Below are 144179 nucleotides of genomic sequence, written 5' to 3'. Positions count from 1 at the left end.
TGATAACAACATTGCAGACTGTAAACAATGTTGCCAACTTTTAACAATGTTGCCGAATATTAACCATTTTGTGGACTGTTAACAATATTGTGGATTGTTAACAATGTTGCAGACTGTTAACAATGTAGTGGACTTTTATCAATGTTGCGGACTGTTAACAATATTACAGATAGTTAACAATGTTACATATTGTTAACAATATTATGGATTGATAACAATATTATGGAATGTTAACAATGTTACAGACTGTTAACAATGTTGCGGACTGTTATCAATGTTGCGGACTGTTAACAATATTTCGGATCATTAACAATGTTGTGGACTGTTAACAATATTACAGATTGTTATCAATGATGCAGACTGTTAACAATATTAGGGATTGTTAACAACATTATGGATTGTTAACAATATTACAGACTGTTAAAAATGTTGCGGACTGTTAACAATATTACAGACTGTTAACTATATTGTGGATGGTAAACAATATTGCAGATTGTTAACAATATTGCGGGTTGTAAACAATGTTGCAAATTATTAACCATATTACAGACAGTTGACAATATTTCGGACTTTTAACAATATTATGGATTGTTAACAATATTGTGGACTGTTTACAATATTATGGATTGTTAACCATATTACACACTGTTAACAATGTTACGGACTGTTGTCAATGTTGCAGACTGTTAACAATATTACAGACTGTTAACAATATTACAGATAGTTAACAATGTTACAGACTCTTAACAATATTACGGATTTTTAACAATATTACGGAATGTTAACACTATTGCAGACTGTTAAATTTATTACAGACTGTAAACAATATTACAGACTGTTATCAATGTTGAGGACTGTTAACAATATTATGGATCGTTAACAATGTTGCGGACTGTTAATAATATTACAGACTGTTAAAAGCATTACAGATTGTTAACAATATTGTGGATTGTTAACAATATTGAAGATTGTTAACAATATTACAGATCATTGACAATATTACGGAATTTTAACAATATTGTGGATTGTTAACAATATTGCAGACTGTTACCAATGTTGCAGACTGTTAACAATGTAGTGGACTTTTATCAATGTTGTGGACTGTTAACATTATTTCGGATCATTAACAATTTTGCAGACTGTTAACAATATTGCGGATTGTTAACAATATTTCGGACTGTTAACAATGTTGCGGACTGTAAACAATATTACAGACTGTTATCAATGTTGCAGACTGTTAACAATATTACGGATTGTTAACAATGTTGCGGACTGTTAATGATATTACAGACTGTTAAAAGTATTAAAGATTGTTAACAATATAGCGGAATGTTAACAATATTGTGGATTGTTAACAATATTATAGACCATTGACAATATTACGGAATTTTAACAACATTATGCATTGTTAGCAATATTGCTGATTGTTAACAATGCTGCAGACTGCTAAATATATTAGGATTGTTAACAATATTATGGATTGTTAACAATATTACAGACTGCTAACAATGTTGCGGACTGTTATCAATGTTGCCAACTGTTAGCAATATTATGTATCATTAACAATGTTGTGGACTGTTAACAATATTACAGACTGTTGACAATATTATGGAATATTAACAATATTATGGATTGTTAATAATGTTGCAGACTCTTAACAATGTTCTGGAATGTGAACAACATTGCAGACTGTAAACAATGTTGCTGACTTTTAACAATGTTGCCGAATATTAACAATGTTGCAGACTGTTGACAATATTCTGGTTTGTTAACAATGGTGCAGCCTGTTAACAATATCGCTGATGGTTAACAATGTTGCAGCCTGTTAACAATATTGTGGATTGTTAACAATGTTACGGACCGTTAACAATGTAGTGGACTTTTATCAATGTTGCGGACTGTTAACATTATTTTGGGTCGTTAACAATTTTGTGGACTGTTAACAATATTACAGATTGTTAACAATATTACCGATGGTTAACAATATTACAGACTGTTAACAATGTTGCGGCCTGTTAACAATATTACAGACCATTAACAATATTGCGGATGGTAAACGATATTGCACATTGTTAACAATATTGCGGGTTGTAAACAATATTGCAGATTGTTAACAATATTATAGACAGTTGACAATATTTTGGACTTTTAACAATATTATGGATTGTTAACAATGTTGCGGACTGTTAACAATATTGTGAACTGTTATCAATGTGGCAGACTGTTAACAATATTATAGATCGTTAACAATGTTACAGACTCTTAACATATTATGGATTCTTAACAATATTATGGAATGTTAACATTATTGCAGACTGTTAAAATTATTACAGACTGTTAACAATATTACAGACTGTTATCAATGTTGTGGACTGTTAACAATATTACAGGCTGTTAAAAATATTACGGATTGTTAACAATATTGTGGATTGTTAACAATATTCCAGACAACTGACAATATTACAGAATTTTAACAATATTATGGATTGTTAACAATATTGTGGATTGTTAAAAATGTTGCAGACTGCTAACAATATTATGGATTGTTAACAATATTATTGATTGTTAACAATATTACAGACTGCTAACAATGTTGCGGACTGTTATCAATGTTGCGGACTGTTAACAATATTACAGATAGTTAACAATGTTACAGACTGTTAACAATATTATGGATTGATAACAATATTATGGAATGTTAACAATGTTACAGATTGTTAACAATGTTGTGGACTGTTATCAATGTTGCGGACTGTTAAAATATTACAGATAGTTAACAATGTTACAGACTGTTAACAATGTTGTGGACTGTTATCAATGTTGCGGACTGTTAACAATATTACAGATTGTTAACAATATTACAGAATGTTAACAATGTTGCGGAGTGTTAACAATTTTTCGGATTTTTGACAATGTTGCGGATTTTGAACAACGTTGCGGACTGTTAACAATTTTACAGATTGTTAACAATATTACGGATTGTTAACAATGTTGCAGACATTTATCAATGTTGCGACTGTTATCGATGTTGCAGACTTTTAACAATATTGCGGACTGTTAAAAATATTACAGACTGTGAACAATGTTACAGACTTTTAACAATATTATGGATTGTTAATAATATTACATACTGTTAACAATGTTGTGGACTGTTAACAATATTACAGCCTGTTCACAATATTACGGAACTTTAAGAATATTGCGGATTGTTAACAATGTTGCCAACTGTTAACAATGTTGCGGATTGTTAACAATGTTGCAGATTGTTATCAATGTTTCGGACTGATAACAACATTGCAGATTGTAAACAATGTTGCCAACTGTTATCAATGTTGCGGATTATCAATGTTGCGGTCTGTTAACAACATTGCAGACTGTAAGCAATGTTGCCGACTGTTAACAATGTTGCAGACAGTTTCAAAATGTTGCGGATTGTTATCAATGTTGTGGTCTGTTAACAATATTGTGCATTGATAACAACGTTGCAGACTGTTAACAATGTTGCAGACAGTTTCAAAATGTTGCGGATTGTTATCAATGTTGTGGTCTGTTAACAATATTGTGCATTGATAACAACGTTGCAGACTGTTAACAATGTTGCGGACTGTTAACAATATTGCCGAATATTAACAATGTTGCGGACTGTCACAATACTGTGGATTGGTAACAATGTTGTAACCTGTTAACAATATTGCAACTTGTTAACAATGTTGTAGACTGTTAACAACATTGTGAATTGTTAACAATGCTGCAGACTGTTAACAATATTGTGGATTGTTAACAATATTACGGATTATTAACAATATTATGGATTGTTAACAATATTGTGGATTGTTAACAAAATTGCGGAATGTTACCAATATTGCAGATTGTTAACAATATTATGGATTGTTAACAATATTGCGGATTGTTAACAATGTTGCAGACTTTTAGCAATATTGCAGATTGTTAACAATATTGCGGATTGTTAATAATGTTGCGGATTGTTATCAATGTTGTGGTCTGTTAACAATATTGCGGACTGATAACAACATTGCAGACAGTTTAACGTTGTTGCCGAATATTAACCATGTTGTGGACTGTTCACAAAATTGTGGAATGTTAACAACGTTGCAGAGTGTTAACAATATTGTGGATTGTTAACAATATTGCGGATTGTTAATAATGTTGTGGATTGTTATCAAAGTTGCGGTCTGTTAACAATATAGCGGACTGATAACAACATTGCAGACTGTAAACAATGTTGCCAACTTTTAACAATGTTGCCGAATATTAACCATTTTGTGGACTGTTAACAATATTGTGGATTGTTAACAATGTTGCAGACTGTTAACAATGTAGTGGACTTTTATCAATGTTGCGGACTGTTAACAATATTACAGATAGTTAACAATGTTACATATTGTTAACAATATTATGGATTGATAACAATATTATGGAATGTTAACAATGTTACAGACTGTTAACAATGTTGCGGACTGTTATCAATGTTGCGGACTGTTAACAATATTTCGGATCATTAACAATGTTGTGGACTGTTAACAATATTACAGATTGTTATCAATGATGCAGACTGTTAACAATATTAGGGATTGTTAACAACATTATGGATTGTTAACAATATTACAGACTGTTAAAAATGTTGCGGACTGTTAACAATATTACAGACTGTTAACTATATTGTGGATGGTAAACAATATTGCAGATTGTTAACAATATTGCGGGTTGTAAACAATGTTGCAAATTATTAACCATATTACAGACAGTTGACAATATTTCGGACTTTTAACAATATTATGGATTGTTAACAATATTGTGGACTGTTTACAATATTATGGATTGTTAACCATATTACACACTGTTAACAATGTTACGGACTGTTGTCAATGTTGCAGACTGTTAACAATATTACAGACTGTTAACAATATTACAGATAGTTAACAATGTTACAGACTCTTAACAATATTACGGATTTTTAACAATATTACGGAATGTTAACACTATTGCAGACTGTTAAATTTATTACAGACTGTAAACAATATTACAGACTGTTATCAATGTTGAGGACTGTTAACAATATTATGGATCGTTAACAATGTTGCGGACTGTTAATAATATTACAGACTGTTAAAAGCATTACAGATTGTTAACAATATTGTGGATTGTTAACAATATTGAAGATTGTTAACAATATTACAGATCATTGACAATATTACGGAATTTTAACAATATTGTGGATTGTTAACAATATTGCAGACTGTTACCAATGTTGCAGACTGTTAACAATGTAGTGGACTTTTATCAATGTTGTGGACTGTTAACATTATTTCGGATCATTAACAATTTTGCAGACTGTTAACAATATTGCGGATTGTTAACAATATTTCGGACTGTTAACAATGTTGCGGACTGTAAACAATATTACAGACTGTTATCAATGTTGCAGACTGTTAACAATATTACGGATTGTTAACAATGTTGCGGACTGTTAATGATATTACAGACTGTTAAAAGTATTAAAGATTGTTAACAATATAGCGGAATGTTAACAATATTGTGGATTGTTAACAATATTATAGACCATTGACAATATTACGGAATTTTAACAACATTATGCATTGTTAGCAATATTGCTGATTGTTAACAATGCTGCAGACTGCTAAATATATTAGGATTGTTAACAATATTATGGATTGTTAACAATATTACAGACTGCTAACAATGTTGCGGACTGTTATCAATGTTGCCAACTGTTAGCAATATTATGTATCATTAACAATGTTGTGGACTGTTAACAATATTACAGACTGTTGACAATATTATGGAATATTAACAATATTACGGATTGTTAATAATGTTGCAGACTCTTAACAATGTTCTGGAATGTGAACAACATTGCAGACTGTAAACAATGTTGCTGACTTTTAACAATGTTGCCGAATATTAACAATGTTGCGGACTGTTGACAATATTCTGGTTTGTTAACAATGGTGCAGCCTGTTAACAATATCGCTGATGGTTAACAATGTTGCAGCCTGTTAACAATATTGTGGATTGTTAACAATGTTACGGACCGTTAACAATGTAGTGGACTTTTATCAATGTTGCGGACTGTTAACATTATTTTGGGTCGTTAACAATTTTGTGGACTGTTAACAATATTACAGATTGTTAACAATATTACCGATGGTTAACAATATTACAGACTGTTAACAATGTTGCGGCCTGTTAACAATATTACAGACCATTAACAATATTGCGGATGGTAAACGATATTGCACATTGTTAACAATATTGCGGGTTGTAAACAATATTGCAGATTGTTAACAATATTATAGACAGTTGACAATATTTTGGACTTTTAACAATATTATGGATTGTTAACAATTTGTGGACTGTTAACAATATTACGGATTGTTAACAATATTGTGGACTGTTAACAATGTTGCGGACTCTTAACAATATTGCGGACTGTTAACAATGTTGCGGATTGTTAACAATGTTGCGGACTGTTATCAATGTTGTGGGTTGTTCTCAATGTTGCGGTCTGTTAACAATATCGTGGATTGTTAACAATGTTGTGGATTGTTATCAATGTTGCGGTCTGTTAACAATATTACAGATAGTTAGCAATGTTACAGATTGTTAACAATACAATGGATTGTTAACAATATTATGGAATGTTAACAATATAACTGACTGTTAACAATGTTGCGGACTGTTAGCAATGTTGCGGACTATTAACAATATTATGGATTGCTCACAATATTATAGAATGTTAACAATGTTGCCGATGTTAACAATGTTTCCGATTGTTAACAATGTTGCCGACTGTTAACAATGTTGTGGACTGTTAACAATATTGTGGATTGTTAACAATGTTGCGGATTGTTATCAATGTTGCGGTCTGTTAACAATATTACAGATAGTTAGCAATGTTACAGATTGTTAACAATACAATGGATTGTTAACAATATTATGGAATGTTAACAATATAACTGACTGTTAACAATGTTGCGGACTGTTAGCAATGTTGCGGACTATTAACAATATTATGGATTGCTCACAATATTATAGAATGTTAACAATGTTGCCGATGTTAACAATGTTTCCGATTGTTAACAATGTTGCCGACTGTTAACAATGTTGTGGACTGTTAACAATATTGTGGATTGTTAACAATGTTGCGGATTGTTAACAATGTTGCGGACTGTTATAATGTTGCAGTCTGTTAACAATATTGCGGACTGCTATCATTGTTGCAGATTGTTAACAATGTAGTGGACTTTTATCAATGTTGCGGACTGTTAACATTATTTCGGATCGTTAACAATTTTGCGGACTGTTAACAATATTGCAGATTGTTAACAATATTTCGGATCGTTAACAATGTTGCGGACTGTTAACGATATTACAGACTGTTATCAATGATGCAGACTGTTAATAATATTACAGATTCTTAACAATATTACGGATTGTTAACAATATTACAGGCTGTTAACAATGTTGTGGCCTGTTAACAATATTACAGGCCGTTAACAATATTGCAGATGGTAAACGATATTGCAGATTCTTAACTACATTGTGGGTTGTAAACAATATTGCAGATTGTTAACAATATTATAGACAGTTGACAATATTTCGGACTTTTAACAATATTATGGATTGTTAACAGTTTGTGGACTGTTAACAATATTACGGATTGTTAACAATATTGTGGACTGTTAACAATGTTGCGGACTCTTAACAATATTGCGGACTGTTAACAATGTTGCGGATTGTTAACAATGTTGCGGACTGTTCTCAATGTTGCGGATTGTTAACAATGTTGCGGACTGTTATCAATGTTGTGGGTTGTTCTCAATGTTGCGGTCTGTTAACAATATCGTGGATTGTTAACAATGTTGTGGATTGTTATCAATGTTGTGGTCTGTTAACAATATTATAGATAGTTAACAATGTTACAGATTGTTAACAATATGATGGATTGTTAACAATATTATGGAATGTTAACAATATAACTGACTGTTAACAATGTTGCGGACTGTTAGCAATGTTGTGGACTATTAACAATATTATGGATTGCTCACAATATTATAGAATGTTAACAATGTTGCCGATGTTAACAATGTTTCCGATTGTTAACAATGTTGCCGACTGTTAACAATGTTGTGGACTGTTAACAATATTGTGGATTGTTAACAATGTTGCGGATTGTTAACAATGTTGCGGACTGTTATAATGTTGCGGTCTGTTAATAATATTGCGGACTGCTATCATTGTTGCAGATTGTTAACAATGTAGTGGACTTTTATCAATGTTGCGGACTGTTAACATTATTTCGGATCGTTAACAATTTTGCGGACTGTTAACAATATTGCAGATTGTTAACAATATTTCAGATCGTTAACAATGTTGCGGACTGTTAACGATATTACAGACTGTTATCAATGATGCAGACTGTTAATAATATTACAGATTCTTAACAATATTACGGATTGTTAACAATATTACAGGCTGTTAACAATGTTGTGGCCTGTTAACAGTATTACAGGCCGTTAACAATATTGCAGATGGTAAACGATATTGCAGATTCTTAACTACATTGTGGGTTGTAAACAATATTGCAGATTGTTAACAATATTATAGACAGTTGACAATATTTCGGACTTTTAACAATATTATGGATTGTTAACAATGTTGTGGATTGTTATCAATGTTGCAGTCTGTTAACAATATTGTGGACTGATAACAACATTGCAGACTATTTAACAATGTTGCCGAATATTAACAATGTTGCAGCCTGTTAACAATATTGTGGATTGTTAACAATGTTGTGGACCGTTAACAATATTGCAGACAGTTATCAACGTTGCAGACTGTTAACAATGTAGTGGACTTTTATCATTGTTGCGGACCGTTAACATTATTCGGATCGTTAACAATGTTGCGGACTGTGAACAATATTACAGACTGTTAACAATATTGTGGATGGTAAACGATATTGCACATTGTTAACGATATTGTGGGTTGTAAACAATATTGCAGATTGTTAACAATATTACAGACAGTTGACAATTTTTCGGACTGTTAACAATACTACGGATTGTTAACAGTCTTACAGACTGTTAACAATGTTGTGGACTGTTGTCAATGTTGTGGACTGCCATCAATGTTGCAGACTGTAAACAATATTACAGATAGTTAACAATATTACAGACTTAACAATATTACGGAATGTTAACACTATTGCAGACTGTTAAATTTATTACAGACTGTTAACAATATTACACACTGTTATCAATGTTATGGACTGTTAACAATATTATGGATCGTTAACAATGTTGCGGACTGTTAACAATATGACAGGCTGTTAAAAGTATTACAGATTGTTAACAATCTTGTGGATTGTTAACAATATTGTGGATTGTTAACAATATTACAGACCATTGACAATATTACGGAATTTTAACAATATTATGGATTGTTAACAATATTGCGGATTGTTAACAATGTTGCAGACTGCTAAATATATTACGGATTGTTAACAATATTATGGACTGTTAACAATACTACAGACTGCTAACAATGTTGCGGACTGTTATCAATGTTGCCAATTGTTAACAATATTACGGATCGTTAACAATGTTGTGGACTGTTAACAATATTACAGACTGTTAACAATATTACGGATTGTTAACAATACTGCGGATTGTTAACAGTATTACAGACTGTTGACCATATTATGGAATTTTAACAATATTATGGATTGTTAACAAAGTTGTGGACAGTTATCAATGTTGCGACTGTTATCGATGTTGCAGACTTTTAACAATATTGTGGAATGTTAAAACATTACAGACTGTTAACAGTTGTTAATAATGTTGCAGACTGCTAATAATATGATGGATTGTTAATGATTTTATGGAATGTTAACAGTATAACTGACTGTTAGCAATGTTGCGGACTGTTAACAATATTACGGATTGTTCACAATATTACAGAATGTTAAAAATGTTGTGGAGTGTTAATAATTTTGTGGATTTTTGACAATATGGCGGACTTTTAACAATGTTGCAGACCGTTAACAATGTTGCGGACTGGTAACAATATTACGGACTGTTAACAATATTATGGACTGTTAAAAATATTGCGGGTTGTTAATAATGCTGCAGATTGTTAACAATATTGCGGATTGTTAACAATATTGCGGATTATTAATAATGTTGCAGATTGTTATCAATGTTGCGTTCTGTTAACAATATTGTGGACTGATAACAACATTGCAGACTGTTTAACAATGTTGCCGAATATTAACAATGTTGCACCCTGTTAACAATATTGAAGATTGTTAACGATATTACAGATCATTGACAATATTACGGATTTTTAACAATATTATGGATTGTTAACAATGTTGCAGCCTGTTAACAATATTGTGGATTGTTAACAATGTTGCGGACCGTTAACAATATTGCAGACTGTTATCAACGTTGCAGACTCTTAACAATGTAGTGAACTTTTATCAATGTTGCGGACTGTTAACATTATTTTGGATCTTTAACAATTTTGCGGACTGTTAACAACATTGTGGATTGTTAACAATATTTCAGATCGTTAACAATGTTGCGGACTGTTAACAATATTACTGACTGTTATCAATGGTGCAGACAGTTAACATTATTATGGATTGTTAACAATATTACGGACTATTAAAAATGTTGCGGACTGTTACAATATTACAGACTTTTAACAATATTGTGGATGGTAAACGATATTGCAGATTGTTAACAATATTGTGGATTGTAAACAATATTGCAGATTGTTAACAATATTACAGAGAGTTGACAATTTTTCGGACTGTTAACAATATTACCAATTGTTAACAATCTTACAGACTGTTATCAATGTTGTGGACTGTTGTCAATGTTGTGGACTGTCATCAATGTTGTACACTGTAAACAATATTACAGATAGTTAACAATATTACAGACTCTTAACAATATTACGGATTATTAACAATATTACGGAATGTTAACATTATTGCAGACTGTTAAATTTATTACAGACTGTTAACAATATTACACACTGTTATCAATGTTATGGACTGTTATCAATATTATGGATCGTTAACAATGTTGCGGACTGTTAACAATATGACAGACTGTTAAAAGTATTACAGATTGTTAACAATCTTGTGGATTGTTAACAATATTGTGGATTGTTAACAATATTACAGACCATTGACAATATTACGGAATTTTAACAATATTATGGATTGTTAACAATATTGCGGTTTGTTAACAATGTTGCAGACTGCTAAATATATTACGGATTGTTAACAATATTATGGACTGTTAACAATACTACAGACTGCTAACAATGTTGTGGACTGTTATCCATGTTGCCAATTGTTAACAATATTACGGATCGTTAACAATGTTGCAGACTGTTAACAATATTACAGACTGTTAACAATATTATGGATTGTTAACAATATTCTGGATTGTTAACAGTATTACAGACTGTTGACAATATTATGGAATTTTAACAATATTATGGATTGTTAACAAAGTTGCGGACAGTTATCAATGTTGCGACTGTTATCGATGTTGCAGACTTTTAACAATATTGTGGAATGTTAAAACATTACAGACTGTTAACAATTGTTAATAATGTTGCAGACTGCTAACAATATGACGGATTGTTAACGATTTTATGGAATGTTAACAGTATAACTGATTGTTAACAATGTTGCGGACTGTTATCAATGTTGTGGACAGTTAACAATATTACAGGTAGTTAACAATGTTACAGATTGTTAACAATATTATGGAATGTTAACAATATAACTGACTGTTAACAATGTTGCAGACTGTTAGCAATGTTGCGGACTGTTAACAATATTACGGATTGTTCACAATATTACAGAATGTTAACAATGTTGTGGAGTGTTAACAATTTTGTGGATTTTTGACAATATGGCGGATTTTTAATAATGTTGCAGACTGTTAACAATGTTGCGGACTGTTAACAATTTTATAGAATGTTAACATGATTATGCATTGTTAACAAAGTTGCAGACTGTTATCAATGTTGCGACTGTTATCGATGTTGCAGACTTTTAACAATATTGCAGACTGTTAACATTATTACGGATTTTTAACAATATTATGTACTGTTAACAATGTTGTGGACTGTTAACAATATTACTGATTGTTAAGAATATTGCTGATTGTTAACAATATTACAGATTGTTAACAGTATTGCAGATTGTTAACAATATTGTGGTTTGTTAACAATATTACAGAATGTTGACAATATTATGGACTGGTAACAATATTATGGACTATTAAAAATATTGTGGATTGTAAACAATGTTGCAGACTTTTAACAATACTGCAGATTAACAATGTTGCAGACTCTTAACAATGTTGTGGAATGTGAACAATGTTGCGGATTGTTAACAATATTGCAGATTGTTAACAATGTTGCAGCCTGTTAACAATATTGCAGATTGTTAACAATGTTGCAGCCTGTTAACAATATTGCGAATTGTTAACAGTATTACAGACTGTTGACAATATTATGGAATTTTAACAAGATAATGGATTGTTAACAATATGGCGCATTGTTAATAATGTTGCAGACTGCTAACAATATTACAGATTGTTAACAATATTATGGATTGTTAACAATATTACCGACTACTTACAATGTTGCAGTCTGTTATCAATGTTGTAGACTTTTAAAAATATTGCAGATTGTTAACAATGTTGTGGAATGTGAACAATGTTGCGGAGTGTTAACAATGTTGCGGACTGTTAACAATATTGTGGATTGTTAACAATATTGTGGATTGTTAATAATGTTGCGGATTGTTAACAATGTTGTGGGTTGTTAATAATGTTGCGGATTGTTAACAATGTTGCGGACTGTTAACAATATTGTGGATTGTTAACAATATTGTGGATTGTTAATAATGTTGCGGATTGTTAACAATGTTGTGGGTTGTTAACAATATTGCGGATTGTTAATAATGTTGCGGATTGTTAACAATGTTGTGGTCTGTTAACAATATTGCTGACTGATAACAACATTGCAGACTGTAAACAATGTTGCCGAACATTAACCATGTTGCAGATTGTTCACAATATTGTGGATTGTTAACAATGTTGCAGATTCTTAACAATATTGCGGACTGTTATCAAAGTTGCAGACTGTTAACAATGTAGTGGACATTTGTCAATGTGGAGGACTGTTAACAATATTTCAGATCATTAACAATTTTGCGGACTGTTAACAATATTATGGATTGTTAACAATATTGCGGACTGTTAACAATATTGCAGACTGCTAAATATATTATGGATTGTTAACAATATTATGGATTGTTAACAATATAACAGACTGCTAAGAATGTTGCGGACTGTTATCAATGTTGCCAACCGTTAACCATATTATGGATCGTTAACAATGTTGCGGACTGTTAACAATATTACAGCCTGTTAACAATATTACGCACTGTTAACAGTATTACAGACTGTTGACAATATTATGGAATTTTAACAATATTATGGATTGTTAACAATATTGCGCATTATTAATAATGTTGCAGACTGCTAACAATATTATCGATTGTTAACAATATTACAGACTGCTAACATTGTTGCGGTCTGTTATCAATGTTGCGGACTGTTAACAATATTACAGATAGTTAAGAATGTTACAGACTGTTAACAATATTATGGATTGTTCAGAATATTACAGACTGTTAACAATATTGTGGATGGTAAACGATATTGCAGATTGTTAACAATATTGCGGGTTGTAAACAATATTGCAGATTGTTAACAATATTACAGACAGTTGACAATATTTCAGACTTGTAACAATATTACAGATTGTTAAGAATATTGCTGATTGTTAAAAATATTACGGATTGTTAACAATATTACAGACTGTTAACAATGTTGTGGACTGTCATCAATGTTGCAGACTGTAAACAATATTATGGATTATTAACAATATTACAGAATGTTAACACTATTATGGATCGTAAAAAATGTTGCGGACTGTTAACAATATGACAGACTGTTAGAAGTATTACAGATTGTTAACAATATTGCAGATTGTTAACAATATTGTGGATTGTTGACAATATTACAGACCATTGACAAAGTATGGAATTTTAACAATATTATGGATTGTTAACAATATTGCGGATTGCTAACAATATTACAGACTGCTAACAACATTGCGGACTGTTATCAATATTGCCAATTGTTAAGAATATTATGGATTGTTAACAATGTTGTGGACTGTTAACAATATTACAGACTGTTGACAATATTATGGAATTTTAACAATATTATGGATGGTTAACAATATTGTGCATTGTTAATAATGTTGCAGACTGCTAACAATATTACGGATTGTTACCAATATTATGGATTGTTAAGAATATTACAGACTGCTAACAATGTTGTGGACTGTTATCAATGTTTCGGACTGTTAACAATATTATAGATAGTTAACAATATTACAGAATGTTAACAATGTTGCGGAGTGTTAACAATTTTGTGGATTTTTGACAATTTGGTGGATTTTTAACTAAGTTGCGGACTGTTAACAATTTTATGGAATGTTAACATTATTATGGATTGTTAACAAAATTGTGGACTGTTATCAATGTTGAGACTGTTATCGATGTTGCAGACTTTTAACAATATTGCGGACTGTTAACATTATTACAGATTTTTAATAATATTACATACTGTTAACAATGTTGTGGACTGTTAACAATATTACAGCCTGTTAACAATATTATGGATTGTTAAGAATATTGCTGATTGTTAACAATATTACAGATTGTTAACAGTATTGCAGATTGTTAACAATATTGTGGTTTGTTAACAATATTACAAGGTGTTGACAATATTACAGACTGGTAACAATATTACAGACTGTTACCAATATTATGGACTGTTAAAAATATTGCGGATTGTTAACAATGTTGCAGACTTTTAACAATACTGCAGATTGTTAACAATGTTGCGGAATGTTGCCAACTGTTAACAATATTATGGATCATTAACAATGATGTGGACTATTAACAATATTACAGACTGTTAAAAATATTATGTATTGTTAACAATATTATGGATTGTTAACAGTAGTACAGACTGTTGACAATATTATGGAATTTTAACAATATTATGGATTGTTAACAATATTACAGACTGCTAACAATGTTGCAGTCTGTTATCAATGTTGCGGACTGTTAACAATATTATGGATTGTTAACAATGTTATGGATTGTTAACAATATTACAGACTGCTAACAATGTTGCAGTCTGTTATCAATGTTGCGGACTGTTAACAATATTACAGATAGTTAACAATGTTACAGATTGTTAACAATGTTAATGATTGTTAACAATATTACAGACTGTTAACAATGTTGCGGACTGTTATCAATGTTACAGACTCTTAACAATATTACAGACTATTAACATTATTACAGACTGTTAACAATATTACAGACTGTTATCAATTTTGCGGATTGTTAACTATGTTGCCGACTGTTAACAATGTTGCGGATTGTTAACAACGTTGCCGACTGTTAACAATGTTGTGGACTGTTAACAATATTATGGATCATTAACAATGTTGCGGACTGTTAACAATATTACAGATTGTTAACAATATTGTGGATTGTTAACAGCATTACAGACTGTTGACAACATTATGGAATTTTAAGAATATTATGGATCGTTAACAATATTGTGCACTGTTAAAAATGTTACGAATTGTTAACAATATTATGGATTGTTAAGAATATTACAGACTGCTAACAGTGTTGTGGTCTGTTATCAATGTTGCAGATTTTTAACAATATTGCGGACTGTTAAAACATTACAGACAATGTTACAGACTGTTAACAATATTATGGATTTTTAACAATATTATGTACTGTTAACAATGTTGTGGACTGTTAACAATATTACAGCCTGTTAACAATATTACGGATTGTTAACAGTATTGCAGATTGTTAACAATATTGTGGTTTGTTAACAATATTACAGAGTGTTGACAATATTACGAACTGGTAACAATATTACAGACTGTTAACAATATTATGGATTGTTAACAATATTGCGGATTGTTAATAAGGTTGCGGACTTTTAACAATATTGCGGATTGTTAATAAGGTTGCAGACTTTTAACTATATTGCGGATTGTTAATAAGGTTGCAGACTTTTAACAATATTGCGGATTGTTAATAAGGTTGCTGAATGTAAATAATGTTGCAGACTCTTAACAATGTTGTGGAATGTGAACAATGTTGCAGACTGTTAACAATGTTGTGGAATGTGAACAATGTTGCAGACTGTTAACAATATTGTGGACTGTTAACAACGTTGCAGACTGTTAACAATATTGTGGATTGTTAACAATATTGCGGATTGTTAATAATGTTGAGGATTGTTATCAATGTTGCGGTCTGTTAACAATATTGCGGACTGATAACAACACTGCAGATAGTAAACAATGTTGCCAAATATTAACCATGTTGCAGATTGTTCACTATATTCTGGATTGTTAACAATGTTGCAGCCTGTTAACAATATTGCAGATTGTTAACAATGTTGCAGATTCTTAACAATATTGCAGACTGTTATCAAAGTTGCAGACTGTTAACAATGTAGTGGACATTTGTCAATGTGGAGGACTGTTAACAATATTTCAGATCGTTAACAATTTTGCAGACTGTTAACAATATTATGGATTGTTAACAATATTGCAGATTGTTAACAATATTGTAGACTGCTAAATAGATTATGGATTGTTAACAATATTATGGATTGTTAACAATATAACAGACTGCTAACAATGTTGCGGACTGTTAACCATATTATGGATCGTTAACAATGTTGCAGACTGTTAACAATATTACAGAATTTTAACAATATTACGGAATGTTAACATTATTATGGATTATTAACAAAGGTGCGGACTGTTATCAATGTTGCGACTGTTATCGATGTTACAGACTTTTAACAATATTGCGGATTGTTAAAACATTACAGACTGTTAACAATGTAACAGGCTGTTAACAATATTATGGATTTTTAACAACATTATGGATCGTTAACAATGTTGTGGACTGTTAACAATATTGCAGCCTGTTAACAATATTACGGATTGTTAAGTATATTGCTGATTGTTAACAATATTATGGAATGTTAACAGTATTGCAGATTGTTAACAATATTGTGGTTTGTTAACAATATTACAGAGTGTTGACTATATTATGGACTGGTAGCGATATTACGGACTGTTAACAATATTATGGACTGTTAAGAATATTGCGGATTGTTAACAATGTTGCAGACTGCTAAATATATTACTGATTGTTAACAATATTATGGATGGTTAACAATATAACGGACTGCTAACAATGTTCCGGACTGTTCGCAACGTTGCCAACTGTTAACAATATTATGGATCGTTAACAATGTTGTAGACTGTTAACAATATTACAGACTGTTAAAAATATTACGGATTGTTAACAATATTGCGGATTGTTAACAGTATTACAGACTGTTGACAATATTATGGAATTTTAACAATATTGCACATTGTTAATAATGTTGTGGACTGCTAACCATATTACGGATTGTTAACAATATTATGATTGTTAACAATGTTACAGACTGCTAAAAATATTGCAATCTGTTATCAATGTTGCGGACAGTTAATAATATGACAGATAGTTAACTATGTTACATATTGTTAACAATCTTATGGATTGTTAACAATATTACAGACTGTTAACAATGTTGTGGACTGTTGTCAATATTGCGGACTGTTATCAATGTTGCGGTCTGTTAACAATATTACAGATTCTTAATAATATTATGGAATGTTAACAATATTGTGGATTGTTAACAATATTGTGGACTGTTAACAATATTGTGGATTGTTAACAATATTACTGATTGTTAACAATTTTGTGGACTGTTAATATTATTGTGGATTGTTAACAATATTATGGATTGTTAACAATATTGAGGATTGTTAACAATACTACGGATTGTTAACAATTTTGTGGACTGTTAACAATATTGCGGATTGTTGACAATATTATGGATTGTTAACAATATTGAGGATTGTTAACAATACTACGGATTGTTAAAGATATTGCAGATTGTTAACAATATTGCGGACTGTTAACAATATTGTGGATTGTTAACAAATTTGCTGACTGTTAACAATGCTGCGGATTGTTAACAATATTGTGGATTGTTAACAAATTTTCTGATTGTTATCACTGTTGCAGATTGTTAACAATGTTGTGGAGTGTTAACAATATTGTGGATTGTTAACAATTTTGCAGCTTGTTAACCATATTGCAGATTGTTAACAACATTGTGGATTGTTCACAGAATAGCAGATTGTTAAAAATATTGTGGACTTAAAACATCATTGTGCATTGCTAACATTATTACGGATTGGTAGCAATATTGCGGATTGTTAACAACATTGCGGATTGTTAACAATATTACGGATTGTTAATAATTTTGCGCATTGTTAACAATGTTGTGGACTGTTAACAATATCACGAATTGTTAACAATGTTGCAGATTATTAACAATGTTGCGGACTGTTATCAAAGTTGCGGATTGTTATCAAGGTTGTGGACTGTTCACAATATTGAGGATCGTTAACAATGTTGCGGATTGTTATCAATGTTGCAGTCTGTTAACAATATTGCGGACTGATAACAATATTGCAGGTTGTTAATGATGTTGCTGACTGTTAACAATGTTGCTGACTGTTAACAATGTGGCAGACTGTTATCAATGTTGCGGATTGTTATCAATGTTGTGATCTGTTAACAATATTGCGCATTGATAACAACATTACAGACTGTTAACAATGTTGCAGCCTGTTAACAATATTGAGGATTGTTAACAATGTTGCGGACTGTTCACAATATTGTGGATTGTTAACAATGTTGCAGACTGTTAACAACATGCTGGATTGTTAACAATGTTGCAGACAGTTAAAAATATTGCGGACTGTTAACAAGGTTGCAGACTGTTAACAAACTTGTGGACTGTTAACAATATTGTGGAGTGTTAACAGTATTGCAGATTGTTAACAATATTGTGGTTTGTTAACAATCTTACAGATTGTTGACAATATTACGGACTGTTAACAATATTATGGATTGTTAACAATACTGCAGGTTGTTAACAATTTTGCAGACGTTTAACAATATTACAGATTGTTAACAATATTGGGACTGTTAACACTATTACAGATTTTTAACAATATTGAGGATTTTTAACAATATTGCAGACTCTTAACAATGTTGTGTATTGTTAACAATATTACAGATTGTTAACATTATTGCGGACTGTTAACAATATTGAGGATTGTGAACAATACTACGAATTGTTAAAAATATTGCGGATTGTTAATAATATTGTGGATTGTTAACAATATTACTGATTGTCAATAACATTGTGGATTGTTAACAATATTGTGGATTGTTAAAAATATTAAGGATTGTTAACAATACTACGGATTGTTAAATATATTGCGGAGTTTTAACATTATTGTGGACTGTTAACAATATTGTGGATTGTTAATAATATTATGGTTTGTTAACAACATTGCAGATTGTTAACAATATTACGGATTGCTAACAAAATTGCGGATTGTTATCAATATTGCGGATTGTTAACAAAGGTGACGACTGTTAAGAATGTTGCGGACTGTTAACAATATTGCGGATTGTTAACAATTTTGAGGATTGTTGACAATGTTGCAGATTGTTAACAATGTTGCCGACTGTTATCAATGTTGCGCATTGTTATCAATGTTGTAGACTGTTAACAATGTCGCGGGTTGTTAACAATGTTGCGGATTGTTATCACTTTTGTGGTCTGTTAAAAATATTGTGTACTGATAACAACGTTGCAGACTGTAAACAATGTTGCCGACTGTTCACAATGTTGCAGACTGTTAACAATATTGAGGATTGTTAACAATGTTGCAGACTGTTAACAACATTGTGGATTGTTAACAATGTTGCAGACAGTTAACAATATTGCGGACTGTTAATAAGGTTGCAGACTGTTAACAAACTTGTGGACTGTTAACAATATTGTGGATTGTTAACAGTATTGCAGATTGTTAACAACATTGTGGTTTGTTAACAATCTAACAGATTGTTGAAAATATTACGGACTGTTAACAATATTATGGATTGTTAACAATACTACGGATTGTTAAATATATTGTGGAGTTTTAACATTATTGTGGATTGTTAACAATATTGTGGATGGTTAATAATATTACGCTTTGTTAACAACATTGCGATTGTTAACAATATTACGGATTGCTAACAAAATTGCGGATTGTTATTAATATTACGGATTGTTAACAAAGGTGACGACTGTTAAGAATGTTGCGGACTGTTAACAATATTGCGGATTGTTAACAATTTTGCAGACTGTTAACAACATCGTGGATTGTTAACAATGTTGCAGACAGTTAACAATATTGCGGATTGTTAACAATGTTGAGGATTGTTATCAATGTTGCAGGTTATTAACAATGTTGCAGACTGTTAACAATATTGCAGATTGTTAACAATGTTGCAGACTGTTAACAATATTGTGGACTGTTATCAATGTTGCAGAGTGTAAATAAACTTGCTATAAAATAACAATCGTTAGCAATGGTGTGGACTGTTAACAATATTACAGACTATTTGCATTATTGCAGATTGTTAACAATATTACAGATTGTTGACAACATTGCGGATTGCTAACAATATTACGGATTGTTAACATTATTGTGGATTGTTGACATAATTGCGGATTGTTATCAATATTGTGGATTGTTAAAAATATTACAGATTGTTAACAATATTGTGGATTGTTAACAACATTGCAGATTGTTAACAATATTACGGATTATTAAGAATATTACTGATTGTTAAGAATATTGTGGATTGTTAACAACATTGCGGATGGTTAACAATATTGCAGATTGTTAACAAATTTGCTGACTATTAACAACGTTGCAGATTGTTAACAATGTTGCGGACTGTTAACAATATTGCGGACCGTTAACAATATTGCCGATTGTTAACAGTATTGCGGACTGTTAACAATATTGCGGATTGTTAACAATGTTGCAGACTGTTTTCAATATTGCTGACTCTTATCAATGTTGCAGACTGTTAACAACGTAGTGGAATTTTATCAATGTTGCAGACTGTTAACAACGTGGTGGAATTTTATCAATGTTGCGGACTGTTTACAATATTTCGGATCGTTAACAATGTTGCAGATAGTTAACAATATTGCGGATTGTTAACAATATTTCAGATCATTAACAATGTTGCAGACAGTTAACAATGTTGCGGACTGTTAAAAATGTTGCGGACTGTTAACAATATTGTGGATTGTTAAAAATGTTGCGGATTGTTATCAATATTGCGGTCTGTTAACAATATTGTGGACTGATAATAACATTACAGATTGATAACAATGTTGTGGACTGCTAACAATGTTGGGGACTGTTAAAAATGTTGCGGACTATTAACAATATTGTGGATTGATAAAAATCTTGCGAACTGTTAACAATATTGCGGATTGTTAACAATGTTGCAGAATGTTAACAATATTGCAGATTGTTAACAATGTTGCAGCCTGTTAACAATGTTGCAGATTGTTAACAATGTTGCGGACTGTTAACAATATTGCGGATGGTTAACAGTATTGCGGACTGTTAACAATATTGCGGATTGTAAACAATGTTGCAGACTGTTAACAATATTGCTGACTCTTATCAATGATGCGGACTGTTAACAATATTTCGGATCATTAACAATGTTGTGGATAGTTAACAAGATTGTAGATTGTTAACAATATTTCAGATCGTTAACAATGTTGTGGACTGTTAACAACATTACAGACTGTTTACAATATTGCAGATTGTTAACAATATTACAGATTGTTGACAACTTAGTGATTGTTGACAATATTATGGATTGTTAACATTATTGTGGATTGTCGACCAAATTGCAGATTGTTATCAATATTGTGGATTGTTAACAATATTACAGATAGCTAACAATATTGTGGATTGTTAACAACATTGCGGATTGTTAACAATATTACGGATTATTAAGAATATTACTGATTGTTTAGAATATTGTGGATTTTTAACAACATTGCGGATGGTTAGCAATGTTGCGGATTGTTAACAATGTTACGGATTGTTAACAAGATTACGGAATGTTATCAATATTGCAGATTGTTAACAAAGGTGACAACTGTTAACAATGTTCTGGATTGTTATCAATGTTGCGGCCTGTCAACAATATTGCGCATTGATAACAATGTTACAGACTGTTAACAATGTTGCGGACTTTTCACAATATTGTGGATTGTTAACAATTTTGTAGCCTGTTAACAATATTGTGGACTGTTATCAATATTGCAGACTGTTAACAAACTTGCAGACTGTTAACAGTATTGTGGATTATTAACAGTATTGCAGATTGTTAACAATACTGTGGTTTGTTAACAATATTACAGAGTTTTGACAATATTATGGACTGTTAATAAAATTACGGACTGTTAACAATATTACGGATTGTTAACAAATTGCGGATTGTTATCAATATTGCGGATTGTTAACAAGGGTGCCAACTGTTAACAATTTTGCGGATTCTTAACAATGATGCCAACTTAACAATGTTGAGGACTATTAACAATATTGCGGATTGTTAACAATGTGGCAGATTGTTAACAATGTTGTGGACTGTTAACAATATTGCGGATTGTTAACAATGTGGCAGATTGTTAACAGTGTTGTGGACTGTTATCAATGTTCCAGATTGTTATCAATGTTGTGCACTGTTAACAATATCGCGGATTGTTAACAATGTTCCAGATTGTTATCAATGTTGCAGGTTATTAACAATGTTGCAGACTGTTAACAATATTGTGGACTGTTATCAATGTTGCAGAGTGTTAATAAACTTGCGGACTGTTAACAATATTGTGGATAGTTAACAGTATTGCAGATTGTTAACAATATTGTGGTTTGTTAACAATATTACAGAGTGTTGACAAACTTATGGGCTGTTAACAATATTATGGATTGTTAACAATACTGCAGGTTGTTAACAATTTTGCGGACTTTTAACAATATTACAGATTGTTAACAATAGTGTGGATTGTGAAAAATATTATGGATTTTTAACAATATTGAGGATTTTTAACAATATTGCAGACACTTAACAATGTTGTGAAATGTTAACGATATTGTGGAACATTAACAATATTGAGGATTGTTAACAATATTACGGATGGTTAAAAATATTGTGGATTGTTAACAAAATTGCGGATTGTTATCAATATTGCAGATTGTTAACAAACGTGACAACTGTTAACAATGTTGCGGATTGTTAACAATGATGCCGACTGTTAACAATGTTGCGGACTGTTAACAATATTGCAGATTGTTAACAATGTTGCAGATTGTTATCAATGTTGTGGACTGTTAACAATATCGCAGATTGTTAACAATGTTGCAGATTGTTATCAATGTTGCAGGTTATTAACAATATTGCGGATTGTTAACAATATTGCGGATTGTTAACAATGTTGCAGAGTGTTAACAATATTGTGGCCTGTTATCAATGTTGCAGACTGTTAACAAACTTGCTGACTGTTAACAATATTGTGGATTGTTAACAGTATTGCAGATTGTTAACAATATTGTGGTTTGTTAACAATATTACAGAGTGTTGACAATATTATGGACTGTTAACAATATTATGGAGTGTTAACAATACTGCAGGTTGTTAACAATTTTGCAGACTTTTAACAATGTTACAGATTGTTAACAATAGTGCGGATTGTGAAAAATATTATGGATTTTTAACAATATTGGGGATTTTTAACAATATTGAAGACACTTAACAATGTTGTGAAATGTTAACAATATTGTGGACCATTAACAATACTACGTATGGTTAAAAATATTGCGGATTGTTAACAGTATTACTCATTGTTAACAATATTCCTCATTGTTAACAATATTGTGGATTGTTAACAACATTGCAGATTGTTAACAATATTATGGATTGTTAAAAATTGTCCAACTGTTAACAATGCTGCGGATTGTTAACAATATTGCGGATTGTTAAAAATTGTCCAACTGTTAACAATGTTGCGGACTGATAACAATGTTCCGGACTGTTAAAAATATTGCGGATTGTTAACAGTTTTTCCGATTGTTAACAATATTGTGGTTTGTTAACTATATTACAAAGTGTTGACAATAATATGGACTGTTAACAATACTGCAGGTTGTTAACAATTTGGCAGAAGTTTAACAATATTACAGACTGTTAACTATATTACGGATCTTAAAAAATATTGTGGATTTTTAACAATATTGCAGACTGTTAACGATGTTGTGGAATTTTAACAATATTGCGGACTGTTAACAATATTGCAGATTGTTAACAATTTTGTGGCCTGTTAATATTATTGTGGATGGTTAACAATATTATGGATTGTTAACAATATTATGGATTGTTAACAATATTGAGGATTGTTAACAATATTGAGGATTGTTAAAGATATTGCGGATTGTTAACAATATTGTGGATTGTTACCAATGTTGCAGCCTGTTAACAATAGTATGGATTGTTAACAATGTTGCGGACTGTTCACAATATTGTGGATTGTTAACAATATTGTGGATTGCTAACAACATTACTGATTTTTAACAATATTGTGATTGTTAACAACATTGTGGACTGATAACAATATCGTGGATTGTTAACAAATTTGCTGACTGTTAACAATGCTGCGGATTGTTAACAATATTGCGGATTGTTAACAAATTTTCCGATTGTTAACACTGTTGCAGATTGTTAATAATGTTGCCGACTGTTAACAATGTTGTGGAGTGTTAACAATATTGTGGATTGTTAACAATGTTGCAGACTGTTAACAACATTGCAGATTGTTAACAATGTTACAGACCATTAACAATATTGCGGATTGTTCACAGAATTGCAGATTGTTAACAATATTGTGGATTGTTAGCAACATTGCGGATTGTTAACAATATTACGGATTGTTAACAATACTTCGGATTGTTAACAATGTCATGGATTGTTAACAATATTGTGGATTGTTAACAAAATTGCAGATTGTTATCAATATTGCGGATTGTTAACAAAAGTGCCAACTGTTAACGATGTTGAATATTGTTAACAATGATACCGACTATTAACCATGTTGCGGACTGTTAACAATATTGCGGATTGTTAACAATTTTGTGGATTGTTAACAATGTTGTGGATTGTTAACAATGATGCCGACTGTTAACAATTTTGTGGACTGTTATCAATGTTGCAGATTGTTAACAATGTCCCGGATTGTTATCAATGTCATGGTGTTTTCACAATATTGCGGACTGATAACAATATTGCAGATTGTCAATAATGTTGCCGACTGTTAGCAATGTTGCTGACTGTTAACAATGTTGCAGACTGTTATCAATGTTGTGGTCTGTTAACAATATTGCGAATTGATAACAACATTACAGACTGTTAACAATGTTGCAGACTGTTCACAATACTGTGGATTGTTAACAATGTTGCAGCCTGTTAACAATATTGTGGATTGTTAACAATATTGCAGATTGTTAACAATGTTGCAGATTGTTATCAATGTCGCGGAGTGTTCACAATATTGCGGACTGATAACAACATTGCAGATTGTTAATAATGTTGCTGACTGTTCACAATACTGTGGATTGGTAACAATGTTGCAGCCTGTTAACAATATTGTGGATTGTTAACAATGTTGAGGACTATTAACAATATTGCGGATTGTTAACAATGTTGCAGGCTATTAACAATATTACAGATTATTAAGGATATTATGGAACAGTCTGCAACGTTGTTATCAATGTGCAATATTGTTGACAGACCGCTACATTGATAACCATCCGCAACATTGATAACAGACCGCAACATTGTTAACAGTCGGCATCATTGTTAACAATCCGCAACATTGTTAACAGTTGTCACATTTGTTAACAATCTGCAATATTGCGATGGATAACAACACTGCAGACTGTAAACAACGTAGCCGGCTGTTAACAATGTTGCCGACTGTTAACAATTTTGCGGATGGTTATCAATGTTGCGGTCTGTCAACAATATTGCACATTGATAACAACGTTGCAGACTGTTCACAATATTGCGGACTGTTATCAATGTTGCAGACTGTTAACAAACTTGCAGGCTGTTAACAGTATTGTGGATTATTAACAGTATTGCTGATTGTTAACAATATTGTGGTTTGTTAACAATATTACAGAGTTTTGACAATATTAAGGACTGTTAATAAAATTACAGACCGATAATAATATTAAGGATTGTTAAGAATATTACAGATTGTAAAGAATATTGTGGATTATTAACAATATTATGGATTGTTAACAATATTGTAGACTGTTAACAATATTATGGATTGTTAACAAAATTGTGGATTGTTATCAATATTCCAGATTGTTAACAAAGGTGCCAACTGTTAACAATGTTGTGGATTGTTAACAATGATGCCGACTGTTAACAATGTTGCGGACTGTTAACAATATTGCAGATTGTTAACAATGTTGCAGATTGTTAACAACGTTGTGGACTGTTAACAATATCGCAGATTATTAACAATGTTGCAGTCTGTTAACAATATTGTGGATTGTTAGCAATGTTGCAGACTGTTAACAATATTGCTGACTCTTATCAATGTTGCATACTGTTAACAACGTAGTGGATTTTTCTCAATGTTGCGGACGGTTTACAGTATTTCGGATCGTTAACAATGTTGCAGATAGTTAACAATATTGCGGATTGTTAACCATATTTCAGATCGTTAGCAATGTTGTGGACTGTTAACAATATTACAGACTATTTGCAGTATTGCAGATTGTTAACAATATTACAGATTGTTGACAACATTGCGGATTGTTAACAATATTACGGATTGTTAACATTATTGTGGATTGTTGACATAATTGCGGATAGTTATCAATATTGTGGATTGTTAACAGTATTACAGATTGTTAACAATATTGTGAATTGTTAACAACATTGCGGATTGTTAACAATATTACGGATTATTAAGAATATTACTGATTGTTAAGAATATTGTGGATTGTTAACAACATTGCGGATGGTTAACAATATTGCAGATTGTTAACAAATTTGCTGACTATTAACAATGTTGAAGATTGTTAACAATGTTGCGGACTGTTAACACTATTGCGGATTGTTAACAATGTTGCAGACTGTTTTCAATATTGTTGACTCTTATCAATGTTGCAGACTGTTAACAACGTAGTGGAATTTTATCAATGTTGCGGACTGTTTACAATATTTCGGATTGTTAACAATGTTGCGGATGGTTAACAATATTGCGGATTGTTAACAATATTTCAGATCGTTAACAATGTTGTGGACTGTTAACAATGTTGCGGACTGTTAAAAATGTTGCGGACTATTAACAATATTGTGGATTGTTAAAAATGTTGCAGACTGTTATCAATATTGTGGTCTGTTAACAATATTGTGGACTGATAATAACATTACAGATTGGTAAAAATGTTTTGGACTGTTAAAAATGTTGCGGACTGTTAAAAATGTTGTGGACTATTAACAATATTGTGGATTGATAACAATCTTGCGAACTGTTAACAATATTGCAGATTGTTAACAATGTTGCAGACTGTTAACAGTGTTGCAGATTGTTCACAATACTGTGGATTGTTAACAATGTTGCAGAAGTTTAACAATATTGCAGATTGTTAACAATGTTGCAGATTGTTAACAATGTTGTGGACTGTTAACAATGTTGCGGACAGTTTACAATATTTCGGATCGTTAACAATGTTGTGGATAGTTAACAATATTGTAGACTGTTAACAACATTTCAGATCGTTAATAATGTTGTGGACTGTTAACAACATTACAGACTGTTTACAATATTGCAGATTGTTAACAATGTTACAGATTGTTGACAACTTTGCGGATTGTTAACAAAATTACGGATTGTTAACAATATTACAGATTGCTAACAATATTGTTGATTGTTAACATTGCGGATTGTTAACAATATTACAGATTATTAAGAATATTACTGATTGTTAGGAATATTGTGGATTTTTAACAACATTGTGGATTGTTAACAAATTTGCTGACTGTTAACAATGTTGCGGATTGTTAACAATGTTACGGATTGTTAACAAAATTGCGGATTGTTATCAATATTGCAGATTGTTAACAAAGGTGACAACTGTTAACAATGTTGCGGACTGTTATCAATTTTGCGGTCTGTTAACAATATTGCGATGGATAACAACATTGCAGACGGTAAACAACGTAGCTGACTGTTAACAATGTTGCCAACTGTTAACAATGTTGTGGATTGTTATCAATGATGCGGTCTTTCAACAATATTGTGCATTGATAACAACATTGCAGACTGTTAACAATGTTGCGGACTTTTCACAATATTGTGGATTATTAGCAGTATTGCAGATTGTTAACAATATTGTGGTTTGTTAACAATATTACAGAGTTTTGACAATATTACGGACTGTTAATAAAATTACGGACTGTTAACAATATTACGGATTGTTAACAAATTGTGGATTGTTATCAATATTGCGGATTGTTAACAAAGGTGCCGACTGTTAACAATGTTGCGGAATCTTAACAATGATGCCGACTGTTAACAATGTTGCGGACTGTTAACAATATTGCGGATTGTTAACAATGTTGCAGATTGTTAACAGTGTTGTGGATTGTTAACAATGTTCCAGATTATTATCAATGTTGTGCACTGTTAACAATATCGTGGATTGTTAACAATGTTGCGGATTGTTATCAATGTTGCAGGTTATTAACAATGTTGCAGACTGTTAACAATATTGCAGATTGTTAACAATGTTGCAGACTGTTAACAATATTACGGATTGTTAACAATATTACAGATTGCTAACAATATTGTTGATTGTTAACAACATTGCAGATTGTTAACAATATTATGGATTATTAAGAATATTACTGATTGTTAGGAATATTGTGGATTTTTAACAACATTGCGGATTGTTAACAAATTTGCTGACTGTTAACAATGTTGCGGATTGTTAACAATGTTACGGATTGTTAACAAAATTGCGGATTGTTATCAATATTGCAGATTGTTAACAAAGGTGACAACTGTTAACAATGTTGCGAACTGTTATCAATGTTGCGGTCTGTTAACAATATTGCGGTGGATAACAACATTGCAGACGGTAAACAACGTAGCTGACTGTTAACAATGTTGCCAACTGTTAACAATGTTGTGGATTGTTATCAATGATGCGGTCTTTCAACAATATTGTGCATTGATAACAACATTGCAGACTGTTAACAATGTTGTGGACTTTTCACAATATTGTGGATTATTAACAGTATTGCAGATTGTTAACAATATTGTGGTTTGTTAACAATATTACAGAGTTTTGACAATATTACGGACTGTTAATAAAATTACGGACTGTTAACAATATTACGGATTGTTAACAAATTGTGGATTGTTATCAATATTGCGGATTGTTAACAAAGGTGCTAACTGTTAACAATGTTGCGGATTCTTAACAATGATGCCAACTGTTAACAATGTTGCAGACTGTTAACAATATTGCGGATTGTTAACAATGTTGCAGATTGTTAACAGTGCTGTGGACAGTTTTCAATGTTCCAGATTATTATCAATGTTGTGCACTGTTAACAATATCGCGGATTGTTAACAATGTTGTGGATTGTTATCAATGTTGCAGGTTATTAACAATGTTGCACACTGTTAACAATATTGTGGACTGTTATCAATGCTGCAGAGTGTTAATAAACTTGCGGACTGTTAACAATATTGTGGATTGTTAACAGTATTGCAGATTGTTAACAATATTGTGGTTTGTTAACAATATTACAGAGTGTTGACAATCTTATGGGCTGTTAACAATATTTTGGATTGTTAACAATGTTGCAGATTGTTATCAATGTCATGGTGTGTTCACCATATTGCGGACTGATAACAATATTGCAGATTGTCAATAATGTTGCCGACTGTTAGCAATGTTGCTGACTGTTAACAATGTTGCAGACTGTTATCAATGTTGCAGATTGTTATCAATGTTGTGGTCTGTTAACAATATTGCGAATTGATATCAACATTACAGACTGTTAACAATGTTGCAGACTGTTCACAATACTGTGGATTGTTAACAATGTTGCAGCCTGTTAACAATATTGTGGATTGTTAACAATGTTGTGGACTATTAACAATATTGCGGATTGTTAACAATGTTGCAAATTGTTATCAATGTCGCGGTGTGTTCGCAATATTGCGGACTGATAACAACATTGCAGATTGTTAATAATGTTGCCGACCGTTCACAATACTGTGGATTGGTAACAATGTTGCAGCCTGTTAACAATATTGTGGATTGTTAACAATGTTGCAGACTGTTAACAATATTACGGATTGTTAAGGATATTACGGATTGTTAAGGATATTGTGAATTGTTAACAATATTATGGATTGTTAACAATATTGCGGACTGTTAACAATATTACGGATTGTTAACAAAATTGTGGATTGTTATCAATATTGCAGATTGTTAACTGTGACAACTGTTAACAATGTTGCGGATTGTTAACAATGATGCCGACTGTTAACAATGTTGTGGACTGTTATTAATGTTGCGGTCTGTTAACAATATTGCGATGGATAACAACATTGCAGACTGTAAACAACGTAGCTGGCTGTTAACAATGTTGCCGACTGTTAACAATTTTGCAGATAGTTATCAATGTTGCGGTCTGTCAACAATATTGCGCATTGATAACAACGTTGCAGACTGTTCACAATATTGCGGACTGTTATCAATGTTGCAGACTGTTAACAAACTTGCAGACTGTTAACAGTATTGTGGATTATTAACAGTATTGCAGATTGTTAACAATATTGTGGTTTGTTAACAATATTACAGAGTTTTGACAATATTACGGACTGTTAATAAATTTATGGACCGTTAATAATATTAAGGATTGTTAAGAATATTACAGATTGTAAAGAATATTGTGGATTATTAACAATATTATGGATTGTTAACAATATTGTGGACTGTTAACAATATTACGGATTGTTAACAAAATTGTGGATTGTTATCAATATTGCAGATTGTTAACAAAGGTGCCAACTGTTAACAATGTTGCGGATTGTTAACAATGATGCCGACTGTTAACAATGTTGCGGACTGTTAACAATATTGCGGATTGTTAACAATATTGCAGATTGTTAACAAAGGTGCCAACTGTTAACAATGTTGCGGATTGTTAACAATGATGCCGACTGTTAACAATGTTGCGGACTGTTAACAATGATGCCGACTGTTAACAATATTGTGGACTGTTAACAAAGGTGCCAACTGTTAACAATGTTGCGGATTGTTAACAATGATGCCGACTGTTAACAATGTTGCGGACTGTTAACAATGATGCCGACTGTTAACAATATTGTGGACTGTTAACAATATTACGGATTGTTAACAAAATTGTGGATTGTTATCAATATTGCAGATTGTTAACAAAGGTGCCAACTGTTAACAATGTTGCGGATTGTTAACAATGATGCCGACTGTTAACAATGTTGCGGACTGTTAACAATATTGCGGATTGTTAACAATGTTGCAGATTGTTATCAATGTTGTGGATTGTTAACAATATCGCGGATTGTTAACAATGTTGCAGCCTGTTAAAAGTGTTGCAGGTTATTAACAATATTGCAGATTGTTAACAATGTTGCAGACTGTTAACAACATAGTGGATTTTTCTCCATGTTGCGGACTGTTTACAATATTTCGGATCGTTAACAATGTTGCAGATAGTTAACAATATTGCGGTTTGTTAACAATGTTGCAGATTGTTAACAATGTTGCGGACTGTTAACAATGTTCCGGACTGTTAAAAATAGTGCGGATTGTTAACAATATTGCGGATTGTTAAACAATGTTGCCGACTGTTATCAATGTTGCGGACTGTTAACAATATCGTGGAATGTTAACAATGTTGCGGATTTTTATCAATGTTGCGGTCTGTTAACAATATTGCGGATTGTTGACAATATTATGGATTGTTAACAATATTGAGGATTGTTAACAATGCTACGGATTGTTATAAATATTGCAGATTGTTAACAGTACCGTGGATTGTTAACAATACTGTGGTTTTTTAACAATATTACTGATTGTTAACAATATTGTGGATTGTTAACAATGTTGCAGACTGTTAACAATGTTCCAGATTGTTCACAATACTGTGGATTGTTAACAATGTTGCAGCCTATTAACAATATTGCAGATTGTTAACAATGTTGCGGACTGTTAACAATATTGTGTATTGTTAACAATGTTCCGGACTGTTCACAATATTGTGGATTGTTAACAATGTTGCAGACTGTTAACAATATTGCAGACTGTTATCAATGTTGCAGACTGTTAACAAACTTGTAGACTATTAACAATATTGTGGATTGTTAACAGTATTACAGATTGTTAACAATATTGTGGTTTGTTAACAATATTACAGTGTTGACAATCTTACGGACTGTTAACAATATTATGGATTGTTAACAATACTGCAGGTTCTGAACAATTTTGCAGACTTTTAACAATATTACAGATTGTTTACAATATTACAGACTGTTGACAACATTGAGGATTGTTAACAATGTTACGGATTGTTAACAATGTTGAGGATTTTTATCAATGTTGCGGTCTGTTAACAATATTATGGATTGTTAACAATATTGAGGATTGTTAAAAATATTGCAGATTGTTAACAATATTGTGGATTGTGAACAATATTGTGGATTGTTAACAATATTGTGGATTTTTAACAATATTACTGAATGTTAACAATATTGTGGATTGTTAACAACATTGTGGGTTGTTAAAACTATTACGGATTGTTAACAATATTGTGGATTGTTTAAAACATTGCAGATTGTTAGCAATATTATGGATTGTTAACAATACTAAGGATTGTTAAAAATATTGCGGATTATTAACAATGTTGAGGACTGTTAACAATTTTGCGGATTGTTAACAATATTGTGGATTGTTATCAATGTTGTGGTCTGTCAACAATATTGTGCATCGATAATAACATTGCAGACTGTTAACAATGTTGCGGACTGTTCACAATATTGTGGATTGTTATCAATGTTGCAGACGGTTAACAAACTTGAGGACTCTTAACAATATTGCGGATTGTTAACAGTATTGCGGTTTGTTAACAATATTACGGAAAATTGACAATATTACGGACTGTTAATAATGTTAAGGACTGTTAACAATATTACGGATTGTTAAGAATATTATGGATTGTTAAGAATATTGCGGATTGTTAACAATATTGCGGATTGTTAACAAAGGTGCCAACTGTTAAAAATGTTGCGGATTGTTAACAATGATGCCGACTGTTAACAATGTTGTGGACTCATAATAATATTGCAGATTGTTAACAATGTTGTGGACTGTTATCAATGTTGCAGATTGTTATCAATGTTGTGGACTGTTAACAATATCGCGGATTGTTAACACCGTTGTGGATTGTTATCAATGTTGCGTTCTGTTAACAATACTCCGGACTGGTAACAACATTGCAGACTGTAAACAATGTTGCCGACTGTTAAAAATATTGCGCATTGAGAACAACATTGCAGACTGTTAACAATATTGCAGCCTGTTAACAATATTGCAGATTGTTAACAATGTTGCAGCCTGTGAACAATATTGTGGATTGTTAACAATGTTGCGGACTGTTCACAATATTGTGGATTGTTAACAATGTTGCAGACTGTTAACAATATTGTGGACTGTAATCAATGTTGCAGACTGTTAACAAACTTGCGGACTGTTAACAATATTGTGGATTGTTAACAGTATTGAAGATTGTTAACAATATTGTGGTTTGTTAACAATATTACAGAGTGTTGACAATCTTACGGACTGTTAACAATATTATGGATTGTTAACAATACTGCAGGTTGTTAACAATTTTGCAGCCTTTTAACAATATTACAGATTGTTAACAATAGTGCGGATTGTTAAAAATATTATGGATTTTTAACAATATTGCGGATTGTTAACAATATTGCAGACACTTAACAATGTTGACGGATGTTAACAATGTTGTGGAACTTTAACAATATTGTGGATCGTTAACAGTATTATGGATTGTTAACAATATTGAGGATTGTTAACAATATTACTCATTGTTAACAATATTGTGGATTGTTAAAAACATTGCGGATTGTTAACAATATTATGGATTGTTAACAAAGTTGCGGATTGTTAACAATATCGTGGATTGTTAACAATGTTGCGGATTTTTATCAATGTTGCGGTCTGTCAACAATATTATGGATTGTTAACAATATTGAGGATTGTTAAAAATATTGCAGATTGTTAACAATATTGTGGATTGTGAACAATATTGTGGATTGTTAACAATATTGTGGATTTTTAACAATATTACTGAATGTTAACAATGTTGTGGATTGTTAACAACATTGTGGGTTGTTAAAACTATTACGGATTGTTAACAATATTGTGGATTGTTTAAAACATTGCAGATTGTTAGCAATATTATGGATTGTTAACAATACTAAGGATTGTTAAAAATATTGCGGATTGTTAACAATGTTGAGGACTGTTAACAATTTTGCGGACTGTTAACAATATTGTGGATTGTTATCAATGTTGTGGTCTGTCAACAATATTGTGCATCGATAATAACGTTGCAGACTGTTAACAATGTTGCGGACTGTTCACAATATTGTGGATTGTTATCAATGTTGCAGACAGTTAACAAACTTGAGGACTCTTAACAATATTGTGGATTGTTAACAGCATTGCGGTTTGTTAACAATATTACGGAACATTGACAATATTACGGACTGTTAATAATGTTAAGGACTGTTAACAATATTACGGATTGTTAAGAATATTATGGATTGTTAAGAATATTGCGGATTGTTAACAATATTGCGGATTGTTAACAAAGGTGCCAACTGTTAAAAATGTTGCGGATTGTTAACAGTGATGCTGACTGTTAACAATGTTGTGGACTCATAATAATATTGCGGATTGTTAACAATGTTGTGGACTGTTATCAATGTTGCAGATTGTTATCAATGTTGTGGACTGTTAACAATATCGCAGATTGTTAACACCGTTGTGGATTGTTATCAATGTTGCGTTCTGTTAACAATACTCCGGACTGGTAACAACATTGCAGACTGTAAACAATGTTGCCGACTGTTAAAAATATTGCGCATTGAGAACAACATTGCAGACTGTTAACAATATTGCAGCCTGTTAACAATATTGCAGATTGTTAACAATGTTGCAGCCTTTGAACAATATTGTGGATTGTTAACAATGTTGCGGACTGTTCACAATATTGTGGATTGTTAACAATGTTGCAGACTGTTAACAATGTTGACGGATGTTAACAATATTGTGGAACTTTAACAATATTGTGGATTGTTGACAATATTATGGATTGTTAACAATATTGAGGATTGTTAAAAATATTGTGGATTGTTAACAAAATTGCGCATTGTTAAACAACATTGCTGACTGTTATCAATGTTGCGGACTGTTAACAATATCGTGGATTGTTAACAAGGTTGCGGATTTTTATCAATTTTGTGGTCTGTTAACAATATTGTGGATTGTTGACAATATTATGGATTGTTAACAAGATTGAGGATTGTTAACAACATTGTGGATTTTTAACAATATTACTGATTGTTAACAATATTATGGATTGTTAACAATATTGAGGATTGTTAACAACATTGTGGATTTTTAACAATATTACTGATTGTTAACAATATTATGGATTGTTAACAATATTGTGGATTGTTAAAAATATTGCAGATTGTTAACAATATTGTGGATTGTTAACAATATTGTGGATTTTTAACAATATTACTGTTTGTTAACAATATTGTGGATTGTTAACAACATTGTGGGTTGTTAACACTAGTACGGATTGTTAACAATATTGTGGATTGTTTAAAACATTGCAGACAGTTAGCAATATTATGGATTGTTAACAATACTAAGGATTGTTAAAAATATTGCGGACTGTTAACAATGTTGTGGATTGTTAACAATGTTGAGGATTGTTATCAATATTGCCGTCTGTTAACAATATTGTGGACTGATAACAACATTGCAGATTGTTAACAATGTTGCAGCTGTTAACAATATTGTGGATTGTTAACAATGTTGCGAACTGCTAACAATATTGTGGATTGTTAACAATGTTGCAGACTGTTAGCAATGTTGTGGACTGTTAACAATATTACAGATTGTTTACAATATTGCAGATTGTTAACAATATTACAGACTGTTGACAACATTGTGGATTGTTAACAATGTTACGGATTGTTAAAAATGTTGCGGATTGTTATCAATGTTGCGGTCTGTTAACAATATTGCGGATTGTTGACAATATTATGGATTGTTAACAATATTGTGGATTGTTAACAATATTGTGGACTGTTAACAATATTGTGGATTTTTAACAATATTACTGATTGTTAACAATATTGTGGATTGTTAACAACATTGTGGATTGTTAACACTATTACGGATTGTTAGCAATATTGTGGATTGTTTAAAACATTGTCGAATGTTAACAATATTAGGGATTGTTAACAATACTACGGATTGTTAAAAATAATGCGGATTGTAAACAACATTGCGGATTGTTAACTATAATATGGATTGCTAACAATATTGTGGATTGTTAACAATATTGTGGATTGTTAACCACATTGCGGATTGTTAACAATATTATGGATTGTTAACAATATTGCAGATTGTTAACAAATTTGCCGACTGTTAACAATGCTGCGGTTTGTTAACAATATTGCGGATTGTTACAAATTTTCCAACTGTTAACACTGTTGCAGATTGTTAATAATGTTGCCGACCATTAACAACGTTGCAGAGTGTTCACAATATTGCAGATTGTTAACAATGTTGCAGATTGTTAACAATGTTGTGGACAGTTATCAATGCTGCAGATTGTTATCAATGTTGTGGACTGTTAACAGTATCGTGGATTGTTAACAACATTGCGGATAGTTATCAACGTTGTGGATTGTTATCAACATTGCGATCTGTTAAAAATATTGTGGACGGTTAACAACATTGCAGACTGTAAACAATGTTGCCGACTGTTAACAATATTGCGCATTGAGAACAACATTGGAGACTGTTAACAATGTTGCAGACTGATCACAATACTGTGGATTGTTAACAATGTTGCAGCCTGTTAACAATATTGCAGAATGTTAACAATGTTGCAGCCATTAACAATATTCTGGATCGTTAACAATGTTGTGGACTGTTAACAATATTGTGGATTGTTAACAATGTTCCAGGCTGTTAACAATATTGAGGATTGTTAACAATACTACGGATTGTTAACAATGTTGCAGCCTGTTAACAATATTGCAGATTATTAACAATGTTGCATCCTGTTAACAATATTGTGGACTATTATCAATGTTGCAAACTGTTAACAAACTTGCGCACTGTTAACAATATTGTGGATTTTTGACAGTTTTGCAGATTGTTAACAATATTGTGGTTTGTTAACTATATTACAGAGTGTCGACAATATTACGGACTGTTAACAATATTATGGTTTGTTAACAATATTACAGAGTGTTGACAATATTACGGACTGTTAACAATATTACAGATTGTTAACAACAGTGCAGATTGTTAACAATATTTTGGATTTTTAACAATATTGAGGATTTTTAATGATATTGCAGTCTCTTAACAATGTTGTGGAATGTTGAAAATATTGTGGACCATTAACAATATTGTGGATTGTTAACAATATTATGGATTGTTAACAATATTGGGGTTTGTTAATAATAATACTCATTGTTAACAATATTGTGGATTGTTAACAACATTGTGGATTGTTAACAATATTATGGATTGTTAACAATGCTGCAGATTGTTAACAATATTGCGGATTGTTACAAATTTTCCAACTGTTAACACTGTTGCGGATTGTTAACAATGTTGCCGCCCATTAACAATGTTGCAGAGTGTTCACAATATTGTGGATTGTTAACAATGTTGCGGATTGTTAAACAACATTGCCGACTGTTATCAATGTTGCGGACTGTTAACAATATCATGGATTGTTAACAATGTTGCGGATTTTTATCGATTTTGTGGTCTGTTAACAATATTGAGGATTGTTAACAATACTACGGATTGTTAAAAATATTGTGGATTGTTAACAATATTGTAGATTGTTAACAATGTTGCAGCCTGTTAACAATATTGAAGATTATTTACAATGTTGCAGACTGTTAACAATACTGTGGATTGTTAACAATGTTGCAGCCTGTTAACAATATTGCAGATTGCTAACAATGTTGCAGCCTGTTAACAATATTGCAGATTATTTACAATGTTGCAGACTGTTAACAATACTGTGGATTGTTAACAATGTTGCAGCCTGTTAACAATATTGCAGATTGCTAACAGTGTTGCAGCCTGTTAACAATATTGCAGATTATTTACAATGTTGCAGACTGTTAACAATACTGTGGATTGTTAACAATGTTGCAGCCTGTTAACAATATTGCAGATTGCTAACAATGTTGCAGTCTGTTAACAATATTGCAGATTATTTACAATGTTGCAGACTGTTAACAATATTGTGGATTGTTAACAATGTTGCAGACTGTTAACAATATTGCAGACTGTTATCAATGTTGCAGACTGTTAACAAACTTGCGGACTGTTAACAATATTGTGGATAGTTAACAGTTTTGCAGATTGTTAACAATATTGTGGTTTGTTAACAATATTACAGAGTGTTGACAATGTTACGGACTGTTAACAATATTATGGATTGTTAACAATACTGCAGGTTCTTTACAATTTTGCAGACTTATAACAAAATTACAGATTAATAACAATATTGCGGACTGTTAACAATATTATGGATTTTTAACAATATTGAGGATTTTTAACATTATTGCAGACTCTTAACAATGTTGTGCAATGTTAACAGTATTGTTGCCTGTTAACAATTTTGCAGACTTTTAACAATATTACAGATTGTTAACAATATTATGGATTTTTAACAATATTGAGGATTTTTAACGATATTGCAGACTCTTAACAATGTTGTGGAATGTTGAAAATATTGTGGATCATTAACAATATTGTGGATTGTTAACAATATTGAGGTTTGTTAACAAAACTACGGATTGTTAAAAATATTGCGGATTGTTAACAATATTACTCATTGTTAATAATATTGTGGATTGTTAACAACATTGTGGATTGTTAACAATATTATGGATTGTTAACAATGCTGCAGATAATTAATTATATTGTGGATTGTTACAAATTGTCCAACTGTTAACACTGTTGCAGATTGTTAACAATGTTGCTGACCATTAACAATGTTGCTGAGTGTTCACAATATTGTGGATTGTTAACAATGTTGTGGACTGTTAAAAATGTTGTGGACTGTTAAAAATATTGCGCATTGTTAAACAACATTGCCGACTGTTATCAATGTTGCGGACTGTTAACAATATCGTGGATTGTTAACAATGTTGCGGATTTTTATCGATTTTGTGGCCTGTTAACAATATTGTGGATCGTTGACAATATTATGGATTGTTAACAATATTGAGGATTGTTAACAATACTACGGATTGTTCAAAATATTGCGGTTGTTAACAATATTGTGGATTGTTAACAATATGCTGGATTTTTAACAATATTACTGATTGTTAACAATATTGTGGATTGTTAACAACATTGTGGGTTGTTAACAACATTGTGGGTTGTTAACAACATTGTGGATTGTTAACACTATTACGGATTGTTAACAATATTGTGGATTGTTTAAAACATTGCAGATTGTTAACAATATTATGGATTGTTAAGAATACTACGGATTGTTAAAAATATTGTGGATTGTTAACAATGTTGCAGCCTGTTAACAATATTGCAGACTGTTATCAATGTTGCAGACTGTTAACAATATTGTGGATTGTTAACAATGTTGCAGCCTGTTAACAATATTGCAGATTATTTACAATGTTGCAGACTGTTAACAATATTGTGGATTGTTAACAATGTTGCAGACTGTTATCACTGTTGCAGACTGTTAACAAACCTGCGGACTGCTAACAATATTGTGGATAGTTAACAGTATTGCAGATTGTTAACAATATTGTGGTTTGTTAACAATATTACAGAGTGTTGACAATGTTACGGACTGTTAACAATATTATGGATTGTTAACAATACTGCAGGTTTTTTACAATTTTGCAGACTTTTAACAATATTACAGATTGATAACAATATTGCGGACTGTTAACAATATTATGGATTTTTAACAATATTGAGGATTTTTAACATTATTGCAGACTCTTAACAATGTTGTGCAATGTTAAAATATTGTGGATTGTTAACAATATTACGGATTGTTAATAATATTGCAGATTGTTAACAATATTGCGGATTGTTAACAAATGTGCTGACTGTTATTATTGTTGAGAAACTGTTCACAACATCATGGATTGTTAAAAATGTTGCAGATTGTTATCAATGTTGCGGTCTGTTAACAATATTGCAGATTGTTGACAATATTATGGATTGTTAACAATATTGCGGATTGTTAACAATATTGTGGACTGTTAACAATATTGTGGATTTCTAACAATATTACTGATTGTTAACAATATTGTGGATTTTTAACAATATTACTGATTGTTAACAATATTGTGGATTGTTAAAAACATTGTGGATTGTTAACACTATTACGGATTGTTAACAATATTGTGGATTGTTTAAAACATTGTCGAATGTTAACAATATTAGGGATTGTTAACAATACTACGGATTGTTAAAAATAATGCGGATTGTAAACAACATTGCGGATTGTTAACTATAATATGGATTGCTAACAATATTGTGGATTGTTAACAAAATTGTGGATTGTTATCAATATTGCGGATTGCTAACAAAGTTGCTGACTGTTAACAATGTTGAGGATTGTTAACAATGATGCCGACTGTTAACAATGTTGTTAAGAGTCTGCAATATTGTTAAAAATCCTCAATATTGTTAAAAATCCATAATATTGTTAACAGTCTGTAATATAGTTATAAGTCTGCAAAATTGTTAACAACTGCAGTATTGTTAACAATCCATAATTTTGTTAACAGTCCGTAAGATTGTCAACACTCTGTAATATAGTTAACAAACCACAATATTGTTAACAATCTGCAAAACTGTTAACAATCCACAACATTGCTAATTGTCCACAAGTTTGTTAACAGTCTGCAACATTGATAACAGTCCGCAATATTGTTAACAATCTGCAACATTGTTAACAATCTGCAATATTGTTAACAGTCTACAACATTGTTAATAATCTGCAATATTGTTAACAGGCTGCAACGTTGTTAACAATCCACAATATTGTGAACAGCTCACAATATTGTTAAAAGTCTGGAACATTGTTAACAATCTGCCATATTGCTAACAGTCCACAACATTGTTAACAATCCAGAATATTGTTAACAGCTGCAACATTGTTAACATTCTGCAATATTGTTAACAGTCTGCAACATTGTTAACAGTCTCCAATGTTGTTCTCAATGCGCAATATTGTTAACAGTCAGCAACATTGTTTACAGTCTGCAATTTTGTTATCAGTCTGCAATATTGTTGACAGACTGCAACATTGATAACAATCCACAACGTTGTTAACAATCTGCAATATTGTTAACAGTCCACAACATTGATAACAATCTGCAACGTTGATAACAGTCCACAATGTTGTTAACAATCTGCAACATTGTTAACAATCCGCAATATTGTTAACAATCCGCAACATTGTTAACAGTTGGCACCTTAGTTAACAACCGGCTTTATTGATAACTATCCACAATTTTGTTAACAATCCACAATATTGTTAACATGCCTAATATTGTTAACAATCCATAATATTGTTAACAATCCACAATATTGTTAACAGTCTGCAACATTGTTAACAATCCGCAATATTGTTTACAGTTCGCAACATTGTTAACATTCCACAATATTGTTAATGACAGCAACCTTGTTAACAATATGCAATGTTGTTATCAGCCCACAATATTGTTAACAGACTGCAATATTGATAACAAGCCGCAACATTGTTAACAATCCACAATATTGTTAACCGTCCGCAACATTGTTAACAATCCACAACATTGGTAACAGTCCGCAACATTGTTAAAAATCCGCAAAATTCTTAACAATCCGCAATATTGTTAACAGTCTGAAACATTGTTAACAGTCGGCATCATTGTTAACAATCCGCAACATTGTTAACAGTCGGCACCTTTGTTAGCAATCCGCAATATTGATAACAATCCACAATATTGTTAGCAATCCATAATATTGTTAACAATCCACAATATTGTTAACAATCCATAATATTGTTAACAATCCGCAATGTTTTTAACAATCCACAATATTATTAACAATCCGTAATAGTGTTAACAATCCAAAATGTTGTTAACAATCCACAATATTGTTACCAATCCATAATATTGTTAACAATCCATAATATTGTTAAAAATCCACAATGTTTTTAACAATCCGTAATAGTGTTAACAATCCAAAATGTTGTTAACAATCCACAATATTGTTACCAATCCATAATATTGTTAACAATCAGTAATATTGTTAAAAATCCACAATATTTTTAACAATCCGTAGTATTGGTAACAATCCTCAATATTGTTAACAATCCATAATATTGTCAATGATCCGCCATATTGTTAACAGACCACAACATTGATAACAATCCGCAACATTGTTAACAATTCACGATATTGTTAACAGTCTGCAACATTGATGACAGTCGGCAATGTTGTTTAACTATCCGCAATATTGTTAACAATCCACAATATTTTTAACAGTCCACAACATTGTTAACTATCTGCAACAGTCTTAACAGTTGGAAAATTTGTTAACAATCCCCAATATTGTTAACAATCTGCAGCATTGTTAACAGTCGGCAAATTTGTTATCAATCTGCAATATTGTTAACAGTCCGGAACGTTGTTAACAATCCACAATGTTGTTAACAATGTTGCAGCCTGTTAACAATATTGTGGATTGTTAACAATGTTGCAGACAATTACCAATATTGTGCACTCTTCTCAATGTTGCAGACTATTAACAACGTATTGGACTTTTACCAATGTTGCGGACTGTTAACAATATATCGAATCGTTAACAATGTTGCAGACTGTTAACAACATTGCAGATGGTAATCAATGTATCAGACTGTTAACAAACTTGCGGACTGTTAACTATATTGCGAATTGTTGACAGTATTGCAGATTATTAACAACATTGTGGTTTGTTCACAATATTACAGATTGTTGACAATACTACAGACTATTAACAATATTACAGACTGTTAACAGTATTATGGATTGTTAAAAATATCGTGGATTGTTAACAATATTGTGGATTATTAACAATATTGTGGATTATTAACAATACTGCAGGTTGTTAACAATTTTGCCGACTTTTAATAATATTACAGATTGTTAACAATATTGCCGACTGTTAACAATATTACGGATTTGTAACAATATTGAGGATTTTTAACAATATTGCAGACTGTTAACAATGTTATGGAAAGTTAACAATGTTGCAGACTGTTAACTACATTGCTGATTGTTAACAATGTTGCAGACTGTTAAAAATATTGCGGACTGTTATCAATGTTGCAGACTGTTAACAAACTTGCCGACTGTTAACAATATTGCAGATTGTTAACAGTATTGCAGATTGTTAACAATATTGTGGTTTGTTAACAATATTACAGAGTGTTGACAATATTATGGACTGGTAACAATATTATGGATTGTTAGGAATATTGTGGATTGTTAACAAGATTGCAGAATGTTAACAATATTATGGATTGTTAACAATTCTGCAGGTGTGAAAATTGTGAAAATTTTGCTGACTTTTAATAACATTACAGATTGTTAACAATATTGCGGACTGTTAACAATATTATGGATTTTTAATAATATTTAGGATTTTTAACAAAATTGAGGATTTTTAACAATATTGCAGACTCTTAACAATGTTTTGAAATGTTAAAAGTGTAGCGGACTGTCAAGAATATTACAGATTGTTAACAAAATTGTGGACTGTTAACAATATTGTGGATTGTTAACAATATTATCGATTCTTAACAACATTGAGGATTGCTAACAATATTACGGACTATTAAATATATTGTGGATTGTTAACAATATTGTGGTTTGTTAACAACATTGCGGATTGTTAACAATATTATGGATAGTTAACAATATTGCAAACTGTTAACAATATCGCAAATTGTTAACAATATTGCAGATTGTTATCAATGTTGCGGTCTGTTAACAATATTGCGATGGATAACAACATTGCAGACTGTAAACAACGTAGCTGACTATGTTGCCGACTGTTAACAATTTTGCAGACTGTTATCAATGTTGTGGATTGTTATCAATGTTGCGGTCTGTCAACAAAACGCATTGATAACAAGGTTGCAGACTGTTAATGTTGCGGACTGTTCACAATATTGTGGATTGTTAACAATGTTGCAGACTGTTCACAATATTGTGGATTGTTAAAAATGTTGCCATCTGTTAGCAATATTGCAGATTGTTAACAATGTTTCAGACTGTTATCAAAGTTGCAGACTGTTAACAAACTTGTGGACTGCTAACAATATTGCGGATTGTTAACAGTATTGCAGATTATTGACAATACTGTGGTTTGTTAACAATATTACAGAGTGTTGACAATATTATGGACTATAAACCATATTACGGACTATTAACAATATTATGGGTTGGTAAGAATATAACGGATTGTTAGGAATATTGTGGATTGTTAACAACATTGCGGATTGTTAAGAATATGATTGATTGTTAACAATACTGCATTCTGTTTTGCGGACTTAACAATATTAAAGTTTGTTAACAAAATTGCGGACTGTTAAAAATATTACGGATTTTTAACAATATTGAGGATTTTTAACAATGTTGCAGACTCTTAACAATGTTGCAGACTGTTATCAATGTTGCAGACTGTTAACAAACTTGCCAACTGCTAACAATATTACGGATTGTTAACAGTATTGCAGATTGTTAACAATGTTGTGGTTTGTTAACTATATTACAGAGTGTTGACAATATTACGGACTATTAACAATATTATGGATTGTTAACAACTCTGCAGGTTGTTAACAATGTTGCTGACTTTTAATAATATTACAGATTGTTAACAATATTACAGACTGTTAACAATATTATGGATTTTTAACAATATTGAGGATTGTTAACAATATTGCAGATTGTTAGCAAATTTGCCAACTGTGGACAATGCTGCGGATTGTTAACAATATTGCGGATTGTTAACAAATATTCCACCTGTTAACACTGTTGTGGATTGTTAACAATGTTGCCAACTGTTAACAATGTTGCAGAGTGTTCACAATATAGTGGAATGTTAATAATATTGCAGATTGTTAACAAATTTGCGGACTGTTAACAATGTTGCAGCCTGTTAACAATATTGCAGATTGTTAACAATGTTGCAGACTGTTAACAACACTGTGGATTGTTAACAATATTTTCAGACTTATAACAAATATTGCATACTGTTATCAATGTTGCAGACCGTTAACAATATTGTGGTTTGTTAACAATATTACAGTTTGTTGACAATATTACGGACTGTTAACAATATTACAGACTGTTAACAATATTATGGACTGTTAACAATATTGCGGATTGTTTACAATATTGTGGATTGTTAACAACACTGCGGATCGTTAACAATAATACGGATAGTTAACAATGTTGCGGATTGTTAACAATATTGCGGATTGTTAACAAATTTGCCGACTGTTAACATTGCTGCGGATTGTTAACGATATTGCGGATGGTTAACAATGTTGCCGACTCTTAACCATGTTGCGGAGTGTTCACAATATTGTGGATTGTTCACAATATTGTGGATTGTTAACAATATTGTGGATTGTTAACAATATTGCAGATTATTAACAATGTTGCAGACTGTAAACAACATTACGGATGGTAATCAATGTTGCAGACTGTTAGTAAACTTGCGGACTTTTAACAATATTGTGGATTGTTAACAGTATTGCAGATTGTTAACAACATTGTGGTTTGTTAACAATATTACAGATTGTTGACAATATTATGGACTATTAACAATATTACAGACTGTTAACAATATTATGGATTGTTAAAAATATCATGGATTGTTAACAATGTTGTGGATTGTTAACAAATTAGCCGACTGTTAACAATGTTGCGGACTGTTAACAATATCGCAGATAGTTAACAATGTTGCGGATTGTTATCAATGTTGTGGTCTGTTAACAATATTGTGACGGATAACAACATTGCAGACTGTAAACAATGTAGCTGACTGTTAACAACGTTGCCGACTGTTAACAATTTTGCAGACTGTTATCAATGTTGCGGATTGTTATCAATGTTGCGGTCTGTCAACAATATTGCGCATTGATAACAAGGTTGCAGACTGTTAACAATGTTGCGGACTGTTCACAATATTGTGGATTGTTAACAATGTTGCAGCCTGTTAACAATATTGCTGATTGTTAACAATGTTGTAGACTGTTAAGAATATTGCAGACTGTTATCAATGTTGCAGACTGTTAACAAACTTGTGGACTGCTAACAATATTGTGGATTGTTAGCAGTGTTGCAGATTATTAACAATACTGTGGTTTGTTAACAATATTACAGAGTGTTGGGCATATTATGGACTTTAAACAATAGTACGGTCTATTAACAATATTATGGATTGTTAAGAATATTACGGATTGTTAAGAATATTGTGAATTGTTAACAACATTGCGGATTGTTTACATTATAGATGGTTAACAATACTGCAGGTTGTTATCAATTTTGCCGACTTTTAACAATATTACAGATTGTTAACAATATTGAGGACTGTTAAAAATATTACAGATTTTTACCAATATTGAGGAGTTTAAAAAATATTGCAAACTCTAAACAATGTTGTGGAATGTTAACAATGTTGCGGACTGTTAACAATATTACAGATTGTTAACAAAATTGTGGGCTGTTAACAATATTGTAGATTGTTAACAATATGATCGATTGTTAACAACATTGCGGATTGTTAACAATATTGTGGATTGTTAACAATATGATCGATTGTTAACAATATTGAGGATTGTTAACAATATGATCGATTGTTAACAATATTGAGGATTGTTAACAATACTGCGGATTGTTAAAAATATTGCGGATTGTTAACTATATTGAGGATTTTTAACAATATTGCAGACTGTTAACAATGTTGTGGAATGTTAACAGTGTTGAGGACTGTTAACTACATTGAGGATTGTTATCAATGTTGCAGACTGCTAGAAACTTGTGGACTGCGAACAATATTGTTAACAGTGTTGCAGATTGTTAACAATATTGTGGTTTGTTAACAATATTACAGAGTGTTGACAATATTATGGACTGTTAACAATATTATGGACTGTTAACATTATTATGGATTGTTAAGAATATTATGGATTGATAAGAATATTATGGATTGTTAACAGTATTGCTGATTGTTAACAATATTATGGATTTTAAAAAATATTGCGGACGGTAAGCAATATTATGGATTTTTAACAATATTGAGGATTTTAAAAAATATTGCAGATTCTTAACAATGTTGTGGAATGTTAACAATGTTGCGGACTGTTAACACTATTATGGATTGTTAACAAAATTGTGGACTGTTAACAATATTGCAGATTGTTAACGATATTGTGGATTGTTAACAATATTACTGATTGTTAACAATATTATGGATAGTTAACAATGTTGCGGACTGTTAACAATATTGCGGATTGTTAACAATATTGTGGATTGTTAACAATATTACTGATTGTTAACAATATCATGGATAGTTAACAATGTTGCAGACTGTTAACAATATTGCGGATTGTTAACAAATTTGCCAACTGTTAACAAAGCTGCAGATTGTTAACAATATTGCGGATTGTTAACAAATTTTCCGACTGTTAACACTGCTGTGGATTGTTAACAATGTTGCCGACTGTTAACAATGTTGCGGTGTGTTCACAATATTGTGGAATGTTAACAAGATTGCGGGTTGTTAACAAATTTGCAGTCTGTTAACAATGTTGCTGCCTGTTAACAATATTGCAGATTGTTAACAATGTTGCAGCCTGTTAACAATATTGCAGATTGTTAACAATGTTGTAGACTGTAAACAACATTGCGGATGGTAATCAATGTTGCAGACTGTTAGTAAACTTGCGGACTTTTAACAATATTGTGATTGTTAACAGTATTGCAGATTGTTAACAACATTGTGGTTTGTTAACAATATTACAGATTGTTGACAATATTATGGACTATTAACAATATTACAGACTGTTAACAATATTATGGATTGTTAAAAATATCATGGATTGTTAACAATGTTGTGGATTGTTAACAAATTAGCCGACTGTTAACAATGTTGCGGACTGTTAACAATATCGCAGATAGTTAACAATGTTGCGGATTGTTATCAATGTTGTGGTCTGTTAACAATATTGTGACGGATAACAACATTGCAGACTGTAAACAATGTAGCTGACTGTTAACAACGTTGCCGACTGTTAACAATTTTGCAGACTGTTATCAATGTTGCGGATTGTTATCAATGTTGCGGTCTGTCAACAATATTGCGCATTGATAACAAGGTTGCAGACTGTTAACAATGTTGCGGACTGTTCACAATATTGTGGATTGTTAACAATGTTGCAGCCTGTTAACAATATTGCTGATTGTTAACAATGTTGTAGACTGTTAAGAATATTGCAGACTGTTATCAATGTTGCAGACTGTTAACAAACTTGTGGACTGCTAACAATATTGTGGATTGTTAGCAGTGTTGCAGATTATTAACAATACTGTGGTTTGTTAACAATATTACAGAGTGTTGGGCATATTATGGACTTTAAACAATAGTACGGTCTATTAACAATATTATGGATTGTTAAGAATATTACGGATTGTTAAGAATATTGTGAATTGTTAACAACATTGCGGATTGTTTACATTATAGATGGTTAACAATACTGCAGGTTGTTATCAATTTTGCCGACTTTTAACAATATTACAGATTGTTAACAATATTGAGGACTGTTAAAAATATTACAGATTTTTACCAATATTGAGGAGTTTAAAAAATATTGCAAATTCTAAACAATGTTGTGGAATGTTAACAATGTTGCGGACTGTTAACAATATTACAGATTGTTAACAAAATTGTGGGCTGTTAACAATATTGTAGATTGTTAACAATATGATCGATTGTTAACAACATTGCGGATTGTTAACAATATTGTGGATTGTTAACAATATGATCGATTGTTAACAATATTGAGGATTGTTAACAATATGATCGATTGTTAACAATATTGAGGATTGTTAACAATACTGCGGATTGTTAAAAATATTGCGGATTGTTAACTATATTGAGGATTTTTAACAATATTGCAGACTGTTAACAATGTTGTGGAATGTTAACAGTGTTGAGGACTGTTAACTACATTGAGGATTGTTATCAATGTTGCAGACTGCTAGAAACTTGTGGACTGCGAACAATATTGTTAACAGTGTTGCAGATTGTTAACAATATTGTGGTTTGTTAACAATATTACAGAGTGTTGACAATATTATGGACTGTTAACAATATTATGGACTGTTAACATTATTATGGATTGTTGAGAATATTATGGATTGATAAGAATATTATGGATTGTTAACAGTATTGCTGATTGTTAACAATATTATGGATTTTAAAAAATATTGCGGACGGTAAGCAATATTATGGATTTTTAACAATATTGAGGATTTTAAAAAATATTGCAGATTCTTAACAATGTTGTGGAATGTTAACAATGTTGCGGACTGTTAACACTATTATGGATTGTTAACAAAATTGTGGACTGTTAACAATATTGCAGATTGTTAACGATATTGTGGATTGTTAACAATATTACTGATTGTTAACAATATTATGGATAGTTAACAATGTTGCGGACTGTTAACAATATTGCGGATTGTTAACAATATTGTGGATTGTTAACAATATTACTGATTGTTAACAATATCATGGATAGTTAACAATGTTGCGGACTGTTAACAATATTGCGGATTGTTAACAAATTTGCCAACTGTTAACAAAGCTGCAGATTGTTAACAATATTGCGGATTGTTAACAAATTTTCCGACTGTTAACACTGCTGTGGATTGTTAACAATGTTGCCGACTGTTAACAATGTTGCGGTGTGTTCACAATATTGTGGAATGTTAACAAGATTGCGGGTTGTTAACAAATTTGCAGTCTGTTAACAATGTTGCTGCCTGTTAACAATATTGCAGATTGTTAACAATGTTGCAGCCTGTTAACAATATTGCAGATTGTTAACAATGTTGTAGACTGTTAACAACACTGTGGATTGTTAACAATGTTTGCAGACTTATAACAATATTGCGGACTGTTATCAATGTTGCAGACCATTAACAATATTGTGGTTTGTTAACAATATTACAGATTGTTGACCATATTACGGACTGTTAACAATATTATGGACTGTTAACAATATTATGGATTGTTAAAAATATTGCGGACTGTTAACAATATTGCGGATTGTTTACAATATTGTGGATTGTGAACAACATTGTGGATCGTTAATAATAATACGGATAGTTAACAATGTTGCGGACTGTTAACAATATTGCAGATTGTTAACAAATTTGCAGATTGTTAACAATATTGTGGTTTGTTAACAATATTAAAGATTGTTGACAATATTACGGACTGTTAACAATATTACGGACTGTTAACAATATCATGGATTGTTAAAAATATTGCGGTCTGTTAACAATATTGCGGATTGTTTACAATATTGTGCATTGATAACAACATTGCGGATCGTTAACAATAATATGGATAGATAACATTGTTGCGGACTGTTAACAATATTGCGGATTGTTAACAAATTTGCCGACTGTTAACATTGTTGTGGATTGTTAACAATATTGCGGATTGTTAACAAATTTTCCGACTGTTAACACTGTTGCGGATTGTTGACAATGTTGCCGACCCTTAACCATGTTGCGGAGAGTTCACAATAATGTGGATTGTTCACAATATTGTGGATTGTTAACAATATTGTGGATTGTTAACAATGTTGCAGCCTGTTAACAATATTGCAGATTATTAACAATGTTGCAGACTGTAAACAACATTGCGGATAGTAATCAATGTTGCAGACTGTTAATAAACTTGCGGACTGTTAACAATATTGCGGATTGTTAACAGTATTGCAGATTGTTAACAACATTGTGGTTTGTTAACAATATTACAGACTGTTGACAACATTATGGACTATTAACAATATTACGGACTGTTAACAATATTATGGATTGTTAAAAATATCGTGGATTGTTAACAATGTTGCAAATTTTTAACAAATTTGCCGACAGTTAACAATGTTGCGGACTGTTAACAATATCACAGATTGTTAACAATGTTGCGGATTGTTATCAATGTTGCGGTCTGTTAACAATATTGTGATGGATAACAACATTGCAGACTGTAAACAGCGTAGCTGATTATTAACAATGTTGCCGACTGTTAACAATTTTGCAGACTGTTATCAATGTTGCGGATTGTTATCTATGTTGCGGTCTGTCAACAATATTGTGCATTGATAACAATGTTGCGGACTGTTCACAATATTGTGGATTGTTAACAATGTTGCAGCCTGTTAGCAATATTGCTGATTGTTAACAATGTTGTAGACTGTTAACAATATTGCAGACTGTTATCAATGTTGCAGACTGTTAACAAACTTGTGGACTGCTAACAATATTGCGGATTGTTAACAGTGTTGCAGATTATTAACAATACTGTGGTTTGTTAACAATATTACAGAGTGTTGGGCATATTATGGACTTTAAACAATATTACGAACTATTAACAATATTATGGATTGTTAAGAATATTACGGATTGTTAAGAATATTGTGGATTGTTAACAACATTGCGGATTGTTTACAATATTATAGATGGTTAACAATACTGCAGGTTGTTATCAATTTTGCCAACTCTTAACAATATTACAGATTGTTAACAATATTGTGGACTGTTAAAAATATTACTGATTTTTACCAATATTGAGGATTTTATTGCAAACTCTAAACAATGTTGTGGAAGGTTAACAAGGTTGCGGACTGTTAACAATATTACAGATTGTTAACAAAATTGTGGGCTGTTAACAATATTGTGGATTGTTAACAATATGATCGATTGTTAACAATATTGAGGATTGTTAACAATAGTACGGACTTAAAAATATTGCGGATTGTTAACAATATTGAGGATTTTTAACAATATTGCAGACTGTCAACAATGTTGTGGAATGTTAACAGTGTTGAGGACTGTTAACAACATTGCAGGTTGTTATCAATGTTGCAGACTGTTAGAAACTTGTGGACTGTGAACAATATTGTGGATTGTTAACAGTGTTACAGATTGTTAACAATATTGTGGTTTGTTAACAATATTACAGAGTGTTGACAATATTACGGACTGTTAACATTATTATGGATTGTTAAGAATATTATGGATTGTTAACAGTATTGCGGATTGTTAACAATATTATGGATTGTTAACAATACTGCAGGTTGTTAACAATTTTGCCGACTTTTAATAATATTACAGATTGTTAACAATATTACGGATTTTTAACAATATTGAGGATTTTTAACAATATTGCAGACTCTTAACAATGTTGTGGAATGTTAACAATATTACAGATTGTTAACAAAATTGTGGACTGTTAACAATATTGTGGATTGTTAATATTATCAATTGTTAACAATATTGCGGATTGTTAACAATGTTGCGGACTGTTAACAATAATGCAGACTGTTAACAATGTGGCCGACTGTTAAAAATATTGCACACTGTAAACAATATTGTTCATTGTTAACAATATTGCAGTCTGTTAACAATGTCGTGGACTTTTATCAATGTTGTGGACTTTTAACATTGTTGCCGAATATTAATAATGTTGCAGACTGTTCACAATATTGTGGATTGTTAACAATGTTGCGGACTGTTAACAATATTGCGGATTGTTAACAATGTTGCGGACTGTTAACAATATTGCAGATTAACAATGTTGCAGACTGTTAACATTAATGTGGATTGTTAACAATATTGCAGTCTGTTAACAATGTCGTGGACTTTTATCAATGTTGCGAACTGTTAACAATATATCAGATTGTTAACAATATTACGGACTGTTAACAATATTACAGTCTGTTAACAATGTTGCAGACTGTTATTGATGCTTCAAACTCTTAACATTATTGCAGACTGTTAACAATATTACAGACGGATAACAATATTATGGATTGTTAACAATAATCCATTATTTTAACAATTTTGCAGACTGTTAACAATATTAAAGACTCTTAACAATGTTACAAACTGTTAACAATGTTGAGGACTGTTATAAATGATGCAGAGATTTAACAATATCGCAGACTGTTAACAATGTTGTGGAATGTTAACACTGTTGAGGTCTGTTAACAACATTGCGGATTGTTATCAATGTTGCAGACTGTTAGAAACTTGTGGACTGCGAACAATATTGTGGATTGTTAACAGTGTTGCAGATTGTTAACAATATTGTGGTTTGTTAACAATATTACAGAGTGTTGACAATATTACGAACTGTTAACAACATTATGGGCTGTTAACAATATTATGGATTGTTAACAATACTGCAGGTTGTTAACAATTTTGCCGACTTTTAATAATATTACGGATTGTTAACAAAATTGTGGATTGTTAACAATATTATCGATTGTTAACAATATTGCGGATTGTTAACAATGTTGCGGACTGTTAACAATATTGCGGACTGTTAACAATGTCGTGGAATTTTATCAATGTTGCGGACTTTTAACATTGTTGCAGTCTGTTAACAATGTTGCGGACTGTTATCAATGTTGCGGACTTTTAACATTGTTGCAGTCTGTTAACAACGTTGCGGACTGTTAACAATATTGCAGATTGTTAACAATGTTGCAGACTGTTAACATTATTGTGGATTGTTAACAATATTGCAGTCTGTTAACAATGTCGTGGACTTTTATCAATGTTGCGGACTGTTAACAATATTTTGGATTGTTAACAATATTATGGACTGTTAACAATATTACAGGCTGTTAACAATGTTGCAGACTGTTATTGATGCTTCAGACTGTTAACATTATTGCAGACTGTTAACAATATTATAGATGGATAACAATATTATGGATTGTTAACAATAATCCATTCTTTTAACAATGTTGCAGACTGTTAACAATATTAAAGACTCTTAATGTTACAAACTGTTAACAATGTTGCAAACTGTTATAAATGATGCAGAGTTTTAACAATATTGCAGACTGTTAACAACATTACAGACTGTTAACAATGTTACAGGCTCTTAACAATTTTACGGATTGTTAACAATATTATTGACTGTTAACAATATTGTGGACTTTTAACAATATTACACAATGTTAACAATGTTACAGAATGTTAACAATATTATGGATTGTTAACAATAATCCATTCTTTTAACAATGTTGCAGACTTAACAATATTAAAGGCTCTTAATAATGTTGCAAACTGTTAACAATGTTGCGGACTGTTATAAATGATGCAGAGTTTTAACAATATTGCAGACTGTTAACAATGTTGTGGAATGTTAACAGTGTTGAGGACTGTTAACAACATTGCAGGTTGTTATCAATGTTGCAGACTGTTCGAAACTTGTGGACTGCGAACAATATTGTGGATTGTTAACAGTGTTGCAGATTGTTAACATTATTATGGATTGTTAAGAATATTATGGATTGTTAACAATATTGTGGCTTGTTAATAATGTTATGGATTGTAACAATACTGCAGGTTGTTAACAATATTATGGATTGTTAACAATACTGCAGGTTGTTAACAATTTTGCCGACTTTTAATAATATTACAGATTGTTAACAATATTACGGATTTTTAACAATATTGAGGATTTTTAATAATATTGCAGACTCTTAACAATGTTGTGGAACGTTAACAATGTTGTGGACTGTTAACAATATTACAGATTGTTAACAAAATTGTGGACTGTTAACAATATTGCAGTCTGTTAACAATATTGTGGACTTTTATCATTGTTGTGGACTTTTAACATTGTTGCAGTCTGTTAACAATGTTGCGGACTGCTAACAATATTGCAGATTGTTAACAATGTTGTAGACTGTTAACATTATTGTGGATTGTTAACAATATTGCAGTCTGTTAACAATGTCGTGGACTTTTATCAATGTTGCGGACTGTTAACAATATTTCGGATTGTTAACAATATTACAGACTGCTAACAATGTTGCGGACTGTTATTGATGCTTCAGACTGTTAACATTATTGCAGACTGTTAACAATATTAAAGACTCTTGACAATGTTACAAACTGTTAACATTGTTGTGGACTGTTATAAATGATGCAGAGTTTTAACAATATTGCAGACTGTTAACAATATTACCGACTGTTAACAATGTTACAGGCTCTTAACAATTTTATGGATTGTTAACAATATTATTGACTGTTAATAATATTGCGGACTGTTAACAATATTGCGGACTTTTAACAATATTACAGAATGTTAACAATGTTACAGAATGTTAACAACATTATGGATTGTTAACAATATTACGGACTGTTAACAATATTGTGGACTGTTAACAATGTTACGGATTGTTAACAATATTGCAGACTGTTAACAATATTGTGGACTGTTAACAATGTTACGGATTGTTAACAATATTGCGGACTGTTAACAAAATTACAGGTTGTTAACAATATTGTGGATTGTTCACAATACTGCAGACTTTTAACAATGTTGCAGACAGTTAACTATTATGGATTGTTAACAATTTTATGGACTGTTTACAATATTACAGACTTTTAACAATATTGCGGACTGTTAACAATCTTACACACTGTTAACAATGTTGCAGACTGTTAACTTTATTATGGATTGTTAACAATTTTATGGACCATTTACAATATTACAGACTTTTAAAAATATTGCGGACTGTTAACAATCTTACAGACTGTTAACATTATTATGGATCATTAGCAATATTGCAGACTATTAACATTATTGTGGACTGTTAATGTTGTGGACTGTTAACAATGTTGCAGATTGTTAACAATATTATGGATTGTTAACAAAATTACAGACTATTATCAATGTTGCAGGCTGTTAATAATATTACAGACTGTTATCAATGTTGCGGACTGTTAACAGTGTTGTGGACTGTTATCAATGTTGCAGAGTGTTAACCATGTTGTGGAATGTTAACAATGTTGTGGACTGTTAACAATATTGCAGACTATTGACATTACTGAAGACTGTTAATGTTGCAGATTATTAACAATGCTGCGGACTGTTACCAATGTTACGAATTGTTAACAATATTACGGATTGTTAATAATATTGCAGACTATTAACAATGTTGTGGACTGTTAACAATATTGCAGACTGTTATCAATGTTCTGAACTTTTAACAATATTACAGTCTGTTATCAATGTTGCGGATTGATAACAATATTGCAGACTGTTATAAATGTTGTGGACTGTTACCAATATTGCAGACTGTTGACAATATTGCATACTGTTAACAATATGACAGACTGTTAACAATATTAGAGATTGTTACCAATGTTGCAGAATGTTAACAATATTGTGGACTGTTAACAATATTGCAGACTGTTATGAATTTTGTGCACTGTTAACAAAATTGCGGACTGTTAACAATATTACACAATGTTAACAATGTTACAGAATGTTAACAAGATTTTGGATTGTTAACAATATTATGGATTGTTAACAATATTGCAGGTTGTTAACAATGTTGCAGACTGTTAATAATGTTGTGGAATGTTAAGAATGTTGTGGATTGTTAACAATGTTGTGGACTGTTAACAATATTACAGACTGTTAACAATATTGCGGACTGTTAACAATATTACAGATTGTTAACAATATTGTGCATTGTTCACAATATTGCAGACTATTAACAATATTGTAGACTGTTAACAATATTGCAGACTGTTATCAATGTTCTGAACTTTTAATAATATTACAGTCTGTTATCAATGTTGCGGATTGTTAACAATATCGCAGACTGTTAAAATGTTGTGGACTGTTAACAATATTGCAGACTGTTAACAATATTGCATACTGTTAACAATATGACAGACTGTTAATAATATTATGGATTGTTACCAATATTGCGGACTGTGAACAATATTGCAGACAATTATGAATTTTGTGCACTTTTAACAAAATTGTGGACTGTTAACAATATTTTGGATTGTTCACAATATTACAGACTGTTAACAATATTGCGGACTGTTAACAACGTCGCGGAATGTGAACAATATTGCAATGTTATCAATGTTGCGGATTATTATCAATGTTGCGGACTATTAACAATATCGCAGACTGTTAACAACGTTGCAGACTGTTAACAATCTTGCGGACTGTTCACAATATTGTGGATTGTTAACAATGTTGCAGCCTGTTAACAATATTGCTGATTGTTAACAATGTTGCAGACTGTTAACAATATTGCAGACTGTTATCAATGTTGCAGACTGTTAACAAACTTGTGGACTGCTAACAATATTGCGGATTGTTAACAGTGTTGCAGATTATTAACAATACTGTGGTTTGTTAACAATATTACAGAGTGTTGGGCATATTATGGACTTTAAACAATATTACGGACTATTAACAATATTATGGATTGTTAACAACATTGCGGATTGTTAACAATATGATGGATTGTTAAAAATATTGCGGATTATTAACAATATTGTGGATTGTTAACAATATTATGGATTGTTAAAAATATTGCGGATTATTAACAATATTGTGGATTGTTAACAATATTACGGATTGTTAAGAATGTTGTGGACTGTTAACAATACTGCGGACTGTTAACAATGTGGCCGACTGTTAAAAATATTGCACACTGTAAACAATATTGTGGATTGTTAACAATATTGCAGTCTGTTAACAATGTCGTGGACTTTTATCAATGTTGCGGACTTTTAACATGGTTGCCGAATATTAATAACGTTGCGGACTGTTCACAATATTGTGGATTGTTAACAATGTTGTGGACTGTTGACAATATTGCAGATTGTTAACAATGTTGCAGACTGTTAACATTATTGTGGATTGTTAACAATATTGCAGTCTGTTAACAATGTCGTGGAATTTTATCAATGTTGCGGACTGTTAACAATATTTCGGATTGTTAACAATATTATGGACTGTTAACAATATTACAGACTGTTAACAATGTTGCGGACTGTTATTGATGCTTCAGACTGTTAACATTATTATAGACTGTTAACAATATTACAGACGGATAACAATATTATGGATTGTTAACAATAATCCATTCTTTGAACAATGTTGCAGACTGTTAACAATATTAAAGACTCTTAACAATGTTACAAACTGTTAACAATGCTGCGGACTGTTATAAATGATGCAGAGTTTTAACAATATTGCAGACTGTTAACAATATTACAGACTGTTAACAATGTTAAATGCTCTTAACAATTTTATGGATTGTTAAGAATATTATTGACTGTTAACAATATTGCGGATTGTTAACAATATTGTGGATTGTTAACAATATTACTGATTGTTAACAATATTATGGATAGTTAACAATGTTGCGGACTGTTAACAATATTGCGGATTGTTAACTAATTTGCCAACCGTTAACAAAGCTGTGGATTGTTAACAATATTGCGGATTGTTAACAAATTTTCCGACTGTTAACACTTGCGGATTGTTAACAATGTTGCCGGCTGTTAACAATGTTGCGGAGTGTTCACAATATTGTAGACTGTTAACAATATTGCGGACTGTTAACAACATTGCGGATTGTTAACAACGTTACAGACTGTTAACAATATTGCAGACTGTTATCACTGTTTCAGATTGTTAAAAAACTTGTGGACTGTTTACAATATTGCAGATTGTTAACAGTATTGCAGATTGTTAATAATATTGTGGTTTGTTAACAATATTACAGATTGTTGACAATATTACGGATTGTTAACAATATGACAGACTGTTAACAATATTATGGAATGTTAAAAAAATTGCGGATCGTTAACAATATTGTGGATTGTTAACAACATTGTGGATTGTTAACAATGTTGCAGACTGTTAACAAACTTGTGGACTGTTAACAATATTGCATATTGTTAACAGTTTTGCAGATTGTTAACAATATTGCGGTTTGTTAACAATATTACAAATTGTTGACAATATTATGGACTGTTAACAATTTTGCGGGCTTTTAAAAATATTACAGTCTTTTAACAATGTTACAGAGTCTTAACAATATTACACATTGTTAACAATGTTATGGATTGTTAACAATATTACGGACTGTTAACAATGTTGACGAATATTAACAATGTTGCAGACGTTAGCAATATTGCGGATTGTTAACAATATTTCGGATCGTTAACAATTTTGCAGACTATTCACAACATTACATAATTTTATCAATGATACAGACTGTTACCAATATTATGGATTGTTAACAATAATACAGACTGTTAACAATATTACGGATTGTTAAGAATATTGATGATTGTTAACAATATTGTGGATTATTAACAGTATTGCAGACGGTTATCAATATTGTGGTTTGTTAACAATATTACAGAGTGTTGACAATATTACGGACTGTTAATAATATTACGAATTGTTAACAATATTGAGGAATTTTAACAATATTTCAGATTGTTAACCATGTTGCGGACTGTTAACAATATTACAGATTGTTTACAATATTTTGGATTGTTAACAACATTGCAGATTGTTAACAATATTACGGATTGTTAAAAATATTGCGGATTGTTAACAATATTGTGGATTATTAACAATATTACGGATTGTTAAAAATATTGTGGATTATTAACAATATTATGGATTGTTAACAATATTGTGGATTGTTAACAATATTACAGATTGTTAACAATATTGTGGATTGCTAACAACATGTTGGATTGTTAACGATATTATGGATTGTTAAGAATGTTGTGGACTGTTAACAATATTGCGGACTGTTAACAATGTGGCCGACTGTTAAAAATATTGCACACTGTAAACAATATTGTGGATTGTTAACAATATTGCAGTCTGTTAACAATGTCGTGGACTTTTATCAATGTTGCGGACTTTTAACATGGTTGCCGAATATTAATAATGTTGTGGACTGTTCACAATATTGTGGATTGTTAACAATGTTGCGGACTGTTAACAATATTGCGGATTGTTAACAATGTTGCAGTCTGTTAACAATGTTGTGGACTGTTAACAATATTGCAGATTGTTAACAATGTTGCAGACTGTAAACATTATTGTGGATTGTTAACAATATTGCAGTCTGTTAACAATGTCGTGGGCTTTTATCAATGTTGCGGACTGTTAACAATATTTCGGATTGTTAACAATATTACGGACTGTTAACAATATTACAGACTGTTAACAATGTTGCGGACTGTTATTGATGCTTCAGGCTGTTAACATTATTGTAGATTGTTAACAATATTACAGACGGATAACAATATTATGGATTGTTAACAATAATCCATTCTTTTAACAATGTAGCAGACTTAACAATATTAAAGACTCTTAACTATGTTACAAACTGTTAACAATGCTGCGGACTGTTATAAATGATGCAGAGTTTTAACAATATTGCAGACTGTTAACAATGTTGTGGAATGTTAACAATGTCGTGGGCTTTTATCAATGTTGCGGACTGTTAACAATATTTCGGATTGTTAACAATATTACGGACTGTTAACAATATTACAGACTGTTAACAATGTTGCGGACTGTTATTGATGCTTCAGGCTGTTAACATTATTGTAGACTGTTAACAATATTACAGATGGATAACAATATTATGGATTGTTAACAATAATCCATTCTTTTAACAATGTAGCAGACTTAACAATATTAAAGACTCTTAACTATGTTACAAACTGTTAACAATGCTGCGGACTGTTATAAACGATGCAGAGTTTTAACAATATTGCGGACTGTTAACAATATTACAGACTGTTAACAATGTTATAAACTGTTAACAATGTTGCGGACTGTTATAAATGATGCAGAGTTTTAACAATATTGCAGACTGTTAACAATATTACAGACTGTTAACAATGTTAAATGCTCTTAACAATTTTATGGATTGTTAACAATATTATTGACTGTTAACACTATTGCTAACTGTTAACAATATTGCGGACTTTTAACAATATTACACAATGTTAACAATGTTACAGAATGTTAACAATATTACGGATTGTTAACAATATTACGGACTGTTAACAATGTTGTGGACTGTTCACAATGTTGCGGATTGTTAACAATATTGCGGACTGTTAACAATATTACAGGTTGTTAACAATATTGTGGATTGTTCACAATACTGCAGACTTTTAACAATGTTGCAGACGGTTAACTTTATTATGGATTGTTAACAATTTTATGGACTGTTTACAATATTACAGACTTTTAACAGTATTGCAGACTGTTAACAATCTTACAGACTGATAACAATGTTGCAGACTGTTAACATTATTATGGATCGTTAACAATATTGCAGACTATTAACATTATTGTGGACTGTTAATGTTGCGGACTGTTAACAAAGTTGCAGATTGTTAACAATATTATGGATTGTTAACAAAATTACAGACTGTTATCAATGTTGCAGGCTGTTAATAATATTAAAGGCTGTTATCAATGTTGCGGACTGTTAACAATGTTGTGGACTGTTATCAATGTTGCAGAGTGTTAACAATGTTGCGGACTGTTAACAATGTTGTGGACTGTTAACAATATTGCAGACTATTGACATTATTGAGGACTGTTAATGTTGCAGATTGTTAACAATGTTGTGGATTGTTAACAATATTATGGATTGTTAACAATATTACAGACTGTTATCAATGTTGCGGACTGTTAACAATGTTGCAGACTTTTAACAATGTTGCAGACTGTTAACAATATTACAGATTATTAACAATGCTGCGGCCTGTTACCAATGTTACGAATTGTTAACAATATTATGGATTGTTAACAATATTGCAGACTATTAACAATGTTGTGGACTGTTAACAATATTGCAGACTGTTATCAATATTCTGAACTTTTAACAATATTACAGTCTGTTATCAATGTTGCGGATTGATAACAATATTGCAGACTGTTATAAATGTTGTGGACTGTTACCAATATTGTAGACTGTTGACAATATTGTGTACTGTTAACAATATGACACACTGTTAACAATATTACGGATTGTTACCAATGTTGCAGAATGTTAACAATACTGCGGACTGTTAACAATATTGCAGACTGTTATGAATTTTGTGCACTGTTAACAAAATTGCAGACTGTTAACAATATTTTGGATTGTTCGCAATATTGCGGACTGTTGACAATATTGAGGACTGTTAACAATATTACACAATGTTAACAATGTTACAGAATGTTAACAATATTTTGGATTTTTAACAATATTAGGGATTGTTAACATTCTGTTGTTGCAGGTTGTTAACAATGTTGTGGAATGTTAAGAATGTTGTGGATTGTTAACAATGTTGTGGACTGTTAACAATATTACAGACTGTTAACAATATTGCAGACTGTTAACAATATTACAGATCGTTAACAATATTGTGCATTGTTCAGAATACTGCAGACTATTAACAATATTGTAGACTGTTAACAATATTGCAGACTATTATCAATGTTCTGAACTTTTAACAGTATTACAGTCTGTTATCAATGTTGCGGATTGTTAACAATATTGCAGAATGTTATAAATGGTGTGGACTGTTAACAATATTGCAGACTATTAACAATATTGCATACTGTTAACAATATGACAGACTGTTAACAATATTATGGATTGTTACCAATGTTGCGGAATGTTAAGAATATTGCGGATTGTTAACAATATTGCAGACTGTTATGAATGTTGTGCACTGTTAACAAAATTGTGGACTGTTAACAATATTTTGGATTGTTCACAATATTACGGACTGTTAACAATATTACAGATTGTTAACAATATTGCAGGTTGTTAACAATGTTGCAGACTGTTAACTATGTTGCAGACTGTTAACAATGTTGCAGACTGTTAACAATGTGGTGGAATGTTAACAATGTTGCAGATTATCAACAATGTTGTGGACTGTTAACAATATTACAGATTGTTAACAATATTGTGGATTGTTCACAATACTGCAGACTTTTAACAATGTTGCAGGCTGTTAACAATGTTGTGGACTGTTAACAATATTACAACCTGTTAACAATATTACGGATTATTAAGAATATTGCTGATTGTTAACCATATTACAGATTGCTAACAGTATTGCAGATTGTTAACAATATTGTGGTTTGTTAACAATGTTACAGATTTTGACAATATTACAGACTGTTAACAATATTGCGGATGGTTAACAATATTATGGATTGTTAACAATGTTGCAGACTTTTAACAATATTATGGATTGTTAACAATATTGTGGACGGTTAACAATAATACAGATTGTTAACAATATTGAGGATTGTTAAGAATATTGCTGATTGTTAACCATATTAAAGATTGTTAACAATATTGCAGATTGTTAACAATATTGTGGTTTGTTCACAATGTTACAGATTTTGACAATATTACGGACTGTTAACAATATTACGGATGGTTAACAAAATTATGGATTGTTAACAATATTGTGGATTGTTAACAATGTTGCAGACTTTTAACAATATTACGGATTGTTAACAATATTGAGGATTTTTAACAATATTACAGACTGTTAACAATGTTGTGGAATGTTAATAATGTTGCGGACTGTTCTCAATGCTGCAGAGTGTTAATGATGTTGCAGACTGTTAACACTGTTGCCAATTGTTAACCATATTACGGAATGTTAACAATATTACAGCCTGTTATCAATGTTGCGGACTGTTATTGATGCTTCAGACTGTTAATGTTATTGCGGACTGTTAACAATATTACAGATGGTTAACAATATTATGGATTGTTAACAATAATCCATTCTTTTAACAATGTTGCCGAGTGTTAACAATGTTGCAGACTGTTAACAATGTTGTGGACTGTTAACAACGTTGCAGACTATTAACATTATTGTGGACTGTTAATGTTGCGGATTGTTAACAATGTTGTGGCTTGTTACAATATTATGGATTGTTAACAATATTACAGACTGTTATCAATGTTGCGGACTGTTAACAATGTTGCAGACTGTTAACAATATTACAGATTATTAACAATGCTGTGGACTGTTACCAATGTTACGAATTGTTAACAATATTACGGATTGTTAACAATATTGCAGACTATTAACAATGTTGTGGACTGTTAACAATATTGCAGACTATTATCAATGTTCTGAACTTTTAACAATATTACAGTCTGTTATCAATGTTGCGGACTGATAACAATATTGCACACTGTTATAAATGTTGTGGACTGTTAACAATATTGCAGACGATTAACAATATTGCATACTGTTAACAATATGACAGACTGTTAACAATATTATGGAATATTAACAATATTGCGGACTGCTAACAATATTGCAGACTGTTATGAATGTAGTGCACTGTTAACAAAATTGTGGACTGTTAACAATATTTTGGATTGTTCACAATATTACGGATTGTTAACAATATTACGGATTGTTAACAATAATGCAGGTTGTTAACTATGTTGCAGACTGTTAACAATGTTGCAGACTGTTAACAATGTGGTGGAATGTTAACAATGTTGCAGATTATTAACAATGTTGTGGACTGTTAACAATATTACAGATTGTTAACAATATTGCGGATTGTTCACAATACTGCAGACTTTTAACAATGTTGCAGGCTGTTAACTTTATTACGGATTGATAATAATATTGCGGCCTGTTTACAATATTACAGACTGTTAACAATATTACGGATTGTTAACAATATTATGTACTGTTAACAATGTTGTGGACTGTTAACAATATTACAACCTATTAACAATATTATGGATTGTTAAGAATTTTGCTGATTGTTAACCATATTACAGATTGTTAACAGTATTGCAGATTGTTAACAATATTGTGGATTGTTAACAATGTTACAGATTTTGACAATATTATGGACGGTTAACAATATTATGGATTGTTAACAATGTTGCAGTCTTTTAACAATATTACGGATTGTTAACAATATTGTGGACTGTTAACAATAATACGGATTGTTAACAATATTGAGGATTTTTAACAATATTGCAGACTGTTAACAATGTTGTGGAATGTTAATAATGTTGTGGACTGTTATCAATGTTGCAGAGTGTTAACGATGTTGCAGACTGTTAACACTGTTGCCAATTGTTAACAATATAAGGTTGTAGACTGTTAACACTATTACAGATTGTTAACAATATTGCGGATTATTCACAATACTGCAGACTTTTAACAATGTTGCAGACTGTTAACTTTATTACGGATTGTTAATAATATTGCAGACTGTTTACAATATTACAGACTGTTAACAATATTGCGGACTGTTAACAATATTACAGACTGTTAGCAATGTTACAGACTGTTAACAATATTATGGACTGTTAACAATATTATGTACTGTTAACAATGTTGTGGACTGTTAACAATATTACAGCCTGTTAATAATATTACGGATTGTTAAGAATATTGCTGATTGTTAACCATATTACAGATTGTTAACAGTATTACAGCTTGTTAACAATATTGTGGTTTGTTCACAATGTTACAGATTTTGACAATATTACGGACTGTTAACAATATTACAGATGGTTAACAATATTATGGATTGTTAACAATATTGTGGATTGTTAACAATGTTGCAGACTTTTAACAATATTACGGATTGTTAACAATATTGTTGACTGTTAACAATAATACGGATTGTTAACAACATTGAGGATTTTTAACAATATTGCAGACTGTTAACAATGTTGTGGAATGTTAATAATGTTGTGGACTGTTATCAATGTTGCAGAGTGTTAATGATGTTGCAGACTGTTAACACTGTTGCCAATTGTTAACAATATTACGGAATGTTAACAATATTACAGCCTGTTATCAATGTTGCGGACTGTTATTGATGCTTCAGACAGTTAACAATATTACGGATTGTTAATAATCCATTCTTTTAACAATGTTGCTGACTGTTAACAATGTTGTGGACTGTTATCAATGTTGCAGAGTGTTAACAATGTTGCGGACTGTTAACAATGCTGTGTACTGTTAACAACGTTGCAGACTATTAACATTATTGTGGACTGTTAATGTTGCAGATTGTTAACAATGTTGTGGATTGTTAACAATATTATGGATTATTAACAATATTACAGACAGTTAACAATGTTGCAGACTGTTAACAATATTGCAGATTGTTAACAATGCTGTGGACTGTTACCAATGTTATGAATTGTTAACAATATTACGGATTGTTAACAATATTGCAGACTATTAACAATGTTGTGGACTGTTAACAATATTGCAGACTGTTATCAATATTCTGAACTTTTAACAATATTACAGTCTGTTATCAATTTTGCGGATTGATAACAATATTGCAGACTGTTATAAATGTCGTGGACTGTTACCAATATTGCAGACTGTTGACAATATTGCGTACTGTTAACAATATGACAGACTGTTAACAATATTACGGATTGTTACCAATGTTGCAGAATGTTAACAATATCGCAGACTGTTAACAATATTACCCCATGTTAACAATGTTACAGAATGTTAACAATATTTTGGATTGTTAACAATATTGCAGGTTGTTAACAATGTTGCAGACTGTTAACAATATTGTGGAATGTTAAGAATGTTGTGGATTGTTAACAATGTTGTGGATGGTTAACAATATTACAGACTGTTAACAATATTATAGACTGTTAACAATATTACGGATTGTTAATAATATTATGGATAGTTAACAATATTACGGATTTTTAAAAATGTTGCAGACTGTTATCAATGTTGCGAACCATTATCAATATTACCGATTGTTAAGGATATTGCTGATTGTTAACCATATTACGGATTGTTAACAGTATTTCAGATTGTTAACAATAATGTGGTTTGTTAACAATGTTGTGACTGTTATCGATGTTGCAGACTTTTAACAATATTGCAGACTGTTAACAATATTACACACTGTTAACAATGTTACAGACTGTTAACAATATTATGAATTGTTAACAATATTACGTACTGTTAACAATGTTATGGACTGTTAACAATAATACAGCCTGTTAACAATATTACGGATTGTTAAGAAAATTGCTGATTGTTAACCATATTATGGATTGTTAACAGTATTTCAGATTGTTAACAATATTGTGGTTTGTTAACAATGTTACAGATTTTGACAATATTACAGACTGTTAACAATATTACAGATGGTTAACAATATTGTGGACTGTTAACAATGTTGCGGACTGTTATCGATATTGAAGTGTTAACAATGTTACGGACTATTAACAATATTACACACTGTTAACAATGTTACAGAATGTTAACAATATTATGGATTGTTAACAATATTATGGATTGTTAACAATATTACGCATTTTTTAAAATGTTGCGGACTCTTATCAATGTTGCAGACTTTTAACTATATTGCAGACTGTTAACAATATTACGGATTGTTAACAATATTACAGGTTGTTAACAATGTTGCAGACTGTTATCAATGTTGCAAACTGTTAACAATATTACGGATTGTTAAGAATATTACTGATTGTTAACAATATTATGGATTGTTACCAATACTATGGATTGTTAACAATATTACAGACTGTTATCAATGTTGCAGGCAGTTAACAATATTGCAGCCTGTTAACAATGTTGCGGATAGTTAACAATATTACGGATTGTTACCAATATTGTGGATTGTTAACTATGTTGCAGACTTTTAACAATATTACGGATTGTTAACAATATTGCGGACTGTTAACAATAATACGGATTGTTAACAATATTGAGGATTTTTAACAATATTGCAGACTGCTAACAATGTTGTGGAATGTTAATAATGTTGCGGACTGTTATCAATGCTGCAGAGTGTTAACAATGTTGCAGACTGTTAACACTGGTGCCAATTGTTAACAATATTATGGATAGTTAACAATATTATGGATTTTTAAAAATGTTGCGGACTGTTAACAATGCTGCAGACTTTGAACTATATTGCAGACTGTTAACGATATTACGGATTGTTAACAGTATTAAAGGTTGTTAACAATGTTGCAGACTGTTATCAATGTTGCGAACCGTTAACAATATTACCGATTGTTAAGAATATTGCTGATTGTTAACCATATTACGGATTGTTAACAGTATTGCAGATTGTTAACAATATTGTGGTTTGTTAACAATGTAGTGACTGTTATCGATGTTGCAGACTTTTAACAATATTGCAGACTGTTAACAATGTTACAGACTGTTAACAATATTATGAATTGTTAACAATATTACGTACTGTTAACAATGTTATGGACTGTTAACAATAATACAGCCTGTTAACAATATTACGGATTGTTAAGAAAATTGCTGATTGTTAACCATATTATGGATTGTTAACAGTATTTCAGATTGTTAACAATATTGTGGTTTGTTAACAATGTTACAGATTTTGACAATATTACAGACTGTTAACAATATTACAGATGGTTAACAATATTGTGGACTGTTAACAATGTTGCGGACTGTTATCGATATTGAAGTGTTAACAATGTTACGGACTATTAACAATATTACACACTGTTAACAATGTTACAGAATGTTAACAATATTATGGATTGTTAACAATATTATGGATTGTTAACAATATTACGCATTTTTTAAAATGTTGCGGACTCTTATCAATGTTGCAGACTTTTAACTATATTGCAGACTGTTAACAATATTACGGATTGTTAACAATATTACAGGTTGTTAACAATGTTGCAGACTGTTATCAATGTTGCAAACTGTTAACAATATTACGGATTGTTAAGAATATTACTGATTGTTAACAATATTATGGATTGTTACCAATACTATGGATTGTTAACAATATTACAGACTGTTATCAATGTTGCAGGCAGTTAACAATATTGCAGCCTGTTAACAATGTTGCGGATAGTTAACAATATTACGGATTGTTACCAATATTGTGGATTGTTAACTATGTTGCAGACTTTTAACAATATTACGGATTGTTAACAATATTGCGGACTGTTAACAATAATACGGATTGTTAACAATATTGAGGATTTTTAACAATATTGCAGACTGCTAACAATGTTGTGGAATGTTAATAATGTTGCGGACTGTTATCAATGCTGCAGAGTGTTAACAATGTTGCAGACTGTTAACACTGGTGCCAATTGTTAACAATATTATGGATAGTTAACAATATTATGGATTTTTAAAAATGTTGCGGACTGTTAACAATGCTGCAGACTTTGAACTATATTGCAGACTGTTAACGATATTACGGATTGTTAACAGTATTAAAGGTTGTTAACAATGTTGCAGACTGTTATCAATGTTGCGAACCGTTAACAATATTACCGATTGTTAAGAATATTGCTGATTGTTAACCATATTACGGATTGTTAACAGTATTGCAGATTGTTAACAATATTGTGGTTTGTTAACAATGTAGTGACTGTTATCGATGTTGCAGACTTTTAACAATATTGCAGACTGTTAACAATGTTACAGACTGTTAACAATATTATGAATTGTTAACAATATTACGTACTGTTAACAATGTTATGGACTGTTAACAATAATACAGCCTGTTAACAATATTACGGATTGTTAAGAAAATTGCTGATTGTTAACCATATTATGGATTGTTAACAGTATTTCAGATTGTTAACAATATTGTGGTTTGTTAACAATGTTACAGATTTTGACAATATTACAGACTGTTAACAATATTACGGATGGTTAACAATATTGTGGACTGTTAACAATGTTGCGGACTGTTATCAATATTGCAGAGTGTTAACAATGTTACGGACTATTAACAATATTACACACTGTTAACAATGTTGCAGACTGTTAACAATATTATGGATTGTTAATAATATTATGGATTGTTAACAATATTACGCATTTTTTAAAATGTTGCGGACTCTTATCAATGTTGCAGACTTTTAACTATCTTGCAGACTGTTAACAATATTACGGATTGTTAACAATATTACAGGTTGTTAACAATGTTGCAGACTGTTATCAATGTTGCAAACTGTTAACAATATTACGGATTGTTAAGAATATTACTGATTATTAACAATATTATGGATTGTTACCAATACTATGGATTGTTAACAATATTACAGACTGTTATCAACGTTGCAGGCAGTTAACAATATTGCAGCCTGTTAACAATGTTGCGGATAGTTAACAATATTACGGATTGTTACCAATGTTGCGGAATGTTATCAATATTGTGGACTGTTAACAATATTGCAGCCTGTTAACAATGTTGCGGATAGTTAACAATATTACGGATTGTTACCAATGTTGCGGAATGTTATCAATATTGTGGACTGTTAACAATATTGCAGACTGTTATCAATTTTGTACAGTGTTAACAATATTGCAGACTGTTAACAATATTTTGGATTGTTAACAATATTATGGACTGTTAACAATGTTCTGGACTATTATCAATGCTGCAGACTGTTAACAATATTGCAGACTGTTAACAATATTACAGACTGTTAGCAATATTATGGATTGTTAACAATAATCCATTCTTTTAACAATGTTGCAGACTGTTAACAATATTACAGACTGTTAATAATGTTGCGGACTGTTATCAATGTTGCTGACTGTTATCAATGTTACAGACTGTTAACAATGTTACAGAGTGTTAACAATGTTACAGACTCTTAACAATATTACGGATTCTTAACAATATTACGGAATGTTAACACTATTGCAGACTGTTAAAATTATTACAGACTGTTAACAATATTACAGACTGTTAACAATGTTGCGGACTGTTAACAATAATTCAGATTGTTAACAATATTATATACTTTTAACAATATTGAGGATTGTTAACAATATTATGGATTGTTAATAATATTATGGATTGTTAACAATATTACGCATTTTTTAAAATGTTGCGGACTCTTATCAATGTTGCAGACTTTTAACTATATTGCAGACTGTTAACAATATTACGGATTGTTAAAATATTACAGGCTGTTAATGTTGCAGACTGTTATCAATGTTGCAAACTGTTAACAATATTACAGATTGTTAAGAATATTGCTGATTGTTAACAATATTATGGATTGTTACCAATATTATGGATTGTTAACAATATTACAGACTGTTATCAATGTTGCGAACTGTTAACAATATTACGGATTGTTAAGAATATTGCTGATTGTCAACCATATTATGGATGTTAACAGTATTGCAGATTTTTAACAATATTGTGGTTTGTTAACAATATTGCGACTGTTATCAATGTTGCAGACTTTTAACAATATTGCGGACTGTTAGCAATGTTACAGACTGTTAACAATGTTACCGACTCTTAACAATTTTACGGATCGTTAACAATATTACGGAGTTTTAACAGTATTGAGGACTGTTAATCATGTTGCGGACTGTTAACAATATTACACAATGTTAACAATGTTACAGAATGTTAATAATATTACGGATTGTTAACAATATTACAGACTGTTAACAATGTTGTGGACTGTTAACAATATTACAGACTGCTAACAAAATTGCGGACAGTTAACAATATTACAGATTGTTAACAATAATGCAGATTGTTCACAATACTGCAGACTTTTAACAATGTTGCAACTGTTAACTTTATTACGGATTGTTAACGGTTTTATGGACTGTTAACAATATTACAGACTTTTAACAATATTGCTGACTGTTAAAAATGTTGCGCACTGTTACCAATGTTGCAGAGTGTTAACGATGTTGCGGACCATTCACAATATTACAGATTGTTAACAATGTTGCGGATTGTTAACAATATTATGGATTGTTAACAATATTACATACTGTTATCAATGTTGCAGACTGTTAATAATGTTACAGAATGTTAACAATATTGTGGATTGTTAACAATGTTGCAGATTGTTAACAATGTTGTGGACTGTTAACAATATTACAGAATGTTAACAATATTATGGATTGTTCACAATACTGCAGACTTTTAACAATGTTACAGCCTGTAGACAATATTACAGATTGTTAACAATGCTGTGGACTGTTACCAATGTTACGAATTGTTAACAATATTACGGATTGTTAACAATATTGCAGACTTTTGACAATATTGTGGACTGTTAACAATGTTGCAGACTGTTTTCAATGTTCTGAACTTTTAACAATATTACAGTCTGTTATCAATGTTGCGGATTGATAACAATATTGCACACTGTTATAAATGTTGTGGACTGTTAACAATATTGCAGACTGTTAACAATATGTCGGATTGTTAACAATATTACAGACTGTTAACATGTTGTGGACTTTTATCGATGCTTCAGACTGTTAACATTATTACAGGCTGTAAACAATATTACCGACTGTTAACAATATTATGCATTGTTAACAATAATCCATTCTTTTAACAATGTTGCAGACTGTTATAAATGATGCAGAGTTTTAAAAAAATTGCAGACTGTTAACAATATTACAGATTGTTAACAATGTTACAGACTCTTAACAATTTTACGGATTGTTAACAATATTGTGGACTGTTAACAATGTTGTGGACTGTTAACAATATTATACAATGTTAACAATGTTACCAAATGTTAACAATATTGTGGATTGTTAATAATGTTGCAGATTGTTAGCAATGTTGTGGACTGTTATCAATGTTGTGGATTGTTAACAATATTGCAGACTTTTAACAATGTTGCAGACTGTTAACTTTATTATGGATTGTGAACAATTTTATGGACTGTTTACAATATTACAGACTTTTAACAATATTGCGGACTGTTAACAATGTTGCAGTCTGTTAACAATATTGCAGAGTGCTAACGATGTTGCGGACCATTAACAATATTGCAGATTGTTAACAATGTTGTGGACTGTTAACAATATTGAGGACTGTTAACAATATTATGGATCATTAACAATATTGCAGACTGTTAACATTGTTGTTGTCTGTTAATGTTGCGGACTGTTAACAATGTTGCAGATTGTTAACAATATTATGGATTGTTAACAATATTACAGACTGTTATCAATGTTACGGGATGTTGACAATATTACAGACTGGTTTCAATGCTGTGGACTGTTACCAATGTTACGAATTGTTAACAATATTATGGATTGTTAACAATATTGCAGACTATTAACAATATTGTGGACTGTTAACAATGTTGCAGACTGTTTTCAATGTTCAGAACTTTTAACAATATTACAGTCTGTTAACAATATTGCAGACTGTTAACAATATTGCGGACTGTTAACAATGTTGCGGATTGTTAACAATAATCCATTCTTTTAACAACGTTGAAGACTGTTAACAATTTTATGGATTGTTAACAATATTATGGACTGTTAACAATATTGTGGACTGTTAACAATATGACGGACTGTTAACAATATTACACACTGTTAACATTGTTACAGAATGTTAACAATATTACAGATTGTTAACAATATTACGGATTGTTAACAATAGTGCAGGTTGTTAACAATGTTGCAGACTGTTAACAATATTGTGGATTGTTAACAATATTACACACTGTTAACAATGTTACAGAATGTTAACAGTATTACGGATTGTTAACAATAATATGGGTTGTTAACAATAGTGCAGGTTGTTAACAATGTTTCAGACTGTTAACAATGTTACAGAATGTTAACAATATTATGGATTGTTGACAATATTATGGATTGTTAACAATACGTGGATTGTTAACAATGTTGTGGACTGTTATCAATGTTGCACACTGTTAACTATATTGCAGACTATTAACAATATTACAGATTGTTAACAATATTACAGGTTAACAATGTTGCAGTCTGTTATCAATGTTGCATATTGTTAACAGTATTACGGATTGTTAACAATATTGCAGGCTGTTAACAATATTACAGATTGTTAACAATGTTGCAGAATGTTCACAATGTTGTGGACTGTTAAAATATTGTGGATTGTTCACAATATTGTGGACTGTTAAAAATATTACAGACTGTTAACAAAATTGTGGATTGTTAACAATATTGCAGACTGATAACAATGTTGCGGGCTGTTAACAATATTATGGATTGTTAACAATATTGCAGACTATTAACAATATTGTGGACTGTTAACAATCTGATGACTATTAACAAAGTTGTGGACTGTTTACAATATAACAGACTGCTAACAATATTGTGGACTGTTAACAATATTACCGGTTGTTAACAGTATTTCCCGATTATTCACAATACTGCAGACTTTTAACAATGTTGCAGACTGTTAACTATATTACGGATTGTTAACAATTTCGCACACTGTTTACAATATTACAGACTGTTAACAATATTGCGGTCTGTTAACAATGTTGCAGACTGTTATCAATGTTGCAGAGTGTTAACAATGTTGCAGACTGTTAACAATATTATGGATCGTAAACAATATTGCAGACTATAAACAATATTGTGGACTGTTAATGTTGTGGAATGTTAACAATGTTGCGGATTGTTAACAATATTATGGATTGTTAACAATATTACAGACTGTTATCAATGTTGCGGGCTGGTAACAATATTACAGACTGTTCACAATGTTGCGGACTGTTAACAATGTTGCAGGCTGTTAACAATGTTGCAGACTGTTAACAATATTACAGATTGTTAACAACGTTGCGGACTTTTACCAATGTTACAAACTGTTAACAATATTACGGATTGTTAACAATACTGCAGACTATTAATATTGTGGACTGTTAACAATATTGCAGACTGTTATCAATGTTTTGAACTTTTAACAATATTACAGTCTGTTATCAATGTTGCGGACTTTTAACAATATTGCAAACTGTTATCAATGTTGTGGACTGTTAACAATATTGCGGACTGTTAACAATATTGCGGAATGTTAACAATATTGTGGACTGTTAACAATATTGCAGGCTGTTATCAATTTTATGCACTGTTAACAATATTGCAGACTGTTAAAAATATTTTTGATTGTTAACAATATTACGGACTGTTAACAATATTACAGACTGTTAACAATGTTGCGGACTGTTATCGATGCTGCAGACTGTTAGCAATATTATGGATTGTTAACAATAATCCATTCTTTTAACAATGTTGCTGACTGTTAACAATATTACGGACTGTTAACAATGTTACAGACTGTTAACAATGTTGCAGACTGTTATAAATGATGCAGAGTTTTTACAATATTACAGACTGTTAACAATGTTACAGACTCTTAACAATTTTATGGATTGTTAACAATATTACGGACTGTTAACAATATTGCGGACTGTTAACAATATTGTGGACTGTTAACAATATTACACACTGTTAACAATGTTACAGAATGTTAACAATATTACGGATTGCTAACAATATTTTGGATTGTTAACATTGGTGCATGTTGTTAACAATATTACAGGCTGTTAACAATATTACAGATTGTTAGCAATATTACAGATTGTTAACAATATTGTGGATTGTTAACAATATTGTGGACTGTTAACAATGTTGCGGACTGTTAACAATATTGTGGACTGTTAATAATGTTGCTGACTGTTATCAATGTTGTGGACTGTTAACAATATTGCAGATTGTTAACAATGTTGTGGACTGTTAACAATATTACAGACTGTTAACAATATTGCGGACTGTTAACAGTATTACAGATTGTTAACAATATTACGGATTGTTCGCAATACTGCAGACTTTTAACAATGTTGCAGACTACTAACTATATTATGGATTGTTAACAATATTACAGACTGTTAACAATGTTGCAGACTGTTAACAATGTTGAAGACTGTTAACAATATTGTGGACTGTTAACGATATTGCAGACTGTTATCAATGTTGTGGGCTGTTAACAATATTACAGAACGTTATCAGTGTTGCGGACTGTTAACAATATTGCAGACTGTTAACAACGTTACAGACTGTTAACAATGTTACGGATTGTTAACAATATTACGTACTGCAGACTTCTAACAATGTTGCAGACTGTTAACTATATTATGGATTGTTAACAATATTGCAGACTGTTATCAATGTTGTGGACAGTTGTCAATGTCGCGGACTGTTAACAATATTGCAGACTGTTAACAATATTGCAGTCTGCTAACAGTATCGCGGACTGTTATCAATGTTGCAGACTGTTAACAATATTGCAGTCTGTTAACAATATTGTGGACTGTTAACAATATTGCAGACTGCAATCAATGTTGCGGACTGTTAACAATATTAGAGATTGCTATGAATGTGGCAGATTCTTAACAATATTACAGATTGTAAACAATATTGCAGACTGTTAATGATATTACGGACTGTTAACAATATTGTGGTCTGTTAACAATGTTGTGGACTGTTATCAATGTTGCAGAGTATTAACGATGTTGCGTACTGTTAACAATATTACAGATTGTTAACAATGTTGCGGTCTGTTAACAATGTTGTGGACTGTTAACAATATTACGGATCATTAACAATATTGAAGACTATTAACAATATTGTGGACTGTTAACAATGTTGCAGATTGTTAACAATATTATGGATTGTTAACAATATAACAGGCTGTTATCAATGTTGCGGACTGTTAACAATATTACAGACCGTTATCAATGTTACAGACTGTTAATAATATTACGGACTGCTAACAATGTTGCAGACTGTTAACAATATTACAGACTGTTATCAACTTTGCAGACTGTTAACAATATTACAGGCTTTTACCAATGTTGCAGACTGTTAATAATATTACAGGCTATTAACAATGTTGCAGACTGTTAACAATATTGTGGACTGTTATCAATGTTGCGAACTGTTTATAATATTACAGACTGTTAACAGTGTTACAGACTGTTAACAATATTACAGACTGTTAACAATATTGTGGACTGTTATCAATTTTGTGGACTGTTAATAATATTACAGTCCCTTATCAATGTTGCAGACTGTTCACAATATTTCAGACTGTTAACAATGTTACAGACTATTAACAATATTACAAACTGTTAACAATGTTGCAGACTGTTATCAATGTTGTGGACTGTTAATAATATTACAGACAATTAACAATATTACAGACCTTTATCAATATTGTGGACTGTTATCAATGTTGTAGACTGTTAACAATGTAGCAGACTTTTATCAATGTTGTGGACTGTTAACAATATTTTGGATCATTAACAATGGTGTGGACTGTTAACAATATTACAGACTGTTAAGAATATTGCAGACTGTTAACAATATTAAAGACTGTTATCAAGGTTGCGGACTGTTAACAATATTACAGACTGTTATCAATGATGTGGACTGTTAATAATATTACAGACTGTTAATAATGTTGCAGACTGTTAACAATATTACAGACTGTTATCAATGTTGCAGCCTGTTAACAATATTACAGACTGTTAACAATATTACTGTTTGTTAACAATATTACTGACTGTTTTCAATGTTGTGGACTATTATCATTATTAGAGACTGTTAACAATATTACAGGCTGTTATCAATGTTGCGGACTGTTAACAATATTACAGACCATTATCAATGTTGCAGACTGTTAATAATATTACCGACTGCTAACAACGTTGCGGACTGTTGACAATATTACAGGCTGTTAACACTATTACAGACCGTTTTGAATGTTGCGGACTGTTAACAATATTACAGACTGTTATCAATGTTGTGGACTGTTAATAATATTACAGTCTGTTAACAATATTACAGACTGTTAACAATGTTGCGGACTATTAACAATATTGCAGACTGCTATCAATGTTGCAGAGTATTAACAATATTACAGACTGTTATCAACTTTGCAGACTGTTAACAATATTACAGACTTTCACCATTGTTGCGGACTGTTAATAATATTACAGGCTGTTACGAGAGACTAACAATATTACAGACTGTTATCAACTTTGCAGACTGTTAACAATATTACAGACTTTCACCATTGTTGCGGACTGTTAATAATATTACAGGCTGTTAACAATGTTGTGGACTGTTAACACTATTACAGGCTGTTAACACTATTACAGACTGTTTTGAATGTTGCGGACTGTTAACAATATTACAGACTGCTATCAATGTTGTGGACTGTTAACAATATTACAGCTTGTTAACAATATTACGGACTGTTAAGAATATTGCAGACTGCTAACAATATTACAGGCTGTTATCAATGTTGCAGACTGTTATCAATGTTGCAGACTGTTAACAATATTACAGACTGTTATCAATGATGCGGACTGTTAATAATATTACAGACTGTTAACAATGTTGCGGACTTTAATAATATTACATGCTGTTAACAATGTTGTGGACTGTTAACAATATTACAGCCTGTTATCAATGTTGCGGACTGTTTATAATATTACAGACTGTTAACAATGTTGTGGACTGTTATCAATTCTGTGGACTGTTAATAATATTACAGGCACTTATCAATGTTGCAGACTGTTAACAATATCGCAGACTGTTATCAATGTTGCGGACTGTTAATACTATTACAGGCTGTTAACACTATTACAGACTGTTTTGAATGTTGCGGACTGTTAACCATATTACAAACTGTTATCAATGTTGTGGACTGTTAACAATATTACAGCTTGTTAACAATATTACAGACTGTTATCAATGATGCAGACTGTTAATAATATTACAGGCACGTATCAATGTTGCAGACTGTTAACAATATCACAGACTGTTATCAATGGTGCGGACTGTGAATACTATTACAGGCTGTTAACACTATTACAGACTGTTTTGAATGTTGCGGACTGTTAACAATATTACAAACTGTTATCAATGTTGTGGACTGTTAACAATATTACAGCTTGTTAACAATATTACAGACTGTTAACAATATTACAGATTGTTACCAATATTACAAACTGTTAACAATGTTGCAGACTGTTATTAATGTTGTGGACTGTTAATAATATTACAGGCAATTAACAATATTACAGACCTTTAACAATATTGTGGACTATTATCAATGTTGTAGACTGTTAACAATGTAGCAGACTTTTATCAGTGTTGTGGACTGTTAACAATATTTTGGATCGTTAATAATGGTGTGCACTGTTAACAATATTACAGACTGTTAAGAATATTGCAGAATTTTACAGACTGTTATCAATGTTGCGGACTGTTAACAATATTACAGACTGTTATCAATGATGCGGACTGTTAATAATATTACAGACTGTTAACAATGTTGCAGACAGTTAACAATATTACAGGCTGGTATCAATGTTGTGGCCTGTTAATAATATTACAGACTGTTAACAATATTACTGATTGTTAACAATATTACTGACTGTTATCAATGTCGTGGACTGTTATCAATATTAGAGACTGTTAACAATATTACAGGCTGTTATCAATGTTGCGGACTGTTAACAATATTACAGACTGTTATCAATGTTGCTGACTGTTTATAATATTACAGACTGCTAACAACGTTGCGGACTGTTAACAATATTACAGACTGTTATCAACTTTGCAGACTGTTAACAATATTACAGAATTTTACCAATGTTGAGGACTGTTAATAATATTACAGGCTGTTAACAATGTTGCTGACTGTTTATAGTATTACAGGCTGTTAACAATGTTGTGGACTGTTAACAATATTACAGACTATTATCAATGTTGCGGACTGTTAACAATATTACAGACTGTTATCAATGTTGTAGACTGTTAATAATATTACAGTCTGTTAACAATATTACAGACTGTTAACAATGTTGTGGACTACTAACAATATTGCAGACTGTTATCAATGTTGTGGACTGTTAACAATATTACAGCTTGTTAACAACATTACAGACTGTTCTCAATGATGCGGACTGTTAATAATATTACAAAATGTTAACAATGTTGCGGACTGTTAACAACATTACAGACTGTTATCAATGTTGCTGACTGTTAACAATATTACAGACTGTTATCAATGTTGCGAACTGTTAACAATATTACGAACTGTTAAGAATATTGCAGACTGTTAACAATATTACAGACTGTTATCAATGTTGTAGACTGTTAACAATATTACAGACTGTTATCAATGATGCGGACTGTTAATAATATTACAGACTGTTAACAATGTTACAGACTGTTAACAATATTACAGGCTGTTATCAATGTTGCGGCCTGTTAACACTATTACAGACTGTTAACAATGTTGTGGACTGTTAACAATGTTGCAGATTGTTAACAATATTACAGATTGTTAACAATATTACAGACTGTGAACAATGTTGTAGACTGTTACCAATATTACAGACTATTATCAGTGTTGTGGACTGTTAATAATATTACAGACTTTTCGCAACATTGCGGACTGTTAACAATATTACAGACTGTTATCAATGTTGCGGACTGTTAACAATGTTGCAGACTGTTAACAATATTATGGACTGTTATCAATGTTGCAGACTGTTAACAATGTTGTGGACTGTTAACAATATTACAAATTTTTAACAATATTGCAGACTGTTACCAACATTGCGGACTATTAACAATGTTGCGGACTGTTAACAATATTTTAGATTTTTAAGAATATTACGGATTGTTGACAATGTTGTGGCTTGTTAACAATATTGCAGATTGTTAACAATACTATAGATTTTTAACAATATTACAGTCATTTAACAATGTTGTGGACTGTTAATAATATTACAGACTGTTAACAATGTTGCAGACTGTGAACAATGTTGCAGATTGTAAACAATATTACAGATTGTCAACAATGTTGTGGACTGTTAACAATGTTGCAAACTGTTAACCATGTTGTGGACTGTTAACAATATTACAGATTGTTAACAATATTACAAACTGTTAACAATGTTGCAGACTGTTAACAATATTACAGATTGTTAACAATATTGTGGATTGTTAACAATATACAGATTGGTTAGGTAACTTTTTTTCTTGCAAAGATATAGTCTATTCACAAAACATCCAAAAGACCTCACAAACCTTTTCAAAATGGTAATTCCACAAAGTGAGCAACAACACATGTGATAGGTCCTTGTTTTAAAGATCTGAGTGTCCAGTCTGTCAACTCTTCACACAGACACTTCTAGTTCACAGTTACAGCACTCCAAATGTGTCCCACACATGTACTTCTGAACTATTACAGAAATCCCAAAGTATTACATTCCTGTTACCAGCCAGTAAACTGTACTGCTCTAATCAACACAGCTCTAATCCTGCCACAATCCCTGGTATGTCGAACAGGTTCCAGGATTATACCTGACTCACTGAGCAGCCCATCGAGTCAGCTCTCTGTGATTTATTGCCTAAAGAACTGCTGAAATGGTGCAACAGAATCACATTGAGCTGCTGAGAGGACACATCGCAGTTCCCACTCCCTACACTTGATTTAGATCCACTTCTTATGTAACAATTTCACCAGCAAAGAGTTATTGCAGGGTAGCTGAGGAGAGCTTCACTAATATATCGCTTCACCTCTGACCCCAGCCAGCTAACATGTGAAAAACAGAAACAATTCATGCTGAATGGTTTGTTCTGAAGCAAGGAATAGTTTGAAATTACACATTAGGGTGCAGCCTCTGGAAGTTTTTCATATCAGAGGGTATAGTACTTTGTTCTAGATCAAAATTATAGAAGAAATCCTGCTTTATTACTTTAAAGGAGAAGTTGTTCAATGTGAGAACAAGTTCAGCCACATGGAAGAGCATGCTGGTGGATAGGGGTCAGCTGGGTCAGAGTCCTCAGACCATGGTGCTGGAGATGGAGGTGTAGAGAGGTTGGATCTTTTGTGGTGAAAAGGAGAGGCAACTGGAAACTGTTAAACTAGGGAAGGTCACCCAGAAAAGCCAAAGGGAAGAGAATGGGAAGAGAAGGAGAGAAAAAATAGACTTGAGACAGGAAGAAATCAGTTCAGTGGGGCAGGAACAGGCTGAAACAACAATTCTCTCTCTTCTGGTGGCCCCACTTCTATGAGACCAGCTTCAAAAATGACCTCGTTTTTCCCTTTATCTGTTTTCAAAAGCGCTCTCTTCCACTATTGCAGTACCTTCACTCACACCCTCTCAATCTTCTCTCCACCTCTTTGTCCTTTCCATCCTATCCCTCCAGCCTGGTTCCCTGTCAGGTCATCCTCTCACCAGTTCAGCCATCTACAATGTGGTGCCCACACCGGACACCATCAAAATTAACCCTTCATCTTTCCTGCAGGACAACAGTGACTACACTTCCAAAGTTAACAGTGAAGGTGATGGGGTGTCCTGAGCTTGTGAACACAACACTGGAGATACAAGTCTCTCTGTCACTTAGATAAGAGCAAAACACTCTGAAGAAGAGTCACACGGACTCCAAAACATTGGCCAGAATTTTCCAGCCCCGCACGCCAGCGGGATCTTCCTGTTCCGCTGATGTGAACGGAGATTTCAATGTCTCGCTGGCCCCGCCACGGTAGAACCCACTGGATTGGCAGGGTGGGGGGAGGCTGGAAGATTCCAGATGTTGACTCTGTTTCTCTCTCCACTGATGCTGCCAGTCCCGCTGAGCTTTACCAGCATTTTTGGTTTTTATCTCTCTGCCACTTATTTGGCAAAGGAGGATTCCTTTGGAACAAAGTGGCTGATTTCTATACTTGTTAGCTGGTGTTTACTGTCAACATTTCTTTCTTCAGTTTAACTGTTATTTTTAACACAGGAGAGTTGAATATTTGGTCAGACAGGAATTCTGTTAAGCACAGGAACCAGAAAAAGGCAAGTGTTCCAATCGATGGAAACATCGGACATTCCTTGAAATCTTGGTACTCAAATATTGAATCATTTAGAGGTTCTTGTTACAGGCACAAAATAGGTGAACATTGTAGTTTAACAAGAAAGGAAGTGAATGTGTTTGGAAAGAAAAATCCTGATTTTGTGATCATTCTAATTTGAAATCTTCCTCTAACTGCTACCTTGGAACAATTTAAACCTGATTTGGTAATTCACCAGCACACTGCCCAGCCCTGGACCCTTCAATCAGTCCAGGATTCACTCTGACAAATTGACAATTAGGAATCTTATATTTTATTCAGAACAAGACAGCTTACAGGAAGGGAACAAAAACAGAAAACGCTGGAAAATCTCAGCAGGTCTAACAGCATCTGTGGAGAGAAAATAAACAGAGTTAATGTTTCGAGTCCGTATGACTCTTCTTCAGAGGAAGGGGACAGAGATTTGTAAAATATAATAAAGAAACAGCACTGACTACATGCTGGCTCTGCAGACTGCAAGGGTTAATCTTTACATTTACAATTTCCCAGTTCAGCACTGGTGAAGAATGTAAACGTACGGTTCATGTCGACACTACTAATTTGACAGGTTTCTGGAGTATTCACCTTGTGGTACCAACGGTTTATCTGTGAAATCTGCTGATTGTATTTCTTACTCCATTAGTAAAGCAGTCATATTGGAGAAGGTTTACTGCCAACACAGAGACAGAATATTAAATCACAAGACCAGCCCCTGGCTTCTTTCATGTTCACCCAACTTATCAGAGGAAGGTGAATTAGAATTTACAAGTGCACTGTCTTCCTTCACATTTCCTTGGCAACTGGCTCATTGTGATGTAAATATACACAAAATATGTAGCTGGGTGCAAGCAGACTCACAAGCATCCAATCAGCCTCCCGGGCAGAAATAGCAAATACAGCCGGATGATAGGAAGAGGCCATTCAGCCCCTCGAGCCTGTTCTGACATTCAGTTAGATCATGGCTGATCTGCAACTCAGTTCCATTTGCCTGCCTTAATTCCCTTACCCCCCGCCAAAAAAAAACTATCCATTTCAGAACTGAAAGCTGCAATTGACCCCCAGATTCCCACCAGAGGAAGTCACTTCTCTCCATCTACTTATCAAATCCCTTAGTCATTTTAATCTGATCACTCCTTAACCTGCTAAACTCTAACCCAGTTCATTCAGATATAATCCCACCAGGGTCACCTGAGTAACTAGACTGAAGTTATACCATCACTTTTGCTCCATCAGTTTCTGCTGTGCATCAACACAAAAGTAACGGTAAACCTAGGGTAGGTCAGGAGCCAATCTGATGTCTGTGTGGATTGGAGATGTCTGAGGGGGCTCTGGTGCTGCAGTGAGTAATGTTCCTGCCTCAGAACGCAAAGTTCCAGGTTCACAGTCCGGGACTTGATGGCCATGGAAGGTGTGTTTAAAACACAGCTTAACAGGTTGAGTATCGATTGCAAATCCTTCCAATACATGCCAATAGCAAGGGTAAGAGTGGCAGAGTCTCCTGGTCAGCCTTGATATGGAGTGCTGCCCCTCAAACTATAGGTCACCGGATACAGGTTAGCAGTCTGTTCCAGGAAAAACTAGCTACAGAAACAGAGGCAAGCATGTACTTTTTCTACCTCATGTGCCCAGCCGGTAATGGGAAAAGAAGGTGTGATTTCCCATCCAGAAAGCCCATGTACACAACCCATTGTAAATCACTGGGTTCTGTTGCGACGAGGATTGTGGAGAAAGATGTCAAGGCCTTGGAGAGGGTGCGGAGGAGATTTACCGGAATGGGGCCAGGGATCAGGGACTGCAGTTACGTGGAGGGGCTGGAAAAGCTGGCATTGTCCTCCCTCGTGCAGAGAAAGTAAACGGGAGATTTAATAGAGGCGTTCAAAACAAGGAGAAACTGGGTCGGCAACCAGAGGCTCACCTGATTGAAGATAACTGGCAAAAAAGAATCTGGGGAGATGAGGAGAATCATCTTATGCACCGGGCTGTTGTAATCTGGAATGCGCTGCCTGAAAGGGAGTATTACACTCCTTGACCAGACCCCAGAACGTGGGGGGAGATCAAGTTTGGGGCTAATGATGTTTTGTTTAAAATAGGTAAAGGTTGAGATTCAAGGCACCGGCTTTTGGAATACAGACAGAAGATTCCATGGATTTGGAACAAACAAAAATAAACTTTACTATCCAAGGTCAGAAAGATAAAACAATTTACAATATCTATCTTATACCCTAACATTCAGGGCAAGGATGAGGCAGGTGTGAATTAACAAACTACCACACTACGGAGTAAATGACAGAGGCAACCAACATGGATTTCTCAAGAACCCACCCAGATGTCAGTAAATACTAAGTTAAACAATCTCATTGAAACTCTGTCTCATGAGGGATTCCTAGCTTCACCTTCAAAGATCTCTCCTTGGAATTCTCACCAAATTTCGCCCCCACTCAGATGGCTTGAACAATGGACCACCTCACAAGGTTTCAATCTCACCTTCCAAGATTGCTTCTCCCTGGTTTCCCAGGTACACTCACAATAGCTTACACGCACATTTTCAGATCTATGGCTGTGCCAAGCAGAACACTGCTGCTCCAAAAGGGAACCTTTGCCCCAGTGGCCCTCTTTACCTTAAAGTCTGCTCCTGGCAGCCTTCCCTTTAACTTTTTAACTCAACTTAACTGGGTCCTGTTCCCGTCCCTGTCCCTGTGTCACTTCTTGGCAGACTTCCCGTAACTGACAGCCTCAAGAAGAGTTGTTCATTTACCCTTGAGCTGCTCTGGGAACCTATCAAAACTCTCCCAGAAGATCCCACCCTTGTTATTAGGCAGGAACCAATGGAACAAACATTGGAACATCCAGTATGTTACAATCAACCCAGGCTACTAATTTAGCACCCAGGGACACAAAGATCAATGGATTTCAGGAAAGGCAGTGGGATCAGATTCAATAGTAATTTACATTTGGATAAATTTTTATTCGTTCATGGGATCATTAACCATTCCTAATGACCCTTGAGAAGGTGGTAGTGAGCTGCCTTCTTGAGCCGCTGCAGTCCATGTGGTGTAGGTACACCCACAGTGCTGTTAGGAAGGGAGTTCCAGGATTTGAATATTTAAAGTAAGATGTTTGCAGGGCTACAGGGAAAGAGCAAGGGCCGTGGGCTAATTGGATAGTTCTTTCAAAGAGCTAGAACAAACATGATGGGATGAATGGCCTCCTTAAGCACAGTATGGAATGTTAGCCCATCCAGAATAACAACTCACTAAGAACATGAGAACATAAGAACTAGGAGCAGGAGTAGGCAATTCAGCCCCTCGAGCCTGCCCCACCATTCATTACGATCATGGCTGATCTCATTTCAGCCTCAACTCCAATTTCCCGCCCTCTCCCCATAACCTTTCAACCCGTTACTAATTAAAAATCTGTCTATCTCCTCCTTAAGTTTATTCAGTGTCCCGGCATCCACTGCACCCTGAGGTAGTGAATTCCACAGATTCACAACCTTTGGGAAAAGTAATTCCTTCTCATCTCTGATTTAAATCTACCACCCCTTAGCCTAAAACTATGGCCTCTCATTCTAGAATGCCCCACAAGGAGAAACATCCACTCCACGTCTTTGTCTATCCCCTTTAGCATCTTATATATCTCAATTAGATCTCCTCTCATCCTTCTAAACTCTAGCGAGCATAGGCCTAAACTGCTCAACCTCTCCTCATAAGACAAGCCCTGCATCTCCGGAATCAATCTAGTGAACCTCCTCTGAACCCGCTCCAGTGCAACTACATCCTTCCCCAAGTAAGGGGACCAAAACCATGCACAGTACTCCAGATGCAGTCTCACCAATGCCTTGTACAGTTGCAACAACACTTCCCTATTTTATACTCTATTCCTTTAGCAGTAAATGCCAAAATTCCATTTGCCTTCCTTATTACCTGCTGTACCTGCATACTAGCTTTCAGCGATTCATGCATGAGGACACCCAGATCCCTCTGCACTGAAGCATTCTGAAGTTTCTCTCCATTTAAATAATAAGTCGTCTTTTTATTCTTCCAACCAAAATGGATAACCTCACACTTATCCACGTTAAACTCCATCTGCCAAATTTTGGCCCATTCACCTAACCTGTCCATATCTATTTGTAAATTTCTTATTTCTTCATTGCAACTTACTTTCCCACCTATTTTGGTGTCATCTGCAAATTTAGCTATAGTACCTTCTATCCCTGAATCCAAGTCATTAATATAGATTGTAAATAGTTGGGGCCCAAGGACCGAACCCTGTGGCATTCCACTAGTTACAGCTTGCCATCCAGAAAAAGACCCATTTATCCTGACTCTCTGCTTTCTGTTAGTTAGCCAATCCTCTATCCAAGATAATATATTACCTCTAACTCCCTGTGATCTTATCTTGTGTATTAATCTTTTGTGCAGCACCTTATCAAAGGCCTTCTGGAAGTCCAGATATACTACATCTACAGGATCCCCATTATCCACTTTGCTTGTCACATCTTCAAAGAACTCTAGCAAATTAGTCAAACATGATTTACTCTTCATAAAACCATGCTGACTCTGACGGATTGCATTTTGACTTTCCAAATGCCCCATTACTACTTCCTTAATAATGGATTCCAACAATTTCCCAACGACAGACATTAAACTAACTGGTCTATAGTTTCCTACTTTCTGCTCCCCCTCCTTTTTGAATAAGGGCATTATGTTAGCATTTTTCCAATCCACTGGAACCTTTCCAGAATCCAGGGAATTTTGGAATATTATATCCAATGCATTCACTTTCTCCACTGCCACTTCCTTTAAGACTCTGAGATGTTGGCCATCAGGTCCTGGGGACTTGTCACCCTTTAATCCCAATAGTTTGCTCAGTACTTTTTCTCTTGTGATGGTGATTGTTCTAAGTTCCTCCTTCTCTGTACCCTCTGCACCACCTGTTACTATTGGGGTGGTACTAGTGCTCTCCACTGTGACTGGGGTAATATTCCTGACAAAGAGCCGATTTGTCCACCCCTTCAGCTGGGAGTTTTTAAAAGTGAGGAAATGGAACCTTTAACATTTTACAGGGCAGCATAAATAAATCAGCAGTTTGGGGAAAAGGTTCTGTGTTCCCTTTGTGGTTCAACTTACTGAAACAGGGAATGATGCACAGCTGGCAGTATGACTCCTGTTGTATTTGACAGAGATCGATTTGAGAGCAGTAGCAGTCTGACTGTATTCCGAATATCGGAGCATCAGTGAGTGCTATAACTCAAGTTCTGTTGAAGGGTCATGAGGACTCGAAACGTTGACTCTTTTCTTCTCCACCGATGCTGCCAGACCTGCTGAGTTTTTCCAGGTAATTCTGTTTTTGCTCTAATTCAGTGCTGGCTGAGATTGCATTTGATGACTATTTTAAAGTATCAGAAACATCCCTGGTGCCAGTCGTGGCTCAGTGGGTAGCACACTTGCCCCTGAGTTAGAAGGTCACGGGTTCAAGTTCCCCTGCAGAGACCTGTGCACATAACCCAGAGGCTGACACTCCCAATGGAGTACTGAGGGAGTGCTAAACTAGTGCAAGTGATGATCTATGGATCAGACATTAAAGTGAGTTCTCATGTGGACATAAAAGATCCCATGGTCACTATTTGAAAAAGAGCAGAGGAATTCTTCCTGGTGTTCTATTCATCTCGTTCAACATCGTGTTGCAGTTTGTGGGATCTTGCTGTGTGCAAATTAAATTCTGTGTTTCTTACATTAAAACAGCAGTTACAATTCAAAAGTATCTCATTGACTGCAAAGTACTTTGAGATGTCCCAGAGTTGGAAAAGGTGCTATAGAAATGCAAGGTCTTTATTTTTATGATGTATGGTCTGGCAAGGTTTTCCTGATTGTTGACAAGATGACCAGAGCCCCTTCCCATTGGATCAGCTGGCCTGACTCCCCACACTCCACCACCACCAAGAAAAGTTTCACCCTTTAACGGTGGGGGGTGGGGGGGAGCAGTGTCCCATTAAGTCAAAGATCTTGCCTGGAGCAGGGCTTCTCCTCAGGCCAGAAGATGCGCTTCACAACCACCTCGACTGCTTTCAAAACCCAGAGCCACTTAAATCTGAGAACTGATACAATCTGGGCGGCGTGAAGGAGTCTGGGACGCTGGATTCGAAATTCCGAGGAAATATTTACACTGATGGAGAAAGCTCAGTGAAAAACATTTTATACTTCGCCAATACCAACATCACAAATCTCAACATTCCTGGCTTCAAGAGGGCCCTCAGTCTGTTCTTTAATTCCTCAAACATGAGGCTTCTTGTTCATACCGACCTCATTGTTTTTAAAAATGTTTTAACCCAGTTCATTTCGAGCAGATGAAACTGAGAGCCCAGTGATCACCATCGACCTGGATCCAAGAGTCACCTCCTGATGAAACCAGCCAGTGACAAAAGGGTTTTGCTGCCAATGTAAATCTCGCAATCACAGAAGCAGGAATATTGTTTCAATAGACAAAGCATTAGGAAAACATTATAATCTCTGTAATTTGTAATTGTTTTGGGCAAGGGAGGGGTCTGAAAATGAATCAGGTTCACTGAGTTAAACTTGTGCTGCAATCAATCCTATGCAAACACTGTCATACTTGGCTAACATATTCCATTAATGGACACCCCACTGCCCACTGGGATGCCTCAGCTCCATTATTAGAGTTCCTACTTTCAATAAGAACCCATAGTCCCAGCACAACAGTTGGACCCAATCCAGATGCTATCACATTGCAATTTCCTATTGGCTATTCCCAGTGAAAGTGCTACGTGTCTCTTTGCTGTATTTGCTTTGATCTTTGTCCAGGTCGACTTGATTATCAGAAACCGCGAGCGATACTGGCATCTGATTGTCAGTCTATTGTGTGTTGAAAGTATTTGGTGTATCTCTGTCTGACTGCCTTCTCCCTATTTCTCTTGGTCGCTCTCAAAAACTCCCCATTGGGGATGAATACACCTGATGCTTCCAGAAGCTAAGAGTTGGCACAAGGGAGACCCTTTAAGAAGATAATCCTTATCCTGACTCAACTAATCAATCTGGAGCATTTCTGTCTGGATTCAGAATGACTTCATCCATTCAGAGCTAAGATCTCTCCTCAGTGCCAGGTACACAGGCTATACGTCCCAGTGATTGGCTGATCAAATCAAATAGCATGTTCCTTTGGTTGTCTGTAACAGGCAGAGTACAGACCATACTCAACCAGCCTGCACTCGTAAAACTCAAAACAAAAAATCTACTTAGTTGTGATTCCGCAATTGGGCAGTACTTGCTGAACAATCCTGAGTGTGCTAATGGCTACACTAACAACCTATTTGAGATAATCATTATGAGTCAAGCTCATAATGTGGCTCATTTACACTTGCTAGAAGTGACAGATATTCATACACAGGGACCTGTTCTCTGCAAACAAAAGGAATATGTTCAAACCTTGTGTGTTTTTTGAATTACCTGGGTGCTTGGGGAGTCTTTAGTTCCCTGTTTCTTTCACCATGGCACCTCCTTGGCCAATCAGAGTCAACTTGCCAGCCAATCAGCACCATTTTCTCCCGTAGAATAAATTGTTTTGATTGTTTGAAATTTGGCATTCTTGCATTTGGCCTGATGAGTGCAAGATGAAAAGATTCAACAACATGTCTCTTTTCAAGTTTCTGTGTTGCAATTTCTACATAATACTATGAATTTATCTACAGCTCCTTTTCTTTTAAAAAAATGAAACTTAAAGAAGTGTGTGTGAGTGACTCAGGGGTTAAGGGCAATTCATTCCTATTGTTATTAAGCTGGGAAAACTCTACTCCTTTTTAGATTTGCCAGTAGCTGGGAGAGTCACACAGCCAATGTTCCTGTGATCGCCCAAAGCATTCGGAACTCCCTCTAATTTCCCATCAGGGAGTCACTCTTCAGAAACAAAGCTCGTCACCCTGACACTATTCACTTTGCCGGCTATCACTTGGCTTTTCTGTCTCCAAGTCTCTACTGATGCTGACAGCTCATTCTTTGACCAATTGCCCAGGCCGCCCATCACCAACTCCCCTTAATCAAATCAGGCCCAAGGAATCTGATTCCGATCCTTTCCATTTCCCTCAGCTCCTGTCATTAGTGGACAGACAGCCTCTTGGTAGAGAGCAAAAAACAGAAACTAACTCAATTTGAGGAAGTGCCATTACGATTGGCTGACCGAGACAATTAAAGAGCCTGGAACTATCTATCTATAGATTCCACCTGCCTACCCAAGCCTGAAATAAAGCTCCATTTAAAAAAAAATTCATACATGGGATGTGAGCGTTGCTGGCTAGGCCAGCATTTATTGCCCATCCCTAATTGCCCTCGTTCAGAGGCCTAATGCCTAAATAATAATTGCACATGAAACGCTTTACAAAGTTGATCAAACTTAAATTACTTGTTTAATCACCAAGAAACTGTGAACTTGCACAAACCCAAATGGTTCACTAATGTCCTTTAGGGAAGAAAATCTCACCTAGTCTGGCTTACATGTGACTCCAGACCCACAGCAATGTGGTTGACTCTTAGCTGCCCTTTGAAATGGCTGCGTAAGGCACTCAGTTTATCAAATGTGTTAATCAGTGGTTCTATAAGACTTACCACCACCTCCTTAGGTCAACTGGGAATGGGCAGCAAATGCTAGCCTTGCTAGGGATGTCCACATCTTGAGATTGTTTTTATAATTTCATCATATTGTGCTACCCAGACTTTATGATTCAGATTGATATAAAAGAATAGTTTTTAAACCATTGATGCTCCATACAGAAATCGCAGTTGACTACAGGAGAGGCCCTTCTTTGTGAAGGCTTCTCCTGTAGTCACCCTGGACACTGCGCCCCGGTGGAGCTGGGTGATCAGCTCTACTTCCAGCTCATGGGCAGTTGTTAAGACCATAGCACCATCACGGGAAATGGAGAGGTGTGAGAGAGGCACAGAGAGGGCACACTGACCATACAAGTACTGGTCGTATGCCCAATGTTTAACCTCAGCTCCCTGATCACCAATACCCTGAGGCCAATAGTGAGCTCCTGTTGACAGCACACACTGGGCACTTGTACATCAGTCAGGTCCTCACACTATAAAGTAAGGTCTAGTGTTCCTGGGGCTGGTAAAGGACTAAAGATCCAGTCAGCAGTAGCCAATAAAGAGCAGCTGTTGCTGTGCCTTCCTTTTGCTGGTGGGGAGATGGGGGTAGGGGGATGGTACTTTATTGAGGTTGGAATATAGAGGTGGGGTGTGGGCATATGAAGAGTTTAGCTTCACCCTGGCAAATCTGTTATTTTGCTGTTCTAGCAGTGTCCATCAGGAATCAATAAGCTGTACGATACCACAAGTACCTCTGCAGTTGCTCAGTCATCTCGAGCCGTATTTCTGGACCTAGCTTCTGGTATTCAGGCAGATGCTACACCAGGCAGCTGTCCATGGAGGTCAAAGCCTCTGAGACACAGCCTGTCATATACAGGTCCTGTCAAAGGAATGGGTGAAACTCAGAAACATTCGTGACTGAAAGTTTCTGCTGTTTGCATCTTGTATGCAATTATTGAATAAAGGCAAATAAAATAAAGACTTCCTATAGCACTGTTCACCTCCTCAGTGTCCCTCAAAGTGCTTTACAGCCAATGAAATACTTCTGAAGTGCAGGAAACATGGCAGCCAATTTGTGCGCAGCAAGACCCCACAAAGAGCAACCTGATAATGACTAGATAATCTGTTTTTGGTGATGTTGGTTGAGGGATAAAGATTGGCCTGGACACTAGGAAAAACCCTGTTACTCTTCTTCAAAATAGCACCAAGGAATCTTTTCCATCCACCTGAGTGGACAGACAAGGGCCTTGGGTTAAAGTCTCAATTGTCAGCTCTGACAGTGCAGCACTCCCACACGGCTGCACTGGAGTGTCTGCTGAGGTTTTGTGCTCAAGTCTCCGGCGTAATGTTCAAACATCTGAGCCCCTGACCCGGAGCCTGTTACCATCGGAACCAGGTCTCAGAGAAACAATACCAACACACAGTGTGTGTGGCTCTAGATAATACAACACACAGAATAAAGAGACAGCAAGAGAACAACACAAAAATCCTGAAATCTGAATGTTGGGGGATTGAAAGACAGGAGTGTAACACAAACATTTTAGATGATTCACAAACAGGGCTAATATCAAACTGAGACCAAGTTTCCATGAGGAACACCCAGGCTGGCTCACTTTCTAATGCTTTAATTATAATGTGAACACAGATTCATTAGCATGACAGCTACCAACACAAATGGCCCTCACTGTGACAGGCAGAATGTCTTTGAAAACCCTAGGGTCAAGCTAATTGATGTAGTGAACACTATACTGGATTTAACAAACAAAAGCAAGGTCTCTATCGCGTCTGCGAGACAGGCCCTCAAACACAAGATCAATAGAAGCCAGGATAACTCTTTCCTTATTGAGGAGGGGATGCAACCTTTTCAATATTTCACAAGAAAAGACTTTGTAATCTGATAAAGATGCAGTCACTATAACCGACCCAGATTCACTTTAACTGAAACTACATTACGAACATACGAAATAGGAACAGGAGTAGGCTATTTGGCCCCTTGAGCCTGCTCTGCCATTCAATAAGATCTTGGCTGATCTGTTTCACATTCCCATCTACCCCCGATAACCTTTAGTTCCCTTGTCTAACAAGAAGCTATCGACATCTGCCTTAAAAATATTCAATGACCCCACCTCCACCACCTTCTGAGGCAGAGAGTTCCAAAGTCTCACAACCCCCGAGAGAAAAAGATTCTCCTCAACTCTGTCCTAAAAGATCAACCCCTAATTTTAAACCAGTGCCCCCTAGTTCTGGACTCACCCACAAGAGGAAACACCCTTTCCACATCCACCTTGTCAAGACCGTTCAGGATCTTGTATACTTCAGTCAAATCACCCCTCACTCTTCTAAACTCCAGTGGAAACAAGCCCAGTCTGTCCAACCTTTCCTTATAAGACAACCCACTCATTCCAGGTATCAATCTAGTAAACCTCCTCTGAACCGCCTCCAATACATTTACATCCTTCCTTAAATAAGGAGACCAAACTGCACACAGTATTCAAGATGTGGTCTCACCAATGCCCTATATAACTGAAGCTTAAAATCCTTACTTTTGTGTTCTATTCCTCTTGTAATAAAGGATAGTTCTCCAATAGCCTTCTTGATTACTATGGCCCCAGCACAGACCCCCACGGGACTCCACTCGTCACATCCTGCCACTCAGAAAAAGACCCATTTATGCCAACTCTATGTTTTCTGCCAGCCACCCAATCTTCTCTCCATGCTAATATGTTACCCCCTATACTATGAGCTTTTATTTTCCGCAATAACCTTTGATGTGGCACCTTATCAAATGCCTTCTGGAAATCCAAGTACAGTATGTCTACAGGGTGTCCTTTATCCACAGCGCATGTTACTCCTTCAAAGAACTCCAATAAACTGGTTAAACGTAATTTCCCCTTCTCAAAAACATGCTGACCCTTCCCAATTATCTTGAGTTTTTCTAAGTGCCCATCTATAACCTCCTTAATGATTGATTCTAACACCTCCCCCATGACAGACATCAAGCTAACTGGCCTGTAGTTTCCTGTTTTCTGCCTCCCTCCTTTCTTGAATAGAGGGGTTATATTTGCTGCTTTCTAGTCTGATGGAACCTTTCCAGAATCTAGCAATTTTTGGAAAATTAACTCCAACGCACCTATGGCCTCATTAGCCAGCGCTTTTAAGACCCTAGGATGAAATCCATCAGGACCTGGAGACTTGTCAGCCCACAGCTCCAACAGTTTGCTCAGTAAGGCTTCCCTAGTGATTGTAATTTCACCAAGTTCCCCTCTCCCTTCCACCTCTTCATTTACGGCTTTTACTGGAATGTTTTTGTATCCTCCATAGTGAAGACAAAAGCAAAATATTTTTCCATTTCATCCGTCATTTCCTTACTATCTACTATTAACTCCCCACTGTCACTCTCTAGAGGACCAACACTCACTTTACTTACTCTTTTCCTTTTTAAATACCAAGAGAAACTCTTGCTATCCGTTTTTATGTTTCCAGCTAGCTCCCTCTCATAATCTAATTTCTTACTCTGGATTAACCTTTTAGCCATTCTCTGCCATTCTTTACATTCTGGCCAATCACCTGACCTGCCGCTCATCTTTAAGAGAACAATTCACCACTTCTGCTCAAACATCATACTCATAAAAAAGGGACTTGCATTTATATAGCATATTTCACAATCTGAGGATATCCTTAATAAACAATAAACTCACATCGTGGAACGTCATTGTTCTCTTGTTGTAAGTGACATCAATGAATGCCTGATCACATGATGTCCTTAAAAATACCACCAGGGCAGTTTGAGTATTGGGTGAACATGCAAAACAGGATTCAATTTACCATCTGTTAGTTTTCATCCGGTAAAAGTCCAGCAAGTAAACAGTGTCATAAAGGGGGTGGGGGTGGGGGAATGAGTGGGGATGTGGGTGGGTGGAGAGGGGAACAGAAATATTAGAGCTGCTGCAATCACTTGGAACAGTGAATAGGACAGCAGGACTATAATGCACAGTCTTCATCTGTAAACAAACACATGACAGCAGAATTCCAGAGATAAGGAATTAAAAATAATCTGCCCTGCTGTTCACTGGAGAGCTATATTAAGGCGTCTCGCTCTCTCTCTCTCTCCAGCCCCTACTACCCTCGGAGATATCTGTGCTCCTCTAATTCTGGCCCCTTGAATATCCCTGATTTTTAATCACTCCACCATTGGTGGCTGCCTTCCTAAACTCTGGAATTCCCTCCCTAAACCTCTCTGCCTCTCCACCTCCCCTCGTTTAAGACACCCCTTAAAACCAACCTCTTTGACTAAGCTTTTGATCATCTGCCCTAATATCTCCTTACATGGCTCAGTGTCAAACTTTGTCTGAAGCACTTTTAGAAAAATTTCACTAAGTTACAGGTGTTGTTAAATTAATTTGAATGCTCTCCCATTCCAATCAGTGGAAAGCTGTGATTGATGAACTGCAGCTTACATGATCTTCCTGTTAAGCCAGGATGTGATAATTCAGTGGCTGATGTAAAAGGGAGAAGAGTTTCCAAAATCCCAATGTCCTGGGATGGAGCAGTCGTTCACTGTCTGCTCAGTGACCCACCAGATGGTGTTTTCACCCGAAGCTGTTTCTGTCCATAGACAAGCAGCTAACGTGGTCGTGTTTGTGGCCCAGTTTGCAGCAGTCAGTCTGTGTTATCCAAGAAAAGCAATGTCCTCTGTGTTAGATTGCATTAACCCTTCGATGACTCTGGAAACCTGTTAACAACCTTAATAGCAGCAGGTACAATCCCCAACTACAACTCAACAAATTACTCAACTCTGTTCCCTCTCTGTGCAGCAACCTTTCCCCAACTGCTTTCAGTTTCACTCTGACCTGTTGTATTATTTAAACTCCAGCAAAACCGTAATCCTACACCAGAGGGAATCAGAAGGGTATAAATTATAAAAGTTTATTGAACATTAACAAGGTTTTATCTCCTTCTATCTGTTCCTCGCTGAGGTGTGAGTTAGTGAGTAAAGCATGTTTCTGCTCAAAATAAGCAGAGTGCCGGAGACACTGTAACCTGCAGCTTTGACATTAATGATTCATGGGGATTGCTTTGTGGCTGGTAAAATTGATTGCCAGTTTTAAGTAGGGATGGTTTGAGTGGTGGGAACTGTGACAATAGACAGTCTGGGTGAGGATGGCCTTGGAATGCAGGTGAGTTTGCTGTGTGGTAAACAGCCAGCAGACTGACAGGGAATGAAAGAAATGGGGAAGAAAAATCATCCGGATAGTTTGGCAAATTCAAGCAATGTTGAGTGTACAATGAAGTCTTCACTATCCTCAAGTGCGTTTTGCAACATAGTAAAGACTTGTGCAAAACAAGCACTCAGAATGTTAAAAGGCCTTGGGAGAGGATGCAGAAGAGATTTATTATAATGGGCCCAGGGATGAAGGACCTCACTTAATGTGAAGAGATTGGAGAAGCTGGGAGTGTTCTTTTTAGAGCAGAAAAGGTGTAAAATGACCTGACGGAGCGGACAGGTTTCAACAAGAAACACGTCAGCTTTATTACCGAGAGCTTTTCAGATGCTACATGCTGGATCAGGACTCTCGTCAGGAAGCCCCATCCCCCAGAATACCTGGCTTAGACTCATTGGTCAGGGCCTACAAGAACATCACATGACCACTGAAAGACAGCAGGAGAGGCTGTACCTTCAGTTACTATATGTATAAAACTTCAGGTGATTAAAGATTAAGCCTCTGAGGTGCTTTCCTTATTTGGTTAGAGCAGCGTAGCTCTACCACTTGAGGTTCCCCCACAGGATCGACATGATCAGGAACTGCAGCACAAGATACATCATTAGAAAGTGGCAGTTCTGGGTTCGGCAACTCCACAGAGACATCGAGCATGACTATTCTAGGTCAATCTGTCACCTCAGCGATTGATGGTTCGACATTAATCACAGGTGGAATAGATGGTTGTTGGAATGTCTCTCTATCATGAATGTGGTCCACTTGTTTTCCAACAATTCTGTCTTTCACTGCCACCTAGAATGATAAGGGACCAGTCTCTGAGACAATGGTTCTAGGAACCCAGCAAGACCCACATCTGAAATTCTGCAGGAATACCGTGTCTCCTACACTGAACATGCGAGCTTTGCTATGAATACCGTGACTCACTTTTTGATTATTCTTATCTTTCTCTACCCTCCCCTCTAAGATTGGAAACACTAGACTTAAGTCTATACGTAGATGGTGTTTTATCGGTAATTCAGATGGTGTTGAACCCTTGGCCGAATGATGCATCGTATGATAACTGAGAAGAACGTGGGAAAGTTGAATTTCTAGAGTAACCTCTGATAACCTCTTCATTCCAGAGTTGAAAGTTTGCACAGCTCTCTCAGCTAAACCATTTGATGAGGGCTGGTATGGGACTGTTTTAATATGTCTGATTCCATTTAAATTCATGAATCTTTGACAGACTGTACCATATTTAGAAATGATGATTTCCGGTATGCTGTTTATACTAAAACAACGATGCGGCTTCTCGATAGTTGCGCTCGATATTAGTGATCTGACTTGGTACACATCCATCCATTTAGAATGTGCACCTACAGTTAACAAAAACACGGTGCCTAAGAATGGTCCTACATAATCAATCTGTAGTCAAACTCAGGGTCGAGCAGGCCACTCCCATGGGTGCAGGGGAGCTGAAATAGGCAACTTCTGTTGTTGCTGACAATGGAGACAGTGCTTGACCAGGCTTTCAATGTCACTGTCTATGTCTGGCCACCGGACATAGCTCCACACAAGCATTTTCATCTTTGATAAGCCTGGATGCGCACTGTGAAGCTCTGTCAAGAGCTGCTCTCTACCTTGCGAAGGGACAGCAACTCTTGATTCCCACAACAAAATTCCACCTTGACAACTTAACTCTGTTTTTCGGGCATGGAATGGTTTCATCCCTTCTGATACAGGTGAATTTGACCATCCTTGCAAAACATAGTCTCGGACTTTCGACAAAATTGGTTCTCTGTTTAAGCAATTTCTAATTTGCTTCACGCACACAGGTGAAGAACCCAGGAAATTCAGTACAACCACAACCTCTTGTGGAACAGGAACATGTACAATGCTATCTGGCAACGGGTGACGTTTGGGTGTGGTCATTTGCAATATGTAAGCTAGGACGGTGCATAAAGGTATACTCATATGCAGATAATATCAGAGCCCAATGTTGTATTCTGGCTGTTGCTATTGGTAGAATGGCCTAATCCTCACTGAATAAACCCATTCATCGTTTGTGGTATATTTGCAGCAACCAGTACTCTTCATTCTAGCTCCTTGAGCTCTAGTGTCGGGTTAGCCTTTTCTAATCTGATTTCTAGCTTTTCTTTTTCTGTTTGCTGCAGAGTTTTGCCTTGTCCTTCATTTTGATTCCACGGTCAGCCGAGTTTCTCTCTGGTGAAATCTTAACTTGGTTCAGTGAGCGTCCCATGGCTTCATTGTCCACTCACATTTTGGAAAGTGCGATGGCTTTTCCTTCTAACGCCTCTTTGGTTTCATTCAGCTGATTCTTCAGTTCTTCAGTCTCTTTCCTGTATCTCTCGGCTTCCTCCTGGAATATTGAGCATTGTTGGGTCTTCTCTGCCAACTGTTTCTTCAGTTTCTTCAGAGTGGCACTAAATTCATTTTGTTTCTATTCAACTCTGACCTGCAGGATCCTTATAGTATGGGAAGGTCCTTCAATTCTCCTAACTCATCCTGAAATACATTCTCATCTTTCCTTAGTAGTTCAGGAGCTCTTTCTGTTTTCAGGTGAAATATCTCGGACCAGTTAAGCTTGATTTTCTTTAGCCAGCCTTGGCCCAGAAGACTAGGTCCGTCTCCTGTCACTATTATCACTGGAAGCTGGGCTGTTTGTTGCCTTTAAGACACTGGTACTGTGATGATGCCCTTTACCTCAATGGATTCTCCAGTGTATGTCTTTAATTTAGCGGTTGTCCACTCCAGGTTTATTGGCTGTCTACCTTCATTAAGGTATTTAAATGTGTGCTCTCCCACCACTGTGGTTGAGGCTCATATCCACCTCCATTATTAGTGGCTTCCCATTCACTTGGGATAGGTTCAGTTTTTACAGCGGTGATGTTATACAGGGAATAGATGTCGGTGTCAGCAGCTTCAGGTTCTGCTGTATTTTTCAATTCAGTCACATGGCTTTGCTGTTTTATGGGCTGTTTCGACTCGCCCTGCATTGCCTTACAATGTGACTTTCTTATGGCAGTAATGACATTCTGTCTCCTTGAATTTACAGGTGTTCAGTTCATGGTCTATATCTATAGATCTATAACAAATTAATCTTGGAGTCACTTGCCTTTTCACATTTCTGACAGCAGACATTGCCTCTCGCTTCGATGCTGTGGGTCTGGTTTTCATGCCACACCCAGCAGTAGCTCCTGACCCACATGAAGAACGGTGTCATGTTGTATGTGTTGCAAAGCCTGTGAGTCTCTCGCAGCACTTTCCAGGGCGAGGGAGGGAGATTTCTAGGGCGCGCTTAAAGTCGATGTTGACCTCGGTGAGTAAATGGCGCTGTAGAGCTTCGCCCTGAACTCCACAAGCTAATCAGCCCCACAGGGTATCATTTAATGTGTCCCCGAAGTTACAACGTCTGTCACTGCTTCAGCTTCACTATACAGGCTGCGATGGACTCGCCCAGGACACTAACTCTGGTATTAAATTTAAACTGCTGCATTATTAAGGATGGCTTTGGCTGGAAATGCAGTTTCAAGAGGCCCAGTAACTCGCTAAAGGACTTAGAATTGGGCGTGTTCAGGGCTGTCAGGCTGCGGATGAGATTGTATTTCTTACTGCCACATCCACTCAGAAGGATGGCTTTCTGCTTCTCCTCCGCGGTAATTTCATTTGCTACGAAATAAAATCCAAGGTGTTCTACATACTGGCTCCCGTCTTCCATAGTCACATCATAAGGATCGTTTCTGCTGAAGGGTGGCATGACTGGTGAGTAGTCTTTTCTTTCTGTTAGGATTCAATGTACTCACGGAAACAAGGTGAGGTGCAGCGCCAGAGATACTTTACCCTTGTCACCGAATGTAATGACTCAACGGAGTGGACAGGTTTCAACAAGAAACAGATAAACTTTATTACAGAGAGTTTTTCAGGTGCTACACACTCGATCAGGGGTCTCGTTGGGAAGCCCCACCCCCTGGGTTACCCATGCTCAGGGCTTATTGGTCGGAGCCTCCCAGAACATCACATGACCCCTGATAGACAGCAGGAAAGGCTATACCTTCAGTTACTACAGAAGGTCAAGGGGTGATTTAATACAGTCCTTCCAAATTACAAGGGGTTTTGTTGGAGTGAATAAAGAGGAACTGTATCCATTGGCAGAATGGTCAATAGCCAGAGGAACAGAGAATTTAGAATCATCCACAAAAAAAACAGAAGGATGTTGAGGATAAATTTTTTATGGAGTGAGTTGTTGTGATCTGGAATGTGCTGCCTGAAAGGGCGGTGGAAGTAAATTCAATAATAACTTTTCAAAGGGATTTGGTACTTCAAAGGAATCTTTGAGAAAGAGTAAGGGATTAATTGGATAGCTCTAAAAGTCAGCAAAGGCATGATGGGCCGAATGGCCTCCTTCTGTGCTGCTTGATGGTTCAAAGTGATTGTCATTTACTGAGTTTGGAAGTCACTGATTTGTGATATATTAACAAAATGGCCCCTGTTTAAACACCAATGACGAGAACATGAATGGGTCTCTAATTTCCTGCAATAAACACTTCCCTTTCTTGTTTTTGGAAAAAACTTAAGTGTTTTCAAATATTTTTACTCCGGCATCAATAACGTGTCCAGACACCCTCGTTATACAGACTTTGTTTCCGGAGTTTTAAATAGACCTTCAATGTTAGTTCTGCTAAACTTAAACTTCCTGGTGAGCTCCTCATGTGGGATGTGCTGTTGATGAAATGAAGCAGCAATGACCAGGCTGTGTTTTTAAAAATCTGTATAAATTTACCCTTTGCCCAAACTGTTTCAGTGACCACCTCCACCCTCTTTATGACCTCTAACCCTCGACCCAGGCGAACAAGCTTCTGTCCATGTATCTTGCTAAACTCCTGCGCTGTAATGACTGTAAGTCTATGTGGAATACCTCCCATCATTACCTCCCCACCCTCTTCCCTCTTCATAAAGTTGATCGAATCTTGCTGCTGGTTCCCCTGTCCTCTGGGACCTTGACAAAGTGGCAGCTGCACATGTGCGTGAACCTCGACAGTGAACATTGTGTTTGACTTTGGGCCGTTGAGCTGGGCAGATGGGCATTACATTTACCCTCATCCGACATTGGTAACCAGCGACTCCTGCTGGAACCAGGAGTGACTGATTTTGGTTTCTTTTCTCCTAGCTCAACAACACTAACTTGCATTTATATAGTGCCTTTAACATAGTAAAGCATCCGAAGGCACTATCATACATACAACATTGAAGGCAACAGGTAACCTAAAGCCTGGTCAAAGAGGAATGTTTTAAAGAGCATCATAAAGAGAGAGAGAGAGAGAGAGAGACAGAGGTGGAGAGGTTTAGGGAGGGAATTCCAAAGCTTAGGGCCCAGGCAGCAGAAGGCATGGCCACCAATGTGGAGGGAAAGAATTGGTGGGTGTACAAGGGCCATATTGGAGGAGGAAGGAGTTCCTGGAGAATTAGGGGGGATGGGGAGGAATTTAGATACAAAGCTGAGAATTTTTAAAGTCCAGCTGCTTTTCTGAAGTCGTGGTTATATAGGTCAGTGAGGATAGGGGGATGGGTGAGTGGGAAGTAGTGTAAGTTTGGATGTGAGTAACCGAGGTTTGGATGTACTCAAGTTTACGGACAGTTGAACGTGGGAGGCTGGCCAGGAGGGCATTGAAATAGTTGAATCTACAAGTAGCAAAGACATGGACATGGATGAGCCAAGACAGGTGCAGAGCGGGGTGGAGTCCTCAAAGTAGAAATAAGGCAGTGTTAGCGATAACGCAGATATGTAGCCAGAAACTCATCTGAGGGTCAAATACAACACCAAGGTTGCAAACAGACAGGCTGAGCCTCAGACAGTTGACAGGGAGAGGGTTGGAATAGGTAACTAGGGAATGGAATCAAAGGCAGGGGCTAAAGACAATAACTTCATTCTTGCCAATAAATATCCAGTGCACTGCACTCCCACTCCCACTCCCCCTCTATCACACTGATATCAGGCAGCAAGTGTTCAAATCAAAGCTCTATTTTCATAATTCATTTAAATTTCTAAACAAAATCTAATCTAGTTTCTTTATTTGTGAACCCATATATTCCAATTTACCATAAACAATACCACAGTTCATCTATCCACCAGTCTATATCTAAATATCTTGTGTCTAACATGAAGCCATTGTACTTCAAAGTCTCATTCTGGCATGGTCAAAAAAATCTCAGTCTCAAAAATATGAATCATAATTGTTCAAGTTTGTTCAAATGTCATTCATAAAATAGTGACCAATCAGAACTGAACACAATAATCTCCAGTGCTATAAAGACTGCAGTCCATCTGACCAATCACAGGCATTAACTAGCCAACACCTGACCAATCACAGACACTAGCTAGCCAACATCTGACCAATCACAGACACTAGCTAGACAACATCTGACCAATCACAGGCACTATTTGTCCAACATTCTCTCAAATTTCCCCAACTCTCCCCACACTCTGCCTCCTTGGGCAATTAAATCTGAGCAACAAACTCAACCAATGAAGGACAGTCAATGACATCACTCAAAATATATTTATGGTTCTTCTTGTCCACAATCTTGGTTTGCCAGTAACCCAGAAAGATCACAATACAATAAGGTTAATAACAGAATAAACGTATTTTGAAGTCACACAATTTACAATGTCTTATATGTGAAATTCCTTTTTCTTGTGTTTCAAATCTCTCCAGCAACATTTAATTGCAAAGCAAAAATAGAAAATGCCGGAAACAGCCCAGATCAGGCAGCTCCTGTGGAGAGAGAAACCGAGTTAACGTTTCAGGTCGATGACCCTAATTTACCAAAAGAAGTTGGTGGCACAGATAAAGGCTGACATCAGCTCTCACAGTGGGAGACAGTGGCCATCCAATGGAGGTACTGGCGGTGACAACTCCAATTCTGGCTATCACTGGGCTGTTTCCCAATGCAGCCAATAATTTTAATATGAATAAAAGAGAAACTGAACCTCATTCTCGTTAACTAATCAGAGATGCTAACATTGCCAAAGGTACCCATGGTAACTCCATGCTGCAACCATGACAGTGAATGTGGGAGGAGGACGCTGGGGCTTTGAGCTAGACATGGTTATGGATTCCCTTTAGAAAATGATTTGATCTTCACGTTAGTCCAGACTTTATGGCCTGAATTTTCCCAACAATGGAAGATGAACCGGGAAATCCGAAGTCCCGTCCCTGAACATGGCACTTCCTGTTTCCGTGGGGGTGGGACTGAGTCAGGCTGGGGTTCGAACACCTGCGGTTTACCGAAGCAGCTGGCCATTTAAATCATCAGCCACCACCACTGAAGTGGGATTTGGGTAGGTCAGGAGTGTGAAACCTGGAGTGTGCAGATTAGATCAAGTAAGAGCTGATCTGAACTTGGTGGATTTGTTTGAATAACCAGGGTATCCATTTGGAGAGGTTAGGTACCCCTTTAGGTCCCAGGATAGCTTAGGGAGAGGTAAACACCCTTTGAGAGAGGTAAGGCACCATTTAGGATTGTTAAAATTGGACATGATTGTGTGTAAAAGGTACATAAACTCATTGGAACTGTCAAAGCTATCAAAGACCTTCAAAGCTTTGAAGAATTGTCAAAACTCACTGGAACTGTCAAAACTCATTGGAACTGTCAAAGGACTTAATTATGCTGGGCTTAATTTTTTTTTAAAGAATGGCATTTAAAAAAGTGCTTGACATTTCACTCTGTCTGTTGAGGGTTATCATTATAGGATTTGTGCTGCATGTCTGATTTTACAACCTAACATTCGCATAATGGGGTTTCTGTTATGTGAGCAATTTGATAGAAAGATCCAAGTGGTTATAGAACAGAAATATTTGTTTTAATGAAAGATTGATTGAAGATATTGAATGTTCTTTTATCTGTGCGACTGTTATTATTTAAATAATCATCATCAATGGAAAAATAATTTTATTTTATGTCAGCATAGCTCCTGAGATCTGCCCATGTTGGCCACTAGGTGAGCTGGCATGGAGGGAGTAAGGGCAAAGGCTGGCAGGTATGGGGCATGGGTTGGCACTAAATTGGCATGGGGCTATAAAGGGTTGTAGGGATGACTGGGGGCATTGGTTGGCATAGGAGGTATGACGTTCCATGGGGGTGGGTAGAGGGGCATGAAGTGGCATAGGAAGTGTGTGGGTTGGCGAAGGACATGAGGAGTGGATACTGAGGGGGTATTTTTTGTTTTAATCATTTTTTTAAAATATCTTCAACGAAGTGCCAGGGCACCAAGGCAGCCCCGCCCCCCCAGCCCGCCAAGGCAGCCCCGCCCCCCCAGCCCGCCAAGGCAGCCCCTCCCCCCAGCCCGCCAAGGCAGCCCCTCTCCCAACCCGCGAAGGCAGGGCCTCCCCATTAGCTTGCATCTGCACCTTTTGAGGACTTCTGACTTCCAATCCAGCCTGCCACCCTGAACAAGAATCCAAACTTCTGGCCTCTTTTTCCCAGGTTGGGTTTGTGGAGCCGGGAAAGTCTCATCTCTCTGGTCCCAAACAGGGTCAAGCTGCCTGGTTTAATTCCAAACAATTCTTGGCAGTTAACTGTCAGTCACCATCAGTGGTACATTCTCCATGGCAACGCCACTTGCCAGCCAATCAGCACTTTCTTCACATACAGTATAAATTGTAGCCTTCCCCCTTATATTGGTATTCGTGTGAGTGTCCTGATGAGAGCAAGATGAAAAGCACAGACATGTCTCTTTTATCAGCAATACTCAAGTGTTGTACGAACAAACGACTATTTGGAATTTGACCTCTGACCTACAGATACAGGAAGATGATGGGCTGAAAATATGACTGGTGTATGATTGCAGAGTGTCAGTCACATCCTGATGGAGTCAGTCCAGCCCATTACACTTGATCCAACTGAAGCAGTGAGACACCACACAGCAGGTCCTTCAGACTGTCCCGATCGAGTCAGGAAACACACTCCAGCGACAGCACAGATTTGGCTTGAAGCAGCTGAGCAGCTGCCAAAAAATCTCAAATTCAGGTGCAATGGAAATCCTGCATGATCATGATGTTAACTTGATAGATTTTATTGGGCGGACTGAAGAGGCTGTATGTATTCCTCTGGGACCCCCTCCCTAACAGCACTGTGGGTGTACCTACACCACAGGGACTGCAGCGGCTCAAGAAGGCAGCTCACCCCCACCTTCTCAAGGAGCATTTAGAGAATAGAAAGACTTGCTTTTCTTTAGTGCCTTTTATGGCCTCAAAACACTACAGCCAGTTAAATAGTTTTGAAATGCAGTTACTGTTGTAATGTAGGAAACACAGTACAATTTGTGCACAGCAAGCTCCCAGAAACAGCAATGTGATCATGACCAGGTCTTCTGTCTTAGTGATGTTGGTTGATGAATAAATATTGCCAAGAGAAAGGAATATCTAATCCATGAACTGTGTATTATATTTTAATAGCCCCTCTAGCGTATAAGGAGATAGTGAAGTTAAATTATATCTCATATGTATGTTCCTTCCCTTCCTGACTAGAATTGATTTATATTTATCCTTTCCTAAACATGTGAAAGATTCGGACTTTCAGAGGATTATGCTGCTATGAGATTATGGGTCCTCGTTCGTATAGTGGGGCGTTTCACTGTCATATATTCAGATCATACTTCACAAGGTGAGGCTATTGAAAAGCAAACCAAGCACCAGGCTTTATTTCCAGAGGGACAGAATTGAAAAGTGGGGAAGTTGTACTGGAACCTCGGTTAGATCACACTCAGAGCACACGTGCAGTCCTCCTCACCATACTACGAAAAGTTACTGGAGGTGGCGCAGAGGAGATTTACGAGGGTAATCCCAGAAATCGGTGGGTTTACAGATCAGGAAAGGATGGACAGACCAGGGCTTTTCTCTCTTGAAAAAAGAATGCTGAGGGGGTGACCTACTGGAGATCGTTATAATCGTGAAACGTATTGGTGGAGTGAATACAGACAGAGCGTTTCCTCTTGTGGGGAAGAGCATAACTAGAGGCCATCCATATAAGATAGACACCAAGAAACCCAACAGGGGATTCAGAAGGAACAAATTAGGAACAGAAGTAGGCCATTCAGCCCTTCGAGCCTGTTCTGCTATTCAAGAAGATCATGGCTGATCTGATTGTGGCCTCAACTCCATTTTGCACTGACCCCACACCCCACCACCTCCTCCCCGCCCCCACCGCCCAACGATAACCTTTGACCCCCTTGTCAATCAAGAATCTATCTTATATAAAGCATGGTGAGAATGTGGAACTCGTCCCCAGAGGGAGTGGTTGAAGTGAATAGTATAGATGTATTCAAGGGGAAGCTGGACAAGTATACGAGGGGGAAGGGAATAGAGGTTTCCGATGGGTGGGTTAGATGAGAAAATATGGGAGGAGGCTCAGGTGGAGTATAAACACCAGCATGGACTGGTTGGGCTGAATGGCCTGTTTCTGTGCCATGTATTCTATAGAATCGCTTGATCTTATGGAGCATCAGATCCACTTAGACGGAGAGGTCAATGGCACTGAAATCTGGAGGGTATTAGGAATTGTGTCTGAAATCCAAGCAGAAAGTTTCTGCAGGTTACCTGGTGAAAATGCTACATCGCACAAGCATCACGAGTAGAGACCTGCCTGCCTTGTCCTCGTCCCATCTCCAGTTCTTTTAAAAACTGATTTTACGGTGACTTAAGCAGGAGTTAAATTCCTGGACAAATAGATCTTAAATAAATCAGATAAACTGAAAACTGTTCCTAATTGATCCCAGTTGTGACCTACAAGGTAGATCAGTCACTACAATTAGTTCAAACTCGGTTCCACGTCACACAGCCAGGCCAGCTAATAATGTTCTCCCAATTTCTTAGTCAGTCCTCCCTCTCTCCATTACCACCAATGAACTCAGATAAACCCTGCTCCCGTCTCCTGTCCCCCAAGCTGCACTCTCTCTCTCAATCTAGCTCGGGGCTCAGACCAGCCTGAACTTCGAGTGAACAGCTGTAGGCCTTTATTAGTTTACTTTAAACATAAGTACACAACATCTACCGAGAGCCATTTACAGCTGTAATTGGGACATCAATACACATTGCAAATGAGCCTGGGGCTCTCTTTCTAAAAGATTTGCAAGGACATAAATTAATTTCTCATTTTTTTTCTCATAAGCTCCCTTGTCAGAGAACGTGAGGATTCAGGCTGTGAGGCTCCTGACATCCCCAGCGCATGTCCAAGGCTGCAGGCCTGGGGCAGAGACTACCTGAGAAGCAATTGTGTGGGGACATGAGAGCAAGAGTGTGTGTGAGAGAGGGAGTGAGTGTGAGAGAGGGAGTGAGTGTGAGAGAGGGAGTGAGTGTGAGAGAGGGAGTGAGTCTGAGAGAGGGAGTGTGTGTGAGAGAGGGAGTGAGTGTGAGAGAGGGAGTGAGTGTGAGAGAAGGAGTGAGTGTGAGAGAGGGAGTGAGTGTGAGAGAGGGAGTGAGTCTGAGAGAAGGAGTGAGTGTGAGAGAGGGAGTGAGTGTGAGAGAGGGAGTGAGTCTGAGAGAAGGAGTGAGTGTGAGAGAGGGCGTGAGTGTGAGAGAGGGAGTGAGTGTGAGAGAGGGAGTGAGTGTGAGAGAAGGAGTGAGTGTAAGAGAGGGAGTGAGTGTGAGAGAGGGAGTGAGTCTGAGAGAAGGAGTGAGTGTGAGAGAGGGAGTGAGTGTGAGAGAGGGAGTGAGTCTGAGAGAAGGAGTGAGTGTGAGAGAGGGCGTGAGTGTGAGAGAAGGAGTGAGTGTGAGAGAGGGAGTGAGTGTGAGAGAGGGAGTGAGTGTGAGAAGAGTGAGTGTGAGAGGGAGTGAGTGTGAGAGAGGGAGTGAGTGTGAGAGCGAGAGTGCGTGTGAGAGAGGGAGTGAGTGTGAGAGAGGGAGTGAATGTGAGAGAGAGAGTGAGTGTGAGAGAAGGAGTGAGTGTGAGAGAGGGAGTGAGTGTGACAGAGGGAGTGAGTGTGAGAGAAAGAGTGAATGTGAGAGAGGGAGTGAGTTTGAGAGAGGGAGTGAGTGTGACAGAGGGAGTGAGTGTGAGAGAGGGAGTGAGTGTGAGAGAGGGAGTGAGTGTGAGAGAGGGAGTGAGTCTGAGAGAGGGAGTGTGTGTGAGAGAGGGAGTGAGTGTGAGAGAAGGAGTGAGTGTGAGAGAGGGAGTGAGTGTGAGAGAGGGAGTGAGTGTGAGAGAGGGAGTGAGTCTGAGAGAAGGAGTGAGTGTGAGAGAGGGCGTGAGTGTGAGAGAAGGAGTGAGTGTGAGAGAGGGAGTGAGTGTGAGAGAGGGAGTGAGTGTGAGAGAGGGAGTGAGTGTGAGAAGAGTGAGTGTGAGAGGGAGTGAGTGTGAGAGAGGGAGTGAGTGTGAGAGCGAGAGTGCGTGTGAGAGAGGGAGTGAGTGTGAGAGAGGGAGTGAATGTGAGAGAGAGAGTGAGTGTGAGAGAAGGAGTGAGTGTGACAGAGGGAGTGAGTGTGAGAGAAAGAGTGAGTGTGAGAGAGGGAGTGAGTGTGAGAGAGGGAGTGAGTGTGAGAGGGAGTGAGTGTGCGAGAGGGAGTGAGTGTGAGAGCGAGAGTGCGTGTGAGAGAGGGAGTGAGTGTGAGAGAGGGAGTGAATGTGAGAGAGAGAGTGAGTGTGAGAGAAGGAGTGAGTGTGAGAGAGGGAGTGAGTGTGACAGAGGGAGTGAGTGTGAGAGAAAGAGTGAATGAGAGAGGGAGTGAGTGTGAGAGAGGGAGTGAGTGTGAGAGAGGGAGTGAGTGTGAGAGAGGGAGTGAGTGTGAGAGGGAGTGAGTGTGAGAGAGGGAGTGAGTGTGAGAGAGGGAGTGAGTCTGAGAGAGGGAGTGTGTGTGAGAGAGGGAGTGAGTGTGAGAGAGGGAGTGAGTGTGAGAGAGGGAGTGAGTCTGAGAGAAGGAGTGAGTGTGAGAGAGGGCGTGAGTGTGAGAGAAGGAGTGAGTGTGAGAGAGGGAGTGAGTGTGAGAGAGGGAGTGAGTGTGAGAAGAGTGAGTGTGAGAGGGAGTGAGTGTGAGAGAGGGAGTGAGTGTGAGAGCGAGAGTGCGTGTGAGAGAGGGAGTGAGTGTGAGAGAGGGAGTGAATGTGAGAGAGAGAGTGAGTGTGAGAGAAGGAGTGAGTGTGACAGAGGGAGTGAGTGTGAGAGAAAGAGTGAATGTGAGAGAGGGAGTGAGTGTGAGAGAGGGAGTGAGTGTGAGAGGGAGTGAGTGTGAGAGAGGGAGTGAGTGTGAGAGAGGGAGTGAGTGTGAGAGGGAGTGAGTGTGAGAGAGGGAGTGAGTGTGCAAGAGGGAATGAGTGTGAGAGAGGGAGTGAGTGTGAGAGAGGGAGTGAGTGTGAGAGAGGGAGTGAGTCTGAGAGAGGGAGTGAGTGTGAGAGAGGGAGTGAGTGTGAGAGAGAGAGTGAGTGTGAGAGAGGGAGTGAGTGTGAGAGAGGGGGTGAGTCTGAAAGAAGGAGTGAGTGTGAGAGAGGGAGTGAGTGTGAGAGAGGGAGTGAGTGTGAGAGAAGAGTGAGTGTGAGAGGGAGTGAGTGTGAGAGAGGGAGCGTGTGTGAAAGAGGGAGTGTGTATGAGAGAGGGAGTAATTGTGGGAGACGGAGAGTGAGTGTGAGAGAAGGAGTGAGTGTGAGAGAGGGAGTGAGTGTGAGAGAGGGCGTGAGTGTGAGAGAGGAGTGAGTGTGAGAGAGGGAGTATGTGTGCGAGAGGGAGTGCGTGTGTGTGAGAGGGAGAGTGTGTGTGTGTGAGAGGGAGAGTGAGTGTGTGAGAGGGAGTGAGGGTGTAAGAGCTGGGAGTGAGATTGTGAGAGAGGGTGATTGTGTGGGTGTGAGTGAGTGTTTGAGAATGAGTGAGTGTGTGAGAGGGAGATGGGAGAGTGACTGTGTGAGAGGGTCTGTGAGGAGGGGAGTGAGTGTGCGAGAGGGACTGTGAGCAGGGGAGTAACTGTGTGAGAGGGTCTGTGAGGAGGGGAGTGAGAGTGCAAGAGGGACTGTGAGGAGGGGAGTGAGTGTGTGAGAGGGTCTGTGAGGAGGAGAGTGACTGTGTGAGCAGGACTGTGAGGAAGGGAGTGAGTGTGCAAGAGGGACTATGAGGAGGGGAGTGAGTGTGCGAGAGGGACTGTGAGGAGGGGAGTGAGTGTGAGGGACTGTGAGGAGGGGAGTGAGTGTGAGAGGGACTGTGAGGAGGGGAGTGAGTGTGTGAGGGACAATGAGGAGGGGAGTGAATGTATGAGAGGGACTGTGAGGAGGGGAGTGAGTGTGTGAGGGACTATGAGGAGGGGAGTGAGTGTGTGAGGGACTATGAGGAGGGGAGTGAGTGTGTGAGGGACTATGAGGAGGGGAGTGAGTGTATGAGAGGGTCTGTGAGGAGGAGAGTGAGTGTATGAGAGGGTCTGTGAGGAGGAGAGTGAGGGTATGAGAAGGATAGTGAGGGGGTAGTGAGTGTGAGAGGGACTGTGAGGAGGAGAGTGAGGGTATGAGAAGGATAGTGAGGGGGTAGTGAGTGTGAGAGGGACTGTGAGGAGGGGAGTGAGTGTGAGGAGGGGAGTGAGTGTGAGAAGGGGAGTGAGTGTGAGGAGGGGAGTGAGTGTGAGGAGGGGAGTGAGTGTGAGGAGAGGAGTGAGTGTGAGGAGGGGAGTGAGTGTGAGGAGAGGAGTGAGTGTGAGAAGGGGAGTGAGTGTGAGGAGAGGAGTGAGTGTGAGAAGGGGAGTGAGTGTGAGGAGAGGAGTGAGTGTGAGAAGGGGAGTGAGTGTGAGAAGGGGAGTGAGTGTGAGGAGGGGAGTGAGTGTGAGGTCAGTTTTTACTGAGGGTTATCAAATAGTCTGCACCATTATCGTCAATCATGAAGGAAGTATGTAGATGTGGGGTATTTACCCTGGCAGGGCCGCTGGGCACTACCTGCCCCTTGAGAATTTAACATTGGAGACCCAGAATCGACACAGGGAAACAGCCCCCAATGGGCAACTCTACACCTCCCAGCCCCAGACTGCAGCTCACACTCTGCTCACTTCCTCCCTCAAAACAAGAAGCAAAACCTGCAGATGCTGGGAATCTGAAATAAAAGCAGGAAACGCTGGAAATACTCAGCAGGTCAGGTAGTGAGTGTGGAGAGAGAAACAGAATGTTTCAGTTTGATGATCCCTCATCAGGTTTGTCCCCCACACATTCACACACACACATCTCACACGCACACACACACACACACACACATACACACATCTCACATGCACACACACACAAACACACACACACATCACCCACACACACACACACACATCACACACAAACACACACACATCCCACACAAACACACACACACACACACATCACACACGCACACATCCCACACAAACACACATACACACATCACACACACACACATCACACACACACACACACACACATCTCACACACACACATCTCACACAAACACACATTCACAAACACACATACACATCACACACACACACATCCCACACAAACACATCACACACACACACATCACACACGCACACATCCCACACAAACACACATACACACATCACACACACACACACATCACACACACACACACACACACACATCTCACACACACACATCTCACACAAACACACATTCACAAACACACATACACATCACACACACACACATCCCACACAAACACACATACACACATCACACACACACACATCTCACACACACACACACACACATCACACACACACATGTCCCACACACACACATCTCACACAATCACACATTCACACACACACACACATCCCACACAAACACACATACACACATCACACACACACACATCTCACACACACACACACACACATACATCTCACACACACACACACATCCCACACACACACACATCTCACACACACACACATCCCACACACACACACACACACATCCCCCCCCACACACACACACATCCCCTCCCCACACACACACACATCTCACACACACACACATTCACACACACACACACACACACATCCCCCCCACACACACCCCCCCCCCCCACACACACACACACACACATCCCACACACACACACACACACACACATGCCACACACACACACATCCCACACACACACACAAATCCCACACAAACATCCCACACACACACACATCCCATGCACACACATCCCACACATACATCCCACACACAAATCCCACACACACACTCCACACACACACATCCCACACACACACACATCCCACACACACGCACATCCCACACACACATACACATCCCACACACACACATCCCACACACACACACACACATCCCACACACACGCATATCCCACACACACATACACATCCCACACATACACATCCCACGCACACACATCCCACACATACACATCCCACACACACACATCCCACACACACACATCCCACACACACACACATCCCACACATGCACACACATCCCACACACACACATCCCACACACACACACACACATCACACACACACACATCCCACACACACACATCCCACACACACACATCCCACACACACACATCCCATACACACACATCCCACGCACACACACACATCCCACACACACACACACATCCCACACACACACACACACACACATCCCACACACACACACACACATCACACACACACACACACACATCCCACACACACACACACACACACACACATCCCACACACACACATCCCACACACACACACCACACACACACACACACATCCCACACACACACACACATCACACACACACACCCACATCCCACACACACACATTCCACACACACACATCCCACACACACACACACATCACACACACACACACACACACATCCCAAACACACATACACACATCCTACACACACACATTCCACACACACATCCCACACACACACACATCACACACACACACACATCACACACACACACATTCCACACACACACACACATCCCACACACACTCACACTACATACACACACATCCCACACACGCGCACACACACATCACACACACACACACACATCCCACACACACACACACACATTCCACACACACACACATCCCACACACACACACACATCCCACGCACACACACACACATCCCACACACACACACATCACACACACACACATACACATCCCACACACACATCACACACACACACATCACACACACACACATTCCACACACACACATCCCACACACACACACATCACACACACACACACATCCCACACACACACATTCCACACACACACACATCCCACACACACACATCACACACACACACACACACATCACACACACACACACATTCCACACACACACACACACACACACATCACACACACACACACATCCCACACACACACATTCCACACACACACACACATCCCACACACACACACATCGCACACACACACACATCCCACACACACACACACATCCCACGCACACACACACATCCCACACACACACACACATCCCACACACACACACACACACACACATCCCACACACACACACACATCACACACACACACACACACATCCCACACACACACACACACACACATATCCCACACACACACATCCCACACACACACACCACACACACACACACACATCCCACGCACACACACATCACACACACACACCCACATCCCACACACACACATTCCACACACACACATCCCACACACACACACACATCACACACACACACACACATCCCAAACACACATACACACATCCTACACACACACATTCCACACACACATCCCACACACACACACATCACACACACACACACATCACACACACACACATTCCACACACACACACACATCCCACACACACTCACACTACATACACACACATCCCACACACGCACACACACACACATCACACACACACACACACATCCCACACACACACACACATTCCACACACACACACATCCCACACACACACACACATCCCACGCACACACACACACATCCCACACACACACACATCACACACACACACATACACATCCCACGCACACATCACACACACACACATCACACACACACACATTCCACACACACACATCCCACACACACACACATCACACACACACATCCCACACACACACATTCCACACACACACACATCACACACACACACACATCCCACACACACACATCACACACACACACACACATCACACACACACACACATTCCACACACACACACACACACATCACACGCACACACACACATCCCACACCCACACACACACACATCACACACACACACACATCCCACACACACACATTCCACACACACACACACATCCCACACACACACACACATCGCACACACACACACATCCCACACACACACACACATCCCACACACACACACACACATCACACACACACACATCCCACACACACACATTCCACACACACACACACATCCCACACACACACACCACACACACACACACACCACACACACACACATCACACACACACACACACACATCCCACACACACATTCCACACACACACACACACACATCCCACACACACACACACATCCCACAGACACACACACATCACACACACACACACACACATCCCACACACACACATACACACACACACACACATCACACACATCACACACATACACTCACATTCCACACACACACATACACATCCCACACACACACATCACACACACACACACATCCCACACATTCCCCCACCCTCCCACAAACTACCCCTAACCCCTGTACACTTCCCCCAACCACCCCCACACACCCCCAACACCCACCCCACTCACCTCCCCTCCCCTCACCACAGGGAACAGCTGCAGAAAATGGTTTTGGGGAATCAAAGGAAGATGTGGAGAAGTGTAAAATGCTGTGAGAATATTAAGAGTGGTACAGTGATGTGGGAGGACAGTGCGAGGGGGTATGCATGGGGTCAGATCCCACAATCTGTCGGAGCTGTTCTCCATTGAAAAAACTTCCAGTTTCATTTCACTAATAAGGGGGAAGAAAGAGAACAAGAAGTTGCATTTACATAGTGCCTTTTGTAACGTTAGGATGTTACACAGCAGGTTACAGCCAGTGAGGTATTTTTCAATTCTTGCCACTGTTGTAATTTGGAAAGTGGAGCGCTGTCACAGGAGGTCTGCCAGTGGGGTTATGAAAATTCTAACAACCCTTCAAAATTTAAGCAAATCCCACATACGTATCCAGAGCCAGGGATGTGTTTGTTACTTTCATTTACAGAAGCATTAAAGAGACAGAAATCTCAGCTGCCAGTAATAAGTCATTGTAAAACTCACACTCAAATATATATCATCTTTCCAGTGTTTCAAACCTATCTTTACTCAACAGAAATAGAAAATCTTTCAATATCTGCTCACACACAGTGACTTACTGTATAGATACATCAGCTCAATTAGATTTCCCTGCAGGTACAATTCACTTTGTGACAAAGCTAATGGATGTAAATAGGAGAGCGGTGTGGATGTGATTTTATTAGTTTAAAATACAACACAAGCTGAATAATCAGAAAGGACCCTGTGTGCTTTAAAATACAAGCCCATCTAATTGTTCTGTACAGCTTGTCCTGGGTCTCTAATCAAATTCTTCCATCATTGCTCTCTGTACAGCCTCATACAGGCTGACAGGCATTTAATCCGGATGACGAGAGTTCCTTTGACAAGACACAGGAGGTCTTGGGTGTTGAAGAGACATACCACAATGAGGGACAATAAAACCATCCAACTCAGCACTCACAGTCCTTTCAAACATAAAACACACAGTATCAGCCACAGGGTGAACTTTCGACTAGTGAGGTAGGCAGATAGGGAGAGGAGGAGACCATTCAGCCCTTCGAGCCTCTTCCCCTAGGACACCAGGGAGAGCTCCCCTGCTCTTGTGTGGATGATGCTGGGGGGGTTCCTTTCCAATCACTAGATATGGTCGATGGAGTAAAAACAGAAAACGCTGCTAATACTCAGTCAGCTGGGTAACGTCTATGGAGAGAGAAACAGAGTTAATGTTTGAGGTACATGATATTTCAACACAACTGGGAAAGTTAGAGATATTTGAAATTGAGGGAAAAGGAAATGGGGGGAGGGGCTAGCTCCTTACTGATCCAGCACGTACTCAATGGTGTATTGTAACCATTCTATGAAAGTTTCCCAAAGTGAAAGGGAAGAAGGTGGAAAAAGAACAGAAAGGAAAGTCTGTGAAAGGGTGCACAACAAGAGAGAAGCAATGACAAAAGAGGCGACCAGGTTTGGTACAATGTCTCATCTGAAAAACAACAGCTGAAAAAGTAACGTTCCCTCCATGAGGAACAATGTCAGTGTAAACTTCCCTCAATACTGTCCCTGTATCAGAGTAACTTTCCATCAATACTGTCCCCATATCAGAGTAACTTTCCCTCAATACTGTCCCCGTATCAGAGTAACTTTACCTCAATACTGTCCCCGTTACAGTGTAACATTCCCTCAATACTGTCCCTGTGTCAGTGTAACCTTCCTACAATATTGTCCCTGTGTCAGTGTAACCTTCCCTCAATACTGTCCCTTTGTCTGAGTAACCTTCCCTCAATACTGTCCCAGTTACAGTGAAACATTCCCTCAATACTGTCCCTGTGTCTGTGTAACCTTCCCTCAATAATGTCCCTGTGTCAGCGTAACCTTCCCTCAATACTATCCCTGTGTCAGTGAAATGTTCCCTCGATAGTGTCCCTGTGTCAGTGTAACCTTCCTTCAATACTGTCCCTCTGTCAGTGTAACATTCCCTCAATACTGTCCCTGTGTCAGCGTAACCTTCCCTCAATACTGTCCCTCTGTCAGTGTAACATTCCCTCAATACTGTCCCTGTGTCAGTGTAACCTTCCCTCAATACTGTCCCTGTGTCAGTGTAACCTTCCCTCAATACTGTCTCTGTGACAGTGTAACATTCCCTCAATACTGTCCCTGTGTCAGTTTAAACATCCCTGAATACTGTCCCTGTGTCAGTGCAACCTTCCCTCAATACTGTCCCTGTGTCAGTGTAACCTTCCCTCAATACGGTCCCTGTGTCAGTGTAACATTCCCTCAATACTGTGCCTGTGTCAGTGAAACCTTCCGTCAATAATGTCCCTGTGTCAGAGTAACCTTCCCTACTGTCCCTGTGTCAGCGTAAAGTTCCCTCAATAATGTCCCTGTGTCTCTGTAACTTTCCCTCAATACTGTACCTGTGTCAGTGTAACATTCCCTTAATAATTTCCCTGTGTCAGTGTAAACTTCCATCAATACTGTCCCTATGTCAGTGTAACCATCCCTTAATACTGTACTTGTGTCAGTGTAACCTTCCCTCAATAATGTCCCTGCGTCAGTGTAACCTTCCCTCAATACTGTCCCTGTGTCAGTATAACATTCCCTCAATACTGTCCCTGTGTCAGTGTAACCTTCCCTCAATTATGTCCCTAAGTGAGGGTAACAATCCCTCAATACTGTCCCTGTGTCAGTGTAACCTTCCCTCAATACTGTCCCTGTGTCAGTGTAACATTCGCTCAATAATTTGTGACAGTGTAACCTACAATCTATACTATCCCTGTGTCAGTGTAATCTTCCGTCAATACTGTCCCATTGTCAGTGTAACTTTCCCTCAATACTGTCCCTGTGTCAGTGCAAACTTCCCTCAGTACTCTCTCTGTGTCAATGCAATGTTTCCTCAGTACTGTCTCTGTGTCAGTGTAACCTTCCCTCAATACTGTCCCTGTGTCAGTGTAACGTTCCCTCAATACTGTCCCTGTGTCAGTGTAACCTTCCCTCAATACTGTTCCTGTGTCAGTGTAACCTGTGCTCAATACTGTCCCTGTGTCAGTGTAAACTTCCCTCAATACTGTCCCTGTGGCAGTATAACCATCCCTCAATATTGTCCCTTTGTTCATTTTAACATTCCCTCAAAACAGGCCCTTAGTCAGTGAAACCTTCCCTCAATACTGCCCCTGTGTCAGTGTAACTTCCCTCAATACTGTCCCAATGTCAGTGTAACCTTCCCTCAATACTGACCCTGTGTCAATGTAACATTACCTCAATACGGTCCCTGTGTCCGTGTAACCTTCCCGAAATACTGCCCCTGTGTCAGTGTAACCGTCCCTCAATACTGTCCCTGTGTCAGTGTAACATTCCCTCAATACTGTCCCTGTGTCAGTGCAACCTCCCCTTAATACTGTCCCTCTGTCAGTGTAACCTTCCCTCAATACTGTCCCTGTGTCATTGTAACCTTCCCTCAATAATGTCCCGGTGTCAGTGTAACATTCCCTCAATACTGTCCCTTTGTCAGTATAAATTTCCCTTAATACTGTCCCTGTGTCAGTGTAACATTCCCTTGATACTTTCCCTGTGTCAATGTAACCTTCACTTAATAATGTCCCTTTGTCAGTGTAACCTTCCCTCAATACTGTCCCTGTGTCAGTGTAACATTGCCTCAGCGTTGTCCCTGTGACAGTGTAACCTTCCATCAATACTGTCCCTGTGTCAGTGTAAATTTCCCTCAATATTGTCCCTGTGTCATTTTAACATTCCCTTAATAGACTCCCTATGTCAGTGCAACCTCCCCTCAATACTGTCCCTGTGTCAGTGTAACATTCCCTCAATACTGTCCCTGTGTCAGTGTAACCTTCCCTCAATACAGTCGCTGTGTCAATGCAACTTTCCCTCAATACTCTCCCTGTGTCAGTGTAACCTTCCCTCAATACTGTCCCTGTGTCAGTGTAACATTCCCTCAATACTGTCACTGTGTCAGTGTAACCTTGCCTCAATACTGTCCCTGTGTCAGTGCAACATTCTCTCAATACTGTCCCTGTGCAAAGCTACATTCCCTCAATACTGTCCCTGTGTCAGTGTAACATTCCTTCAATACTGTCCCTGGGTCAGTGTAACATTCCCTCAATACTGTCCCTGTGTCAGTGCAACCTTCCCATATTACTGTCCCTGAGTCAATGTAACATTCCCTCAATACTGTCCCTCTGTCAGTGTAACCTTCCCTCAATATTGTCCCTGTGTCAGTGTAACGTTCCCTCAACACTGTTTCTGTGTCGTGTAACTTCACTCAATACGGTCCCTGTGTCAGTGTAACCTTCCGTCAATACTGTCCCTGTGTCAGTGTAACCATCCCTCAATGTTGTCCCTGTGTTCATTTTAACATTCCCTCAAAACAGTCCCTTAGTCAGTGAAAACCTCCCTCAATACTGTCCCTGTGTCAGTGTAACATTGCCTCAATACTGTCCCAATGTCAGTGTAACCTTCCCTCAATACTGACCATGTGTCAATGTAACATTACCTCAATACTGTCCCTGTGTCCGTGTAACCTTCCCGAAATACTGCCCCTGTGTCAGTGTAACCGTCCCTCAATACTGTCCCTGTGTCAGTGTAACATTCCCTCAATACTGTCCCTGTGTCAGTGCAACCTCCCCTTAATACTGTCCCTCTGTCAGTGTAACATTCCCTCAATACTGTCCCTGTGTCATTGTAACCTTCCCTCAATAATGTCCCGGTGTCACTGTAACATTCCCTCAATACTGTCCCTTTGTCAGTATAAATTTCCCTGAATACTGTCCCTGCGTCAGTGTAACATTCCCGTGATACTTTCCCTGTGTCAATGTAATATTCCCTCAATACTGTCCCAGTGTCAGTGTAAACTTCCCTCAGTATTGTCCCTGTGTCAGTGCAACCTTCCCTCAATACTGTTTCAGTGTTGTGTAACATTCACTCAATACGGTCCCTGTGTCAGTATAACCTTCCCTCAATACTGTCCCTGTGTCAGTGTAACCATCCCTCAATATTGTCCCTGTGTTCATTTTAACATTCCCTCAAAACAGTCCTTTAGTCAGTGAAAACTTCCCTCAATATTGTCCCTGTGTCAGTGTAACATTCCCTCAATACAGTCCCAATGTCAGTGTAACCTTCCCTCAATACTCTCCCTGTGTCAGTGTAACCTTCCCTCAATACTGTCCCTGTGTCAGTGTAACATTCCCTCAATACTGTCACTGTGTCAGTGTAACCTTGCCTCAATACTGTCCCTGTGTCAGTGCAACATTCTCTCAATACTGTCCCTGTGTCAATGCTACATTCCCTCAATACTCTCCCTGTGTCAGTGTAACCTTCCCTCAATACTGTCCCTGTGTCAGTGTAACATTCCCTCAATACTGTCCCTGTGTCAGTGTAACATTCCTTCAATACTGTCCCTGTGTCAGTGTAACATTCCCTCAATACTGTCCCTGTGTCAGTGCAACCTTCCCATATTACTGTCCCTGTGTCAATGTAACATTCCCTCAATACTGTCCCTCTGTCAGTGTAACCTTCCCTCAATACTGTCCCTGTGTCAGTGCAACCTTCCCATATTACTGTCCCTGTGTCAATGTAACATTCCCTCAATACTGTCCCTCTGTCAGTGTAACCTTCCCTCAATATTGTCCCTGTGTCAGTGTAACGTTCCCTCAATACTGTTTCTGTGTCGTGTAACCTTCACTCAATACGGTCCTTGTGTCAGTGTAACCTTCCCTCAATACTGTCCCTGTGTCAGTGTAACCATCCCTCAATGTTGTCCCTGTGTTCATTTTAACATTCCCTCAAAACAGTCCCTTAGTCAGTGAAAACTTCCCTCAATACTGTCCCTGTGTCAGTGTAACATTGCCTCAATACTGTCCCAATGTCAGTGTAACCTTCCCTCAATACTGACCATGTGTCAGTGCAACCTCCCCTTAATACTGTCCCTGCGTCAGTGTAACCTTCCCTCAATACTGTCCCTGTGTCAGTATAACATTCCCTCAATACTGTCCCTGTGTCAGTGTAACCTTCCCGAAATACTGCCCCTGTGTCAGTGTAACCGTCCCTCAATACTGTCCCTGTGTCAGTGTAACATTCCCTCAATACTGTCCCTGTGTCAGTGCAACCTCCCCTTAATACTGTCCCTCTGTCAGTGTAACATTCCCTCAATACTGTCCCTGTGTCATTGTAACCTTCCCTCAATAATGTCCCGGTGTCAGTGTAAAATTCCCTCAATACTGTCCCTTTGTCAGTATAAACTTCCCTGAATACAGTCCCAGTGTCAGTGTAACCTTCCCTTGATACTTTCCCTGTGTCAATGTAACCTTCACTTAATAATGTCCCGTTGTCAGTGTAACCTTCCCTCAATATTGTCCATGTGTCATTTTAACATTCCCTTTATAGACTCCCTATGTCAGTGTAACCTCCCCTCAATACTGTCCCTGTGTCAGTGTAACATTCCCTCAACACTGTCCCTATGTCAGTGTAACCTGCCCTCAATACTGTCCCTGTGTCAGTGTAACATTCCCTCAATACTGTCCCTATGTCATAGTAACCTTCACTCACTACAGTACCTGTGTCAGTCTAACCGTCCATCAATACTGTCCCTGTGTCAGTGTAACATTCCCTCATTACTCTCCCTGTGTTAGAGTAAACTTCCCTCAATACTGTCCCTATGTCAGTGTAACCTTTCCTCAATTCTATCTCTGTGTCAGTGTAACATTCGCTCAATACTGTCCCTATGTCAGTGTAACCTTACCTCAATAATGTCCCGCTGTCAGTGTAACATTCCCTCAATACTGTCCCTTTGTCAGTATAAACTTCCCTTAATACTGTCCCTGTGTCAGTGTAACCTTCCCTTAATACTGTCCCTGTGTCAGTGTAACATTCCCTCAGTGCTGTCACTGTGTCAGTGTAACCTTCCCTCAATACTGTCCCTGGGTAAGTGTAACATTCCTAAATTATGTCCCTGTGTCAGTGTAACATTCCTTCAATACAGTCCCTATGTCAGTGTAACCTTCCCTCAATAATGTCTTTTTATCAGTGTAACATTCCGTCAGTACTGTCCCTGTGTTAGAGTAACATTCCGTCAACACTGTCCCTATGTCAGTGTATCATTCACTCAGTACTGTCCCTGTGTCAGTGTAATATTCCCTCAATACTATCACTGTGTCAGTGTAATCTTCCCTCAAAACTGTCCATAAGTCAGTGTAACAATCCCTCAATACTGTGCCTTTGTCAGAGTAACCTTACCAGAATACTGTCCCTGTGTCAGTGTAACCTTCCCTCAATACTGTCCTGTGTCAGTGTATCATTCACTCAATAATTTCCCTGTGACAGTGTAACCTTCCCTCAATACTGTCCCATTGTCAGTGTAACCTTCCCTCAATACTGTGTCTGTCTCAGTGTAACCATCCCTTATTACTGTCCCTGTGTCAGTCTAAACTTGTCTCAATACTGTACCTAATTCATTGTAACCGTCCCACAATACTGTCCTTGTGTCAGTGTAACATTCCCTCAATACTATCACTGTGTCAGTGTAACCTTCCTTCAATACTGTCCATAAGTCAGTGTAACAATCCCTCAATACCCTGCCTTTTTCAGTGTAACCTTACCTGAATACTGACCCCGTGTCAGTGTAACATTCCCTCAATACTGTCCCTGTGTCAGGGCAACCTTCCAATATTACTGTCCCTGTGTCAATGTAACACTCCCTCAATACTGTCCCTCTGTCAGTGTAACCTTCCCTCAATACTGTCACTGTGTCAGAGTAACCTTCCCTCAATACTGTCCCTGTGTCAGTGTATCATTCCCTCAATACTGTCCCTGTGTCAATGTAACACTCCCTCAATAGTGTCCCAGTGTCACTGTAACCTTACCTCAATATTGTCCCTGTGTCAGTGTAACCTTCCCTCAATACTGACCATTGTCAATGTAACATTACCTCAATACTGTCCTGTGTCCGTGTAACCTTCCCTCAATACTGCCCCAGTGTCAGTGTAACCGTCCCTCAATACTCTCCCTGTGTCAGTGTAACATTCCCTCAATACTGTCCCTTTGTCAGTATAAATTTCCCTTAATACTGTCTCTGTGTCAGTGTAACCTTCCCTGATACTTTCCCTGTGTCAATGTAACCTTCACTTAATAATGTCCCTTTGTCAGTGTAACCTTCCCTCAATACTGTCCCTGTGTCAGTGAACATTGCCTCAGCGCTGTCCCTGTGACAGTGTAACCTTCCATCAATACTGTCCCTGTGTCAGTGTAAATTTCCCTCAATATTGTCCCTGTGTCATTTTAACATTCCCTTAATAGGCTCCCTATGTCAGTGTAACCTCCCATCAATACTGTCCCTGTGTCAGTGTAACATTCCCTCAATACTGTCCCTGTGTCAGTGTAACATTCCCTCAACACTGTCCCTATGTCAGTGTAACCTTCCCTCAATACTGTCACTTTGACAGTGTAACCTTCCATCAATACTGTCCCGGTGTCAGTGTAAATTTCCCTCAATATTGTCCCTGTGTCATTTTAACATTCCCTTAATAGACTCCCTATGTCAGTGTAACCTCCCCTCAATACTGTCCCTGTGTCAGTGTAACATTCCCTCAACACTGTCCCTATGTCAGTGTAACCTTCCCTCAATACAGTCCCTGTGTCAATGCAACTTTCCCTCAATACTCTCCCTGTGTCAGTGTAACCTTCCCTCAATACTGTCCCTGTGTCAGTGTAACATTCCCACAATACTGTCACTGTGTCAGTGTAACCTTGCCTCAATATTGTCCCTGTGTCAGTGCAACATTCGCTCAATACAGTCCCTGTGTCAATGCAACATTCCCTCAATACTCTCCCTGTGTCAGTGTAACCTTCCCTCAATACTGTCCCTATGTCAGTTTAACCTTCGCTCACTACAGTCCCTGAGTCAGGGTAACCTTCCCTCAATACGGTCCCTGTGTCAGTGTAACATTCCCTCATTACCCTCCCTGGGTTAGAGAAACCTTCCCTCAATACTGTCCCTATGTCAGTGTAAACTTCCCTCAATACTATCTCTGTGTCAGTGTAACAGTCGCTCAATACTGTCCCTATGTCAGTGTAACCTTCCCTCAATAATGTCCCGCTGTCAGTGTAACATTCCCTCAATACTGCCCCTTTGTCAGTTTAAACTTCCCTTAATACTGTCCCTCTGTCAGTGTAACCTTCCCTTAATACTGTCCCTGTGTCAGTGTAACATTCCCTCAGTGCTGTCATTGTGTCAGTGTAATATTCCCTCCAAACTGTCCCTGTGTCAGTGTAACATTCCCTCAGTGCTGTCACTGGGTCAGTGTAACCTTCCCTCAATACTGTCCCTGGGTCAGTGTAACATTCCTAAATTATGTCCCTGTGTCAATGTAAGATTCCTTCAATACTGTCCCTGCGTCAGTGTAACCTTCCCTCAATACTGTCCCTGTGTCAGTATAACATTCCCTCAATACTGTCTCTGTGTCAGTGTAACCTTCCCGAAATACTGCCCCTGTGTCAGTGTAACCGTCCCTCAATACTGTCCCTGTGTCAGTGTAACATTCCCTCAATACTGTCCCTGTGTCAGTGCAACCTCCCCTTAATACTGTCCCTCTGTCAGTGTAACATTCCCTCAATACTGTCCCTGTGTCATTGTAACCTTCCCTCAATAATGTCCCGGTGTCAGTGTAAAATTCCCTCAATACTGTCCCTTTGTCAGTATAAACTTCCCTGAATACAGTCCCAGTGTCAGTGTAACCTTCCCTTGATACTTTCCCTGTGTCAATGTAACCTTCACTTAATAATGTCCCGTTGTCAGTGTAACCTTCCCTCAATATTGTCCATGTGTCATTTTAACATTCCCTTTATAGACTCCCTATGTCAGTGTAACCTCCCCTCAATACTGTCCCTGTGTCAGTGTAACATTCCCTCAACACTGTCCCTATGTCAGTGTAACCTGCCCTCAATACTGTCCCTGTGTCAGTGTAACATTCCCTCAATACTGTCCCTATGTCATAGTAACCTTCACTCACTACAGTACCTGTGTCAGTCTAACCGTCCATCAATACTGTCCCTGTGTCAGTGTAACATTCCCTCATTACTCTCCCTGTGTTAGAGTAAACTTCCCTCAATACTGTCCCTATGTCAGTGTAACCTTTCCTCAATTCTATCTCTGTGTCAGTGTAACATTCGCTCAATACTGTCCCTATGTCAGTGTAACCTTACCTCAATAATGTCCCGCTGTCAGTGTAACATTCCCTCAATACTGTCCCTTTGTCAGTATAAACTTCCCTTAATACTGTCCCTGTGTCAGTGTAACCTTCCCTTAATACTGTCCCTGTGTCAGTGTAACATTCCCTCAGTGCTGTCACTGTGTCAGTGTAACCTTCCCTCAATACTGTCCCTGGGTAAGTGTAACATTCCTAAATTATGTCCCTGTGTCAGTGTAACATTCCTTCAATACAGTCCCTATGTCAGTGTAACCTTCCCTCAATAATGTCTTTTTATCAGTGTAACATTCCGTCAGTACTGTCCCTGTGTTAGAGTAACATTCCGTCAACACTGTCCCTATGTCAGTGTATCATTCACTCAGTACTGTCCCTGTGTCAGTGTAATATTCCCTCAATACTATCACTGTGTCAGTGTAATCTTCCCTCAAAACTGTCCATAAGTCAGTGTAACAATCCCTCAATACTGTGCCTTTGTCAGAGTAACCTTACCAGAATACTGTCCCTGTGTCAGTGTAACCTTCCCTCAATACTGTCCTGTGTCAGTGTATCATTCACTCAATAATTTCCCTGTGACAGTGTAACCTTCCCTCAATACTGTCCCATTGTCAGTGTAACCTTCCCTCAATACTGTGTCTGTCTCAGTGTAACCATCCCTTATTACTGTCCCTGTGTCAGTCTAAACTTGTCTCAATACTGTACCTAATTCATTGTAACCGTCCCACAATACTGTCCTTGTGTCAGTGTAACATTCCCTCAATACTATCACTGTGTCAGTGTAACCTTCCTTCAATACTGTCCATAAGTCAGTGTAACAATCCCTCAATACCCTGCCTTTTTCAGTGTAACCTTACCTGAATACTGACCCCGTGTCAGTGTAACATTCCCTCAATACTGTCCCTGTGTCAGGGCAACCTTCCAATATTACTGTCCCTGTGTCAATGTAACACTCCCTCAATACTGTCCCTCTGTCAGTGTAACCTTCCCTCAATACTGTCACTGTGTCAGAGTAACCTTCCCTCAATACTGTCCCTGTGTCAGTGTATCATTCCCTCAATACTGTCCCTGTGTCAATGTAACACTCCCTCAATAGTGTCCCAGTGTCACTGTAACCTTACCTCAATATTGTCCCTGTGTCAGTGTAACCTTCCCTCAATACTGACCATTGTCAATGTAACATTACCTCAATACTGTCCTGTGTCCGTGTAACCTTCCCTCAATACTGCCCCAGTGTCAGTGTAACCGTCCCTCAATACTCTCCCTGTGTCAGTGTAACATTCCCTCAATACTGTCCCTTTGTCAGTATAAATTTCCCTTAATACTGTCTCTGTGTCAGTGTAACCTTCCCTGATACTTTCCCTGTGTCAATGTAACCTTCACTTAATAATGTCCCTTTGTCAGTGTAACCTTCCCTCAATACTGTCCCTGTGTCAGTGAACATTGCCTCAGCGCTGTCCCTGTGACAGTGTAACCTTCCATCAATACTGTCCCTGTGTCAGTGTAAATTTCCCTCAATATTGTCCCTGTGTCATTTTAACATTCCCTTAATAGGCTCCCTATGTCAGTGTAACCTCCCATCAATACTGTCCCTGTGTCAGTGTAACATTCCCTCAATACTGTCCCTGTGTCAGTGTAACATTCCCTCAACACTGTCCCTATGTCAGTGTAACCTTCCCTCAATACTGTCACTTTGACAGTGTAACCTTCCATCAATACTGTCCCGGTGTCAGTGTAAATTTCCCTCAATATTGTCCCTGTGTCATTTTAACATTCCCTTAATAGACTCCCTATGTCAGTGTAACCTCCCCTCAATACTGTCCCTGTGTCAGTGTAACATTCCCTCAACACTGTCCCTATGTCAGTGTAACCTTCCCTCAATACAGTCCCTGTGTCAATGCAACTTTCCCTCAATACTCTCCCTGTGTCAGTGTAACCTTCCCTCAATACTGTCCCTGTGTCAGTGTAACATTCCCACAATACTGTCACTGTGTCAGTGTAACCTTGCCTCAATATTGTCCCTGTGTCAGTGCAACATTCGCTCAATACAGTCCCTGTGTCAATGCAACATTCCCTCAATACTCTCCCTGTGTCAGTGTAACCTTCCCTCAATACTGTCCCTATGTCAGTTTAACCTTCGCTCACTACAGTCCCTGAGTCAGGGTAACCTTCCCTCAATACGGTCCCTGTGTCAGTGTAACATTCCCTCATTACCCTCCCTGGGTTAGAGAAACCTTCCCTCAATACTGTCCCTATGTCAGTGTAAACTTCCCTCAATACTATCTCTGTGTCAGTGTAACAGTCGCTCAATACTGTCCCTATGTCAGTGTAACCTTCCCTCAATAATGTCCCGCTGTCAGTGTAACATTCCCTCAATACTGCCCCTTTGTCAGTTTAAACTTCCCTTAATACTGTCCCTCTGTCAGTGTAACCTTCCCTTAATACTGTCCCTGTGTCAGTGTAACATTCCCTCAGTGCTGTCATTGTGTCAGTGTAATATTCCCTCCAAACTGTCCCTGTGTCAGTGTAACATTCCCTCAGTGCTGTCACTGGGTCAGTGTAACCTTCCCTCAATACTGTCCCTGGGTCAGTGTAACATTCCTAAATTATGTCCCTGTGTCAATGTAAGATTCCTTCAATACTGTCCCTGTGTCAGTGTAACATTCCCTCAATACTGTCCCTGTGTCAGTGCAACCTTCCCATATTTCTGTCCCTGTGTCAATGTAATATTCCCTCAATACTGTCCCAGTGTCAGTGTAAACTTCCCTCAGTATTGTCCCTGTGTCAGTGCAACCTTCCCTCAATACTGTTTCAGTGTTGTGTAACATTCACTCAATACGGTCCCTGTGTCAGTATAACCTTCCCTCAATACTGTCCCTGTGTCAGTGTAACCATCCCTCAATATTGTCCCTGTGTTCATTTTAACATTCCCTCAAAACAGTCCTTTAGTCAGTGAAAACTTCCCTCAATATTGTCCCTGTGTCAGTGTAACATTCCCTCAATACAGTCCCAATGTCAGTGTAACCTTCCCTCAATACTGACCTTATGTCAATGTAACATTACCTCAATACTGTCCCTGTGTCCGTGTAACCTTCCCTAAATACTGCCCCTGTGTCAGTGTAACCTTCCCTCAATTCTGTCCCTCTGTCAGTGTAAAATTCCCGCAATACTGTCCTTGTGTCAGAGCAACCTCCCCTTAATACTGTCCCTGTGTCAGTGTAACCTTCCCTCAATACTGTCCCTGTGTCACTGTAACCTTCCCTCAATAATGTCCCGGTGTCAGTGTAACCTTCCCTCAATATTGTCCCTGGTCAGTGTAACCTTCCCTCAATACTGTTCCTGTGTCAGTGTAACCTTCACTCAATACTGTCCCTGTGTCAGTGTAACCTTCCCTCAATACTATCCCTGTGTCAGTGTAACCATCCCTCAATATTGTCCCTGTGTTCATTTTAACATTCACTCAAAACAGTCCCTTAGTCAGTGAAACCTTCCCTCAGTGCTGTCCCTGTGTCAGTGTATCATTGCCTCAATACTGTCCCAATGTCAGTGTAACCTTCCCTCAATACTGACACTGTGTCAATGTAACATTACCTCAATACTGTCCCTGTGTCCGTGTAACCTTCCCGAAATACTGCCCCTGTGTCAGTGTAACCGTCCCTCAATACTGTCCCTGTGTCAGTGTAACATTCCCTCAATACTGTCCCTGTGTCAGTGCAACCTCCCCTTAATACTGTCCCTATGTCAGTGTAGCCTTCCCTCAATACTGTCCCTGTGTCATTGTAACCTTCCCTCAATAATGTCCCGGTGTCAGTGTAACATTCCCACAATACTGTCCCTTTGTTAGTATAAACTTCCCTTAATACTGTCCCTGTGTCAGTGTAACCTTCCCTTGATACTTTCCCTGTGTCAATGTAACTTTCACTTAATAATGTCCCGTTGTCAGTGTAACCTTCCCTCAATACTGTCCCTGTGTCAGTGTAACATTGCCTCAGCGCTGTCCCTGTGTCAGTGTAACCTTCCATCAATACTGTCCCTGTGTCAGTGTAAATTTCCCTCAATATTGTCCCTGTGTCATTTTAACATTCCCTTAATAGACTCCCTATGTCAGTGTAACCTCCCCTCAATACTGTCCCTGTGTCAGTTTAACATACCCTCAACACTGTCCCTATGTCAGTGTAACCTGCCCTCAATACTGTCCCTGTGTCAGTGTAACATTCCCTCAATACTGTCCCTGTGTCAGTGTAACATTCCCTCAATACTGTCCCTGTGTCAGTGTAACCTTCCCTCAATACTGTCCCTATGTCATTGTAACCTTCATTCACTACAGTACCTGTGTCAGTCTAACCATCCATCAATACTGTCCCTGTGTCAGTGTAACCTTCCCTCATTACTCTCATTGTGTTAGAGTAACCTTCCCTCAATATTGTCCCTATGTCAGTGTAACCTTTCCTCAATTCTATCTCTGTGTCAGTGTAACATTCGCTCAATAATGTCCCTATGTCAGTGTAACCTTCCCTCAATACTGTCCCTGTGTCACTGCAACATTCTCTCAATACAGTCCCTGTGTCAATGCAACATTCCCTCAATACTCTCCCTGTGTCAGTGTAACCTTCCCTCAATACTGTCCCTATGTCAGTGTTACCTTCGCTCACTACAGTCCCTGAGTCAGGGTAACCTTCCCTCAATACGGTCCCTGTGTCAGTGTAACATTCCCTCATTACTCTCCCTGTGTTAGAGAAACCTTCCCTCAATACTGTCCCTATGTCAGTGTAAACTTCCCTCAATACTATCTCTGTGTCAGTGTAACAGTCGCTCAATACTGTCCCTATGTCAGTGTAACCTTCCCTCAATAATGTCCCGCTGTCAGTGTAACATTCCCTCAATACTGCCCCTTTGTCAGTTTAAACTTCCCTTAATACTGTCCCTGTGTCAGTGTAACCTTCCCTTAATACTGTCCCTATGTCAGTGTAACATTCCCTCAGTGCTGTCATTGTGTCAGTGTAATATTCCCTCTAAACTGTCCCTGTGTCAGTGTAACATTCCCTCAGTGCTGTCACTGGGTCAGTGTAACCTTCCCTCAATACTGTCCCTGGGTCAGTGTAACATTCCTAAATTATGTCCCTGTGTCAGTGTAAGATTCCTTTAATACTGTCCCTGTGTCAGTGTAACATTCCCTCAATACTGTCCCTGTGTCAGTGCAACCTTCCCATATTTCTGTCCCTGTGTCAATGTAACACTCCCTCAATACTGTCCCAGTGTCAGTGTAACCTTCCCTCAATATTGTCCCTGTGTCAGTGCAACCTTCCCTCAATACTGTTTCAGTGTCGTGTAACCTTCACTCAATACGGTCCCTGTGTCAGTGTAACCTTCCCTCAATACTGTCCCTGTGTCAGTGTAACCATCCCTCAATATTGTCCCTGTGTTCATTTTAACATTCCCTCAAAACAGTCCCTTAGTCAGTGAAAACTTCCCTCAATACTGTCACTGAGTCAGTTTAACATTCCCTCAATACAGTCCCAAAGTCAATGTAACCTTCCCTCAATACTGACCTTATCTCAATGTAACATTACCTCAATACTGTCCCTGTGTCAGTGTAACCTTCCCTAAATACTGCACCTGTGTCAGTGTAACCTTCCCTCAATTCTGTCCCTCTGTCAGTGTAAAATTCCCGCAATACTGTCCCTGTGTCAGAGCAACCTCCCCTTAATACTGTCCCTCTGTCAGTGTAACATTCCCTCAATACTGTCCCTGTGTCATTGTAACCTTACCTCAATAATGTCCCGGTGCCAGTGTAACCTTCCCTCAATATTGTCCCTGGTCAGTTAAACCTTCCCTCAGTACTGTTCCTGTGTCAGTGTAACCTTCACTCAATACTGTCCTTGTGTCAGTGTAACCTTCCCTCAATACTATCCCTGTGTCAGTGTAACCATCCCTCAATATTGTCCATGTGTTCATTTTAACATTCCCTCAAAACAGTCCCTTAGTCAGTGAAACCTTCCCTCAGTACAGTCCCCGTGTCAGTGTAACATTGCCTCAATACTGTCCCAATGTCAGTGTAACCTTCCCTCAATAATGACCCTGTGTCAATGTAACATTACCTCAATACTGTCCCTGTGTCCGTGTAACCGTCCATCAATACTGTCCCTGTGTCAGTGTAACCTTCCCTCATTACTCTCCCTGTGTTAGAGTAACCTTCCCTCAATACTGTCCCTATGTCAGTGTAACCTTTCCTCAATTCTATCTCTGTGTCAGTGTAACATTCGCTCAATAATGTCCCTATGTCACTGTAACCTTACTTCAATAATGTCCCGCTGTCAGTGTAACATTCCCTCAATACTGTCCCTTTGTCAGTATAAACTTCCCTTAAAACTGTCCCTGTGTCAGTGTAACCTTCCCTTAATACTGTCCCTGTGTCAGTGTAACATTCCCTCAGTGCTGTCACTGTGTCAGTGTAACCTTCCCTCAATACTGTCCCTGGGTAAGTGTAACATTCCTAAATTATGTCCCTGTGTCAGTGTAACATTCCTTCAATACAGTCCCTATGTCAGTGTAACCTTCCCGCAATAATGTCTTTTTATCAGTGTAACATTCCGTCAGTACTGTCCCTGTGTCAGAGTAACTTTCCCTCACTACTTTCACTGTGTGACTGTAACATTCCCTCAATACTGTCCCTGTGTCAGTGTAACATTCCCTCAAAACTGTCCATAAATCAGTGTAACAATCCCTCAATACTGTGCCTTTGTCAGAGTAACCTTACCAGAATACTGTCCCTCTGTCAGTGTAACCTTCCCTCAATACTGTCCTGTGTCAGTGTATCATTCACTCAATACTTTCCCTGTGACAGTGTAACCTTCCCTCAATACTGTCCCATTGTCAGTGTAACTTTCCCTCAATACTGTGTCTGTCTCAGTGTAACCATCCCTTATTACTGTCCCTGTGTCAGTCTAAACTTCTCTCAATACTGTACTTAAGTCATTGTAACCGTCCCACAATACTGTCCTTGTGTCAGTATAACATTCGCTCAATACTATCACTGTGTCAGTGTAACCTTCCTTCAATACTGTCCATAAGTCAGTGTAACAATCCCTCAGTACCCTGCCTTTTTCAGTGTAACCTTACCTGAATACTGTCCCTGTGTCAGTGTAACATTCCCTCAATACTGTCCCTGTGTCAGTGCAACCTTCCCATATTACTGTCCCTGTGTCAATGTAACACACCCTCAATACTGTCCCTCTGTCAGTGTAACCTTCCCTCAATACTGTCCCTGTGTCAGTGTAACCTTCCCTCAATACTGTCCCTGTGTCAATGTAACACTCCCTCAATACTGTCCCAGTGTCAGCGTAACCTTACCTCAATATTGTCCCTGTGTCAGTGTAACCTTCCCTCAATACTGACCCTGTGTCAATGTAACATTACCTCAATACTGTCCCTGTGTCCGTGTAACCTTCCCGAAATACTGCCCCAGTGTCAGTGTAACCGTCCCTCAATACTGTCCCTGTGTCAGTGTAACATTCGCTCAATACTGTCCCTGTGTCAGTGCAACCTCCCCTTAATACTGTCCCTCTGTCAGTGTAACCTTCCCTCAATACTGTCCCTGTGTCATTGTAACCTTCCCTCAATAATGTCCCGGTGTCAGTGTAACATTCCCTCAACACTGTCCCTTTGTCAGTATAAACTTCCCTTAATACTGTCCCTGTGTCAGTGTAACCTTCCCTTGATACTTTCCCTGTGTCAATGTAACCTCCACGTAATAATGTCCCGTTGTCAGTGTAACCTTCCCTCAATACTGTCCCTGTGTCAGTGTAACATTGCCTCAGCGCTGTCCCTATGTCAGTGTAACCTTCAGTCAATACTGCCCCTGAGTCAGTGTAAATTTCCCTCAATATTGTCCCTGTGTCATTTTAACATTCCCTTAATAGACGCCCTATGTCAGTGTAACCTCCCCTCAATACTGTCCCTGTGTCAGTGTAACCTTCCCTCAACACTGTCCCTATGTCAGTGTAACCTTACCTCAATACTGTCCCTGTGTCAGTGTAACATTCCCTCAATACTGTCCCTGTGTCAGTGTAACCTTTCCTCAATACAGTCGCTGTGTCAATGCAACATTCCCACAATACTCTCCCTTTGTCAGTGTAACCTTCCCTCAATACTGTCCCTATGTAATTGTAACCTTCACTAACTACAGTACCTGTGTCAGTCTAACCGTCCATCAATACTGTCCCTGTGTCAGTGTAACCTTCCCTCATTACTCTCCCTGTGTTAGAGTAACCTTCCCTCAATACTGTCCCTATGTCAGTGTAACCTTTCCTCAATTCTATCTCTGTGTCAGTGTAACATTCGTTCAATACTGTCCCTATGTCAGTGTAACCTTCCCTCAATAATGTCCCGGTGTCAGTGTAACATTCCCTCAATACTGTCCCTTTGTCAGTATAAACTTCCCTTAATACTGTCCCTGTGTCAGTGTAACCTTCCCTTGATACTTTCCCTGTGTCAATGTAACCTTCACTTAATAATGTTCCGTTGTCAGTGTAACCTTCCCTCAATACTGTCCCTGTGTCAGTGTAACATTGCCTCAGCGCTGTCTCTGTGTCAGTGTAACCTTCCATCAATACTGTCCCTGTGTCAGTGTAAATTTCCCTCAATATTGTCCCTGTGTCATTTTAACATTCCCTTAATAGACTCCCTATGTCAGTGTAACCTCCCCTCAATACTGTCCCTGTGTCAGTTTAACATACCCTCAACACTGTCCCTGTGTCAGTGTAACCTTCCCTCAATACTGTCCCTGTGTCAGTGTATCATTCCCTCAATACTGTCCCTGTGTCAATGTAACACTCCCTCAATACTGTCCCAGTGTCAGTGTAACCTTGCCTCAATATTGTCCCTGTGTCAGTGTAACCTTCCCTCAATACTGACCCTGTGTCAATGTAACATTACCTCAATACTGTCCCTGTGTCCGTTTAACCTTCCCGAAATACTGCCCCAGAGTCAGTGTAACCGTCCCTCAATACTGTCCCTGTGTCAGTGTAACATTCGCTCAATACTGTCCCTGTGTCAGTGCAACCTCCCCTTAATACTGTCCCTCTGTCAGTGTAACCTTCCCTCAATACTGTCCCTGTGTCATTGTAACCTTCCCTCAATAATGTCCCGGTGTCAGTGTAACATTCCCTCAATACTGTCCCTTTGTCAGTATAAACTTCCCTTAATACTGTCCCTGTGTCAGTGTAACCTTCCCTTGATACTTTCCCTGTGTCAATGTAACCTCGACGTAATAATGTCCCGTTGTCAGTGTAACCTTCCCTCAATACTGTCCCTGTGTCAGTGTAACATTGCCTCAGCGCTGTCCCTATGTCAGTGTAACCTTCAGTCAATACTGCCCCTGAGTCAGTGTAAATTTCCCTCAATACAGTCGCTGTGTCAATGCAACATTCCCTCAATACTCTCCCTGTGTCAGTGTAACCGCCCCTCAATACTGTCCCAGTGTCAGTGTAACATTCCGTCAACACTGTCCCTATGTCAGTGTAACATTCCCTCTGTACTGTCCCTGTGTCAGTGTAACATTCCCTCAATACTGTCCCTATGTCAGTGTAACCTTCCCTCAATACAGTACCTTTGTCAATGCAACATTCCCTCAATACTCTCCCTGTTTCAGTGTAACCTTCCCTCAATACTGTCCCTAAGTCATTGTAACCTTCACTCACTACAGTACCTGTGTCAGTCTAACCATCCATCAATACTGTCCCTGTGTCAGTGTAACCTTCCCTCATTACTCTCCCTGTGTTAGAGTAACCTTCCCTCAATACTGTCCCTATGTCAGTGTAACCTTTCCTCAATTCTATCTCTGTGTCAGTGTAACATTCGCTCAATACTGTCCCTATGTCAGTGTAACCTTACCTCAATAATGTCCCGCTGTCAGTGTAACATTCTCTCAATACTGTCCCTTTGTCAGTATAAACTTCCCTTAATACTGTCCCTGTGTCAGTGTAACCTTCCCTTAATACTGTCCCTGTGTCAGTGTAACATTCCCTCAGTGCTGTCACTGTGTCAGTGTAACCTTCGCTCAATACTGTCCCTGGGTAAGTGTAACATTCCTAAATTATGTCCCTGTGTCAGTGTAACATTCCTTCAATACAGTCCCTATGTCAGTGTAACCTTCCCTCAATAATGTCTTTTTATCAGTGTAACATTCCCTCAGTACTGTCCCTGTGTCAGTGTAACATTCCGTCAACACTGTCCCTATGTCAGTGTATCATTCACTCAGTACTGTCCCTGTGTCAGTGTAACATTCCCTCAATACTGTCCCTGTGTTGGAGTAACTTTCCCTCACTACTTTCACTGTGTGACTGTAACATTCCCTCAATACTGTCCCTGTGTCAGTGTAACATTCGCTCAATACTATCACTGTGTCAGTGTAACCTTCCCTCAATACTGTCCATAAGTCAGTGTAACAATCCCTCAATACTGTGCCTTTGTCAGAGTAACCTTCCCTGAATACTGTCCCTGTGTCAGTGTATCATTCCCTCAATACTGTCCCTGTGTCAATGTAACACTCCCTCAATACTGTCCCAGTGTCAGTGTAACCTTACCTCAATATTGTCCCTGTGTCAGTGTAACCTTCCATCAATACTGTCCCTGTGTCAGTGTAAATTTCCCTCAATATTGTCCCTGTGTCATTTTAACATTCCCTTAATAGACTCCCTATGTCAGTGCAACCTCCCCTCAATACTGTCCCTGTGTCAGTGTAACATTCCCTCAACACTGTCCCTATGTCAGTGTAACCTGCCCTCAATACTGTCCCTGTGTCAGTGTAACATTCCCTCAATACTGTCCCTGTGTTGGTGTAACCTTCCCTCAATACTGTCCATAAGTCAGTGTAACAATCCCTCAATACTGTGCCTTTGTCAGAGTAACCTTACCTGAATACAGTTCCTGTGTCAGTGTAACCTTCCCTTAATACTGTCCCTGTGTCAGTGTAACATTCACTCAATACTTTCCCTGTGACAGTGTAACCTTCCCTCAATACTGTCCCATTGTCAGTGTAACTTTCCCTCAATACTGTCTCTGTCTCAGTGTAACCATCCATCATTACTGTCCATGTGTCAGTGTAAACTTCTCTCAATACTGTCCATAAGTCAGTGTAACCGTCCCACAATACTGTCGTCGGTCAGTGTAATCTTCTCTCAATACTGTCCCTGTTGTAAGTGTAACCTTCCCTCAATACTGTCCCTGTGTCAGTGTAACCTTCACTCAAATCTGTCCCTGTGTCAGTGAAACATTCCCTCAATACTGTCCGTGTGTCAGTGTAACATTCCCTCAATACTGTCCCTGTGTCATTGTAACCTTCCCTCAATACTTTCCCGAAATCACTGTAACCTTCCTTCAATACTGTCCCTCTGTCAGTGTAACATTCAACCAATAGCGTCCCTGTATCAGTGTAACCTTCCCTCAATATTGTCCCAGTGTCAGGGCAACATTCCCCCAATACTGTCCCTGTGTCAGTGTAACCTTCCCTCAATACTGTCCCTGTGTCAGTGTAGCCTTACCTTAAATCTATCCCTGTGTCAGTGTAACCTTCCCTCAATACTGTCCCAATGTCAGTGTAACCTTCCCTCAGTTATGTTCCGATATCAATGCAACATTGCCTCAAAAAGTTCTTTGTATCAGTGTAATGTTTCCTCAATATTGTACCTGTGTCAGTGTAACCTTCCCTCAATCCTGTCCCTTTGTCAGTGTAACCTTCGTTCAATACTGTCCCTTTGTCAGTGAAACCTTCCCTCAATACTGTCCCTGTGTCAGTGTAATGTTCCCTCAATACTGTCCCTGTGTCAGTGGAACCTTCACTTAATAGTGCCACTGTGTCATTGTAATCTTCCCTCAATACTCTCCCTATGTCAGTGTAACATTCCCTTAATACTTTCCATGTGTCAGTGTAAACTTCATGCAATACTGTCCCTGTGTCAGTGTGTGCTTCACTTAATACTGTCCCTGTGACAGTCTAACAAGCCCTCAATACTGTCCCTGTGTCAGTGTAATCTTCCCTCAATACTGTCCCATTGTCTATGTAACCTTCCCTCAATACTGTCCCTGTCTCAGTGTAATCTTCCCTCATTACTGTCCCTGTGTCAATGCAACCTTCTCTGGATACTGTCCCTAAGTCAGTGTAACCATCCCTCAATACTGTCCCTGTGTCAGTGCAACCTTCTCTCAATACTGTCCCTGTTGTCAGTTGAAACCTCCCTCAATACTGTCCCAGAGTCAATGTAACCTTCCCTCATTACTGTTCCTGTGTCAGTGTGACCATCCCTCAATACTGTCGCTGTGTCAGTGTAATCTTCCCTCATTCCTGTCACTATGTCAGTGTAACCTTCCCTCAATACTGTCCCTGTGTCAGTCTAACCTTCCCTCAATACTGTCCCTGTGTCAGTGTAACATTCCCCCAGTATTGTCCCTGTGTCAGTGTAACATTCCCTCAGTACTGTCCCTGTGTCAGTGTAACCTTCCAGCAATATGGTCCCTGTGTCAGTGTAAACTATTCTCTATACTGTCCCTGTGTCAGACTAACATTCTCTCAATACTGCCCCTCTGTCAGTCTAATATTCCCTCAATTTTGTCTCTGTTTCAGTGTAACATTCGCTCAATACTTTCCCTGTGACAGGGTAACCTTCCCTCAATACTATCCCTGTGTCAGTGTAATCTTCCCTCAATACTGTCCCTGTGTCAGTGTAACATTTGCTAAATACTTTCCCTGTGTCAGGGTAACCTTCCCTCAATACTGTCCCTGTGTCAGTGTAACATTCGCTCAATACTTTCCCTGTGACAGGCTAACCTTCCCTCAATACTATCCCTGTGTCAGTGTAATCTTCCCTCAATTCCGTACCATTGTCAGTGTAACTTTCCCTCAATACTGTCCCTTTGTCACTGTAACGTTCTCTCAATACTGTCCCTAAGTCAGTGTCAACGTCCCACAATACTGTCCCAGTGTCAGTGTAAACTTCTCTCAATACTGTCCCTGTTGTCAGTGTAACCTTCCGTCAATACTGTCCCTGTGTCAGTGCAACCTTCCCTCAGTACTCTCTCTGTGTCAATGTAATATTTCATCAGTACTGTCTCTGTGTCAGTGTAATCTTCCCTCAATACTGTCCCTCTGTCAGTGTAACCTTCCCTCAAATCTGTCCCTGTGTCTGTGTAACATTCCCTCAATACTCTCCCTGTGTCAGTGTAACCTTCCCTCAATACTGTCCCTTTGTCACTGTAACCTTCCCTCAATACTGTCCCATGGTCATTGTAACATTCATTTAATACTGTCCCTGTGTCAGTGTAATGTTCCCTCAATATTGTCCCTGTGTCAGTGTAGCCTTACCTTAAAACTATCCCTGTGTCAGTGTAACGTTCTTTCAATACTGTCCCTGTGTCAGTGTAACATTCCCTCAATACTGTCTCTGTGTCAGTTTAACATTCCCTCAGTACTGCCCCTGTGTCAGTGTAACATTCCCTCAGTACTGTCCCTGTGTCAGACTAACATTCCCTCAATACTGCCCCTCTGTCAGTCTAATCTTCCCTCAATTCTGTCCCTGTTTCAGCGTAAACAGCCCTCAATACTGTCCCTGTGTCAGTGTAACCTTCCCTCAATAATGTCTCTGTGTCAGTGTTAGCTTCCATCGGTACTGTCCCTGTGTCAGTGTAACCTTCCCTCAATACTGTCCCTGTGTCAGTGTAACCTTCCCTCAATAATGTCTCTGTGTCAGTGTTAGCTTCCATCGGTACTGTCCCTGTGTCAGTGTAACCTTCCCTCAATACTGTCCTTGTGTCAGTGTAACCATCCCTCAATATTGTCCCTATGTCAGTGTAACCTTCCCTCAACGCTGTCCCTGTGTCAGTATAACTTTCCCTCAATACTGTTCCTGTGTCAGTTTAACCTTCCCTCTATACTGTCCATGTGACAGTGTAACATTCCCTCAATACTGTCCCTGTGTCAGTCTAAACTTCCCTCAATACTGTCCCTGTGTCATTGTTAACTTACCTCTATACTGTCCCTGTGTCAGTGTAAAATTCCCCCAATACTGTCCCTATGTCAGTGTAACATTCCCTCAATACATTCCCTGTGACAGTGTAACAATCCCTCAGTATTGTCCCTGTGTCATGGTAACAATCCCTCATTACTATCCCTGTATCAGTGTAATGTTCCCTCAATACGGTCCCTGTGTCAGTGTAACTTCCCTGAATACTGTCCCTATGTCAGTGTAACTTCCCTCAATACTGTCCCTGTGTCAGTGAAACCTTCCCTCAATACTATCCCTGTGTCAGTGTAAACTTCCCTCAATACAGTCCCTGTTTCAGTGAAATCTTCCGTCAATACTTTCCCTTTGTCAGTGTAACCTTCCCTCAATACTGTCGCTATGTCAGTGTAACGTTCCCTCAATACTGTCCCTGGGTCAGTAACTTTCCCTCAACACTGTCCCTGTGTCAGTGTAACATTCCCTTTATACTTTCCCTGTGTCATTGTAACCATCATGCAATACTATCCCTGTGACAGTGTATACTTCCCTTAATACTGTCCCTGTGTCAGTCTAACAATCCCTCAATACTTTCAATGTGTCAGTGTAATCTTCCCTCAATACTGTCCCATTGTCAATGTAATCTTCCCTCAATACTGTCCCATTGTCAATGTAACTTTCCGTCAATACTGTCCCAGTGTCAGTTCAACCTTCTCTCAATAGTGTCCCTGATGTCAGTGTGTCCTTCCCTCAATACTGTCCCTGTGTCAGTGTAACCTTCCCTCAATACTGTCCCTGAGTCAGTGTAACATTCATACAATAATGTCTCTGTGTCAGTGTAAGCTTCCATCGGTACTGTGCCTGTGTCAGTGTAACCCTCCCTCAATACTGTCCCTGTGTCAGTGTAACCTTCCCTCAATACAGTCTGTGTCAGTGTAACCTTCCGTCAATACTGTCCCTCAGTCAGTGTAACCTTCCCTCAATGCTGTCCCTGTGTCAGTGTAACCTACCCTCAATAATGTCTCTGTGTCAGTGTAACCTTCCCTCAATACTGTCCCTGTGTCATGGTAACCTTCCCTCATTACTCTCCCTGTGTCAGTGTAACCTTCCCTCAATTCATTCCCTGTTTCAGTCTAACCTTCCCTCAATACTGTCCCTGTGTCAGACTAACATTCCCTCAATACTGCCACACTGTCAGTCTAATATTCCCTCAATTCTGTCCCAATTTCAGCGTAAACTTCCCTCAATACAGTCCCTGAGTCAGTGTAATGTTCCCTCAATAATGTCGCTGTGTCAGTTAATCTTCCATTGGTACTGTCCCTGTGTCAGTGTAACCCTCCCTCAATACTGTCCCTGTTTCAGTGTAAACTTCCCTCGAGACTCCCTGTGTCAGTGAAACTTTCCCTCAATACTGTCCCTGTGTCAGTGTAACATTCCCTCAGTACTGTCCCTGTGTCAGTGAAACCTTCCTTCAGTATTGTCTTTGTGTCAGAGTAACCTTCCCCCAATACTGTCCCTATGTCAATGTAACATTAACTCAATACATTCCCTGTGACAGTGCAACGTTCCCTCAATATTATCCCTGTGTCAGTGTAACCTTCCCTCAATAAGGTCCCTGTGTCAGTGTAACCTTCCCTCAATACTGTCACGGTGTCATTGTAACCTTCACTGAATACTGTCCCTGTCTCAGTGTAAAGTTCCCTCAATACTGTCCCTGTGTCAGTGTAACCTTCCCTCAATACTGTCCCTTTGTCAGTGTAACCTTCACTCAGTTCTGTCTTTGTGTCAGTGTAACCTTCCCTCAATACTGTCCCTGTGTCAGTGTAACCTTCCCTCAATACTGTCCTTGTGTCAGAGCAAAATTACCTCAATACTGTCCCTGTTTAAGTGTAACCTTCTCTTATTGCTGTCCCTGTGTCAATGTAACATTCCCTCAATACATTATCTGTGTCAGTATATCTTTCCCTCAGTCCTGTCCCTCTGTGATAGTAACCTTCCCTCAATACTATCCCCATGTCTTTGCAACCTTCCCTCAATACTGTCCCTGTGTCAGTGCAAACTTCCCTTATTACTGTCCCTGTGTCAATGTAACATTCCCTCAATACTGTCCCTCTGTCATTGTAACATTCCATTAATACTGTCCCTGTGTCAGTGTAAACTTCCATCAATACTGTCCTTGTCTCAGTTTAACATTCCCTCAATACTATCCCTGTGTCAGTGTAACCTTCCCTCAATAATGTCCCTGTGTCAGTGTAACATTCCCTCAATTCATTCCCTTATCAGTGTAACCTTCCCTCAATTCAGTCCCTGTGTCAGTGTAACCTTCCCTCAATACTGTCCCTCCGTCAGTGTAACCTTCCCTCAATGCGGTCCCTTTGTCAGTGTAACATTCCCTCAATAATGTCTCTGTGTCAGTGTAAACTTCCCTCAATACTGTTCCTGGGTCAGTGTAACCTTCCCTCTATGCTGTACCTGTGTCAGTGTAACCTTCCCTCAATACTGTCCCTTTGTCAATGTAACATTCCTTCAATACATTACCTGTGACAGTGTAACCTTTCCTCAGTATTGTCCCTGTGTCAGTGTAACATTCCCTCATTACTATCCCTGTGTCAGTGTAATGTTCCCTCAATATGGTCCCTGTGTCAGTGTAACCTTCCCTCAGTATTGTCCCTGTGTCAGTGTAACATTCCCTCAATACTATCCCTGTGTCAGTGTAACGTTCCCTCAATACGGTCCCTGTGTCAGTGTAACCTTCCCTCAATACTGTCCCTATGTCAGTGCAACATTCACTCAAAAATGTCCCTGAGTCTTTGTAACCTTCCTCCAATAATGTTCCTGTGTCATTGTAACATACCTTCAATACTGTCCATGTCTCAGTGTAAACGTCACTCAGTTCTGTCTCTGTGTCCTTGTAACCTTCCCTCAATACTGTCCCTGTGTCAGTGTAACCTTCCCTCAATACTGTCCCTGTGTCAGAGTAACATTCAATCAGTTCTGTCCCTGAGTCAGTGTAACGTTCATACAATAATGTCTCTGTGTCAGTGTAAGCTTCCATCGGTACTGCGCCTGTGTCAGTGTAACCCTCCCTAAATACTGTCCCTGTGTCAGTGTAACCTTCACTCAATACTGTCCCTGTGTCAGTGTAACCTTCCCTCAATACTGTCCCTGTGTCAGTGTAACATTCAATCAGTTCTGTCTTTGTGTCAGTGTAACCTTCCCCCAATACTGTCCCTGTGTCAGTGTAACCTTCCCTCAATACTGTCCTTGTGTCAGAGCAAAATTCTTTCAATACTGTCCCTATTTAAGTGTAACCTTCTCTTATTGCTGTCCCTGTGTCAATGTAACATTCCCTCAATACATTATCTGTGTCAGTGTAACTTTGCCTCAGTCCTGTCCCTCTGTGATAGTAACCTTCCCTCAATACTATCCCCATGTCTTTGCAACCTTCCCTCAATACTGTCCCTGTGTCAGTGCAAACTTCCCTTATTACTGTCCCTGTGTTAATGTACATTCCCTCAATACTGTCCCTGCGTCAGAGTAACATTCCCTCAATACTGTCCCTCTGTCATTGTAACAGTCCATTAATACTGTCCCTGTGTCAGTGTAAACTTCCATCAATACTGTCCTTGTGTCAGTTTAACATTCCCTCAATACTATCCCTGTGTCA

This window comes from Carcharodon carcharias, chromosome 6 (genome assembly GCF_017639515.1).
Source record: "Carcharodon carcharias isolate sCarCar2 chromosome 6, sCarCar2.pri, whole genome shotgun sequence".
In the NCBI taxonomy this organism is placed as follows: domain Eukaryota; kingdom Metazoa; phylum Chordata; class Chondrichthyes; order Lamniformes; family Lamnidae; genus Carcharodon; species Carcharodon carcharias.
Note: the sequence above shows the minus strand (reverse complement) of the source record.